General features: G+C 41.3%; 4 protein-coding genes across 14 annotated transcripts in view; 1 reads left to right on the top strand and 3 right to left on the bottom strand.

Annotated features, from left to right (window-relative positions):
• The window catches only part of spag5 (sperm associated antigen 5), a 27,783-nt gene extending 19,548 nt beyond the window's left edge, over positions 1-8,235 (top strand). The window contains exons 18-25 of one of the 2 annotated variants that reach the window (XM_034230228.1): positions 4,749-4,851; positions 5,452-5,686; positions 6,624-6,737; positions 6,912-6,924; positions 7,408-7,557; positions 7,670-7,744; positions 7,862-7,942; positions 8,042-8,235. In XM_034230228.1, coding sequence (XP_034086119.1) covers positions 4,749-4,851; positions 5,452-5,686; positions 6,624-6,737; positions 6,912-6,924; positions 7,408-7,557; positions 7,670-7,744; positions 7,862-7,942; positions 8,042-8,113 — 843 coding nt within the window. In that variant the 3' untranslated portion in view covers positions 8,114-8,235. Of the gene's footprint in view, positions 1-4,748; positions 4,852-5,451; positions 5,687-6,623; positions 6,757-6,843; positions 6,925-7,407; positions 7,558-7,669; positions 7,745-7,861; positions 7,943-8,041 lie in introns of both variants that reach the window. The other variant, XM_034230227.1, reaches the window with a different exon arrangement.
• Positions 8,236-10,317: 2,082 nt separating this feature from the next.
• On the bottom strand, positions 10,318-12,249 carry foxe1 (forkhead box E1). Its single transcript, XM_034230242.1, has one exon. The coding sequence runs from the start codon at positions 11,916-11,918 to the stop codon at positions 10,824-10,826; it is 1,095 nt and encodes a 364-aa protein (XP_034086133.1). The 5' UTR covers positions 11,919-12,249; the 3' UTR covers positions 10,318-10,823.
• A 29,931-nt stretch (positions 12,250-42,180) lies between these two features.
• sh3gl2a (SH3 domain containing GRB2 like 2a, endophilin A1) lies at positions 42,181-94,502 on the bottom strand. 9 transcript variants are annotated; one of them, XM_034230218.1, is made up of 13 exons: positions 94,061-94,502; positions 52,912-52,980; positions 51,659-51,731; positions 50,581-50,724; positions 50,170-50,303; positions 49,927-50,085; positions 48,541-48,644; positions 47,952-48,067; positions 46,731-46,745; positions 46,571-46,582; positions 46,134-46,145; positions 44,846-44,850; positions 42,181-44,740 (listed from the first exon to the last, which is right to left on the bottom strand). In XM_034230218.1, exons 1-13 carry the CDS (start codon positions 94,103-94,105, stop codon positions 44,537-44,539), a joined length of 1,092 nt encoding a protein of 363 aa, XP_034086109.1. In that variant the 5' UTR covers positions 94,106-94,502; the 3' UTR covers positions 42,181-44,536. The 9 variants fall into 9 exon arrangements, with proteins under 9 accessions (XP_034086109.1, XP_034086108.1, XP_034086112.1 ...); XM_034230217.1 differs by having other exon boundaries at positions 42,181-44,733; positions 44,839-44,850; positions 94,061-94,499; XM_034230221.1 differs by lacking the exon at positions 46,134-46,145 and having other exon boundaries at positions 94,061-94,501.
• A 9,920-nt stretch (positions 94,503-104,422) lies between these two features.
• cntln (centlein, centrosomal protein) overlaps positions 104,423-144,179 on the bottom strand; it is an 88,951-nt gene continuing 49,194 nt past the window's right edge. For both annotated transcript variants that reach the window (XM_034230240.1, XM_034230241.1), the window contains exons 17-27: positions 143,050-143,128; positions 141,249-141,324; positions 140,647-140,915; positions 136,249-136,464; positions 134,798-134,895; positions 131,956-132,082; positions 131,615-131,752; positions 130,742-130,927; positions 120,471-120,668; positions 115,704-115,778; positions 104,423-105,265 (exon numbers count right to left, since the gene is read on the bottom strand). In XM_034230240.1, coding sequence (XP_034086131.1) covers positions 105,155-105,265; positions 115,704-115,778; positions 120,471-120,668; positions 130,742-130,927; positions 131,615-131,752; positions 131,956-132,082; positions 134,798-134,895; positions 136,249-136,464; positions 140,647-140,915; positions 141,249-141,324; positions 143,050-143,128 — 1,573 coding nt within the window. In that variant the 3' untranslated portion in view covers positions 104,423-105,154. The remainder of the gene's footprint in view (positions 105,266-115,703; positions 115,779-120,470; positions 120,669-130,741; positions 130,928-131,614; positions 131,753-131,955; positions 132,083-134,797; positions 134,896-136,248; positions 136,465-140,646; positions 140,916-141,248; positions 141,325-143,049; positions 143,129-144,179) is intronic.

Below are 144,179 nucleotides of genomic sequence, written 5' to 3'. Positions count from 1 at the left end.
TCAAAATAATATTTAACTGTTACAAAACGTAGTGCAACTGTAGAAGCTTGCTCTGTTATCCCACTGAAGGAATAACTTTTACCACGTTTTTACAGACAATATTGAAAGATAAATAGTAGCAGTTCTCACTATGTGTTAAATAGCTTTGTCTTCAATACATTAAATTAGAAAGCTGACAGTCATATTGCTTGTTATCATCTAAATGTAACTTTTTGCATGGAAAAAACCCTCAACTTCACTGATGTGTAGGTGATCTAGTATTTAGTATTGTTTAATGGAATGTATATCAGTGTATTAAAGTCAATACTTCATTTATTTAAACCAATATCTTTCTTGATTCTTTGTACAGTATGAAAAAAAGAGTCTTTGTACCTGTGCTGAAGTTCACTGCTGTGAGGAGTCCAGTTCTGTCTCTCACTCTGGTCCAGCCTGTCTGCATCACCTGGACACCTTAAACAAACAGATATATATGTAAAGTACCATGTGTACAAACAATATAACTTATTATCTTCTGTTGAACATGTTGGATTGTGTATTGTCCGAGTCAGGGTCCTTTTTATTTTACTGTAACTTTGGAAGTTGTGTTACCAATGCTTACTGTTTATTTTATATCAATTTGGTAATACAATTAATAAAAACAACAAGGTTTGGGTTCGTTCTTCAGATGACTGTGACGTTAACGTGTAAGCTCAATAATGAACTCCAGCTCAACCAACCATATTGTAATATCTAAGTAATCATCTTGAAATATGACATTAATAATTGTAATATACACACATCTTATTGTGAGGTTGATTTCGCATACACTACTTCGACGTTAGCTAAATAGAAAATAGCATGGATAATTTACAAAGGCTTTAAAAACACAGCAGGAGCCCAAGACAATTATAAAACTTGTCATTATTTCAGTACAGTTCAATTGGTTTTATTTTCATAAACGGTTATCAACCGTTAGTAGGCTATAATATATTAATTACTGCTGTAGACTACTACCACTACTTTTTTAGCTAGCATAAACTCAACAAAGCTAGCATTAACTGGCTAACTGACGTTATTTTGCCGCTAAACTGCACGATATAAAACGGTGGTCTTCAAAACGGATTTAATCCTCAATCATCAAGTTACGTATTGCGTCGAGGTTTCGGAGCGTGTGTCGAGCATGGATGTATAATAAGAACTGGATACAGCGTGGGAGGCGGGGCCTCATTCATTCCTATGAGAGTTGCTCATTAGCGCATGATGACAAAATGGCCCAACTTTTGAGAGAGTGAAACGTCACAGATTACCCGGCATGCCTGAGAAGTACCCGTATGTGCACTCATAGAGCATGCGCAACTTTAACCAAAATGCTCGTTCACATCAAGCACGTCAATTTGCGTACACGTAACAGCACCGTGCGTGGATTTGATATTAACGAGGCGGCAGTTAGCAGCTAGCGGCTAGCTAGTAATTATGCTAATGTGCACATCAATCGTTATGTACTAATATTACGCTGTAACAGGATCTAGTGATATCCAACAGAGCTTCATTTAGCATGAAATAATTATTGCATTGTATATACACACACACAGTGCAATAAGCTTCTTAGTAAAATAAGAAGCTACAGGAACGTTAATCTAACGTCGGTAATATTAACTTTATTTAATACAACATTTACGGTACAAGATTTACATCATACAGCCCATGTAGTATAATATTTTACAAATGATGAATTACAGCAAACATGTGCAATATATCCATGATTACAGCTCCGTGGGCAGTAAGGCGATATGGTCCGTTGTTATTGTGCATCCATGGGTAAAGAGAAACATGAACATGAACGTGCCGGGCGGCGCGGTCCCGTGGGTTAGATGCGCGTTCATAATGCAGAGGGAAATAACTCTCAGAATAACGTTATTAGCACATTTTTACAACTTGAGGAACGAATGTTTTTAATAAGGGCTATACAAGTGTTCATACTGGGTTGTTTATTTAGTTTAAAAAAAATTATCCAACGAGTTACAGACCACTCTTTCCCAATGTAAGTCAATGGGAAAAAGTGTTTCCGGGCCCAGCAACCTAAAGGAAGTGTAGTACCGCCGTTTGGCCACAACGAATATTCTCATCAGACTCCGGCGCACTTCCTGGGGGCTTGGTGTCGAGTAATCCCCGAAGCTTTAGTTTTTGTGAAGCTTGTATCAAGGCTTGTATCGTTTTGGGCCAGTGATGTCATCGATGACAAACGAAGACTCTGTCACTACCCGATCCGTACCCCTGCCCGATCTGTACTGCGCATGTGCGAGATGGTCCGCCATATTGGAGAACTCCGGACGGCAACCCAAGAAGGACACTTGACACAGTGGCTTTTGGCAAAGCTGAAAAATAAAACTCGAGAGAGATGAGTTATTGTTATTACAACGTGACTTCACTATTATTTAACAACTATTTTTATGGGATTCTTTTATTTGGGCATACATTCACAGTAAATATTTATTCAGTATGATATCTGTCTAACAGAAGTTAAATTCATTTCTCACTTATTCTGACAATGTACTTAACCCCAAATAAAAGAACCCAATAAAAAGAGTTGTTAAATAATAGTGAAGTCACGTTGTAATAACAATAACTCATCTCTCTCGAGTTTTATTTTTCAGCTTTGCCAAAAGCCACTGTGTCAAGTGTCCTTCTTGGGTTGCCGTCCGGAGTTCTCCAATATGGCGGACCATCTCGCACATGCGCAGTACAGATCGGGCAGGGGGACGGATCGGGTAGTGACAGCCTCGCTGCCTGTCGATACCACGTGACTGCTTCAGGAAGCGATTCAGATCGGTTGAACCGTTGAACCACAGCGCTCATAATACCCATGGACGTATAATAAGAACTATATTACCCCTCATGTACCCGGGCCCGGTGACACGATGGAATTAAAAGAGCTCAGACCCTCACTTATATAGAGGTCGGAACATGTCATAAGTATAAATAGATACACAAGCATCAATAAATGTAGGAATAAAAACATGAATAAATACAGGAATAAATATGGTGCAGTGTTGTCAGGGAGATTCAGCGTGTGTGCTGTGGCTCAGCTGGAAAGCAGTTGACTCACAACCGCAGGGTCCCTGGTTCAACGACTCGTCAATATGTCTTTTTTGTTGTTTATAAAAGCTACAGCTAAATGAGATAATGTAGTTAATAAATGTATTCTTTGATGTGGTTTAGGCTACAACATGGTTAAGTTTATGAATATTATTAAGGAATACAAATCCCTCTTTGCAATGTTTACCAGCCTCCTTAGGCTTTTCAATCAGTCATTCAACTGGAATAAAAACAATATTGTTAACGTGAACATATGATTTAATGTTCGTTGTTTAGAGTTATTCTAAAGGCTTTACTCATTGGGAACTCGGTATGAGATACAGCACACTGTTGAGATGTCTGCCTGTTTTACACACTTTGACCAACAGAGGGTTTGTGTTCAAATGAAGCCTCATGAGATGAACCCTTTTGCAAACCAATTGGCTGGAAAGCTTCAAAGCTTCGTATGGCTTCATCTCGCCATCACTAAATAATAATATTCAAAGTAATACTGGGCAAGTAATGGGCAAAACTTACCGTTGATTGACGCGCCATGTCAGCGGACTGGTAGCGACACGAACCGTTAGCCCCGCAGTCATCCGCTTCGACCTGACTGGCTGTGTGACTGACCCGAGCCTCGTCATTCTGATAGCTCCGCCCCTTCGCTCCAACCCCCCTCCCTCCCCCACATCTACAGGTGAAAATTACTTTTGCGACACATTTATCGCAAGAAGTGTAGCAAAAGTCAAGACCGCAGATTCGTCAATTTATACTGCCACAGAGCAGATTCGTCAAGTTGTAATGACTGATTTGAGAGGTTGTAAAAACCAAGTTGCAGTTGTAATGGAAAATATATTTAAAAAATATGTATTTTTCTGCAAGTGAACATTTCATCACTAAGTTCATTTTTTTCCTACAAACTACAAAATGTTTTTTTTCTTCTGTGACTTCAAATTTGGTTCACAGTTACGTGGATATTTTATACAAGTGTAAATGTATGCACACAAGCTCAGATTTTTTTTTCTGCAAGTGCTCACATCAGGTTTTACACGCTCTCGCATTTTGCACCATATCTACCTTCATACTAATAAAGGTATTCTGATTCTGATTTATGTGTGTGAAGAAGCAGGAAATAAAAAGGAACTCACCTTGTGGTATAACCGGCGAGAGAGAAAGCCTTTGAGCTCCATACTGTTTCAGAAATATTCCTTGATAATCCATGATATGGCGTTTCATCACTGCAGTATTTAGTTTAGACAGTAGCTGCCGGGTCCTGCATGAGCTCAGCCCCCTCCTTTTTTATTTGTTATCAATCTTTTTATTTTTTTAAAGCTTTATTCCCAAAATCAGCACTTTTGAAACAGGAAGTGAAATACAGGGATATGAGGCATGGCTAGAATGGGTGATCTGTTTGGTATTTTGAGCAAAACACTTCATAGCCATGTTTTTTATATATCCAGGTCTATTGCCTAAAAATAACATGATAGGTGACCTTTAAATAAATAGATACACGTCAGGCTATAACTATATTTCTAGTGGACTCAAGATTGCACCACTAATTGTGTTCAAGTTATGTTACTCATGTGTCAAGTCAAACATCATGATAAGGGAAAATGCTAAAATCAGCTCCAATCAAACCGATTTCATCACTGTGGGGAAAAACAATATTTTGATGTACTTGTATTGTTTTTCAGAAACCACAGAAGGAGTCTCAACAAGTGGAGCGCCGTCACCCCTCCAGCTCGTTTGTCGACAGCGTCATGGTTGCACTCACAACAGAGACACTTCCTGGATCAGGTACTGTAGCTTACTGGGTTTTTGAGTCAATTATAATTTAGTTCATGACTCCACAAGAAAGGCTTGGTTATTTTTAAGAATGAAAATATTATATTTTCTCATTAAAGAAGCTTGTGTGTGTTTTTTTTTAAAACCTGAACACAAATAGCAACTTTCCAACTGAAACAGTAAAGCTGGTTTAACCAATGCTGGTGGTCAATCTGAGCGTGTCAAGGTGCATTATCCAACCACGCATTATAATGCTGTACCCAACCTGGGTTAAAAGAAGTCACTGTGCGTCTATCTGGCATGAGCACCAATTTAAATAAATGGAGTTCAATGCAAGTGTATTTAAAAACCCGAACAGACTGACACCCAGAGACACTCGTGACTGTTAAAACAAGATGCTTCTTGGTAAGAGTGCTTACAAAGAAAACATTGATGAATCCCAGAAATCAAAGAAATCAAAATCAAATCAAAACATGAGGACAAATCGTAGTTATGAACAAAAGTAATTAATATTTTCTATATCGATTCGCTTCATGCATGAGAAATGGCATCTTATTACTCGAGGCAATCGGAAATCTAACTCGTAGTTCACTTTCTCTCCCGTCCCCTCAGACATGGCCGACCCACCGTGTGAAACTTTGTTTAGTGAGACGAGTGCCTTCACCCGCATTGCAGCCGTCACGCCTAGAAAGAACAGTAACGGAGCAGAGTTCGACCCCGAGGAGGATCAGAGCAGCGTGGCGGAGCTGCTGGTTGATCTGGGCAGCACCGTCACAGAGCTGATCAGCAACACGAAGCTGCTGCAACAGCGCAAAGACGCTCAGCTGGAGGAGCTGCACCATACCATGTGAGTGCTATTATATTCTTTGCAAGCTCTCACAATATCTGTTTTTTTTTTTTTTTTACTGGACATATTTTATTCCATTTCTATGCAAATACTGCTATATATTTTTTTATGTTATTATAGTTTTCTTAAACTAGTTCTCTGTGTTTTTTTTGTTTGTTTTACTTTTATGTATGCACCACAACATCAAGGCACCTGTTTCTGATTTATATCATAATTAAATCAAATTAAACTAGCCCCCAGAGATGGCAAAAGTACGTACCGTGTCTATGTGGTGGGGAGATCAAGATGGCCTTTTCATATGAGGCTTACATCATGACCAATACATTTAGGCCTGCAACTAACACTTGTTCAGTGCATCGTACATATGTTTCAGATTCCTCAATTAACTGCTCTGTTATTAAGGGAAAAATGCCAAACACAAGTTTCCTGATCTTTATTTTTTTGACTTTTTTGAGGATTTTTGTTTGATAATGATTTGCATCATTATCAATCTATAGAAAATCACTTTTCAGTAGTTTTGATTGTTTGATTAATGAACACATTGTTCCATAAGTAGATCTGTGTCATGTAGAGAGTGTGTTCTGCTGCAACTATTTGACTGATTGCAATCAATTTCTCAACTAACCAAATGTGAAAGACAAATCGGGAACAACCGATTGATTTATTAAAGGTCTGCACTTCATTAAGATTTTGTAACTTTGTCAGAGGTTTGGCATTGATATGGTCAACCCCACACAAAGAAGAGGTAATGCTAATTGTGTTAATAAATATCAAGGTTTCTGGATTTACTTTCCTTTAGATATGAATTGGTGGAGTTGCCAAGTTGTCTTTCATATTGAACATATTGGTGCCGTTTTTATAATTTATTTTGATAAAAACCAATAGGGTTCATGCATGTCATTCTTCTTCTTCAACATTATCTGATGCATTGTTCCAGCTCTGGCCTGCAGGTGGAGCAGCAGGCTGCAAGCAACAGACATGAAGCCGAGGCGTCTGCACTGAAGCTCCAGCTCAGCCGTCTGAACAGCCTGTTTGAGAGAGGAAATCAGGCGCTGCAGCAGAAAGCTCTGGTAAGTACTACTGGACTTTAACTTTGAAAACGGGATACAAAAGAGCTCTGCCCTGTAATTTTCCTAAAAATGTTTCTCTTTTCACAGAATGAGAAAACTGTGACAAAGTTGATGTCAGAAGTTCAAGAGACCCAGGAAATTCTAAATAAACACAAGACTGAGAGCAAAGTAAGGCACATCATCCATACTGTATATATGTATATTGACTACCTGTGAAAGAAATGCTGGTATTAGCTTCAGCTGGTGCGATGGATGTCATCATTTTTATGTGGGCAGATTCATAGTTAAAATCAAAAAGGGGGTAAAAGGGATCCCACCAGCCAGGAAGGACAATGGCACCCTTTCCTTGGACCTTGATTTTATCATTTGAATTCAACCCCATATCTGTAAAGTTTCATGACTGCCCCTTGCACACTTGCAATGCTATTGCAGTGACAAAAGTCTTAAAATGGAAATACAAACACTTGTTTTTATCATATACATTTTTGTATTATTTCTTAAGTAGCCTACTCCATGCTACAGTTACCAAAGTGTCTCCAAAACCACATTCTGACACACACTCAAAAGCTGGAAACAATACTAGTTAAAAACCAACTCAGAATACACTTGATTACATTTAACGGTTTATTTTTATTTGTTAATTGTTCACAGGGACTGCAGAAGGAGGTGGTTGAGCTCCGTTGTTCTCTCCAGCAGTCACAGGTGGAGGCTCAATACCTGCGGGTAGAGTTGAAAAAAGCCGGTAGCCAATCAGCTAACCCGGCACAACAAATAGAAGAACAAATCAAATTGTTAAGAGAGGTATGATCCTGTCACTTATGCTCTGTGAAATGCCAGAAACATAATAGTTTATTAGCCTTAATTTTAAGCTATAGTTGAGCAAACACATCAGGTTCTCTTTTTTTATCTGAAGGTGGAGAGACTGAAGTTGAGTGTTCAGAAATTGGAGGAGGGCAGAGTTAACCTCCTTGAGAGAGCAAAAAGACATGTAAGTATCGTCTTGTTACTGTGGTATTGACTAATGTCACTGCATAAAAGTGGCGTTATTTATTATCTGGGACAAATATCAAATCTATATGTCATTATGTTGTAATGTCGCTTGCAGCAACTCATCCATCTGGGCAACCAGCAGAAAAGTGAAAATGAGCTCCAGATGTTGAGCAAAATGATCAATAAAGTCAGAGAGGTGAGCGATGCTTTTCATAATGCTTGTGTCTTTTTCTGTACATGAATAAATGCTGTTTGTGTATTGGAAGTAAAGAGGGGTTTTAATTTCTCCACACAGACTTTGCTGTCTTTGCCGGTGGTCGTGAAGAATTGTGAACAACTCCAACGGCTCATTTCATATATCGGCTGACATGTTTGTTATTTTAACCTGTGTTCATTGTATTTATATTCATGTTGTTTAAGCTAGTCCTGGCTGTGTTTATTCATATTTTCAGTATGATATATGTTATCAAATAAATGATTAAAATGGGATTATCCTTGTTGTGATGTTTTTTTTAATTTATTTCAAGATTAAATGCAATGACAACAATTCAAAGTGTTTGTCTTCTTTGTGATGGCGGCAAAAACATGTTAACATTAAAAAAACACACAGACATGTTTTGCACAATTTGCTAAAAGCAGTTTTGCTGGACAATAAGTTTGACACATCTCTTCAAATGTCATACCGTACGTCAGAGTCCTGCACGGGTCTGATTTTCAAGACCCGCTCCCGCCCCGCACCCGCGATGTGCAATACCGAACCCGCCCCGCTACCCGCACATATTGCCAATCAGTTCCGCAAACCGACCCGACCCGTTGGCACAAGATCTGCAACCCGACCCGAACCCGCATAGCCTATATATGAGCAGTGAAAACGTGCAATTATTAACACACGCAGTTGCATATTTGTCTCAAAAAGCGTGGGATGTTGGTTATTTTCTCCATCTAGGATGACACCAAAAGCCTCCCAGACGTTGGATTTCGCTCTTGAGGAAGTGTTATTGAAAATGCTGTATTCTCCGCTAGAGAGCTTCACCTCAGCCATTTCGAATGTGGCGCGCTCAGCAGCAGATTGATGCGCTGCAGAGGTTATGATTATGCGCGGTCCCGCGGTGGAGAGGTCTGAGGATTTAAACATTAAACTAAATTATCATTATTTTAATATATTTATTATGCAACACCCGCGACCCGACCCGCATCATCTTTGTTTTACCCAGAACCGAACCCGGAAAAAAGCGTTTGAAAAAATACCACCCGCGAATCACCTTTTTTGCGGGGTACCCTTTGTTTTAGCAGCAGTTACCCAGTATTGAGTAAAAGGTAATAGATGATGGCTTGAACGTAATAACGATAAATGATACAACTTCATTCAGAAGATGTCATGTCGGCCTGCAGTGTTCATAAAGTATCTGTCTTCAAATATATATTGAATCCGCCCCCCAAAACATTTAAATAAATTAATCAGTAACCGTTTGCAAAGGTGCAATCCTAGTGTTATCATTTACAAGTGATGTTGATTTAAAATGTGGATCGATAGGGTGCACACGTTTGCAGATTGTTTCCACAGTAAATGTTATCATGCTGTTATGTTGATGTTAATGTGGTTTGCCAATGCTGGCTAGACCAGAGTTTGTTAAAGTCTCTGTTCCCCTCTTTTGGATATATTATTTGTCTAAACATATTAGCTAGGCAAACTGTGAAAATCAACCAATTACTGATATTCTAGGCTACCATTAGACCACAACAGAAGTGAGTGTTCATCAAATAAAGCTTTGTTGCGGATATCCCCTGTCACCTGTATCTTGAGTTCAAGATAACAATTTTTCTTTTGAAATTATAAATATGACACTTGCTGATTACTACTATTCTTAGTTGATCCACAAAGATTTAAACATTCAGCGGCACTCAAGAAAAATGAAGACCCTTTTAACTATGGATACTTTGTTGGATCAAAAAACATCTTCCCTGTCAACGAAGCTTCTTTACTGATAGAAAAATCAACTATCTTCAAGATAATGTAGCGTTTCCTAGCGAGTCCCGTCTTGTCAGACATGCAGACTTCGAGTGAGGAAGGTTTCTCATGTTGAGATAAAGGCCTCAAAACGACTTAACTTTTTCAGGCTGAAATATCGAGTTACAAGTCAATTCATTTTCTTGATTAGTGGATCTGTGTGGCAGATTAACTGTGTCTGCCTGTCTAAGTGCAGCGTTGACATCTGGACATGATAATTGGGGCCCGGTCACGCCGACTGGAAACACTGTGGCTCCAGACAACACTTCAAACCAGCTGAGCTGAAACAGTGAGGAAATCACGCAAGCACAGAAAGAAAAACATGTTCGAGTGTGTTTTTTTGTTCCTGGAGGCAAATGTCTGGATCTGTTTGTCCATGTTATTTTGTAATACATCATAGTTGATGTATTACAAATATAACTAGGAATTAAATATGTGACAAGCCTTAAGTACCCCCTTAGGTATTATACAAATAATTCTGGTTGGATTTTTTGGCACAATTGCTGAAATTGTAATAGCAATAAAACATCAATAGTTAAAATATTTTATTCTTTAAGCCAAAGTGCTATATCATTCTTTTATTTCCAAAAAGGCAAACTAATATGCATTTTCATTTGGCAACAAAATACATGCAAATGTACTAAAGCTGATTCAAGTCACTTATTGCTAAACCAATGACCATGAAGCAAAAATAATTTATACTGATATTTCAGAGTCTGTCATGTCTCAGAATTAATGTAAATATTAAACTTGCACATTCAATTCATGACATAAAAATAAGCTTTCAACCACACTTGACATTAGATACACTTTACACTCACATGCTGCGTAGAGGCCTTGACATTTAAATCCACATTTATAGCATCTAGTAATTTAAAGTAAATCATCATCAATGGAAAATGGGGTGTTGGGTTAATGTAATAAATCACAGTTCTGTAAGGTGAGGTTAATCAGTCTTTTCAATGTTGCCCTTAACAAAGGTCATTAACAAAGAGAGGAACCATCACGATTGTGCGCATAGTGTCTGGCTCACTGGGTGCCGTCTCAAGTCTCTGAGGGTTTTAGTGGCTCAGATAGCAGACACAAACCTGTCCATATTCCCTGGATATGTTGGGTGTTTCAGGTAACCCCCAGTGTTAGCAATAGGCCCTGCAGCACTGTTATACTGCGAGAAAGAGCCCAGCTGAACGGGGGACACCCTGCCGTAATGGTCCACGGCCTCCACAGACCCGTGAGCTGAGGAGCGTCCAGGTGCTGCGTACCCCTGGCTGTGGCCCTGTGCATACGCTGCCTGGTGTGTGTGTTGGTGTGGGTGGCCGTTTGGCCCGGAGTAGGTGAACCCCGGGTGGGTAGAGGAGCGTGATGATACAGCCCCTCCGCACGCTTGACTCTGAAAAGCCGCTGCTCCCAGGCCGCAGTGACTAGACCCATTTGGCAGACCCTCTGGACTGAAGCTGCGGCTGGACTGCTGCATCACCTCTGACCCCTGACCTGCGAGCATGCTGGCTGGACTCTGGTGTCCTATGAGGTGGTTGATGCTGAACGTGCGGGGTTGGCCAGGTCCAAACCCAGGAGGAGATGCAGAGGGGTAATAGGCAGAGTGCAGCTGCTGCCCGTACGTCGGACTGACTGTCATGTTGTTGTAGACAGAGTTGGAATATGAGGCTGATCTGGCAATCTGCACAGGAGAGAAAACTGGTGTCTCATGCACATATGAGGTGTAAGTGTTCATGTCACAGCGCTTAAACCTCTTCCTGCGCCTCAGGAAGCTGCCGCTCTCGAACATGTCCTCAGCGTTGGGGTCCAAGGCCCAGTAGTTGCCCTTCCCTGGCCGCCCGGGCTCTCGGGGGATCTTGATAAAGCAATCATTGAGAGTCAAGTTATGGCGGATGGAGTTCTGCCATTTCTTTGAATTGTCTCTGTAGAAGGGGAAGCGCTCTGTGATGAATTTGTAGATGCCCCCCAAAGTCAGCTTGCGGTCAGGGGAGTTGGCTATGGCCATGGAAATGAGTGCGATGTAGCTGTAAGGAGGCTTCCCTCGCTGCAGAGGTCTCTTCCTCCTCCGACCTCTGGGCCGATCCTCTGTCTGCTGCTGAGTGTTGGACGCAGACGATTGTGTGTCTGCTGGAGAGCCTTTCTCCACTTTGACCACCGGCATTGTCATGAACAGTTCAGATATGTCCCTTAAAAGTCAGATTTTAAAGTGAACTTACTGCAAAGGCTGCACAGTATTAGTACTTCCACAGTTCAGATGAAGTTCCCTCTGTCTGATTTAATCCTGGGCTTCAAAAACAGTCCTGCACACAATCCTGCTAGAAAGATCACATTTGTTTACAACAACTCACGGTCTTTCGGTCCAAATCCAGCAGCTCTTTAAGTGCAAATCATACACTTTTTCCCAAGAGCTCGTGTTTGAATAATTGCTGTTCTCATTCCCACAGTTTGTAGTCAGGTGCAATTAAAGAGTTGTGCTGCAAGAGTGCCATGCATGTTGCTTAAGGTGTGTGTGAGAATGAGTCACTCAGCGTTACCTGAAGAGACATTAGCTCCACCTGAGGGGCCACACCCCCTGAAGCATCACATGCTCTTGACATACCTCAGCTCTATAAGGGTCTATTGTTCACGTTTGACAAGTCTGCATACTTTCTAGTAAACATTTCTATTTCTAGAGTGTTGACCTTTCCTTAATACAGCTGCAATAAATCTTGAAAGTTCTGAAATAGCAAAAGGATATTTACTTAATCAGAATATAGTTTTTAAAAGTTGTAATGGTTGTTCATGAAAAAAATACCCACAGGATTTTCAGTGTTTACCTTCTATTATTATATGTATCTAATCTAACTATCGGACTTAAGCTATGCAGAGCTATTTTTTATTATCACAGACCAGAACAGTAAAATCCAACAATGTTTCCTCTTGATATTCAAATACCATTTAAACCTGACCTCAGTTTACTTTAAAAAGTCAAAATGATCCATGTTGTTTTGATGTTTAACACTAAAATACCTATTTAGTGGTAATTTAACCTTCATGTTGTTTTTCTATCCTGCTTCCTTGTTTGTTTTGTGCCAGTGGTTGGACGAGCCAGCTGTGTTAAGAGATGTAAATGTTTTCCAGACAAAGGCCGTCCTCTGATTTCAGCATGCAAAAATATAGGCTATCATCATAAATCCTGGACGCAACCTGGGAGACGGGAATAACCAACTCTCCACATGTGAATTGGTCAATGAGATTGGTTTGGTTATGAATGTCTCTAAGGAATGAGTGATAACATGTGCTGGACATGTTTTAAAGTCAGTGTCATAAAAGTTTGTTCTTTATTTGAGTCTATTTTTGCGGTATATTCATTCAATTAAAATGATCAACCACATTCTTAGATAGTTTAATCTGTGAAAGCTCTGTTTGAAAACCGACTTTAAACACTATTACATTTCACAGGCACCAGTGATGGAGACAATGCTGAAGGTTTGAGCAGCTCTGGTGGTATGAAGTCCAGGGGCTCCACAGTGTAGGGTTCACCAGCTTAATCTTTTAAACAAACACGGCAGCACACTCCCACCGCTCATCACCAGGCCGGGTTAGCAGAGCGGGCATGTGTCAGAGCGGGAGCGAGGGTTTGTTCAGACAAACAGCGCGATGAAAGGTCTCGTCCCGTGGCTCACCTATCTCAGCGCTACCTGCCGCACCGTGCTATACAATGTGGTGTATGCTGGGTTAACACCATATTAACATGGGAGTCCACATACCTGTTAGTAAACTTTGTTGTTGAAGTTGTCATTAACAAAACACAGTGTCATTCCAATATTGTGCATTTTACTAAAAAAATCAAGAAAGATGTTCACAGTTGATACAAAAAGTAGATAATTATTAACAGCTAAAGTTACAGGACAATTGTCATTTACACTCTATAGGAGATACATTTCAAATATCTTAAAGGTTTCTCCAATCTGTCAGTTAATTTGAATCGGAGGGATGAAACCCCTCTTCACACATGCAGAGCACACACAGTGAAATGTGTCCTCTGCTTTTAACCCATCCTAGTATCAGGAGTCTAGTACTAGGAGCAGTGGGAGTGAAGGGGGTTGTCCGGTGCCTTGCTCAAGGGCACCACGGCAGGGCAGGAGGTGAACTGGGACCTCTCCACGTAGCAGTCCACACTCCATATTTAGGTCTGTTCGGGGACTTGAACCGGCGACCCTACAGCTCACAGTCCAAGCCCCTACCGACTGAGCCACTACAGACTTAATTTATTTTATCTCATTATTGTTATTATTATTATTATTTATAAGGATTTGCTTATCTTATAATGAGGAAGATATTCGAATGAAAGGTGCAGTCGCAGCATTGTGTAATGATTGATGTTATATCTATCATTAAGACACAACCACTATAATATAGCTAAGGTTTTACAGTTTATATTTTGATGACGTTTTGTCTGTGATGGTTAAACATCCTATTATTGTTGTAGCTATTTCGTTTAATTAAACCCAGCATGTACTTTTTGGTTCAAAGAATATTTCTCAGTCTGTTGTTTGAGCTTGATTTACATATTGAAATATATTAGACCACAAATGATTGATAGCTGACAAGTTGATTAGTATCTCTGATTACAGTAGATAGTGTATGTCTAAGGTTGTAGATGTTTTTACTGTTCAACAATTTCTTTATTTGAGTGTGTGTGTGTGTGTGTGTGTGTGTGTGTGTGTGTGTGTGTGTGTGTGTGTGTGTGTGTGTGTGTGTGTGTGTGTTTGTAAGATTGTACATCTACAGTAGTACTGCATCAAAGTGGATATGATTGATTGTCATAGTGAGAATTTAGAGCCTAATTTTCCTATTGAATAATGGTGATGACATTAGTAGATCAATCAATTAGCCATGTCATTCTTCAAGCAAAACTAATAAGGATTGTTAATCCAAGCGTGTGTCGCACATGGATTTTGATTTGGACATAACAAGCAATTTGAAGATGTCACAAGGGGATCTTGAAATGTATGTTGGACGTTTATCACCTTTTTGAGATAATAAAGATTAAGATATTCATATAAACAATCAAAACAATTGTTAGCTACAGCTTTAATATAATTACTATGATAGGCTGGCTTGGAAATAAAATAATTAAAATAGGTGTTACCTTGTTTACATATCTTTATTTCCCCAAAGAAGTTCAGATACCCTTCAGGCAGTACAACATATGAGTGTTAAACGCTTCAACCAGTAATAAATAAACAAGCAATATTTAAGATACATATTTAATTTTTTCATTTCATTTCAAACCTTTATTTATCCAGATGTATCCCATTGAGATCATTGATCTCTTTTTCAAGGGAGACCTGCTCAAGTAGGTTCCACATGAAACATAAAAACATAAACAGAACAACAAAAAGCATCATACAGCATCATTACAGGGTTTACAATTTACATAACTATCCACATGTGCAGGTACCAACAGCTCCGATTGAGTAGCATCCAACCGAGCTTTAAAAACATTTAGTGGCACCAGATTGTTCAGTTTCCATTTCAATTGCAGACTATTCCAAGACAGTGGAGCATCTAAATGCCATCTTCCCTAAGACAGTCCTAGCAGTTGGCACATTTAATAAAAACACAGCATGCGATCTCAGGCAGCCACTTACAATTTGAATGTCGTGCTTGTATTGCATGTATTTGGTCCGGGCCTTAACCACTTTTAAACATGTGTTGTTTTAAGACACCATGTAAATACTGGTAACATTGCATTAAAATGACTGTAATAATGTGTTTGGTTGTGTAGTGTTTTCACTTCAGCTTTGACAGGTGTGATGGACATGCAGAGGACCTCACCCTTTCCTTAAGGCAGCTTCTTATGCTTTTTGGCAATGAACAATTAGTGGTGAGTAACCTTTCAGGCACTCGTTGTTAGTGGAGCGAACAGGCTCATAGCTGCCATAGTTTGCTCATGCATCACCATCTGGCACTCGCACAGCATTTACTGTTAATATTTGTTCATGAGCCTTTTATCTTTGCGATATTCTGCTGAAAGGTGACTCAAGTGTCAACATTTCTGTTTAAGAATGTTTTATGGCGTGTTGATGCGCTTCAGAGGCTTACATGATTCTCAGTTCATGCAAAACGGTTCGTGTTGTGTAACAGGGAAAGTTGTCGTTTAGAAAGCAAACAAACTTTAACTCTTTTCAAAAAAGATATTAACAATGAATACAAATCTTATAATTATTTTAAATAGATTTTTTCCCGCTTATCTTTCAGGTTCTTTAATTATACTGTATATATTAACCATGGATTATATGATAAATAGTATAAATAGGGTAACACATTTGTTCTATCAACTTTTTAACGTGATACTATTTAAATGTGTTGTTTACAGACACAGTTCTATTGCAGCCTTAATCAAACAGAGGTACAGAAAAGAACAACACACCCTTATAAAAAGCTATTGCAGCTCCGAGTTGTACGAATTCATCAGGACATTTCTCAGAATAGCAAATAGCTACACTATGAGCTCTAGAAATAAGCATTTTGATATGCCACCAATTGATGTATACCACATGTATGATCTCTACCCCAGACCCATGTATTTAGCTAGTTCTGAGATAATAATCAACATGCTGCATAACAAGATAAAACCACCTCTATCAGCTGACACCAAGAGGCAGGAACAGGGAGACAAAACACTGAGAGGGCAGCTGTGCTCAGGAAGGGCAGTACAAACTGATAAACTGGGTCAAAGGTATGGGCCTAGGAAAATATTTCCCCAACAGTACCTACAATGTATAAAGTTATTTTCCCCCTGATTTTGTCCACTCTATGAACTGTCACTTGGACTCGGGATGCAGAAAACTGAGTCTTCCAGTTAAGTGTTCTTTGGTTTGGCATCACTGAGTGTAGTTGGGCCCTCTGCAGCCAAGGGCCCTGGAGCCATGCATTGATGCCGCCATGAGAGGCCTCCACCTGCCCATCACGGCACAGCGAGGAGACGCAAATCAACGGCTTTAGGTCGGGACATCTGCAGAGGAGCCGGGCGGCAGCCAAGGCAAATGAAGAGCTCTTCACATATATATCTGGCAGTGCCAGGGAAACGGCTCTCTACAAACAAAGACAAGCAAATTTGACATTTGAATTTTAACACTTGAATTTAACCATTTCATGGCTGCATGTTTACATGTGGGGGATCACTTAAGGACTTATACTAGACGCAGCATTGTTGAAAAATAGATGATAAAATTGTATAATGGAAGATCGTTAGAAACTTCTCATGTTGCATGTGCAGATATACATTTTTTCAGCAAAAAAATTACCGTATAGTTAATTAATTAAATAAAGGAAAGTTAAAAGTCCTTAAAGCTTAGGGCAGCTGCTGATCCAGGTGATAATTTGACTGGAGGTTTGTCCCTACACGAGGCCCCCTTTCATTGTGCCAACTAGATCAATTAGATAAATACACACACACACACACACACACACACACACACACACACACACACACACACACACACACACACACACACACACACACACACACACACACACATACACACACACACACACACACACACACACACACACACACACACACACACACACATACACACACACACACACACACACACACACACACACACACACACACACACACACACACACACACACACACACACACACACACACACACATTTAACGGCAGGCTCCCGGGCAGTGGAGTGCTTCAGTTATGTAAACTGGCCCGGGTTTGGAGCAAGTCAACCGTCAGGATTTTGCATCCTCACCAAGCCCCTGCAGCTGCGAATGCAAACAAGAAACTCTCACTTTCTTCACACACGCACACACTTATACAAACACACATACAAACACAAACATACACACCCAGACAAACAGCTTTTGACTCGTATTCAAATTGAATAAAAAAGCACTTTCTTATAACATGATACACATTTCTTGAAAGGAGGAAACCCTTCTTGAAAATAGGAATATTATGGATCATTCGGAATATAAATATATTTTTGAGAGAATATAATATTAACTTAAAAGGGGCTCTAATCAATATTTTCAAACCTATCAAATGACTGCTAAAATAATATGTGAATGTAAAATGGGTCTCTTGTATTGATGAACCCAGAGATAATTATCACCTTTATTTGCAGCTCTAAGGAGCTTAATAGAGTATTTCAGTTTATTGTATCTTACCCTCAACTTCACATGTTGGTTCACTCTTATCGTTTTAAGCCATAGCTGACAGCTGTTTACAATGAAATATAAAAAAAAAAGTAGTGACATGCTAGTGAACGTTGTAGTGAATTTCGTGACAAAAAAGCGAAATGTTTTCCTTTGAGTTCGGTGGAGACAAAAAAGAAAACTGTAGGTTTAAGGTGTGAACTGTAAAACTGGCCATTAAAGGGTCCCAGGATGGCCATTTGAGTTACTGATAACCTATTGAATCATATATGGACTGATAGTTGAGTTAGAAAACAGTTCACTGGCTCTATATAACTATATAACCAGCAAAACCATGGCCAAGCCCCAAAAAGTGGAAAGAGAAAGTCCTTTAAGGCCTCAGTGAGCCCACATATTTTAAACAGCTGGTTGTTGTTGCTGCATCAGACAATTCAACTCAAATATGACAATTTGGCATTCACACCCATTTTTCTTTTTAGTTGGCAAGGTGTGTGCTGTAAGTGCTTTCCAATAACTATTTGCGAAACAATTATTTAATCTCCCTCCTTGGCTTTTGAGTTTGGCATTTCGGAACATCTATAAACAATTTAGCTTCAGGCAAGTTCAGACCTTAAGACTAAAAGTTTCCGACCTTGCTTTTATGTCATTAAAGTTCTACTTAAATTCACACCAAAATGTGAATTATCAGGATACATTGTATGACTTCTGTGTCATCTAATCCTTGTTTGGTCTGCTATCAAATAGAGCCCAAAAACTATATAGCACTAGACAACTGTGTTTATTTTACCGGTTGTTGACCCCTAACACTAATTCTGTAACAATTTAATATGTGTATAGGTCTTCATACCAAAAGATACCGTTAAGGCTTGAAACATAGTCATTTGTTTTTTTTCAGCCGCAAGATCCACATAAATAAACCTCTATTATGTCTTACAAACCGAACAGTTTGAAAACAATGCAACAAAAAACATTGCCTGAAATCCACACCCATCACAGACAAAAAAACATGTTATATAAATTTGAACTGCTACCTCAGAGTTATACGCTATCCAAGAGTCAACAAATGACAATCCAAATAGCACTTGTCAAATCAAACAAATTATCACTGGGAACATATCTTCACCAAGACCATAAAACTAGAATAAAATGTAAACTTAAATAAACTTTAATTATAGATTAAGAGATCAGATCTATTAATGTATCAGATAATCAAAATGTCCACGTTTACATCCCTCTTCATATTTAGTTGTGGATCAGGTTTTCTTTGTATGACTCACACACAGAATGACTCACCCTAGGCTGATAGAGACATCTATATACTGTAACAGAGCTCACAATTATAGTCATGCCTGGTTGCAAGTGTCAGTGCATCTTTGTCAGTTGGCCTCTATTAGGATCCATGTGTCAACACCTCATAGAAGTCTCAGCCTGCAAAGGGCCGAGGCGGCTGCACAGGACATTTTACCCGTGCCTGCACCTGAAAAGAACCCCAGTTGCACAACAGGATTCGAGATAAGATCGAGCACTATCCTCCTTATTTTGTTCTACTTCATTAACACAGATTCATTTCTCTGCGTTTCTGCTGTCTGAGAGTGAGGCAGTCAGGAGGGTGGAGGTGGGAAGAGTCAGAGGAGATGTGTTGTTACCAAACACAGCTCTTGTGGCTTTGGCAAAGTGTTTCCCATGAAGTAAAGCTTTTGCTCTCTTAAATTGTTGCAGCACCTTCTGTTTGTGGGCAAGTATTGGCACGCAATTCACAAAGTAATTGAATTTAAAACAGGTTATTTTATACTCCATTAAAAATGCTTTTAGAAGGACTTCAGTTTTTAATTAATGAAATATGCTAATTAGCTTTCTTTGTGAAATGAGAAGATTGACCCTACTCTCATCACATGATTAAAATAAAAAGCTACAGCAATTGTATGCTAGCTTAGCTTAATTTATCTAAGCATAGTCGTGATTTCACAACGAAAACTACAACCTGTTGATTATATACACAAAATATTTGTTTTAAAATATATATGTAAAATCTAATTTAGAGATGCTGGTCAGTGGAATTTGTAACACTTTGACTGATCCAAGCTACTGTTTCCAGTCTGTATGCTAGGCTAAGCTAAGCAGCTACTAACTCTATCTTTTACATTACATTACATTGCATTTAGCTGACGCTTTTATCCAAAGCGACTTACAATAAGTACATTCGACCAGGAAGACACAACCTTGAAGAAAACAGAATCATATAAGTACATCAGGTTTCATAGAGCCAAACATTTCAAGTGCTACTCAACTGGCTTTAGATAAGCCAGTCCTTTATTAGTATATAAGTGCTTAGTTAATAGTTCTATCGCTCGAAGTGGAGTCGAAAGAGATGAGTTTTCAGTCTGCGCCGGAAGATGTGCAAGCTATCTGCTGTCCTGATGTCAATGGGGAGCTCATTCCACCATCTTGGAGCCAGGATAGCAAACCCACGTGTTTTTGCTGATGGGAACTTGGGTCCCCCTCGCAGCGAGGGTGCAGCGAGTCGTTTGGCTGATGCAGAGCGTAGTGCACGCGCTGGGGTGTAGGCCTATGGTTTAACCATGTCCTGGATGTACGAAGGGCCAGATCCATTCGCAGCATGGTAAGCAAGTACCAGTGTCTTGAAGTGGATTCTAGCAGTTACCGGAAGCCAGTGAAGGGAGCGGAGGAGCGGAGTGGTGTGGGAAAATTTAGGAAGGTTGAAGACCAGACGAGCCGCTGCATTCTGGATGAGCTGCAGAGGTCGGATGGCACATGCAGGTAGACCAGCCAGGAGGGAGTTGCAATAGTCTAGGCGTGAGATGACGAGAGCCTGGACCAGAACCTGCGTCGCTTTCTGTGTCTGCTGGGGACGTATCTTCCTGATGTTGTAAAGCGTGTATCTGCAGCAACGGGTTGTAGCAGCTATGTTTGCAGTGAAGGACAGGTTGTTATCTAGGATCACACCCAGATTCCTTGCAGTCTGAGTCGGGGAAACAACTGATGTGCCGATGTTGATTGTTAGGTCAAGAGTGGGACAATCTTTTCCCGGAAGGAAGAGCAGCTCAGTCTTGGCAAGGTTGAGCTTGAGGTGATGAGCAGACATCCACTGAGAGATGTCAGCTAGACAAGCAGAGATGCGTGCAACGACCTGGGTCTCTGAGCGGGGAAAGGACAGAATTAATTGGGTGTCATCAGCGTAGCAGTGGTATGAAAAACCATGCGGGCTAATGACTGATCCGAGCGAGTTTGTGTACAGGGAGAAGAGGAGGGGACCAAGAACAGAGCCCTGAGGGACCCCTGTAGTTAATTGACAAGGGTCGGACTCAGACCCTCTCCAAGTCACCCTGTAGGTACGGTCTTTCAGATATGAGGTGAGGAGGGAAAGTGCAGAGCCTGAAACTCCAAGTTTTTGGAGAGTGCGAAGGAGGATCTGATGATTCACCGTGTCGAATGCAGCAGACAGGTCCAACAGGATGATGACAGAGGAGAGGGATGCAGTTTTGGCAGTGTGCAGTTCCTCCGTGACAGCAATGAGAGCAGTTTCTGTGGAGTGACCTGCCTTGAAACCAGACTGGTGCGGATCCAGAAGGTTATTCTGATGGAGATAACAGGAGAGTTGTTTAAAGACAGCGCGTTCAAGTGATTTAGACAGGAACGGGAGGAGAGAGACAGGCCTGTAGTTTATAACATCAGACGGGTTGAGAGTGGGTTTCTTTAGGAGAGGGTTTACTCTTGCCTCCTTGAGACTGTTTGGAAAGTGACCAGAAGTTAGAGAAGTGTTGATGAAATGGGTGAGAAACGGTAGAATATCAGGAGCGATAGTCTGAAGGAGGTTTGAAGGGATAGGGTCCAGAGGACAGGTGGTAGGGCGGGCAGAGGTAATGAGGGTAAGAACCTCACTTGGAGAGAGAGGGGAAAAGGAGGTTAGTGTGTTGGTGGAAGGAGGGTCTGGTGACCCAGCGGTGAGTAGAGGTGAGTCAGAAAAAGAAGAGCGAATATCATCAACCTTTTTTTCAAAGTGGGTAACAAAGTCGCTTGACACATCTTCAACACAGTCTCACGGCATTTCGTGTTATAGATAGTCACAAAATGAATCTATTGATTCGTGTTCACCAACACCATTTCGCCATTTTTTTCGTGTCACACAGAACGATTTTAAAAGCAATGTAAATAATAACAAATTAGAAGGAAAAACAGATTACAAAAAATACAGATTTCAGTATTCTGACACAGAACGATTTTAGAAGCAATGTATTTCTATTGGTAGTATGTTTTGTGCCTGCACCAAATAATAACAAATTAGAAGGAAAAAAAGATGACAAAGATTTCAGTATTCTGAGGCTCTCTCGCGGAAGGCAAAACAACTCCGACATTATACAATTTAAAAGAAAAGGGTTAGGCTTAGTCTTAGGGTAAGATATTGAGTAAGAAAATGTTTTTATGAACCACACAGTTTCTGGTATTCCAAGACCCGACCGGACAAAAAGACGTGGTGCAGGCACGAAACATAGGCTACTACCAATAGAAATACATTACTTTTAAAATCGTTCTGTGTGACACGAAAGAAATGCAAACATCGTGTTGGTGAACACGAATCAATAGATTAAATTAATTTCGTGACTATAACACGAAATGCCGTGAGACTGGGTTGTATCTTCATACTCACAGACATGAGATTGGTATGGATCTTGTGACCAAATCCTAAAATATGTACTTTATTGATCCCAGTAGGCCTATAAGTAAAAAGAGACAAACATTTCCCCACCTATAAATTGGAATAGGCCTACATGTACATTAAAACAAATACATGGTTTAACTTGATTAATTATATGGCCTACATTTCATTTGTTTCCTTCCAAATCTGTATCTGGATTATTGCAGCAATAATGGACATTTCATTTTTAATCTTCCATCTCATTTTTATCATAATCGCTGCTTCTTTCGCGGGCAATTTATCAGTGACGCACACAAAGGCTTTTGTCTGTCTGCTGACAGGCTTTCACCGCCGCTTAAATCCTCTGATTCCTAAACAGGAAGATACAGGTATTCAAACAGCTTCCACCGAAATCCTTGAGCACAGTGTCGTGTTTTCTCAGCTGTCAAACTCTTGACATGTCTCTTTAAGCTTGGAAGATGGAGCACTTGCGGAAAGGGCCTTGGCTATGGAAATGCATGTTTGTTTTTGTACGATGTTGTGCCTGTTGATTTTGTTGAATGTGATAGGATTGATATTTAAACAAATGAATCATTAACTGTATGTAGTTGTAAGTAATATCAAATAGCTCCTTAAAAAAAGAAACTGTAAAGTACACTGTTTTCAAAGTGTCTCGTTTTTGACACTTCAACATAACTTTATTCTCCCAGACAACAAGCACAGATGTAAACACAAGATGCAAAACCAGAAGGGCACTTCGAGACACAGAATCAAACATGCAACAGCCAAAACCGAAAAGATCAACTCCTTGGAAAAAAGGTAACATAGAAATACATGATTAGAAAACATAAACATGAACACCTCTGTGAGACTGCATTGAGCCAGAGCTGTGCTTTGAGCAACATGCTAATATCAGCATGCTAACGTGCTTACAATGCTAAAGTTTAGCAGGTATAGTGTTTACCATGTTCACCATATTAGTTTATCATGTTCACATGCTAACATTTGCTTATTAGCACTTGAAAAGTACTACATTTGAGACAGATCATGGATATGTGATTAATTTTGCAGGTTTTTGGTAATACTCTCAACTTGAAATGTTGACCTGATGATAAAGCTAAAGGCAAAATTAGGGATTCAACAGAGTATTGCAATTCATCCTGTAGGGGACCTAATTGTATGTCATTACATCTAAAAAACAAACACAAACAGGCTTTCATTAGTAGTTATGATCTATTCTCTAGGGCAGGGGTGTCAAACTCAAATACAATGGGTACTAGTCGAGGGCCGTACTGGTTCAATGTTTATTGCAAAACGTATTGAAATGAACTTATTGCACATATTAAACCTGGAACTAACTAAGCTTCAATGATTGCCTATAAAAACAACATTAAACATTAAATAATCAGTTGCATTCATTTCTTATGGCTCTATCTGCAGCTTTTCCGGAGTCATTTCTTATGATGACATTTTTCCACAGGCCAACAACAGCTTCAAAAAAACAATTTCCCTCAAAGAAAAAATCAAACACGCCCTGTTGTCGTGAGAGAAAAAGTGCAAGAGGAACCATCTAAACTCAGTTTGCTGCTCTGTGATGCTAGTTCAAGACAGATACTCATCTTGGGTACAAGTTCATCAATGTTTGGGGTCAGGCTCTGGGCTGAGGAGATCCTGAAGGTGTACGTGCAATATACCGACGGGCCAGATCTAATAGTCATAAAAAATTATCCTGATTTGGCCCACGGGCTTTGAGTTTGATACATGTGCTCTAGGGACTACTAATGACTATTCATTACATTACATGTCACTTGTTAGACGCTTTTATCCAAAGCGACTTACATACTCAATACTGTGGACAATCCCCACAGGAGCAATTTGGGGTGAACGACATGCAGTGGGACTCGAACTTGCTATCCCCTGATTTGAAATCCAGCACACTAACCACTGAGCCACAGCTTCCTCCGTTCATGTCACTGTGAGCGTTCTTGTTCACTTTTGCAGCCAAGCGAGGACTGTTTATGACTTGTTATCACCAGCTGCATACAAGGTGAGATCAGTTCAACTAAAGAATGTTGTTTTATTTCATTTTTAGAGGCTTGTTGAAATAAAAGATATCTGATATTTCCCATGATAAAGAGACAATTATCAAAACCGCACACAGATCGTGTGCTCCTTGTTGTGTTCGAGAATTTAATTTGTTATGTACTTAATTATGTGTTGTGGTTGGCAGCGCGTGACAAGATCCTGCCTCAGTTCTTTGAAGGTGCAGATATTTCTAATGCCTTTGCTGGATGTTTATTACATTAGTCATTAGTTATACATTATGCGTTGAATTGTCTAGTGGTTACAATTTACGGCAGGATAATTGAAGCTTGTTTCCATTCGAAAGAAATATAAGACACATGCGCTATCAATGACTGCAGCACGAGTTTAGGGAGAGACATGGTCATTATCACTCAAACAGGATGTGGTGCAGAGCAGGACACTTTTTAGTATCCTAATGAGTTGGCAGTGTTATAGGTGTAAGGTCTCACGCATTCCTGTATCTAGGTTGTACAGAGGGAGGTTGCTCTTCTGACTCATCCTTGCATGATAGTTGGCCAGAGGGAGAGAAATCTAGACTGGTATGCTGTTTCTTTGCAGTGCCACCTGTGTGTCTGTTACAGTGGGATTTGTACCTCCTCAATCACTGACACATGTGGATTATCTGTACTTAAGGGGAAAAGCCACAGCAAGCCACATCTTGTGTGCAGGCACTCAAACACAACATATATTCCCCTTTGTGGACAGAATCTTCTAAAGGCCTGCTACCAGTATAATTGCTGTAATTAAACCTGGAATAGATTGTTATTGCAATGTAACCCCTCCCAATTGTAAATTTAACACGTTTTTTAAAACACACAGACACCCTGAGGCATTTATTGTCTTACAAACAGTTTGACATTGATACCCTACGTGATGTTGATGTATTGTCCCTGTGTTTGGCAAGGTACATGTAAAATGGTCTTTGTGGTTGTGTATTGAGGTGCCCTGGGTTTGTGCTTGGCAGAGGTAGCTGAACTCAGGTGCAAACTCAGGTCAAAGGTGGGTCAACTGTAGAGGAATCATTATGAGCGAGTGAGTAAGCCAGGGAGAGGGAGGAGAGGAAATATTGTCGAACAATGCTGATAATCTCCCTCCTCAGAAACCTACTCACCTGGATTTCTCTGTGCAGGTGCAGGGGGAAGTCGGCCCAAAGCAGATACTTTCCTTTTTCTTTGTTTAGCTTTCACAGGTGGTGTCGTGGTCTGTTCCCCATCTATGCTGTCAGGGGGTTTATATTAACTGACATAATAAACAGAATGATAATTCATGAATAGAATAAGTAGGAAAGAAGAAGGGAGGTCATAGAAAGGTGCAGTACAGTGGTGTGTCTGTGGGAAACGTTGTATTGACAGAGATTAAATAAACGCCTGGTCAGTAATCCATCTGTCCAACCATAAGCAAATCCCATTCATTTTAGATGGTTTCAGCGGCAAACACATCGAGGCAGACAATATTCAATTGCACACAAGCAATTCAGTCGCCAATTCACCTAAATATCAACGTGTTATATATGAGAGAGTGATATCTGTATGCATTTTGTAGATATGGCAACCATTGTGTGATTATGACATTTTATTTGATGACATCTGAAACATTGCTAAAAGAAAAGGAGTCAGATGATCAGAAGGGTTTCTATCAAACCCTTAATTAATCCACATTTATTTGGAGGAGAAAACTGAAGATGAATGGGGAAAATATTTCTTATAAACATCTTAAGTTTACAGGTGAAGCTCTTCAAATGTAAACAACTGTAAACAAACTCAATGTAGTTGTGCACACAGGGTTCCTGTGCATTGAGGCATTATAAGTGTAACGTTAGGTGTGCTGACTTTAGGTTTTACCTCCAAATGAAGTAGTTTATATTCTGTAATCTGGCTAATTCATTTAATGTCTGATCATCTGAATGCTCACATGTCTCTTTTACCACATTTGACAAGTAACATTTCTAGTACAATTTAGCATACCAAAAGCTATGGGCTGAACTACAAAGACGACACCCACGTTGAATTATCCTTTAAAGGCAACAATAGGATACAAAGAACTAAAAAAAGACAAGGTCCAGAGCTGGAGGAGGCAGCATATCACGAAGATGTGCAGAGAAGATGGCACAGTTTCTTCTGTTAGCATCTCTGAATCAGGATTGAGTCTTCTTTAAACTTTAAAGAAACCCAAACATTAATCTGTAAATGTCAGTGCTGTTGAGTTGGATTAACTGTTGATAGACAAGTTATTCTGGATACTGTCAGAAACTAATAGACGTGTCTTAACTTCCAGTCAGACACAAAGAGAGCCTGTTTAACACCTGGATCCCGGTCGTGGCCCAAAATCCGCAGGTAAACAATTAAACAAATGCACAACATACTAAAAGCCAACAATTCAAATTGCATGTGTGTGGCATGTGGCAAGACTGCACACATATACAGTATGCATGTACATATACCTGAGTGTGATTTGAGCTGAGCTTGCAGAATGATCAACTGAAGGACCCAGACTCTGTCAAGCATGGAGAGGTTTGAGCTGCACAATGGCAGCGTGATGGGTGTGACTCTCTGGGATTAAAGCAGGAGAAAAGATCCAGAAGCGGACAGGTTCCACCATCTCTGTGAAGCCTCCTCCTTAACACCAAGCGGGGAAATCCCCACGCTCTCTAATGCTCTCAAATTAGTTTGAATTAAACGTTAAATTACACTTTGAAAGGTGCCATGTTTGAGCCCATGTGAGCAACTTTTTTCATTTTTTTATTCTGATTTCTCCCCCTCCCCTCGGGTTGATTGATTTGTTTGTGTAACAACTTTTTCTCTGCGACACCATTTGAATGGACTGGTGGATTGCACACCAAATGTTGTCCCATTGTGGTGTTTTGCATGCTGTGCAGCTGGCCCTTAGCCTGGCGCCATTCGTCATGAAAGCCCTTCTCTCTGGTCCACTGTTTGCTCACACTGTAAAACTTTTCCCGGGCTAAACCACTGTGGAAAATTAATGACCTGGAATAAAGCTACACTGAAGTTCTGCCTCATAACCAGAGGTGGAAGAATTACTCCGATTGTAATAAGTAGAAATACTGCAGTCTAAAAACACTCTGTTACGAGTAAATGTCCTGCAGTCAAAATTGAACATAAGTAAAATTAGAATCTAAATATATTTTAAGTACTAAAGTAAAAGTACTCATTATGCAGGAAGGCCCGTTTTAGCCCCTTTTGGCGCATTTCCACTACAGCGCGGAGCTCGCTTTAAGCGTGCCGTGCCGACCCGTTTTTGGTTGCGTTTCCACTTGGCGTAGTTCCGGCTAGCGGGTACTATTTCACAGTTTTTCTGGCCCCATAAAATCGAGGTTCTTTCCGGGCCAACAACCAGGCTGAGTCGGGCTGAGTATGCTAAACTAGAGAGAGAATCGCTGGCAAGGGGGCTACAACTACAACAAAATGAACATATTTGACCGTGATTTAATTGTAATACACGTTTAAAAATGATGCCGAAGTAACAACATACTGATACCGGTTAGTAACAACTATGAATTAATGCTTTGACAAGTCTGCAGACAGACGGCAGGCGAAAAACCCTTTTAAAATGCGTGCTTTCTAAATGGAGATCGGCTAAGCTAACGTTATACAGTGGGGCAAAAAAGTATTTAGTCAGCCACCAATTGTGCAAGTTCTCCCACTTGAAAAAATGAGAGAGGCCTGTAATTTTCATCCTAGGTACACTTCAACTATGAGAGACAGAATGAGAAAAAAAAAATCCAGAAAATCACATTGTCTGATTTTTAAAGAATTTATTTGCAAATTATGGTGGAAAATAAGTATTTGGTCAATAACAAAAGTTCTTCTCAATACTTTGTTATATACCCTTTGTTGGCAATGACAGAGGTCAAACGTTTTCTGTAAGTCTTCACAAGGTTTTCACACACTGTTGCTGGTATTTTGGCCCATTCCTCCATGCAGATCTCTTCTAGAGCAGTGATGTTTTGGGGCTGTCGCTGGGCAACACGGACTTTCAACTCCCTCCAAAGATTTTCTATGGGGTTGAGATCTGGAGACTGGCTAGGCCACTCCAGGACCTTGAAATGCTTCTTACGAAGCCACTCCTTCATTGCCCGGGCGGTGTGTTTGGGATCATTGTCATGCTGAAAGACCCAGCCACGTTTCATCTTCAATGCCCTTGCTGATGGAAGGAGGTTGTCACTCAAAATCTCATGATACATGGCCCCATTCATTCTTTCCTTTACACGGATCAGTCGTCCTGGTCCCTTTGCAGAAAAACAGCCCCAAAGCATGATGTTTCCCCCCCCATGTTTCACAGTAGGTATGGTGTTCTTTGGATGCAACTCAGCATTCTTTCTCCTCCAAGCACGTCTAGTTGAGTTTTTACCAAAAAGTTCTATTTTGGTTTCATCTGACCATATGACATTCTCCCAATCCTCTTCTGGATCATCTAAATGCTCTCTAGCAAACTTCAGACGGGCCTGGACATGTACTGGCTTAAGCACTGGCACTGCAGGATTTGAGTCCCTGGCGGCGTAGTGTGTTACTGATGGTAGCCTTTGTTACTTTGGTCCCAGCTCTCTGCAGGTCATTGACTCGGTCCCCCCGTGTGGTTCTGGGATTTTTGCTCACCGTTCTTGTGATCATTTTGACCCCATGGGGTGAGATCTTGCGTGGAGCCCCAGATCGAGGGAGATTATCAGTGGTCTTGTATGTCTTCCATTTTCTAATAATTGCTCCCACAGTTGATTTCTTCACACCAAGCTGCTTACCTATTGCAGATTCAGTCTTCCCAGCCTGGTGCAGGTCTACAATTTTGTTTCTGGTGTCCTTTGACAGCTCTTTGATCTTGGCCATAGTGGAGTTTGGAGTGTGACTGTTTGAGGTTGTGGACAGGTGTCTTTTATACTGATAACGAGTTCAAACAGGTGCCATTAATACAGTTAACAAGTGGAGGACAGAGGAGGCTCTTAAAGAAGAAGTTACAGGTCTGTGAGAGCCAGAAATCTTGTTTGTTTGTAGGTGACCAAATACTTATTTTACCGAGGAATTTACCAATTAATTCATTAAAAATCCTACAATGTGATTTCCTGGATTCTTCCCCCCCATTCTGTCTCTCATAGTTGAAGTGTACCTAGGATGAAAACTACAGGCCTCTCTCATCTTTTTAAGTGGGAGAACTTGCACAATTGGTGGCTGACTAAATACTTTTTTGCCCCACTGTATATGCTCCGACCGTCCACACTCACAACAACGGCCTATACAGACATAAATAAACCAGCGACTGTATTCGCCATGACACAGGCAGTCTGTGGTTTGTACTTGTTTAACTTTTTATCTAGTTTCTGAACAGATATGAGGAGCTCTGAGTGCTAACAGCTAACGGCTGATGTTGGTTTTGTGGTTCGCATTGAAGATGACATCACGGCTCCGCCTACACTGCGTTACTATAGTTACTTTCCCAGCTACTGAACTGTAATGGAAACACAGCATAAAGTGAGCCTGGCCCAACAAGGCCTAACGAGGCCTAGCCATACCTACTAAGCCGAGCGAGGCCCTGCAGTGGAAAAGCGCCATTATATGTAGGTGTTATAAATATTGATTATTTATTCACCCACCTAGTTCATCACTGTAATGTTGTTCTTTATACACTACTGGGTTACTTAACCTATAATTATATATAATAATGTATTTGTTGATTTATATTTTGTATGAATAAACAAAATCTGCAAAAAAGCTAGTAACTAAAATTGAAAAATAAACGTCTGTACAACATGTATTGGAGTAAAAGTATAAATTAGTACAATGTAAAAATACTCAAGTAAAGTACAAGTACCTACATTTTATACTGCAGTACAGAGTGTAAATACAATTCTCCCTCATCAATCTTCACTGGACAACAGAACAGCAGTTAATCCTGTGAGCAGGTTGTTTTTTCCTCACTCTTGTAGACTTGTTTATGCACAGAACAATGTGGTAATCATTGACAATCACGACTGTCACACTTTGGAATTGCTTTGACATTTTAAAATCATTTCTCCTTTATTGTCATTGTGAAAATGAAAATGAAGAGGACATTTGGAACAAATTGTTCCTTTTGTCTCCTGGAAATCATAATGCAACTAAGAAAAAGGTATAAGTTCAAAGTAAAGGTTCCTTAAAAGCAAATAAGGACATGTAGTGTTTACTGTATGCTTAGTTTAAAGGTGGGGTAGGTAAGTTTGAGAAACCGGCTCGAGATACACTTTTTGTTATATTCCATGGAATGCTCTTAACATCCCGATAGCAATGAATATCTGAAGTGCTTTGACAAAAAATCCATAAAAAAAAGTCATCTGTGGAACCCGTAATACTGTAAAAAGCACAACCAATCCGTTTAGCCGGGCCGGCTAAACGGATTGGTTGTGCTTTTTGATTGCCGCCCTGTCTGTCAGCCTTCCATCTCGTGGACGCACAAATGTATCTCGTGCCCTCATTGGGCGTGCATTGCAGCAGTACTTCAATGTCTCGCCAGCAACAGGCGGCCACTTTCACCAGTCTGCTGAAGTCATGTGCGCGTTCATGTGTGTTGGAGGAGGTGCTCTGTAAGGAAGTCTGAAGGAAGGGGCGGATTCTTTTCGGCTGTGTACTTTCAAATTTTAGTGCACTCGAGCCGGTTTCTGAAACGTACCTACCCCACCTTTAATATAGTATTTAAACAAGTTGGTTTAATGTGTGTTATTGAAATCTCATACAGTTTAAGTTATATACTTACATGTTTTGCCATGGAATGGGAAAATATAAATGAATTGAACAACAACAAAGGTGATTTAAAGATACTGGTATCAATATTAACCTTTAAAGCCTTATTTTTGTGGCTACATCACATCACACACCAACATTTAGCTCATAATAATATTTTTTTTTTGTTGCAATTACCCTCAAATGCAGTTAAAAAGTACATACACATCTGCCACAATGTGTGTCTCATCAACATGATCCTCCCAAAGCAGAAATATTTGACCTTTACCAGGGCTGTGAAGATAACTCCTACTTTATCCAAACCATAACATCATGTGCAATACACTTTGTGTAGTTTATTGTTGTTACTGGCTGCTACCTCGCCTACACATATGTATACATAATGCTGCTATTTCTACCATGGAAGTAAACTTATTTGATTTGATTACCATGTGTCTGCCTCTTATTTATGTATAAAAATACGTTTTGCATTGCCTTTTTATCTGCACTGTCCCCTTTACTGTAGCAATGTATTTTCCCGCTGTGTATTATTCTGCTTCTGATAATGAAATTACCAATGTAAATAGGGCTGATAATGAATCAGTTTCTATGTGTACCTTTGATATTCTGAGAACAGAAACATTGTGAATAAAGTGAGTGAAATTGTTCTTTAACTATAATTGTTATCACTTAGTTATCAGGGCTGGTACTGTCCTCATGGAAGCTCTTTTTTTCAACATCAGCATCCCTCCTCAGAGGACCATTCCCCGAGATGAAGCCTGATGAAGAGAGATGAGGCCACACACACAGGGGTTATCATATTTTTCTCAGAATATTGTAAGGGTTTGGTGGCTTTATTTTCACACACACACTACATTTCCCTTCCTCTTTCAGATTCCAGTGTGTAAGCCTGAGTGACAGAGACCCTCATGGGGGACCGAGCTGGTGCTGGAAGTGAATCCCGAGCCGGAAACAAACTTTTTCCTTCAGACTGACGGACAAGCGTGGCGTCAGACCCCCAGAGACCCTCACGGTATGATTAACACATATGCAAGAACACACACACTTGAAATACCTCCTCCCTGTTGGCACTCACACACTCCTTTCATAGCCGCCTGCTCCCTCTCCCTCTCTGCAGCCGTAGAGCTGACGGACCTGTCTTTCTGCCTCGTTTGTCATCTCCAATCACTTGCTCTTTGAGCGGCCCTGACAGACGGGGGTATTAGCCGCCTCTGTCTGGTGTTGAGAGCTGGGCTTTCCTGCTGAATAGAGAAACTATGTACGAATGCCACAGGAAAACATGTAATGACACACACTGACACACTCCCACCAACAGCTGCTCCTCAGTGTCTGTAGGTGAGTGTGTGGGTCTGTGTGTGTGTGTTGTGTTAAATATTTTCGTGGTTGTATTTTCTACAAAGTGACATTTCTGTCTTCTTTATTTCCATGTCATACACCTTTTATTTTACGTCTTCTTCAAAGGTGTGTGTTGCTAGGTGACCAGTGAAGGAAGTAATCAAGCAATAACATTTTCCATTACAATTTAAAGTCATACCTTGAAAATATTGCAATTTAAAACACGTTAGAGTATGTTATTATTATCAAACTGTTAAGAAAATATACATTAATGCAAAAATAAATGGCTCCTATCAGTGTTGTACTATTGTATTATTTAATATATTAATGCTTATTGAATTATTAATACTCATGCCCCAATGTGCAAGTGAATCAGCTTTTGTAATTTGTTGAGGTTTGATTTGATTTTTGTTAGCGATTCTATCTTTGTTAGGTGGCATTATTACTCTACTCTTAGGCAACATCCAACAGAAACCACAGCATAATCAAGTTATACGACAAACATAGATACATATTGTATTAATCCATCTATCATAATTTGAGTGCCAATTTGGGGTTATTAGCGTGCGGCGTGTGGTTGTCGGTATAATCAGAAGTGTCAGTCAGCAGTAGTGATTGATGTGTGTGTGATTGAATTTAACTTCATCTACAACAATCATAATACTGTAAGTAGTAGTAGTAACTGTCATATTTTGTAAAGTAACTCGTATCCATAGCTGACAAATAAATGTAGTGGAGTAAATAACACAATATTTATTTCTGAAAGTTAGTGGAATAGAAGTTTAAAATGTTAAGTAAAGCAAAGTACTGTACATTGTTTAAAATGTGTTTCTTAACGTTCTTTTTTTGAATCTTTTACTATTTTAAAATGTGCCTTTTAGAAGTCTAAAAGCCAACATTTTATTACACTGTGTGAAAATATAACATCTGCCTCTGAAGTAAAAGGGCAGTGGTTAAACATGAGAACATGTACAATTACTGAATAATTGTCCTTAGGTTAAAGTTTATACGGTTCATTAAGTAGATTTTTTTTCTCCATTTTGTGTGGCTTACACAAAGTCTTAAAGAGATGACGGAAAATGATCAAGAAATATGAAACTTGTTGTCCTCGACAACATCTTGTAACGAAGGTGCGCCTGTGCACTTTTAATTTCATTTTGATGCATTTAAATTTCAAAATGAGGTTTTTTATTACCTCATTTTGTAATTAATTCAATAGTACAGTAAATGAACTAACTAGTAACTACTTTATTGAAAACACTGTTAAATATTGAAACCTCTTAGTAGGACACAACAGTTTCAGAAAACAGCCTTTGCTACAAACTGCAGCACCAAAAATCACAGTAAATATTAATTTACTGCTCCCTAAAACAAAAACTGAATGTTATAACAATAATGAAAGAAGGTTTATCGTACCACTAGTGAATGTACCTTGTCGCACCGAATAAACAGGGTGTATTTGGTATGTTTAGAAACTGAAACTTTGTATTTCCATGTACATTTTGGAGTAAATTCTAAGTGTTGTATTCCTCCAACTGCTTTTTAGGAATACATACAATAGTGTACAGTATAATCTTTTACATAGGTGAGTAACTAGTAGAACTGGTTGTAATGCCGTGGGAGTGACCTGAGTGTGATATTTATTTTTCTCTCGTCCTCAGTAAATATGTGGGACATGTCTGTAACTGGTGTGGTTGTCATGTGGTCTTCTGTGGTTTGGGGTTGGCCAGAACACAGATGCAGTCTGCCATTCATGCGTTACGAGCTGCTGCTGATTCAACTGTCAAAAATGATGGAGTGGGTGACTAGCGTGTCAGTTTAAGCTTGCTATGGCTGAGTGTGCAGCATCGCTCCTCTTTACACGCAAACTAAATGAAACGTTGAATTCAGCTCCTGCAGACAGTGTGGAGAGGTTTAGAAAGGAAGGACTTTCTCAACTTCAAAATAGCTCCTCTGATTGAAAACTCAGAATTATTTTTATATAAAAATACATACGAGCAGCCAGAGGTGGAAAGCAGTGTTGGAAGAAGTACTCGGATCCTTTGATTAAGTGAAAGCACAAACCTGTGGTCTCAAAATACTACAAAAGTGAAAACTACAAACGTATTTAAAGTATAAAAAGTAAAAGTACTCATTCTGCACAATTACCCATTTCAGAATAACACGAAGTACAGGAGAATTATTAGCTCTGTACTCAAGAGTAAAAGTACTTGTTATGCAGAATGGCTCTCCTTGCAATATTTTATTATTATGGTTTTTATTTTATCCTGTCTTTATACATGTAAGAGTATTCTAGTATTGTGGTTTGTCCATGTGTGTAGTCTTTGAAGAGTAGTAGTTCAGTGCTATCATGTGTTTTATATGTACATGGTAACTGAAAGTTAAATAAATGTAGTGAGTAAAAAAGAAAATATTTGCCATAATTAAGTACATTTTTGAGGTCTACTTCATACTTTTACTCCATTACATTTTGGAAGCAAATATTGTGTTTTTTTATGAACTACAATTGAATTTGATACAGTGGTAAAATGTATATTTGTACATTGAGTACTTTTAGATATGGTACTTATATTTCTGCTCATATTTGTACCTACTTTGAACACAGAGCTTTTACTTGTGTTGAGTGTTTCTTCACTGCAGTATACTTAAGATCTGAGTACTTCTTCCACCTCTGTTAGCAGCTGATAACCATCTGTTCAACTATTATATGTTTTAGTGGGTAAGGATCACGTGGCATTTAAACACAAAAGGATTAGAAATGTTCCGCAGTAAGTGACTCAGTGGCTGAAACACAGAAACACAACGGCTGAGAAGGTTTTTTTAGTAAAACGAGCTGCTGTGTCTGCGGTGTCTAAGCAGGCCACCCACCAGGAGAGAGGGTCTGAGGAATGCTTTTTACTGGATTGCTTGTCCCCCCCCCCCCACCTCAACCCCATCCTCAGACCTACAGTGTTTTTGTGTGGGCATGTGTTTGAAATCCCATTATACACATTACTTGGAAGAGAGGAGTGTGTGTTTGTGTGTGTAATCGATGTGTTTTTGTCTGCGTGGACATGGATTTTCTCCGTGCACTGTGACCTCCAGTGTTGTGGTTTTGACTTTCCTTTTTATCTCGTTGACAGACTATTTAAGGAATGGCAGCACAAAAGGGCTTTTTTATTTCATTACTGTTGAAACAAACCTAATACGATTAGTTGACTAGTCGATGTCGAGAGTAATAGAAGATAGTGAGTACTATCATATCGTAATGAATCTGATGATTTATTATTTGTACTTGTAGCCTTAAATGGGCATTCACATTTTACTATATACACAACCCATATTGCCCTGTTATCACACTCATATTACACATTACAACTTCACACTGTCCATTTTACATTTATATTTAATTGAATATGTTGTAGTGCCGAGAGATAGGGAGTCGGTGCAATGGAGGTACAAAGCTTGCTTTAATGAGCAGCAGAAATGTAGATGTTGTTGGGTCGCAGCCCGGGACGACAAGAGAAAGAGCCAGGAGGGCACACAACATATATAGATAACAACACATATATGTCCGTGTGGAAACAATAGCCCCAACTGTAGTTCCATGTATGAATTATGTCCCAGTGTATTAATAGGTGGTCACCACACAAGCCCCCCCAGAATTCAAACATGGCAAAAAAATCCTCGAGTCCGTGGAGGAAGCACCACAGGGGCCGAGGAGGGTGGGGCCGCAGGAGAGGGCAGGGGCCCTAACGAGGGCGAGGGCACCCACACCGGGGGCGGGCCGTCGTAAGGGGGCCGCAGTAGGTGTCGCGGAGAACCCAGCAGGAAAGAGCGCAACCCGGCCGCAGGCAGACGCACAACGGCGGCGGGCACGAAGTCCTCGGCAGGCGTCGAGGCATCCCCGGGAAGCAGGAGAGCAACCCGGCCGCAGGCAGACGTGCCGCGGCGGCGGGCATGAAGTCCTCAGCAGATGTCGAGGTATCCCCGGGAAGCAGGAGAGAAACCCGGCCGCAGGCAGACGTGCTGCGGCGGCGGGCATGAAGTCCTCAGCAGGCGCGGAGGCATCCCCGGGAAGCAGGAGAGGCCAGACAGGGTCCCGGAGCGCGCCACCCATGGGCCGATGGAGCATGGGCGACGTCCGGAACTGTCGAGGCGAGAGGGGGTCCAGGAGTGCGCCACCCAGGCGCCGATGAACGTGAGTGGCGTCTGGATATCCCCGGAAGGCAGGAGAGGCCAGACAGGCTCCGGAGCGCGCCACCCACGGGCCGATGGCAGCATGGGCGACGTCCAAAACCGTCGAGGCGAGACGGGGTCCAGGAGTGCACCACCCAGGCGTCGATGGAAACGTGAGTGGCGTCTGGAACCGCCGTGGAGGTGGTGAAAAAGGTGAGTGTCCACATGAGGTCAACCGGCTGGTCGAACCTCCTCTCCGGCACCAGAAAGAAAACAAAAACTCAAAAGGGTAGATAGCCGTTAGCTGTTGCCGTTAGCTGGCAGCCATCGGTAGCTGCTAGCCGTAGTTAGCCAACGTGGTTAGCTGCTAGTTGTCGTTAGCTAGCGCAGCTGGGACGTGCAGCCGCACGCCCCGAAGAAATCCCACGAGGCAGCAATCGGGTTCATCCCTACCCAGCAGGTCGTGCATCGTCCCCTCTGTAGTCGGAAGGCAGATGCGGGAATGACGAGCAACATCCCCAGCCATTCGGCGAGGCGCGCACCGAGCCTCAGTCCGCGTGCCTGTAGCAGCCACGGTCGACTCCAAAAAATCCCCGGCATTTCGAGAAAGAAACCTGAGTTTCCTTTGCCGTGTTCGGGTCCGTCTCGGAAACTTCCCAAGACGCTGTCAGGGTCACCAGTGTAGTGCCGAGAGATAGGGAGTCGGAGGCGGTGCAATGGAGGTACAAAGCTTGCTTTAATGAGCAGCAGAAATGTAGATGTTGTTGGGTCGCAGCCCGGGACGACAAGAGAAAGAGCCAGGAGGGCACACAACATATATAGATAACAACACATATATGTCCGTGTGGAAACAATAGCCCCAACTGTAGTTCCATGTATGAATTATGTCCCAGTGTATTAATAGGTGGTCACCACAATGTATTTAATTGAACATGCCATTCCTTGCTAAATAATATCCTACTTTTATATTGTGTTAGCTGTAATTTGGCCCTTCAGTAGTATTTTATTTCTCAGATAGTTTAGAGATTCTTATCTTCACGTTCAACTTGTAAATGTTTTACTCCTATTTCTATTTTGAAATGTTTCTATTTTACAATTGTTTATTTTCTACTCTTTTTATTTTCAAATGATGTGCAATGCCCTGTTTCATATGCTGCTATAACGAAAACATGTCCCAATTGTAGATCAATAAAGTACATCTTATCTTATATCCTATCTTAATATACCCCTATTACACCCACATTACTCCATCCCGTATTACACCGTTATAAAACCAACGTTACACCGTTATAATACCCATATGACACTGTAATTAGACCCATATTACACCAATATTACACCCTTTTTTCGCTGTTATTACACCCATTCTAAACAGCCAGTCAAATGCCTGCTTCCACCAGGATACAGAAACCATTTAAGGGATAAAGCCTTTTGAACTATCTATTTAGTTGTATAATGCCTTTTATGCTCCAGAGGTAGCTGCGAGAGTCTGATAAATTGCCTCAAGTGACTTCACTTTCTACTTCAGCTGCTACTCGCATTGGTCGAATTGCATTGTGGGTAGTGTAAACGCCAGGTTAAGACACTTGAAAGGAAATATCCCTGTTTGTGCTGCATCAATTAATATCAGATTGTTCAGGCATACTATCACAGACAAAACACAACTCCTGCTGAAGCGTGCTCTTCTTCCTTTGGAATGTTTATTTAAGGGGTGATCGTTGGTATCATTTGATACTGTGAGTACTCAGTTTGTGATGGCTATCAAGTTCATATCTGACAGACTGGGTGGGAAGGGAGGTATTTTAGATGCTGGGTAGTTTGTTTTTGTCGGAGATGATTGAAGGTAAATAAGTAGGGAGAGATACAGGACGGATGTTTCTTGTAATCAGTGTTGGGACCAACGCCTTACAAAATAACCGTTACTACATGGTGCGTTACTCCGTTACTGCGTTAGTTTTTTATATAGTCAACAGCCAGGCGAACAGAGATGAGAACTGTACTTAAGTACAGTACTTGAGTAAATGTACTTAGATACTTCCTGTGTCACATGCGGAGACGGGCTGTGGGCGTGTTTGTGTTGTTTACTAACAAGACTATCATGGCGGCGGCGGAGCTCAAGTCTAGTTTCTCCACCTGGAGATATTCTCACTATTTCACTTTTGTGGAGCACAAAGAAAAGAACGTTTCTGTTAAATGTAAGTTGTGTCCTGGCGGGTCAAATATCCTATCTACTGCCCAAACCAGTAATTCAAATCTGCAAAAACAACATGCTGGGACGAAGCTAGTAGCTAAGACCACAGAGACTCAGCCAACGCCACTCCACCTCCACCTAAGCAACAGCGGCTGGATTTTAACCAAAGGACTGTTATCCAGGGAAAAGTCGATAAAGCCATTGCACGGTATGTTGTAAGGCAAGGCAAGGCAAGGCAAGTTTATTTATATAGCACTTTTCAACACAAGGCAATTCAAAGTGCTTTACAAAAAATGAAAGAGATTAAGAAAATGGCATTTAAAATCAGTCATTAAAAAGAAAAGCTAATAAAATAAACATTAAAAGAAAAAAATACATGCAGGCTATTGCTACAGTGGAGTCACCCGCTTTCAGGGAGCTAGTTAGCATGATGGCATGTCCGGGCGGCACACGGCATATGGGACGGAAAACTTTGTCCAACTACCTGGAGAAAGAATATACAAAAATGGAAAGCCAGCTAATATCGATGCAATCCAGATTGCATATAATGCATGTCAAGTTGATCAACAGATTGTATTATTCTCCAATGCAATAACAGTACTGAAATTAAGGCTATAAGGGCATTAATGGGAGCCCTTTTTTCAAGTAACTAAAACGTTACTTTTCACAGTAACGCATTAATTTTTCTGTAAGTAACTAGTAAAGTCGCTGCGTTACTTTTGAAATGAAGTAACTAGTAATGGTAACTAGTTACTGGTTTTCAGTAACTAGCTAAACACTGCTTGTAATACAGATCATAAGTATATTTGCTTTTACACATAGTTTTTTTTTTTATATACTCCATTCTGTGTGTTTTAGTGGTGTTCTGTTTTCATGTGAAAGCACTTTGTAACTCTGTTTGAAAGGTGCTATATAAATGAAGTTCAAGGTTAAAGGCTTTTATTTGTCATACGTACATAGCTACAGTGTAGTTATGTCGATGAAAATCTTAAGTCACAGGCTCCTAATAAGTTTATTATTATGTGTAAAATGTTAATTTTTAAGATCTTGTTTTCCTCCTTCTTGAGTGATTGTGATGTTATGTGAAATGTTTCCTTGTATCTTGTCTTGAATATAGTCTTATAATGTTGCTGCTGTGAAAAATGTCAGACTTGATCTATCTATGAAGTATTATCGTATCGTATTGCTCACCCTTTTTTTGGACATTTCAAGGTAATATTGTTAGCATTTCCTGTGACACAACACACGTACATTTATAAGATACGTTATACTTAATAATTACGAAACAGAAAAAGCTTATAAACACTTATTATCAGTATGTGTTACTGCAAAACAAGACCAGTTTCCCATATAAGCTCCACACTGAGCAGTACATATTTTTTCGCCACTAGAGGTCGCTTGTCTTCTAGTTTCCCCTCAGCAGCAGGAAGGGAGTCTCCTGCAGAGAGCTGGTACCGTTTCAATCTCAATATTAAAAAGGAGACGCCCTAGATTCACAATATCCACCTGTACACATAATGATATAGGCTGTCACTGTATCTTGTGGTTGGCACAAGTGTTTGTGGACGTATCTAACATGCAACATGTCCAACAAAATGCAGGCTGTGTCCATATTTGCAGTTATCAGTGGAGCGATCTGACACTGGGTGTGTGGCTGTAACAGCGACATGCTCTGATGCTGTTCAAAAGACCGAGCTGATTCCTCTGCACGATGCTACAGCAGACTCCCCCCCCCCCCCCTCTGCGGGAACAGTGACAATGTGTGTGTTTGTTAGTGTGTGTGTGTTATTGTAGGGAAGACGGGGGTTAAACAGTGTGCACAAAGAGAGGGTGTAGCCACAATGACAGGTGGATACAGAGTACAGGGTGGGGACCACGAGGTGTCACACAATCTCTGATGTTAACTGTCACAGTCGTTATCTAAACTAGTTTATCCTCCTGTCAGATGACGAGAGAGGACGAATATGTTATCAGTTTTTTAAGATGGCTCTGCACCAATATTTACAAGGGAATTTCTTTGGGAAAACACCTTGTGAATTTTGTTTAAGGTTGGATGTTCAAATGACACAAAACCAATATTATTCTTCAACATTTCCGTGTGATGTTATGCACAGGGAAGTATAACCTAACTTGATCTTTAGTGAATATGCCTTAAGGATGTGACATTAATTGATTTAACACAAGTTTTTATAGAAATACATTTTTTCACAAGATGTTATGTCATACGGTCATATGGATGTAGTCCACACATGTAAAAAATGTTTGTTGAAAAGTGTAATTTATTTTCAATAGTTTCCACGTCATTCGACCAAGTGACTACCAATCCAAAGTTTATATTAATACTACACTGTAAAAAACAAGACACTGCATTTGGGGCTTTTTTAAACATTTGATATGATCAGTGTTTTTGACACTCGGGTGTTATTAGTTGAAACGTCACTTTTTTTCAAAAGCTTCAATATCATGTGACGCAGTGACTCCAAGTCAATGCAGCATGTTAGGCCTGATACTACGCAGGACGAGCACGACACCTCTTTCAACTGGATTTTAGTCCGCTTTCTATTTCTTCAAAAAATCATCCCTTTTTGAATTGAAAACTCGCTAATTTAGTTTTCTTAAAGAGTCTTATGAATGTATTTTATTTCACTTTAGACCCTGTTATAATTTATTATTTGTACAGAACATTTCCGATGTTTACAATGTATTTCCCAGTTTACACGTGTACGTCTGATATATTTTGGAGCCTTTCACGTGTTCTCGTCGTGACTTTGATAATGTTGCAGGATTAATACGACATCTCAGTCGTACTACTGAGGTAGCCTACTAAGGAGATTTTCTTACCTGACCTATTTTTTATGCTGTGTGGATTCTAGCAAGAGTACATGAAAGAATCCACCAGAAAAATGAATAATGCATCTATGTTCTTCCCTGCATGCTGAGCAAGTCCCCGCTGTGTGTTCTTCATATTCAGAAAACAACAGCCAAAGTGTTGATGTAAAATAGACGTTAAGGAAATGAGTTTTACATTTAGCAAGAAGTTAAATTATTAGTAATCTTCATAACAGATTTGAGCTAATATCTAGAGGTGTGTGAACAGAAAGGGGTCGGAGCAATAACCATTTCTTCGTATTTATTTGAATAAATTACATTGACTTATCACATTGTTTTCTTTACATCAAGCATACAGTCTTAGAATCCAGTGCAAGAATAAAATAAAACAAAACAGAAAACCAACAAATAAAACAAAAAACAATCCAAAGACAATCATGTGCAGCACAGAGAATCCCTCCTTTCACATTGCTTTTGGATAATATACTGTATATATACATCTATACTGTATGTGTATACTTTTGTCACAGTTACAAAAATAAGATACGTTACTGTAGATGCGCGACTATACACACAAGGTGAAAACAAAACACAGAAAAGCTGTACAGTCCTCATTGAGGGCAAAGATACACACGATTGTTAAAAAAAGTGAAAGAGATAAAGAAGGAAGGCATTGTTTTGCCTTTTACAAAATAAATAAATACATGACCTTTAAACTGTTTAACCTTTAATTCTTCCCCTGCCAACAAATATACTGTCTGTTATGTTGTGCTTCCCTTAAAAAACACTTAATATGGGTTTTAGTTGATTTTGCATCGTTTATTGTAATCCTACTGTATATAATGAACTGGTCTTTTGATTAAAGAGACATCCATGTTTGTTTTAACACCTCAGCATTCGAGGTCCTCTGAAACCCCGTCCCTGTGCATAACATTTACCAAACCCCTCCCCCAAAGCACACAGACTACATTAGTACAAGATGGGTGAGAAAATATTCTTTACTTCTGCACAGATTATGCTGCAGAATACATTTTAGATATTGCAGGAAATAAATCCCTGGGGGATGACGTGTGCACAACAGCACCTATCTGCTCTGACTATAACATGTACTGTAATAACTGAGAGTTTTAGATTATCTTAAAGAAGGGGAGAGAAAATCCCACACAATACTGCACACACCCATAAAGCCGGTGAGGGGAAACACGATGTTTATAATCTTGCAGTTTTTCAGAGGTCTAAAAAGACATGAAAAGGGTTAACAAGCGGCTTTAAGTTGTTATTATGTTGCAGAAAGGAGGTTTTAGTGTAAGTTGCATCATTCCAATTAATAAAAAATGTCCAACAAGACAAAAATAAATAATTTCTCATTCTGTTCAGACGTTTGTGCACTCCTGTCTAGTTTTGTCCTAATCGTTGGCTCATACACTGCTAAACTACAGAATACTATCGGGAGTAGTAGGGATGCAGTAAAAAGATCTACGTCTTCATCTGCAGAAGAAACAGTTGCCCCAACGAGCAGTTAAGTCTTATAAGTTATTATATCACAATACACCGACCATTTTTCACACAAGCTGCTGATAAAATACACGTTGGAGGATTTGAAACTTATGCACCATAGTTTTCTTACATCACTTCAAACTGTTTAAACTTCACAACTTGTGTTTTTGCAAATCATGTCATCACTCCACTAATCACTGGCTCAGATAGGTAATGTCACATACTCAAGAATACAGCTTTCCCTCCTGATAAAAATACCAAAGAACTAGAGATTGCGAAGCTTCACCATGCGGCGTCGAACAGATTCACCGACATCTCGCTGTCTGGGAATCCTGAAGCTAACATTGGCGTTGACTCTGGTTTTAGCAGGTAACTTTGGTATCTAAATCACATATAACCAATTACGTGCACATGTTAATATTTTCAAAAATAAAAATACGATAGGTAATCTTGGTTGTTAGTTATCAACTAGATAAATGTAGTCTACAACCTTTGTCAAAACTCTGTATGGTTAATATGGAGGACATCATGAGGATGCCGAAAGACGACTACCATTAAAAAGAGGACTGCTCAAAACAGAACAAAATGAGCTCAACATATTTTTTCGTAAGATAAAACGTTAAACACTTGAAACCATGCTTGACCTAAAGTCTCTAACAAACATGAAGCACGTGGACCTTTTTTTTTTTCTTAGTATGTGAGAGAAAAGTATCTATCTACTGAAGAGGTTTCCACAAAGTACAGTGAATGAGAGAAAATTGTGATTTTGAAACGCTGCCCTGGATATCATGACGGACTGACAGCCAACTCAAACCGAGACAAAAGCCGGGACAGAAATGGATAAAACGACTCGGTGAGCCTGAACGCACCTCCTGGGATACGGGGGAAGCAACGACATAAACGCAGATGTTTCCTCACTTAAAGTTTTTACGCTCAATCGGTGCATACTTGCTTTAATACTTCGCCAATCTTCGTTCGTTTTTGTGTTGTTGCTGTTTTGACTCCTTTAGGTGGAGTACAGGATGTTGGTAGGAATGTTAAGGGGAAAAGGTTAGTGGGAATACTTAGAGAAGGGAGGACTGGAGATCTGGAGATCAAGGATCTTTTTCGCCATCGTTGCAGATACAGCTGGTAGCAGTGACGTCTTAGTGGGGCAGCGGCACCAGGATATCCACATAGTTGATGGGGAAGAAGCCGGAGTTGCCGTGCAGCATCCCCTCGTACCAGTTGTCATCGATCTTATTGGTCAGGGTGATGATATCGCCTTCCTTGAAGCCTAGCTCACCTTCGTTCTCGGGGTCAAAATCGTACAGTGCACGACAGCAGGGCTGGTCCAGCGGGGCTGGAGATAAGGAGAAGAAAATAAAAGTTAGATCAGAGAATAGAGGCAAGAGATACGGTGCCGCATGCAGATTAGAGATATAAGGATTGCTTTAGAAAGGCTCACCTGGAGACCTGACTGAAAGAGGGAAAGGGAAGAGGAAGAAGAGGAGGAGACAAAGCAAAGGAGACACAAAGCATGACTATCAGTGACCGTAATATATCAACGAGGCATCCAATTTTTAAAGGAATAGTTCTACATTTTCAGGAATACGCCTTATACGCCCGGTAAGCTTAGCATTAAGTCTGGAAACGGGAGGAAACATGTCTTATATACTGTAATGTAGGTGCATTGAAGCGACTATGCACTTTTTAATGGAGGTCGGACAATTAACAAGACTTATTGCCTTCCTTGTTTCTAGGAAAACCGAAACATATTTCCCTCAAGCGGTTTTGATAAAGCATTAACATCCCCTCTGTATCATTTCCAAACAGCAACCTCCAGGGTTATGCATTAAAGCCAATGTGGAAGTGCCAACAACTGCAGTTACTCGAGCGGCCATTTGAGGCTATGTCCTAAAGGAAGCAATTTCTATTAGACCTCCATGTAAAATGGCCAACTTTACAGCAGATATAACATGTTTAAGCATGGTATGAAAACAGTTTTGATCTCTATAGCTAACATGTAATGGAATTTTTTATATAACTCATCTCATTAGGTCTTAAATGTATGCATTATTAGAGGTGTTTCTGCTTTGAGTTACAGCTGGGTGCCGCCTCAGGTTGCTAATAGTTTGCTGTCTGCGCTGTTGTGTGACACGGCCCTATCTCAATATCACTGTTGATGCCCATTTTGTTATTGTGTCCGGGAGGTACACGAAGGCATCACGGCAAAGATGGCGACGACCGGAGAGGCCCACTTTTTGCTTCACTACGGCATGTCTATGGGTGACGTCACAGAGACGACATTTGTATTATATAAAGTGTTTATTGCTCGATGAAGTTTGTGTTTTAAGTCGAAAAGGCTCTATTGCCCCTTGTGGCAAACAACAACTTCAACGGTTCTCAACAAAGCTTAAGTACCATGCGTTGGATGATAGCCTGGCTTCGTCCAACGGTAACTAATCCCACCTACCAGCACCTCTAAGGCTCACTAATGAACACCTTACATTTTGTTTGTTTAATCTGTACCAAACCATGTTTAAAAATACAATTCACACATCCCAAAATGCTGTGCTATTCCTTTAAAAATAAGAGAAAGATTAACAATTTGAAAGAAAACAGGGTCAAAAGAGAAACCAGGCGTTAGACAGAAACAGAAATGCAGACAAAAATACACTTCCACAAAAGTCCATTTAAGGAAGGATAACAATAATGTGGAGAGTGAGATTTTGCATCCCTTTCCAAGTCCTCTTTGCTCACCTGGAGATCTTGCTGCAAAGGGTAAAGAAAAAAGAAAAGGTGAAATAAGTGCAGAAGCTTTACGTTTCTTTGCTCGATGGGTAAGTGATGAAATGATGGGTAAGTACAGCAGGCGGAGAAAGGAAAAGGTCAAACAAAACAAGAAGAAATACACGTTTGACGATGACTTGGCAGAGAAGGCGGACTGACAAAGAAACAGGAGGGTAGGACGGATCAGGAAACTGACAAGAGAACAAAACAGAAACTGCAAATGCTCGTCCGCTGGTAAAGCTTTTCATTGTTTCTGTAGGTCGAGCACTCTTTGTGCGGCGAGCGGACGGCACTTGTTTTTCTGCTGTTAATTTGTACCATTTGTAACAATGAGAGATGGACACAGAAACGACGAAGTGACGGAGGAGATACTGTTGTATCTCTCCAGGGATTCATTTTTGTCTCACCTGGAGATACTGCTGTAAAAGAGGGAAGAGGAAACAACACAAGAGGGAGGAGGGGAGAAATAAGCAGTAGACATATTGAGTTTCAAGTGTAAATGAAAAAATAAAATGTATGAGCACACAGACAGAAAACGTGTTGACAGATAAGTTTGACCTGGCTCACCTGGAGACCTCGGCCCTGGGAGATTAAACACAATCACAAAGGGAAAAGACAAGAGCGCAGAGTTGCATTAATTAGTTCTGGATTGATGGATATTACGTTCAGAAAAGGTATTAATGAAACGGTGGGAACGGAAAGAGCTGAGGAAAAAAAGATACAATTAGGAATCGCCATAAATTCTCAAATATTTGCCTTTTTCATTTATCCCTAATGTGGAGAGCAGATAACTAGTATCCTGTTTTACAAGATATTTGTATGGAAACCGTATTACGTAGAAGCCGGAAGTACGTCTCAGACCCTAGTGCATGTAGCCTATTATGTTTCTTTAAGGCTACTAAAAAACACTTGCAATTTCTTCTTTAAGATTGAAGGGGCCCTATTATGCTCCTTTTCAGATTCATTTTTGTATATTGTGCCTCTGCTGTGACATGTTGACATGCTTTAATGTTCAAAGAGGTCTTTATTTTTCTAATACTGTGCCCAGTCTGCTCTGATTGGTTAGCTGGCCGGCTCTGTTGTGAGTGGTCAACCGCTTAGAGATTTCCCACCCCTTAGCCTATCAAGTACAATGTGTTGGAGCACTAGTTTAAGCCTTTAAAATAATGTCTATCATTGTGTATTTATGTTTGTCCATACTAATACTTGTTATTGGGCGACTGTCTCTTAGAAAAACAAGAACTCAATGGCACTGTTTAGATTAAAGTATAACTATATTTGATCATATTTTGGTAAGACACCTTTCTCTTTTTGCAACTTTTATTAATTATTCAAACCGTTAGCTGTTTATCCAAAAGAAGAAAAAAAACACACTACGAGGAATTCTGACATTAAAAGGCTTCTTGCACTTAATCATTTATTTTCCATGGAAGGCATTTGTTGTGAAACTTCAAGTGGAAAGGTTGTATTTCAGTAGAGTGATATAAAGAAACTAAAGTCACATAGACTAAAATATATCGGTGGAAATTATGAATATGTTATACTGGTTAAATATATTGTGTAAATGTCACCAACTAACACCAGTTCTGGCTTTTGTTTGAGAATTTATGGTGCCAATTAAAAACAGAAAGGTTGTTAAAGGAAAGAAGATCATGAATTGAAACTAGACAATAAATGATCCTTTACAGTCAAAATACATTTACAAATGGTTGTTGTTGATATCAGTAGATACAGCATCACATGAGATTCACAGTCGATGTTTCTGAGTGAATGTCCTCTAGTTCTCACCTGGAGAGCGAGCATTGTGGATGCCTCCATTGTGGTTCTCACTGATGGAGAAGTCCAGAGACGTCCGGGCTTTAGGAGCATACTCTTTCCTCGGTTTGACAGAAGTATCCTTTATCCTGCAGTAAAGTAATAAACACAGAATCCATCAAGCCACTAATAATATAGATACACATGAACCACAGTGTGTTTCTGGGGCAATGTGACATTTGAAAATACTGGGTGTAAATTGTCGTGTCAAGTTATCCTATCATTTAAAACATAGTGTTGTACTCAGATTGCCTTTTACACTGTCACATTGTGTTTTTCGTCTTGTATGTATTTAACAGAGGCGTATGTTAAGGATTTGCACTTCAGGAGGGCGAAAGGAAGTGTGAAAGGGGGATATGCAAAAGGTAAGAACGAGGGGGTTTTATGGTTAAATGGTGGGGATGTTTAGATAATGCCTAAGGGAATTTAAGGGTGGGACCAGTTGGCTATTCTCTCTTTCTGGGTGCAAAGCCATTTTATTCTTAGAGAATAAAGTTGCTCTGTTCCTGCATTTGAGATCCACTTCACTTGTATATTGACTTTCGACACAGGAAGTACTAACCGCTCGTCGATCTTGCTTGAGAGCTGTGTGAGGATCTCAGCGGCGCGGCTGTGGTACTCCACCTGAGCGTGCACCAGAGCAGCCAGCTGGCTCACCTGCTCGATCTGTGAGAGAGGAGCACTGTTACACACTGACGCCATGACACCTGGCACACATCACCTGAGAGGAGGATAGTTGAACGAGAGAGTCTGCACACACCCCGTCGCAGACTGAAAACTCAGCTGTTGCCACTGCATCTTGGCTTTAAATAAATGAAAATAAACTCTCCTGCACGTAGCACCTAGAAAGGATTTGGCTTTAAGTGAAGCTATTGCAGTAGCACTTAATCTGGTTGGTTTATAGGTAACGTACCTGCAGGATTCTTGCTTTAGAGTTTGTTCCTTCATGGTTGAATGCACTTATTGTAATTCGCTTTCAACACTTTTGGATTGATGAATGTAATGTAATGATTGTTTCTGAGCCCTTGACTCAAATTTCCTATAACGCAGATAAATACACATAATGTGTTCTAAGAGAATTAACAGCAAAAACACACAGGACAAACTGGTATAGTAAGTAAGTGGTTAATGATTATTTCATGTCTTTACACAGAACATCTATTGCATGACTCTTGTTACTCAAACTGCGCTTTCTTTCATTTTGCTGGGTTTCTTTTGAGAAGTTTTTCATTGTCTGTTGCAAGACAGACAGTGTCATATTCTGTACAAACTGTAACACCCCTGAGGCTGAGTTGTGATTTTGGGCTATATAATCAACATGTCATTGATTGACTGTTACTAACACATACTGGCTGGAAGTTGTCAGTTAACTCATCAGTAGGACTAAAATCTTGCCGCTGTTGTGAAGTATTTGGTAGCATCGAGAGCTTTGTCAGTAGATGATATTTGCACATGAATTGTATATGTATTTCAGTGTGGACGAGAAGACCCTTAAATGCTTATGAAAAAAGGCAATCTGCAATTCAATGACAACTGGACAGAACTTGATCTGCAGAGGAAGATGCATAATATGATAGAAAGCTCCAGAACACCAACTCATCATGTGGTGAGATTTGTTTGTACACCTATAGGATAAACTAATATATCTTAAAGAAGTAACAGAAGAAGTTGAAGAATTGTAATGGTTTTAGGGACACAAAACTCACAATGCCTTAAAGACAATGACTTGCTTTGTTACGTTGTTATTCTATGTGTATAAAATGTATCGGGCAGCAAAGGGTATTAATGGAGTCGTTTTACAAATTGGTTATAAATGCTGCCACAGCAACAAAATAAAGTGTAGATAGTACAGTATATCATACAGTTGACAGACTAAACAAAACACTCAAAACAAACCAAAAGGTAGAGTAAGTCTGAGGGAAAGGGACAGGTGATGAAAACATCTTACGTCACTCTCTATCAGGTTGAACATGCTCTGCTCAGCGATCTCCTTGGAGTCGTCAAATTTCTCTAGGGCCTGTTTGAGCTCGTCGTCTGTGCATTTGCCCTGGCGCTTCTTCTTATAGTCAAAGTCCAGACGACGACCCTCCATCTTCTTCAGGTGATGCTGCAAATGGAGGAGAGTAAGGAAATAAATACGAGTCACAGATCAAGAGATTTCTTAGGTAACTGCTTGTTTTTGCATCCGTACTTGAATCTCCTTCAGATCCTTTTCGTGGAGGTTCTGCATGGGATCGATGAAGTTCTGCTTGACCTCGATGTCCAGAGCGTCCTTCACCTCTCCAAGCTCACGCATGGCTTCCCCAGCTTCAATCAGAGCACCGCCTGAAAAGTAAAGACTCATTTAGACACTGACACAGAACACATGTATATTACAGTCACTCTCTCATTCGAATCCACAGACAATTTTGAAGCAGGTATTTCTCTTTCATGCCACAGCTGGTGAACTAAATAACAACTCTAGTCAGAACAATAGGCTCATGCATATTTAATAACTTTGTTAGGAGTCCTTGAGGGAATAAAGTGATGCCACTTTGTTCTAGTGAAGCTAAACAAAGAGTGTTATTCTCTCTGTGAGGAGCTTTAATGTGCTGCTGCTCACCGAAGTTAGACTCCTCTCCGAGCTCCCGGCCAAACCGCTGCATGGACTCTCCCAGGATGGCCTCGGTTTGCGTGTAGCCCGGACCCTTCTCCTGTCCCCGCATACGGGACATGGAGTTTATCATGCTCATCTTGGCTCTGGTGGCTGTGAAGAAAGAGCACTAATGAAACCAAACACCACTGCTCTAACAATTGGAGATTTAAGATTCAAAGGCTTTATTGTCATATAAGAGCTACAGTGCTTGTTGGAAATGAAAATCCTATAATATACTTGAGACCATAAGAAATACTATACATAATATACAGGTGCAAATAAAATGCAGCAATACGTAAGCTATGTACATGTTAGATAGAATAAGCTAAAACAGAACATTGAGGCCATGTTTTAAAACGATGCCTACAAAGTAAAATATTCAAAATGTTTGAAGTCATTTCTTAGTCTGACTGCGGTGTGTTTTGATCCATACGGATAATGTATGTGATGGGACACCTCGTGTAGTACAATGTCTGAACATATTTAGTTGTAGACACAGTTTAAAAGGCTATTGATCATCCAGAGGAAACCTTTTACATCAACTCTGTCTGATCACACTCATTGATGCCAAACAAGTCAAGCTGCTCTGTATCAAACCTTGAACCTGACATAGACTGTAAATGAATATGTGAATATAAAACGAACTTTATCCTGGTGGGTATCTGTGTGTACAGAGGCTGCAATTCCCTCCGACACCTTTACTTAGCTGTGCCTGACTCAGCCTTTTCCCTCTGCCTCAGGCTTTCTTTTTGCATGCTGTGCTGTTAAATGACCACAAAGCGTAAGTAGTGAAAGATGTGTTCAATCTGTAAATCACACCTGCTGAGCTGAATCACACGGGTGAAAAAAATATCTTGTTTTCAATTAAATTAAATGATTATATGACAGTTAAAACAGTCCTCAAAACTGTGTGTCGGCTTAAATGGTACATGGTGTATTTTGGGAATATTTTTCAGATCTTCTTTTATTACTATGTTAATTACTTTTAGGAGAATAGCCTAACGTCTGACACAATAAATCACAGTGTCATCCTGCCTGTCATCACCTGGGTTCGGCTGCAGATACTCAGTAGTCTTAGTCATGATGTCCAGCACTGCCCGAGCGGTGGTGTCCATTTTCTGTAAAGCAGAATGTAAAACAACATGTAGAGACAGAAACAAGCTGCAGCAGTAACAGTTGTTTAAAAAGACGGTGGTAGAAACACAAACAGGTAATGGCTGAAAGCATTGTGGGAGAATAGAGACAAATTCCTTTATGCATGTGAGAGAAACACCAGATAAGAGAAGGTGTTGTTTTGTTCTGAAGCGTGAGAGAGGCGGGCAGAGCGAGAGCTGCCTGTGATGTTCTTGTTTAGTGCGTCGAGACTCGAGTGCTCCCAGCAGCTCTGCAACACTCAGCCTCTCTGTCTGCAGCACACTGCAACCACTGAGATATACACACGCAGCATCACGTATAACCATACAGTCTGTGGTTAAGCACACATGCACTGACATGATAAATGATATTAAGCAACCAGTCATGCCAACATTAATTACACTGTAATCTGAGTTTTTTTCATTTGAACTGTATTGTCATACTATATCTTAGATATTTATCTTAAGTGTATTTGAAGTGTATTAAGTATTATGTTCGTAACCTGTATTTAAATCAGACTTTATAATTATTTGAGTGACCGAGATCATGTAAGTGTATTTTAAGTGTACTATGTATTCATTTATTGAGCTGTACTTAAATCAGGTTTTAAAATATGACTGATAGAGATCATGCAATGTTATTATTTGTTTATTGATTGTTATGAACCTGCCTGAGGACCACAGATGGAAATGAGCTATTAGCTATAATCTGGCATATCTCTTCTCTTTGCTGAGATTAATGTTTTTGCATGCATGGTCCTTCTATAAATAAATACATATATATATATATATATTTGTGGTGATGCTCAAAATACACAAGTACTCACATTTACACATACATAAAGATAATATGGCTCAGAAATTGATTTTGATTTTTTAGGAAAAGTGATGTGGGCCATCAATGTATGCAAGCATTCACTGTTGACTCCCCATTACGAGCAACAACATGTGTGCAATTTATTCATATTTTAGATTTACTAAAACTGTGCTGAGAAATCTTTGTGATGGTTCTTTGCGTTTGATCTTCTAATAAGCAGTTTTCCAACATGACAGCAAGTGATAAACACAAGTCCAACAAGATTTTAAAGATCTTTCTTGAAAACTAATAACAAGATAAAGCGTGAGTTTTCTTTCCTAAGTGATAATGCAAAGATTTCAGACTTACCTTCTCCATTTCAGTGAAGTCGTCATCGAGCTTCGTTCCTTCTGCCCCTCCAACTTTCTCACTCACTTTCTGCAAAACAGATAAAACCCGTTTGTTAGAAAAGCTTGAATCCGCTTGACAAAATGATGATGTGAAAATATGAAACACTGCAAATTCCAGAAAGGTCAATCCATTTCTACAATGCTCAAAACTGAAATGAAGTCGTGCCAAAGTATCATCAAAAGAACTTCATCTTAAATATCACACATACTCCGCAGAGATCCAACAAATAAACAAAATCCCTTTGATTAGAAATTGTATGATTCCTTTCTGAGACTGTGTCTGTTAAAATGGAAATGCTTATATAATTATATTATGTACGCACACTGAACTGTAGTCTGACACACAGGTTTATGAGATAATAAGGAACTAATCAGATGTTGCCCTTTATTAAATGACATGCTAAGTGACTTGACACAAGAAAGTGGTTTCCCCCGTCAGCACGTGCAGAGTGAATCAGTCTGTGTGCAGCAGGTCACAGGCTCTCTACTAAGATAATGTTTCCGACAACATACACACACATATATCAGCCTGACCTTGTGCTTCATAGAGCAGAAACCCATTTCATTAATGATTATACTTTGATGTGAGCCTCACCTCTCACTGCATCAACACCGGTGCTCGCAGATAAAACAATGCAAGTGTCACTTCACATCAGTGTTAATGATCTTAAGGAGGTTTGAACTGACATGAATGAGGTGTGTGTATTAGGGATCGACCGATATGGCTTTTTCAAGGCCGCTACCGATTATTAATAATCAAGGAGACCGATAATAACCGATATACATTTGCAGTAAAATCAGAAAATCTTGGTGTCAAAATGTAGAGTAACACAAACTCCAACACAACTTCTTTGAAATGCATTTAAGCATATATTATGTTTAATGAACTTTGAACATCTTACAACTGGTTTCCTCTCTGTGCCCTTTTCTTTAGTGCAGCCATCTGCAATGAGTTAGAGAGAGACAAGAAGTGGGGCTGCAGGCTGACATGCTTACAATAATGCTTAATTTATTATATCTGTCTATCTAGCATAACATCCCAATAAGCTGCTAGCAACTGCAAAACACTAGTGCTAGCTAATGTTTTGCAAACTATTAAAAGTGAAGCTATTACAGTAGACCTAACGTTGGTCTAGTAGTCTCACTTCTAATATTTTGCTAAACATTTCCTAGATACATGTTGGCTAGCTAATGAGCTTCACATATCAACCTGAACAACTGCGAGGCTCCACTCGCAGCCCCCCCCCCCCCCCTCTGCACCGAGACGCTGCACGCACCCCCAACTCCGACTGACTTCCCGCGTCCCTGTGTAACTGATAGAATTGGATCATAACATCGTGGTGTTTTTGCAACTTCAGCATAGGGGATAGGGATGTTTATTGAACTTCGGTTTAACACATGTATGGCTCTGCCGCTCAGCGCTGGTGCTTGCATCTGTGCGTCTGTGTCTGTGTTCTTTCGCACCTGCCTGTAATCTGAGCAGGTCCCGCCTCTCTGGCTTCCCGCCCGGAAAATCTTCAGTGTTGAATGACACTTCAGTAATAGCCTATCAGATAGCGCTGTGGGCGGGACATTGCTCGTGTACACAGGGTGGTGACTGCAGCCAGAGAAACGGCCGCATCAGAGCCAAAGTTGTATCGGCAATTTGATTAAAAAAAAGGCCGATACCGATAATCGGTCAAATGCGGAATATCGGCCCCTAGTGTGTATGTGTGTAGAACTGCCACACTATTATTATAGCAGAATATATTTATTTCAAAGTTAGAGAGCCCTTACTATTAAACAAACACAGTCTTCTTGTCTTGTTCAAATGTCAAGTCAAGTTCTGGGCAGTACAGACACATATTGAATGTTTTTATCTAAGAATGGTGCATTGGAATTGTTTTTAGACGACTCAAAAGATAGATATAAGGTTCAGTATTAAAGAAAGTAAAAATAGAGATGTTTGTATAGCAGAAATATGTTTTCACTTCTTATTCATCCTGTGAAGCCTCAGATAAACTCCTCATGGATATATTCAAGATTCAAAAGGCATGAAGCATATTGACAATAGTGCAAATACCTCAATGGTGCAACTACAAATGAAAATAAGATACATCAAAAACTGGTTTGTCAACAGATTATGTGCTATAAATAAATGGGATAGTACAGAGCTGAGAACCCTTTTATATATTTGTACCAACATATTTGTATGCATACACACACACACAGCCCTCAGTCAAGACTCGACAGGCAGTGTCCGACCTCAGGCAGGACAGGGTCAGGCTCAGCAATGCAGAGATTCTCCATCACTGCAGCAGCAGAGGAAGAGATGGAGAATGGGCAGCAACAAGCTGAGAGCGCTGGCTCTTATAGCTTCAGACATGGCACAAGTCCACGTGCGCAGATATATAAACATAACTCCTGTGGGCTCCTGTCCTCCCCCTGTCTCTCTCTGGCTTATAATATTTGCAGCTCTGCCACCGTGCCGCTCCAGTCTGTGATGTAACCAGATGGCTTGAGGGGCCAGAAATCTGACACAACCAGGCCAGAAAAGCCCCTCAGAGGAAGGGCTGCAGGGAGGGGAAACTTTCAGGGAACGTCACGACGCGTGACTAAAGGATCCATGAAAGCTAAGGTCATTGTGAAGTCTTTCCTCGAGTGAAACAATGACAAATCACATTGTGCAGTTTTGATATCTTTCATCTTTTCCCGGGATGTCATTTTCTTCTATTGTCAAACTATTAAAACATCCTGAAATAGGGAGGAAGATTAAGCGAGTTAAAGAATAGCGGGGGCAGAGCGTGATTGGTGACAGAGTGAGTGCGGGGGTTATGTTATAAGAAATAAGCTGCACAAGTTTATGCAGCGTAAGACTTTCTGAGGATTGGTGCTCTACAGTATGATTCATCCGAGCAAAAAGGGTCTTCTTATCCCACTTGTGAAACAGCTCAATTTTCTGACAGGAATGCAAAAGAAACCCCCCCCCCCACACACACACACAGTCTGAGTCCTGCAGCGAGCCACACTTCCTGTCAGTCGCTTCAGCGCATCACTACAATGTCTTCAAATCATCCTTGAGCTTGTTGCCATGGAGACAGCTACCTGGATTATCAGGTGCTGTGTTTTTTTTTTTGTCGTGTGTGTGCATCCTTTTCTTCTGTCAAACCTGATGCTCACAGACCAAAAAGACACACGAGCTGTTACATACTGTCTAGAGGTGTTCGTATCAGATGTTTGGCTGTAAAATAACATGGCGCACCGTCAACGTGTGACACGGTCCGTGTTCATCGCGTGTGAGATACATCTGTGCCACCACGAGACGAACATAGTGACACTTCTGGTGTTCATCCAAGCCGTCTAATCACATACTGAACTGCATCACACCTGGGAAACCATGTGACTGCGGTTACATGTGCATTACCACTTGGTCTGATCCATATAGGCCTACGTGATGTGAATGTACAGACTGCTCCTCTGGATAGAAACTGGTGAATACATTTCACATCGACACACAGGCTCCATGAAGGGTAACATCAAAGAGAGGTTTCTTTTTTCTTGTTTAGCCCTTATTAGTATTTTTTTATTTCAACAGCATGAACCAGTGAGTCATGGCTGTGCCTAATGACACAGTCACCATTTTGGTGCTGCTGGAGGATATTAGCAATTATTATTTTCCCTACAGGGAGAATTAGTCCGATGTTCTGACCCAAGATGGTGATTAATGTTTCACACCAGGTTTGAACAGAGAGAAAAAAGCTTACAAATGACTGACATTTATATAACAACTATTACATGTATGCACTGCAGGGAGCAGAGTAGGTTTACTTGGCTTTGCATCCAACGTCGTACATTAAGCTGTTAATTGATGTCTGTAACTCGAAAGAAACTGGTGTCTAAATCTCTCAATGTTATCAGGGATACAAAATAAATGGTGTATCTGCCTCCTTGATCAGGATCTACTACAACGTGAAATGGGTTCTCCCTGTGGCCGTGCATCACCCTGTCATCAAAGTTGAATTAAAATTGGCCAGTCGTTTGACTGTAATAATGGTGATAAACAAACTGAACTGAAAACAGGTTGTTACAAATCAGGGCTGCGTTTAGCCATCATGATGTTTTCAATTCATCTTAAAACGTGTTTGGAATCCTGGAAAATTAAGAAAAATGTCATATAGCACATCGTTTGTTTTAATCTACCAAGTGTCCAGAAACCAAATATATTGAGTTTATAATCACATTTGACAAATACATACTAGAAATCCTCATTATTGAAAAGCTAGAACTGGGAAGAATGACTAAAACCATTAATTAAATACCAAAACCGCTAAAATCACATTTCCTACCAACCACCATTACATTTTATTTTATTATAACTGCAGTATAAATGATCAAACATGTTACCTCCTCCACAATTCTTCTTGCCCACTCAGCCCACATGGACAGATGAAGATGGAAGCATTAGCAGAAAACCTGAGCGAGTTGCCAGACATTTTCCGACTGAACTCGACCACATATTTTTCCTCACACAGCTTCACATTTCCGCCTCTGAATCATTGCCTATTTTGGGAAGGGAAACAGCCCCGTTAAGCACTTTCGATAATTACCCCATGAACACCTACATGCATCAAAATGTAGGTACTCAGTAATCAGCAAGTAAACCTGCAGGTAGAAAGTAATACCTCCGTCGCACAAACATGTCATTTGCTGGTACTTGGAGTATGTAAGAGCAGCAGCAGTATTTCTGACAAACGATGGAAATACGAGTGACGCAGGAAGACTCACTTCACACAGTATTCAAACCTCTGAATTCAGCCATATTTTATCTGTGCCTCTCTGTGTGTCCCACATCTCTGAATCCCTTAGCTTAGAGAAGGAAGTCGAGGGAGTCAGTCACTTATTTCTTAAGCTAAATGGATGAAAAACAACAAAAGTCAAGTGGTGCCTGTGGGGAGATGGGTATATCCAGGCGGCGGAAGAGCAACTGAATGAATAAAAATGGGCTGTTGGTGGCTGTTTTCAGTAAGTGGAGCAGCACTGCTGTGCATGCCGCTGCTCATGGCTGCTGTCAACGCACGCTCAACCCCAGACACCAGAGAGGAGAGCAAAGACAGAGCCAGTGTTGTGCTTTCAGGGCTGCAAGCTGAGGAGACGGCAGTGATGAAGGGAGATGCATGCCAAGAAAAAGCACACACACTCAGAGACACTAAAGGACTGTATAGCCTGTCACAGCCAATAACAGCGGCACTGATGATTGATCCTCTACTCGCTGTGAGTTACACACCTCGCCAATAAATCTAAACAGCAACGTCACGGTGCTTTTTCACATTACTGATTTGTTTTGTCCCCCCATTATCTGTCCCCTCATTTCTCCAGCCATCACTCTCTCTCCGCCCTCCCATTTCTCTCCCTCCCTACAAGGGAAGGACACAACAAGGTGAACGGCACAGCAGTGTAAAGTGAACCTTGAAGGGATGAGTAAAATGCACAGTTGGCTGCTGGGAAATAACAGCAGTTGCATAGATTATATGTAATCTGGGACGTCGCAGGCTGCTACGTCACACACAGAGCACTCGTAGTAGTGAAGGCTCATAAATGGACATGCAGCTGATTCGTGATACTGATAGACAAAGAGGCAATGCAGGGATAAGGTTTCACTGCAGGGCTGCAGCCGTGTGATTCCTAACACGCTGCAGCCCTCGCACACTAATATGATTTCATTTACGGATCCCCCTCAAGAGCTTTTACAATATAATATCTAGTCTGCTTTGAATAATAATTTGTGCTCAATGTGTTAAAACGCTCAAAGACCTTGTCGAAATATCTACTACCTTGTTATAAAATCCAGAATATATGAACATACAAATATTGTTTATTTCAAAAGTTAAACTAATCAACAAAAAATGTCCCCCCCTTTTAAAACCACTCGTGAGTGCTGGAAAATCACTTGCTTTCAAAATCCTGCTCATCCTCGTCTTGAACTGAGATTTAAGGTAAGCGTAGAGAATTTTTGTGTCCTACAAAAAACCTTTTATGTCAAACTCTGCATTTAATGCACGTCATTCTGCACAATGAAGCTCAAAAAACCACGTGAAGAGACAACTAGCAAGAAACCCATTTTGACTGGAGGGGAACTTTGACAATGTGCAGGGAGGAAGGAAGCCGAAAGCACTCCGGGTACAAAAGAAGAAAGAAGGAACGAAAGCTGAAATCCAATTAAGTCAGGCGGATAGATGGAAACACGAGAATAACCGCAGCTAAAAGTAAAAGAGTCTACAGCAATGCTAGTGTACAAAAAGGCTCACAAAAACAATGTTAACATTTCGATGAACAGCTGATGATATGTTAACAATGTTCCCTATCTCAAGTTAGCATATTAACATTTTCTTATCAAAGGAAATGTCATTGGATTTACAGGCATTTGGAGCTTCAATAGAGGGTTATTACAATTAATCCTGAGTGGCATGAATGCCGGAACCGAAGTCCATGGCAATCCATTTAACACAGGTTGATACAGTTCACGTGAGTGTCTGTACAGATTATCCTAATGATGCTTTCAATGAAACAGAGATATTTCTATCAGGATCAAAGAGGTGGACTGAGCAAATGAATATATAACTCTAATTATACTCAGAAAACCTTGATGACTAGTTCATATGATGAATAAGATATCTTTCCTTACTCTCTCATTTTCTCTCCAGCTGGCCTGCACGTAACCAAAATCAGACCAGATGAAATACTCTAAATGTGGAGCGGAAGTAACCCAGAGATTTAGCTAGAGGCTGCCGCACATCCTCCCCTGTGTGTTTGTCCCAAAATCTCTTGCATCATCACATGGGCCAGACAGCAGAGTGTCCCGACATGCTCTCACGGCCGATCTCTAAACGGTACATCAGCATTCAGAGGCTCAGGTGACTAAACAAGGTGTGTTAAAGCGGCCAATCAGTGTCATGTAAGGTCGGCCTTAAAGTGCATTTACTGATGAGACGGATTCTGTCTGGTCAAGTTTGTCAAGTCATGACTGATCTAAATGGAAAGCTAAACAAAGGTTCAAATTGATTACTCTTCTTCCCTATTTGCTTACTCATGGATGCGTCTACAATGACAGTTTTCACCCACATTATAAGCATATATATCCACATTATAAGCATATATATCCACATTATAAGCATATATATCCACATTATAAGCATATATATCCACATTATAAGGGCAGAGGTCAAAAGTAGATAACATGTGCAGCTTCGGCACTGAGATTATGAAAGTTTTGGAAGAATTGGTGAATCTTAAAACCACGATATAACTTACTTTACTTCACCTTTATTGAAAAGTACGATGACTGATCAAAACTACTGATCCATAAAATACCAGCACATTTATCAGTGAGACTATAATATTACAATTCATTTCAACTTCAACACAATTCACAGTCAATGTAATGTTGTTCTAATGTGTGTAAATCTAAACACTTATCATATTAATGATAGATATTTTAAGAAATACTGAGAGCTGAAGGGCGAGAAGATAAGGGAGATTAGAATCAAATCATTTGAGGTACAAAAAGACGAGATTAATGGTTTTATTTCACATCGTCAGTTAAGAATGTTTGATTTAAAAAAAGCTTTTCAGGTTGAAAGGAATAAAGAAATTCACCATTTCAAAAAAGCACATTTCAATCTCTTGATGTGATTTAGATGAGCAGATTGATACAGCTCTCATGTGTAGTGCTATCAATCTATCAATCAATATTAATGGCAAAACAAGTGGGATAAATGTATTTCACTTGATGTTCCTTAAAAGAAAATAATCTATGTTATTGAAAGACTGCTCTCGACTCTAAGGGTTTCAGCGAACACTGATAGATGTTGTAATTTCTCCTTCTGTCCCTACAACAACAAACCATTAGCAGGTATTGGATCCCACTCTGGTGTGTTGAATCAGCAGAGAAAATTCACCTGCAGGCAGACAGTCTTTCCTTCTCTACAAAGAGCCCACAGACCAATGGAGCACTGCTGGCCCACAGGAGAGTTGGGACAGCAGGGTTTTACACCTGTAAGACACCTTGAGCTAATACTATTAAACGGCTGAGGAGGAAACCGATCAGAGATGCACTCTGACACGTAAAGCGTCTGCTTTTCAAAGGATGGTGCAAATACCTCAAAGGATTAGATTACGCTTCTCACTGCAGAACAGAGTATATGACCAATACTACAGCATCATATCTACACATGCACACACAGAGTTACGATGTGGGCTTGTTTCTCATGTTTCTACACTTGTTTTTCTAAATCATGTGCTTTGTCAAACATTAGTGGATTAGTCTTTACAAAATAAATGCTCTAGGGAGAGACAAACTCTTCAATCAAAAGCTTAACATTTAAGCATTTGTATCCAAATATTTCTTAACTCTGCAAAGCAATAGTGCTTGTGGTACTGTATCCAACATTTCCTTTACACTCTTTCAATAAACTTAAAGCAGTGGAAAGTATAGGATAAAAAAAAAAGTGAGGCTTGTTCAATGTTTTGTAAAAAATATTAAAATATGTTAAGAAGCAAACAGATACAGCCAGTGTGTGTAATTCAGCCAATACTGTATTTCAGAAAAGCGTCATTATGAATCCAAAGGTTTTTCATGGCAAAAAGCAGCCTGGTTGAGGTTGACCTCAGGTGGTCAGGGTCAGGATGTCCCATTGGTCGGGGCATAGGAACCAATCAGGTTACATGTATCGTGCGAACATGGATACCTGGCCTGCCAATACTATTCCTCAAATGCATGCAAAATGGGACATGTGCTAGTTCAACATGGTACTGTATATTCATGATGTACGCATGAATGCAGAGGTCCTTACAAACTGTACTGTACTAATAGTGTTAAAATGTTAAAGTCTTTTTTCAATAATCTATTTATTTGTAGCATTCACAACAGTGCTGTTAACATTAGCATCCGTCACATGGCGCCCAATGTGAGGCACAAGGAGTGTGCTGCGCTGCTGCTCCCTCCTCTCATGCTCACTAGTCTAATCCCGGCCGGGCACATGCAGGCCCCTGCTTTAAATACGCCCAGGGTGGAAGAGGCAGATTAAAAATGACAAGAGTGATTAGTGAAGCTATACTTCTCCTCCTCCTCCTCCTCCACCTCCTGACAGCTTTCAAACACCTACCTGCTCCCCAATGGGAAGGTGTCTCCTTACATGTTTCTCCTGCTCATTCACAAAGTTTAAACATGTATATTTCACCCTTTTCTCTCCTTCAAACACTTCATTTTCACATTTTCTGTTGTGAGAGATGAGGACGACGATAAATCAGAGCGGCTTGGGTCGGTGGGGAATATGACTGCCAAATCTTAAAAGTCAGAAACGATTGCATAACAATGCCCAGGAGATCTTTGACTTGTTTCCCTTTTTCAGATTTCTCCCTGTCTTTATCACTCCCTTTTTCGCTCTTCTCACCTCCAAACACCCTCAAGGCCTCGCTGTTCTTATTGTCACGTTTCTCATGCTGCACTGCGCCGATTATATTCACTGATGGACTGTGACTCAACATTATGTCTCTCTAAATTCATCACAACTGGAACACAGACTGCCTCCTGTATGTTTTAACATACTAAAGCACCAGAAGGACCAAACTGTGGTTAGAGACAAGTACTTAAACAAGAAGCAAAACCTTTATTTAAAAGCAAAATCAAACCTACTGTAAACCTAAAAATACAATAGCACGAGAGGGACTGAACAGCGGATGATTAGGAGTCCTCTAAATAGAAGCGCACAGTACAGGCCGTCCTGAGAATAGACCTGTGCTCTTGTGGAATCAAGGAAAATCTGTTTGTTATTTTTAAATCCTGGTGTTCAGAGCCAGCGTGGGGGTGGCTGGATCCTGCTCCAAGTACAGCTGTTTCAGGATGATAGTAATCCAGCAGAAAATCAAGGCCTGTGGCGGCATTAGTGGGGACAAATGTTGCCGTTACGCCTGGTTGTGATGTTTAACAGGGAACTGCAGTGTAACCCTAAATTAGCGGCTGACATTTCAATACCTGCAGAACAGGTGGGCATCGAGTGCAGACAGGACAAGATGCCAACGTCTCTCCTGTCCACACTCATGCCAACATCAGTCCTCTGGCTCTCCATGTTGCTTCCTGACCTCTATCCTCTCCGAGTTTGCGGCCTGCAGCTATTATAATCTGATTTGTAAGCCTTTGCATGGCTCTTATGTAACTGCAGGGATGAGTCTGTAGCTGGGGAGATGTGTGTGCAGACTAAAATCCATCCATGTACCGCTCGGTAAACGGGAGAGGATGGGGATGGGGACGGGAGACCAGCTGGCACCGTGTGTGAGAGGAAAGTGTGCAGGGTGTGTGTGAGCATTGGGATACGTGGCGATGGTGAGATGACAAACATGGATGAGCAAACACGACATGAATATTGGCTGAGAATTCCCAAGCGTGCCATGCATCTATTGTTTACTGTGAATTCACGTCACGACACAATTGGTATTATGTGTATGTGTGTATCTTCTAGCAACTGTTTAAAATGAATTACAAGACAGCTAAAATGATCTGTGTGTGCAGTTACTAGAAATGTGTAAGATAACGCGGGGTGTTACTTCATCCATTGGACGCATTTTGCTGTTGTGCTCAAACTGCCTCCATCATAAACGGCTCATTATTTCCTCCACCCTCACACCTCTACAGACCACCTATAGTTCTGCCTGGTAACCATGAGAAGGTGTGAAAGACTCGTCACGTTCAATTCTCTCTTTTAATTACTTCTTGCAGTTATTTTAAAACCACTTTGTGCCTTTCTAACCTATTTGGTTCACACGTTGTCCTTTCTCTCGTGACATTCATACTCTTTCCATTCTAACATCCTGTTTGGACACAAAGGAAAGTGTTAGAGACAATCGTAATATTGAGTGTTATTAAATAGAGACCTCAACATGCTAATCATTTATCATAAATGTAGCTAGCATACTACGAGGAGAGCTGAAGACCAAATTCTTAAATCTAGCCTCCTTTAGGGTTATGCTTTCTCCAACTGGCACAACAACAGATATTTAAACAACATCTAAGACATATGAGGCGACTGAAACTATGCCACATAAGGCATTTAAACAAAAAATACTCAAGAAAGTAACGTAACTCAGTGGAAAACAGGTACGTTTGTACCGGGCAGAACTAGGTTTGATTGAAAGTGTAGCAGGACACATCATATCAATCAAATAAAGTTTTATTTATATAGCACATTTATAAACGATTTTTGGTCGAGCCAAAGTGCTGTACATATAATAAAAATAGCCTACAGTAGAGACACTTTACAGCAAATACAACAGCACAGATTGTTCAGAATATCAGTATGAGAAAAACGACACCCTCTATCCTTAGACCCTCTATCTTTAGACCCTCTGTCCTTAGACCCTCTGTCCTTAGACCCTCACATCGTACAAGGAAAAACTTCCGTGGGAAAACCCACAGTTTAAAGGGAAAAAATGGGAGAAACCTCAGGGAGAGCAACAGAGGAGGGATCCCTCTCCCAGGACGGACAGACGTGCAATAGATGCCGTGTGTAAATCGAAGAGATAATACATTTTACAGCATATAGACCGAATGTTAGGAAATGCATGTGTCTGTAATAAGAAGATGAATCCACGAAGATGTCAACTACAATATATACAATCAATACAAGTACTAGTGTTAATATATACTAAATATATACTTAAATGAGGGCTACTAAAGCAGCTTCAGAGGCATTTTCATAGAGACACCCTGGAGAAGGGACTTGACATGTTCTTGCATCAAAAGGAAACCATTAAAAGATAATGAGTATTTGCACAAATAACAGCTATTAGCATAAATATTAAAAAAATAAAACAGTATCATTAGTTCAAGCCCAAGTCTCCCATTCTCATTCATCACCAGCAGACAGATGCCCCTTTCACACCAGCGCTTTTTCAGCTCCGGCTCGGAGCTGGAGCCTGAAAAGCGCCGGGTTTTCCTGTTCACACCGCACCGGCGCCGGCTCTTAGCTCCGGAATCGGGTTCACTTCCAGCTCCAAAAAATTGTCGGTCTAGAGAGCATAGACTGTATATATATATGGACGTAGTGTCCGTGACGTCACCCATAGGATTCTGCAGAGTTGCCGTGAAGCCCTTAGTAGGCGGAGTCGGCCACTAACGGCTCGTCTGTGACGTCAGAGTCTAATCCCGCCTGCTCCAAATAAGGGCAAAGAGGCGGAGCCGAGGCGTGACCTGCAGCCTCCGAACTGGAAGTAAACAGAGCTAGCTCAGGCTAAGAAGCTAAGCTAACATGAAATACATGCATACCAAGTTACTGCAAACAGTGTAGTTCCCCTATATAAACGTTACATTCATAATCAAATGAGACAATCTGCAAGAGAATTAGCTATATGTTGTTATTCTTAATGCTTGTCATTCACACGTTGAGAAAAGACGGACTCCACCGCCCGGACCTAACGGAGCCGCAGTGGGCTAGCTCCGGGACGCCGGATGGAGCTAGCCCCCTGCGGCTCCGTTAGCTCCGGCGTTCACCACTGGGATAATTGGGTCACCTATTAACATTTGCTCCCGTTTAGCATTATGGGCGTCATAGCCATAGACTATAAAAGTCTTACCCAAGGCTGAATCATAAACTAAAATGTATATGTATGCATAAAGGGTTACGTCCTTAGCTGGCTAATAAGTAACAAGCTAAGCTACCAAGCACACAAACACCTGCGAACGGGGTTAACATGTATAATATTATCATTTTAGACTTCTTGGAAGTTCTGTTAGTACATTCAAGCGCACAGCACGACATTTTAATTGTCTGGTATTTGTAACAATATTCCCTAAAAGGCACAATCACCACGAACACGGCTAAAGCTAAAGGGTCAAGTACAGTACTATGACTAACTAACGTTGTAGCCTCTATGGTTGTAGCCTAGCAGAGTGGACAAGTTGCTGTTAGCTGACAGTGAGGCATGTACGTGTCCATCAACGTGACCACGCCCTAATTTATGCAAAAACGTTAAGACCTAATATAAATAAAAGGGTCGTGTTAGAAAACAATTCACTCACAGATTCATAATCATGAAGGTGGAATCTAACTATATCGATAATAATATGTATTGCATCCATGGGTAGAAACATGTTTTTTTCTGCTGTAAAGTTGGGCATTTTAACATGGGGGTCTATGGAAATTGCTCCTTTCTGCAGCCAGTCCCTAGCGGCCCATGTATGAACTGCAGTGTGTGGCACTTCCGTATTGGCTTCCCGGCTGTTCCCCAGAGTTTGCCGCTTGGTCTAGAGGCAAGAGCTTCGGAGCTAAGAGGTGGCGTCGCTTACGTCTCTCTTACGTCGAGGCGTGCAGGAAACTAAACCCTCCTCCCCTGAACATGGGTCGACTGTCATGCCTGCCTACAAGCAGTAGTGCTTATAAACACACTTTATAAAGTCAGGCAACACTAACCAGGCTTCGTGTGATTCTGTTTATTTGTACCTTACTTTGACCATCCGTTCATTGTTATTGATCATTGTGGAGAGAGGCAGACGTTTTGTTTTGTATTATAGCAGCTATCGGATGGAATCAATACATGGGCTACACAGGTTGTCGTGTCCGACTATCACAAGTAGAATCATAATAAAAATACGCCGGTAAAATGTGCCTGTAGAAAACGGTTTATGCCACAATAGGATAGCAATAGCAAGTAGTCAGTTTAGCTTCGGTTGCTATGCTAACATCACCCATTTTATACCAGAGAAACTTTCATAACAGCGTTGTGATACCAAACAGCGTCAATTCAGACTGAGACACATTCACTTAGGCTAAGGGGAACTGGGGATATGTATCAGCTCAGACCCGGCGCCAGAACAAATCTAAAGGGAGGGCCTATGATTTCCATGGGAGGGCACACAAAACCGTCACGTGCTGCGGGCCTGCGGCACAATATATATCAAACAGCAAGGCCAACAGCATTGCGTAAAGACGCACACTTATCGCAAACATACACAAATAAAGGGCAACATAGCAACCACTTTGAAACATTGTGTGCGTGGCAGCACAAACACTGGTAAATCACGAGCAAGGTTGACAGCTAAAAAAGCTATAATATAAACGATAGCTGACACGTAATAACGGCTCCGTGCCAGCTGATCTGCACCAAAGTACTAATTTCCTTATTTGTTTCCTCGCGTATCTGTCTCTCTCTCTCCACAAACTCTCACATGAAATGTGTTCTTTTGATGCGGCATGCCTTAGCAGTCCTTTATCAGTCTGTAATGCGTGTTTCCAGTCGCAAAAACCTTTGACAGTAAAAGCCGCATCAGATGAAGACGTATTCACTTTAAACTGTCTACAGGGGAACCAAAAGGCTGCGTCTGCTTTTAACGAATATTCAAGCCATGCTCTGTTGTGTACCATGCAGCGGCAAAAGTGCGCTTCTTTCCTGAAAACAATCTCCCTGGATAACGATCCAGCTTCACCTGCTTGGGTTCATTAACCCCAAGATCATCGCTAACTCAGCCCCGGGGTTTGCCGAGGTCAAGCTTGTGACATTAAGGCGTGCTGCTGCAACGGCAGGTGCAGGGTCGCCAGCAGCACCATCGGCTGCAGTTCTTTCATCGCTATTTCGTTTTAATAAATCCTTAGACCTTTTGAGCCAATTTCTGATGTCCATTTTGTAATGCAAACAGAAATGGGAGTCTACAGAATGCACAATAAACAAATCCAGAATAGGCGGCAGAGTGTGACGCTGTGATTGGTCTAAATGGGGACGAATCACAAATCACAGACACATGCATTTATTTGACGTAGCCTGCGATTTTTTTTGTTTGTTCTGACATCACATACATCGTAGCATAACATTTCACAGTTTATTTATAATTTAAAAAATAAAATATATATATTTTTAAATTTTTATAAATAATAAAAAACGTGTTTATTGGGGGAGGGCAGGAATGTCAAATGGGAGGGCCTGGCCCTCCCACGGCGCCGGGCATGTATCAGCTGCTTGTGTGAGTCGGACAGTGAATACTTTAGAGCGGCCGCAGCAGTGTGAGCTAACCGGGAGCTAACGGAGGAGAATAAACTCCCGTGGAAGAGCAGCCAACACTGCCGCGGTCGGTAAATGCTGCAGAAACACATTAATAAATAATGAACCACGGCACTCTGGAGCAAAGTATAAGGTTGGAGAAGTCGTTATTCAATTTAATCTGGCTTCGTGTGATTAAAAGCAACACGATCATCGACCCGACGCAGTTCCCCGTTGTTGTTGTTGTGGGCGCCGTAATGCCGTTGGGGAGCAAATAAGCGATGTAAACGATGACGTCATGACGCAGCAGCGGCAGCATCAGTCGGGTGCTGGGCGGTGTGAACAGAGCGGGAGCAGAAAAGGGAAACCGGAGCTGAACCAGAAAAGCTCTAGCTCGGAGCTAGAAAGGGAAAAGCACTGGTGTGAAAGCCGCAAGAGAGAGGAGCACGGTCCTTTTATAAATGATACTTTACATCCACTCACTATTCACTCAAAACGCACTTTAGACAAACACTGCAGAAGCACAGTCAGTTAAAACACACACACTAGCTCTCTCTCTTCCTCTGTACTCAAGTGCTACTCTCCTATTTCCATATCAAACGCAAAGTGTGTCTCAGAAGAAATAATGACGGAGCTTTGAGGCTTGGAATTGATTTTTCTTCCGGCACATCCAGAAAAGGGAGCCATGTTATATTGTTATGCAGCGTTGATAGTACAATCATCTTAATGTAAACCCATCAGAGCCAGGAGCCACACCTGTGTGGGTGGAATGATGGGCTGTCTCGGATAATGAAGGATGGAAAGCAGTATTGATGATAGTTATTAAAGCAGATACTGGAGACTGCATAGTGTGTGTGTGTGTGTGTGTGTGTGTGTGTGTGTGTGTGTGTGTGTGTGTGTGTGTGTGTGTGTGTGTGTGTGTGTGTGTAAACCACAAATGTATCATCACCAGGTTATTGTCCTTAAAGATTGACTGCATGTCGGGCCAGAGTTCTGTACTGTCAGTATATTATTCATGAAGAACTAACAATATAGAGGACGTCATATATGCTCACTTTCACACTTGACATTTCAAGCCGGTGGGGGAGAGTGTGGGAGAGAAACTCCCTCTGGAGCGAGCTTTGGGATTTCAGCCTTTGCAGACCATTGACATGCACAACAACCTATATTACACACTACAGGAAAAGTAAACTCCAAAAAACACAACAGGGCATCTTTAAACAGCCTTTATATGAGTGTTAATCACATTTTCTTGTCACCATTTTAATGTATCCAGTCTGATCAATTCTAAAGATGAGTTTTTTTTTCTTCAATATTAACAGAGCAGGTGAAATTATTATAAATTAAATACACTGTTCTTCAAAATCTTAGTCATTCATAACAATTGATTAAGTTAAAGGTCACCTATCATGCTATTTTCAGGCAATAGCATAGGTCTCAGATATATAAAAAACATGTCTATGAAGTGTTTTGCTCAAAATACCAAACAGATCACCCATTCTAGCCACGGCTCATATCCCTCTATTTCACTTCCTGTTTCAAAAGTGCTGATTTTGGGTATAAAGCTTTAAAAAAAAATGTTTGATAAAAAGGAGGGGGCTGAGCTCATGCGGAAGATTCTACCGGCAGATACTGCGGTGATGAAACGCCATATCATGGATTATTTCTGAAACAGTATGGAGCTCAAAGGCTTTCTCTCTTGCCGGTTATACCACAAGGTGAGTTCCTTTTTATTTTCTGCTTCTTCACACACATGCTCTCCAGTACAGGTTAGCTCTGAGTGTTAGCGATGCTAATGCAAACATGCACCGACCATATTACGTCCAAAACAGTCGGGCAATGTTTCTGATAGCAACGTTTCTGATAGGGCCGTGGGTGTAAAGCCAGCCTACATTTCCGATATTACGTCATATCGGACGCAAATCTGTATCAGCTCCGTTGTACCCCCGTTTTTAGAGATTTCGGTACGGAGGAAAAGAGAGAGGGTTTCATTTTCTGACGCTGCGTGAGTTCCCTGACACACCGGGGACACATATTTATCTATCAAAGACATCAAAAAGTGCATTTTGCATGATAGGTCCCCTTTAATTGAAATATAATATAAATGCAGTGCTTCACTATCCAGCTTGTTCTTCTTTAATGCTTGTTGACATAAATAATCCAGACATGAAAATATAACAAATAGTAAATGGTTCAAACTGAAAGTGAGAGAGCAGCCATTTTATAAATCTGCTGCCTCCTTGAGTTGAAGCCAGTGTTTTTTCTATCATAGCAGTCTCTGGAAGAGTTGTTGTCATGCATGTCCCTCTCTGCAGTGAGACCTTCGCTGCTTTGTCCTTCTTATAATGTGTTTGACCTTTTACATAAACGGCTCTGTGTCACACACACGCATATACACACACACACACACACACACACACACACACACACACACACACACACACACACACACACACACACACACACACACACAAACACACACACCACACACACAACACACACACACACACACACCACACACACACACACACACACACACACACACACACACACCAAGGCTAGAACATCAATACTAAGGACAATCATCACTTAACAAAAACATTCAGCTGCACTTCATCAGTCAATGTAAAAAAAAGATCCTCCCACACAACAGATGGCCAGTAATCAATAAAAAAGCCAACAATGAGTGATGGACTTATACATCTCATTAACTATAATACTGCAGTAAGTCATTTGTGAAATAACTAAAACTGAGGGCACTCTTTAGGAGTGGGAGATATTGAAAAATATAATATCACGATATTTTTCAAGCAGTGTCACAATAGACGATATTTATCACGATATTTTTTCATGTCGGTTATTATGGTTATTTTTCAAGTTACTTAACAGTAACAACAACTAAAATAAAAAGGAGTAACAGACCAAAATACCATTTCAAGCTGGTTTTAATTCTGCAATGAATCCCTGAATGAACAGTTCAACAGGAATGTTGATATGGCTTCCTCAGTGTTCAAGTAGGTACACCCTACAACACACGTTAACACTGGTTTATTCACCAAGTAAAGTGCACTCTCTTGCTAAATAAAGTAAAAATATTCAAGGCACAGTTTCTCAGTATAAAAATGCACTTTCTGTTTTAGGTAGCACTAGCGGTGATGTAACATCAATACACATGAAAAGGAGAGTAAAACATAACTAAGTAAAACATAAAACATAAATGAGGAAAAGTCAGTGCCAAACAATTAAAATGTAAACTTTAGACTTGAAGTGCAATCAAAGACTTTAACATAACTGAACATCTGTTTCAAAAGGGAAAAACAATATAAATACCTTATTGATAAAATAAAATATAAGCCAACAGAATCAACCAAGACAATAAATGAAGTGCAATACTGTCTGAATCCTGACTAGACAGCTTGGTTTTTACTCACCGTTATCAGTATTTAGTTACTTCGGCATCATTTTGAAACGTGTATTACAATTAAATCACGGTAAAATTAATGTTGTGTAGTTGGTTTCCACCACAGTATTTACATGGATATAAGACCCGCCCCCTCTCCAGCGTGTCCTGTTTGAATGACAGGAGTAAACACAGCTCTGACAGCCGCGGTGAAACTCCAGCGGTTAGGGTGAGAATATTCGCATCGCGTCCGTTGTGAACGCAGCATGACGCAGTTCAGAAACCACTGTTCTGACGCTTTTAAAGCAACTTCGAGATTTTAACAGTATCAGGGGCACGTACAATTATTTTCGGGGCTTCACGGCCAGACCGGCCGTCATGGCCGCCGTGAAAATCCTACCCTGGTGCACTATCACGATAGATATATCTCTGAAAAGGCATATCGTGGAGACCTAATATCGTGGAGACGATATATCGTCATATCGCCCACCCCTAGCACACTTACTCGTTTTTTCTGGAGGTTACAACCACATCTCACTGGCTTCATCATGAAACACGGTACGCTCTGGAAACAGCTATTAAAATGGACCGTGAGTTAAGATTACTTTCTCAAACTGCTGTTACCAAGGTCAATAATGCACAGTCAGCCCAGGGACACTTACATAACTAGATTTTTCAAACATCTGAATGCATGCCGTTGCAGTGTTTAAAGGTGGGGTATTATTTCAGAAATAATTTTTTTTATATTCCATGGAATGCTCTTAACATCCCGATAGCAATGAATACATTCAATGCTTTGACAATAAATACATAACAAAATGTCATCTGTGGAAGCCGTGGTACTGTAAAAAGCACGACCAATCATCTGAGCCGGCCCGGGTCAAATAACTGGATGGCCTACCTGCCTGTCAGCCTTCCATCTGTGCACAAACTTATCTCGTGCCCTCATTGATTATTCCAAAAATAAAATAGATAATTGATAGCAGTCGCATTGTGTGGAATGTACATTTAAAAAGTAGATCATATTATGAAAATACAAACTGTGTCTGCATTAAACATTTGTGTATCTACACATTTTTGCATATTATTATGTGTATAAAAAGCTTAGTATACGATGCATAATGTCTTAATTTAGCCATAATTCTTTTAAATCAAGCAAAAAAATGCAAAAAAAACACAAAAAAGAAATGTGATTTGTTCCTTTAAATTATTATTATTATTATTATTAAAGCAAACATTCGGGGCTCATAACTTCAAATGTGACGTAAATGTAATAAATATGTGTATATGAATAATACAGGAAACACATTAATATGGTAGGTAGAAGAGATCTGGAGCAGCAGCATGATAACAAGGAAGATAGGAAGAGAAAGTATGTGGGGCTGTTTAAATGCTGCCTCTACATGCCTGCAGAGAAACTGTGTTTACACTAATAGAAAAACAACATGGTGTCAAAATGCACAAGGAGGGTGCAGACTGTTCCTGTGGTCTGTGAGCGCAGGAGACACCAACGCTCCCTGAACGCAACACATCTTTTCAAAACCAGCTTTCCATGCTGGAGTGGACGAATGGTGCCTAGCATGAAAGAAGATCTATTATCACTGTTGACGAGGATACATGTCTTCCACTCTTATCCTAAGGCTAAACAACCGGCAGCAGAATAATGGATCCTGCAGGCAGCCGTGCTTTTAGACACAAATCAATAAAACAGGGTTTTTTTTACCCTCCAAACACTGCCAGACTTTCAATCACACTGCACCAATTGCTCTCAAAAATAAAGGATCATATAAAACATCAGAGCATGACCCATTAAAGAAAGGAGGGAAATTGAAAAGCTTCAGCAGAGCGACGTCCTGTTTGTTTGATATTGACTCTCTGCTGTTCAGCGGCACTCTGATATGATTAGATCTCCACTCCATGAAGAAGGTCGCGTCAGGAGGGCACTCGCATACCGAAAATATAATGATACTCAGAATGATGAGGCTGGACCAATTATATTCATTGAAAATATGTAAAAAATAAATACACAATACGAGGAGCTGAAATCATTCGTTGACTCATTGATGAGGGAACTGGCAGATCATTGAGAAGCTACTATTTGGATGATTGTAATTTTTCAAGCAAAAATGCCAAATATCTACTGATTCCAGCTTCTCAAATATGCAGATTTGAATATTTTCTATGACAATTTATATAAGTAAGCTGCATATTTATTCCCAAATTAAGCAATTGAAAGATGTAATTGTGCTGGAAGTAATAACGGGCACTCAGTATTCAGTATCATTGGTTTGAAAAACAACTGCATTTTAGTCTAGAAATAACCAGCCGATTAATCGACATTTAAAATGATTCATTGCAGCCCAAAAAAGGCTTATTTTTAAAAGAAAAATCAGCAGCAAAAAATAGAGGTTAAATGCAAGTCCACGAAGATCAGTTAATTAAAAAAGAAAGAAAGAGAAGATAACGGTTCAATAGATTTTCTCAGAGGGATCAATAAACCTCTCACCTTGTGACCTCGTATTATGAATGCATGTTCCTCAGTGTGTTAAAGCCGTGGTCAGCATGTAGGCGTACTGTTGTAAATAGACTGGACATTTAATACAAAAACACCATAATATACTAGTCAGTTTACTTAAATACTTAAAGTAAATAGCACAACACGACAGCATCCAGAAGGATCCATTTGATACTGATAGAGCCAGTATTTTGATTTGATAAGAAAGGTCACCTGATTGTGACGTCTGTAGTCAACGCACTATAAAAGACTACAAATCCCATGGCGCCTTCTCTATAGTGACAGCGATGGGCAACCTGCTAGAAAGACGCCATCGAGGAACAGTCTTTAACCGTTAAACTACCCTTTAAGTTATTAAGTTATATAAGCCTTAAGTTAAGTTGTTTGTTATTTTACTCGAGTTTTGCTTATTTGTTTTGAATATTGTAAAGGCCTATTTTCTTTGTTGCACATGTAAAAGTTTGTTATTTTATTTTTGAGCAAACACATCGCTTAATACCATCGGAGGCCAAGCAACTCTTTAAACGGTAAGTAACACAAATATAAAGGAAGAAAACGAGTTAAAACATGTCTGTTTAAGCCGTCGAGTGGCTTGATAGATAAACAAGGAAGGAAGCCACGACAGATACAGTTGAATAAAAACCTTGGTGAGTTCAGGAGGTGAATCTGCTCTAAAGTGGTTCCTGAGTGGAGATGGGCAGCAGTGCTTCAGAAGATGAAGCATATAATAAAACGCCAGTCTGTGTTTGTGCCCGAACAAAGTAGGCTAAGTGAGGATCAATAAGTTATGGATTTTTACCCAGCCTGTGTTTTTACATGGGGTGTTTCTCAATGTCGAGAAGGCTTGCTTGGAAGCACATGTACCTCCGAGTGAGTTCCTTAAGAAGCGAGGCAAGAATACCTCCAAGCCTCGGGAAACGAAGAATGGAACGGGCTAGCAAGTGTGCAGGTGTGCGTCATATGAGAGGCCCCGCCTTACATTTTCCGCCAAAGATTTTGGAAATTGGTCCGTGCGCATTCTACACATGTGCAGCCTCGAAATGAAGTACGAAGTATGCCGGCCTCGGTAGAATTCCAAGCATCTTGGACATTGGAACAGTCCTTCGGTGGCACTCGATCACGTAGCATCCTTGAAATAGTGGCTCTGGAGCAGCCTTCCTCGACATAGGGGGTGTTTCTCAATCGCGAGGATGCTGGCTTGGTAGTCGCGTACTTCCAAGTCACTTCCTTCAGAAACGAAGCAAGTATACTTCCAAGCCACGGCTTCGGAAAACGAAGGAGAATGGAACAGCCTAACAAGTGTGCCACTCTCTCTAACGGTTTCAACATAAACTGTACCGAAAATAAATACCTCACGATGTCTATCTAATTATGAACTTGCTTTACTTTCACGGAACACATTTTTGGTGATAACAAATGTAACAAAGTAACATATTTACCAACACATGTTCTACGCCACTACAACAAACGACTAATTTAATAATCGATTAATCTATCGATTAATGAAACGATTATTCGGACTATTATGCCTTGCACAATTTCTCAAACGCTCTTATTTAGCCATCAACTTTTAGATGTAGCTTGAGGTTGTTTTAGGCATGTGGAAACTAACAATGAAGACAATAAAGATGAATACTTGATTAAAAAATACATATATTATTAAATTAACTGAACACATTTTGAACAAAATTAACATTGCTTTTTATTTTAATTAAATGCATAATATTTCACATCAAAAGAAACAACAGTGTTTTAACAAATCGTATTAAATAATGTGATGACTGAACTGTAAACAGAATAGCTGAAACTTTAACAAACTAAATAACTCAGTTACCTCTAATCATTAACCCATGTTTGTATAATTGAATTAACTCCGTGTGTTGCTGCTAGCATACATAACACCTGACGTGGAAACGTTACTCGTGGATGGGGATAGAGAGCTTCTAGAAAGACAGTCGAACCCGGTGCATTCCCTCCGTCTGAATGTGGAGCACTTTTGCTAAATGTTTAGACAAATTGCTCGTGTTACCGCCCTTACATGCTAAACTCTTATTGCACTTTTGGCAACGAGCATTGTCCACATCGAGACGGCTAAAGTTTAACCACACCTCGGAGCGCGTTCTCTCCGCCATCTCCGCAGTGTGTTGCTGCATGTAGCAGCTGCGTGTGTGTGTGTAAACTGCCCCGCCCCCTCGCACACAGACGGGGGAGAGAGAGAGATCTCGTCTGATCGAAAATACATCATAGACGCATTTGTTTGTCTTTTTGCATATTAGAAACTAGTTGGCGAAACTAAGACTGCGATATAATGTTTTTGAAGCAATAATACATGACATATATTTTTTAAATGTCTCCAGTACCGATACAAAGACCAATAACGTTGGAGCTTAACGGCGCGTAAAACACACGTGATGAGGTCACCAACGAATCGACGACTGAATTAGTTGGCAACTAATTTGGTAATCGATTTTAATCAATTAAGTCGATTAGTTGTTGCACCCCTAACGCCACTACATACTTACATTTAAATGTGTGCTGCGTCGGTTCAGCCATTCTCCGCAAGGATTTTTGAAATTGGTCCGTGCGCAAAGCATTGTGGGGATTTTAAGGACGCGAAGTCTACCCATTGTGCAGCCTCGAAATTTCCCCCAAACCAAGGACGCGGCCTCGGTGGAATTCCAAGTATGCTGGAGATTGGAACAGTACTTCAGCGGCACTCGATGACGTAGCATCCTTGAAATAGTGGCTCTGGAGCAGCCTTCCTCGACATTGAGAAACGGCCATGGTTTTTGCATTTACTGTGTGCAAGCTGACATCATTTTTTGACTCTTTCATATAAAAAGAAAGCAGCAGGAGGCCTCAATCTGTGAACAAGCGCTGATCTCATCACATTTGAGGAAAACAACCCTAGACAATTACAAGAAATCTGTTTTAAATCATGTAAATGTTGTTTTTTATCCCAAAAAACTATTTTATCCTCTGAACATATTTGATATATTATTGCAAATGTGTTTTGTTTTATTATCATGTATTATCTGTTTGCACACCGGCCTCCACTTACAGTTGTTGACAAATACAGCTTTAAATAAACCGATATAGGGATGCTTAATAAGGGAACCTTTTTGTTAAATCTTGCCTTTTATTATAAGGGTTTGCAAATTCGGGCTGCAACTGATGTCAATTGCGGATATTTCTGCTGATTCTTTTTCATTTTGTCTTTAAAAGGGGAGAAAATTAGGAAAATAATGTCCATCCTACTCTCAGTCCAATGTAAAACTAACATTTAGTTTAATATCATATGAAACAGAAAAGCTTCATAAAAGGAGATTCTAAAGACATTAAAAATAGGCTAATTTAACAACTAATGGATTATCTTTTTTTATCATTAAACAATCATTAGGTGTGTTTTCTCTCAGGGAATAATGTCATCTATAATAAGACTAACCTTTCAGGATTTTCATACTTCCTTTACTTTATGTGAGCGCCTTCAAAAGCACATTATTATTTACTTACACTGATAGATTTACTCTGTAACACCTGGTTACTTGGCTGTAAACACACACCTCCATGCAGCTGAACTGAAGACCGTATAATTACAAACTATTCATTTCATTCTCTGTGTCTAATCCACGGCTCAGTCTGACGGTGGTGTTTGTCATATTAAAGTCTGAACGGCACACAAGTAACGTTGCTTTCCCTGAGCCTGTGGCACTTTGTATAAGTCTGGAAGATGATGAAGAGGCTTGTTGACACAAAGCACCAGCGTGATTAAATGACTCATTAATCAACTGCATGGTAAACAATAATATTATCGCAATTACTCATGATAGTGCAGGGTTAGTGATAATTAGTATTAGTAAGTGGAAAAGGATGTGTTGGATATAATTATCGTAGGTGACTTTAATATTCATGTTGACGATGATAAAAATAGCCTTACTGTTGCATTTAACTCTATATTATAATCTGTTGGTTTCCGTCAGAGTGTAAATAAACCAACCCACTGCTATAATCACACTCTCGACCTTGTTCTGACTTATGGTATTGAAATTGAGCAACTATTAGTCGAACCGCATAATCCTGCTTTATCCGACCATTTCTTAGTAACTTTTTAAGTACTGTTACTAGACTACAAAGCATTAGTCAAAAGCTCCTGCAGCATCTGTTAGTGCTATAGCCAAATTTAAGGAAGCGATTCCACCAATACTTAACTCGATAGCATGTCTGCATGTAAGGGAGGAAACTTATACAAAATGTACACCACCCCAAATTGATCATGTTGTTGATAGTGCTACAGATGCGCTGCGAATAAAATTAGACTCTGTTGCTCCTTTGAAAAAGAAGAAAATAAAACAACATAGATTAGCTCCATGGCATAATGCCGAAACCCGCAAAATAAAGCAAAAGTCGAGACAACTTGAAAGGATATGGCGTTCCACTAAACTTGAAGAATCTCGTTTAATTTGGCATATTACACTCAATGAATATAAGAAAGCACTGCGTAAAGCGAGAGCAGCCTACTACTCTTCATTAATAGATGAGAATAAGAATAATGCAAGATTTCTTTTCAGCACTATAGCCAGGCTGACAGAAAGCCACAGCTCGATTGAGCCTTCTATTCCCATAGCACTCAGTAGCAATGATTTTATGTGCTTTTTTTTAAGTAAAATTGTTACTCTTAGAAACAAAATTAATGACCTCTTGCCTTTGACCAGTATAGTGTTATCAACAGCTCCCGGAAACGTAAGTTCTAATATTACACTAGATAGTAAACTAGAATGCTTTTCAGCCATAAACCTTGAACAATTAGATTAAATGATTCTCTCTTCTAAACCATCAACGTGTATGTTAGACCCAATTCCAACTAAGCTGTTGAAGGAAGTTTTTCCATTAATTAGCACTTCTTTATTAAATATTATGAATATGTCTTTATTATCAGGCTATGTTCCACAATCATTCAAAGTAGCAGTGATAAAACCGCTTCTTAAAAAGCAAAACCTCGATCCAGAGGTTTTAGCCAACTATAGACCTATTTCTAATCTTCCGTTCCTCTCAAAAATTCTTGAGAAAGCGGTCGCAAAACAGCTGTGTGATTACTTAAAAAACAATGATTTATTTGAAGATTTTCAGTCTGGCTTTAGAACACATCATAGCACAGAAACAGCTCTGGTTAAAGTCACAAATGACCTTCTAATAGCCTCAGACAAAGGACTTGTCTCTATTCTTGTCTTGCTCGATCTCAGTGCTGCATTTGATACTATCGACCATGATATCTTATTGCAAAGACTAGAGCACTTAGTTGGCATACAGGGAACTGCTTTAGGCTGGTTTAGGTCCTATCTATCTGAACGCTCTCAGTTTGTACGTGTCAACGATGAATCTTCCATGCAAACCAAAGTTAGCCATGGAGTGCCACAGGGCTCAGTGCTTGGACCTATTTTGTTCACATTATATATGCTTCCGTTAGGCAATATTATAAGGAATCATTCTGTAAATTTTCATTGTTATGAAATGATACTCAACTATATTTATCAATCAAGCCTGATGAAATTAATCATCTAAATAAAATTCAAGACTGCCTCAAGGACTTAAAAACGTGGATGACCTTAAACTTTTTGATGTTAAACACGACCAAAACTGAAGTTATTGTACTCGGCCTGAAACAAACTATCTAAAGATATACTAACTATGGATGGCATTAATTTGGCCTCCAGTGAGACTGTAAGGAATCTTGGTGTTATATTTGATCAGGATTTATCCTTTAACGCCCACATAAAATCAATTTCAAGGACCGCCTACTTCCATCTACGTAACATTGCAAAAATCAGGCATATCTTGCCTCAAAACGATGCAGAGAAACTAGTCCATGCATTTGTTACTTCAAGGCTGGATTATTGTAACTCCTTATTATCAGGGTGTACCAAGAAGTCAGTTAAGTCGCTTCAGCTGATTCAAAATGCTGCAGCTCATGTACTAACCAGAGTTAGGAAAAGGGACCACATTACTCCTGTTCTGGCTGCCTTACACTGGCTCCCTATAGAACACAGGATAGAATTTAAAATTCTTCTTCTCGCCTACAAAGCCCTTAATGGGCAGGCGCCATCTTACCTTAAATAACTCATTATACCCTACTGTCCTACTAGGGCATTGCGTTCCAAGAATGCAGGGTTGTTGGTTGTTCCTAGAGTCTCTAAAAGTACAATGGGAGCCAGAGCCTTTTCTTATCAAGCTCCACATTTGTGGAATCAGCTTCCAGTTTGTGTTCGGGCGGCAGACAGCCTATCCGTTTTTAAGAGTGCGCTTAAGACCTTCCTTTTTGATAAAGCCTATAGTTAGGGCTGATTAGATTCAGCCCCTAGTTTAGCTGATATAGGCTTAGTTTGTCGGGGGACATCTTACTTCTTCCTTCTCTCTGTCTATACCTGTGTACTCTCATGTTCCGAATAACCCAGCTTCCCCAAATGTCTTTCTTTTTGGTGTCTATATACGCCGGGATCGGGATTCATGGATGATCCTGTTGCTGCGGTCCTGTGTCCTGGATCGCGAGCCCTGGATCTTGAGTCATGGCTGTGGTCCTGGATCATCTATCATCACTATGTATCACTGGCTCTCCAACACATTGTACGTGAAATACATCTCTAAGCAGCTGACCACTCACAAGGCCAGCTAGCCAATCAGAGCAGACTGGGCTCTGGTTTCAGACAGAGGGGAAAAAGAGGTGCCGCAGCACAGGCAGTTTGAGAAAATAAAGACCTTTTGGTACATTACACACTTAGGAACCACACATAGGAACCACACATAGGAACCACAAAATGAGCATAATCAGGCCTCTTTAAACCTTTGTGAGTGTTATTCAGTGTAAAGCGATCAAATTGCCAGTAGAAATCCTCTAAAATGCCAATGTGATCAAATAAGAAATAGCAAGAAGGCGTCGTGACTCTCTGACCGCGTCACATGGTACACTCGGCAGCACATGCACCATGTTTCACAGATAACCACTGCAGCGCTCTGCTTTTGACTCACACACAGCTCCAACATGATGCAAAGTCACTGTGCTCTGATTAATCTGAGTATAATCCTTGACAAGCCATTCAGTCTCAGCTCTGCAGTTGGTGTGTGTGTGTGTGTGTGTGTGTGTGTGTGTGTGTGTGTGTGTGTGTGTGTGTGTGTGTGTGTGTGTGTGTGTGTGTGTGTGCACAGGAAGAGTAGCTGTCCGCGCCTAGATCAACTAACATGGTTTTTTTTACAGCAGGGAAATCATGCAAGCACAAAAAATACATATTCTTCCCCAAAACCTACTGGATTTCTGCTTTAGAAGTTATTTAAATACAATTTTAGCTCATTCTGTTTCCTCCCACCCCTCATTACTGTCCTCTTATGAGCTAAATTAGGCGTAAGGCTGAGTGCACGATGCTACAGCTGCGTGAACGCAAAGCCTCTTCTCCTCTTTTGTTCCCAACATCCTCCTCTCATCTCTTCCTGCTCTCTGCTGCACTTTCTATCATATTCCCTTCTTTCTCTTCTACACTATTCCTGTCCAAATGTCCTATTTTATTCATCGCCAGCAAATGAGTACTGTAAGTACATCTGCCACATTATAAAGTTCACATAATGCTGTGTCACTCCATGTTGCTTCTTTAAGCTAGCGCTCATAGGCTGGGCCGCCGCTTCCGTGCAGAGGGAAATATCTCCAGAACCATTGAATGGATTTGATAATGAAACATGGTTTTATGCAAATATACAGACATGGATCTCAGATGATGAATCCTACTAACTTTGGTGAACTCCTGCCTTTACTGTATATCTAGTGTCACCATCATCATCAAAAAATAATGAATACAAAATACCCAAGGTCTTTGGTGACTCTTTGATATTTTATCTGGTGCCATCATTGGGTCCAAATTTCAATTTTTGTCCAATAAGTCGACCGAAGTACAGCCTCGACCATACTTTGTGCTTACTTTGACTTTGCAATATTTAAAAAGGGTGTGGATTAAACTGTATACATATTAGAAGTACTCTGTGAGGTAGTCCTCAGGCACAGTGGGGCTTTAAGCTAAAAGCTACTGTTAGCATTGTAACAGTGACAATGAAGCCATGCTGAATGTAAACAGGTATAATGTTTGACCACCATCTTTGTTTAGCATGTTAGAGTAGAATAATTAGTTTAAAAAAACATTGCTTCGAAATCCATTCAAACAGGTATTCAAATATTTCAGCTATCATGTATCCAATGGAAAAATCCCAATGGTTTTTGTTGAGGGAACCAGGGAGATGCTGCCCTCAGGATCCGACACAGAAACAAGACATCCTTGCTTGTTTGTTCGATTTGAATGTCTTGACAGTGAGCATACAGCCTCAGTGAGCTGCTGTATTGGCTGCAGACTCTTGGTTTTCGTCTGTCTTCTATATTCTGATCATCATTTCATAGTCTCAAGTTTGACTGAAATGGTGACTGGCTTTTGTCGCTTGATTCATGACCTCTTGACGGATGATGACCTTCAACCCTCGAGTAAAAGCACTACCCATCAAAGACAGTATACTTCACAAGGTCTCTGGGGAAATAAAAACATCCATATCTGCATTGCCCTTCATTAAACACGTCGGCAGCTACACCGAAGCCATTAACCAAGAATGGGTTTTCAGGAGAGTGGACATAGATGCTTCTCGGTTATAGATTTAGGTAATAATAATGTGACCTCAATGTCCCTGGAGTAGAGGTGTGTGTTTGTGTCTGTAGGTATGTGTGTGTGTCTGTAGGTATGTGTGTGTGTGTGTGGAGGTGGTTTATGTAGTCGTATCAATGTTTCCAGCTATTCCCACACATAAAAGCAAATACAATAACTCTGGCGACACATTCATTGATGTAGAAAAACACAAAGCAAAAAACCTAATATTTTGTTGTGTAATATTACTTGTGGGGGAAACTTCAGAAGCAATTGGAGTCAGCACTCAGAGAGACAAGAGGAGAGCTGGAGCTTCGATGGCAAACATTGACGGTTTATTTAGAGCTTCGGCCGGAGAATTCACACGACATGTCACGGGCCACGGTTTGACCACACGGTTGAGATGCCACAATCAATTCTGAAGAGCTCTTCTGCAGTTCCAGGTTTTAATCAGGGGTCACAGGTTCAAACCCCACAGCAGTCAGCATGTCGTTTTGTCCCTGGGCAAGACACTTCACCCCAAATTGAGTATGTAAGTCGCTTTGGATAAAAGTGTCTAACAAGTGACATGTAATAAAAATAATGTGCGCAAGGGAACGTTCCTGAGAAGAAGGGCTTCTAGATGTCCCTAAACGGTAAACTACCTCATGGCGGCTTGTGCTCGGTCATAAGCAACAACAATGCGCCCAAGCTGCTCCTCCTTAAGAGAGATAGCAGCAATACCCAAGGCCGTAGAACTATGCCGTGGGAAAAGAGACAGTGAGAGGAGACAAATATGAACTGTGTCGAAGGTTGAATACCTAAGCAAATGATTCCCTAACATTACTGAACGTTCAGCAAGTCTCACTACTGGTCTTTTAAATTGTGAGTTAAAGAAAATATGTAGAAATGAAATTTACAAATTATTTTCTTCATTAGTCATGATTGACTAATGTGGTGTGTGGTGCAGTGGGTAGAGCCTTGGTGTTGGGATCAGAGGGTCACAGGTTCAAACCCCACTGCAGTCAGCATGTCGTTGTGTCCCTGGGCAAGACACTTCATCCCAAATGGCTCCTGTGGGGATTGCCCACAGTATTGAGTATGTAAGTCGCTTTGGATAAAAGCGTCTAACAAGTGACATGTAATTGATTACACAAACCTTATCCCAGAATTTAAAAACAGCTCCTGAGAATTTCCTTTCTCCACACCCAGGCATCGACAGCCTCTCCTGCAGTGGTTGATGCCCAGAATAAATAATATGCCAGGCCTGAATAAAACATCAAGCATGGCCTGAATACTGATGCAGCGAGAGCAGGAGGAGAAAACAAGGGAGTGGAGAAGGGGAGAAAGAAACCAGAGACAGTGATGAACAATACATCGCTTCCTACAGACAAACTGAACACCTCAAGCGACCGTAGCTGTCAACATAAAAATGATTGACTCTGCAGGGCACCGACACTTCTCACCCAGCACATCTTTCTTCTTTGACACGTTTTCACAATTCTGCCACATGAGGCCGTTTAACCAGTGGTGGGGAAAGGAATCAGAAGTTGTACTTAAGTGAAAGTAGAAATACCACACTGCATTTAAAAGTGTTCTTAAGTTAATGTAAAAAAGGGGGATAAGAATTAAATAGACTTCAGGTACAATAAGTAAAGCACTTATTATGCACATGGGCCCACATTATAATTACTGATGCATGAATGTGTTGCAACTGGTATCAGCAAATCTAATCAAAATACTACGTATACATATAATACTGGGGAGCTTGGGAATGTACTACTCCAGGTATAACTATAAATAGATGTGTTGTTTTTCATTCTCAGTTATGTGAATCTGCAAAGTAACTAAAGGTATTGAATAAATATAGTTAAGTAAAAAGTACAATATTTACCTCTAAGATGTGGAGTAAAAGTATAAAGTAGCAGTCATCTAAAAATACTCAAATGATATACAAATATCTCAAATGTTTTGTGACCAACTATTTATTGCGTTTAACCGTCACCTTCACAGATAGACACCAATATACAAATATAAATGAAATACATTTAAATACCCACCCCTCATACCGTTCCACAAAATATAAATATATGTTGCTTGTTCGCAATAATCTTAGTTCATATTTTCACACATATGTTAACATAACAAATCATAGTCTGCACGTTTTCTGACACAACATTTCATGGTTGTAAATTGAGTTGACAATGAGTCCTCTCCTAATCAGCTTCCCATACGTTAAGGTGTGCAGTCATATTTGACATATGGATATACCCAGGTCAGCAGCTTTTTAAATAGCTTCTAATGTTTCTCCTTCAGCATTGTTTACAGATGCGATTGACAGCTAAAATTAGCACTTAAGTACAACGCTGAGTACTGAGTAAATGCGGTTACTTCCCACTACTGCATTTAACGAGTTTAGCTCATCGTGCCCGTATTTAAACACGCCGACAGCATCTTACCCACGGTGAGCTAAGAATAGGCCGTGTCCGTCTGTCATTAACCTCCAAACAGGAAGTGATGTCACCGTCTGGCTCCAACTCTCCAGATACTGCAGGAGCAAAACCACTAACATTTCTTTCAATATTATTGCGAATGTTAACCCTCTTTTATACAATATTTTTTACATAATCCATAGAATTTAAGAAAAGATTAATAGTGTCCAAAAAATGTCACATCTATTAATGTTGTCACTTGCTGCTACCTTATTACTTTTTATGCTCAATTTATTTTTATAACGCCATTTGCCTGCACTTTCCCTTTGCTGTGACATTTCCCCGCTGTGGGATGAGTAAAGGATTCCTAATTCTGTTACTTTTGTCTGTCAGACTTTCTGTATTGTTCCTGGCAACAACTCAGGAAAGCAGCTCTAGAAATGCCGAGTCATGTTTATCACATGGTGTAAAGCCAACAGACGAAAAGGTCGTTGTTGAAAAGCTCTCTAAAAGATTTATGAGCCATCCAGTAAATGAACGAGAGCATTTGTTGTGAAGTGAGGCGATAGAGGACACATTTTAAATTCACACAGAAAAACTGCTGGTGAGGAACGCTGAAGACTTCCCTGTTTGCAAACGTCAGGAAGGGAGCAGCCTCCAGGAGATGGGATCACATATCTGAGAAAACAAACTGCTTTCAGAGCGCCAGCTGAAATGTCTGCTCAGTGAGCCGAGGCAAAGCACAGCAGTGTCCCGATAAAGAGCCTTCAGAGAAAGAGCTCTACTGAGGCAGGTGAAAACATTTTTTTAAAGCTGGGAGGCATTTGACAAGCAAAATTGAAAAGTAAAATAAGCTCAGTGAGGGGAGGAAGTAATCAAGATGAAAGGATGAAGGGACATGGCAGCAGGGACTGTGTGTTTCTGGATACGATCCAGTGCAGCATCTCTTTTGCTGCATTGCTGATCCACACTTAGCCAAAACTGGGAGCACTGGGTTGAGTGAGGAGAGCGTTCAGTTCTTAAAGAGACAGTACGCAGCATTGTCGGGAGCTGATTGTAAACACACAGCATTCAGAGGACGCCCCTCCTCTCATCGAGCAAAAAGAGAGAGAGTGAGAATAACAAGGTTTATTATTAGATTGTTTTTCAAAAAACACACCCACACCTCCACAGGACGGAGCTGGGTTTTGAATATATGCAGACAAATTGCACACTTCATCCTGCAAACAAGAAAACTACATGTGTAATACAACGGCTCTTGAGCATTATACACTTGTGTGCAGTTATACATTTATTTTACTGCTTATATATATTTGTAATAATATGTGCTTTCCTTCAACTCATGTACAAGTCTAAACTTATATAAACATTTTTCTTTTGCCCTTTAATCTGCACTGTATCTTTGCCACTGTAATTCTGTTAATTTGCCCACAGTAGGAGAAATAAAGGACTTCTGATTTTGGCCTACTGTATCTTATGTGTGTGAGTGTGTGTATGCGTGTGTGTGTATGCGTGTGTGTGTGTGTGTGTGTGTGTGTGTGTGTGTGTTTGTGTTTTGGGGGCACCCTAGGTAAAGCTGACACACACTAAAAGCACACAGCTGCCACTCAGCAGAAGAGAGGGACCGACAGGGGAAACACTCAGGCACATAAAACACACAGCGATTTTACAACCTGTTATCCGTCACTTTGAATACACAAAATGTGACGACTTAAGAATGACAACTGAAGGCACACCCTGCGTATCGGCCGAGGCTTACATACCCATGCGGGGCCTGAAGGCTCTTTGTTATGCCAAGACATGCAAAGCAAAAACAGGAGACATAAGAAAATGCAGTGACTCAGCTGATAAAAACAAACTAATGGGTGAGTTTTTAAGAAAATGCTGCATGTAACTTTAAGAGATCATTCCAACAAGGAGTCTGCATCCGCTGACTCATGACAAAAAAACTGAATTGACTCAAATGATCTACACTTCCTCAGCAAAACCCCCCCCGGAGTCACAATTCTGAATCTCAAGGTTTCCATCCAACGGCAAAATGTAATTTTACTGCAGGCTGTATTGTGCAACGTGCATAGTGACGCAGTAACGAGGGTGTAGAGGTCGGGAAGGAGAGGGGGGGTAGCACACTTTACTTTCATGCAAAAGATTGAGTAAAATTACTTATATATAATATTGAGATTGTTATAAACAAAAAAAGGCCTTTCAATTGTTATCTAAATAGTCACCCAGCAATTTTTACACTAGTTAGTTAACTATTAGCTGTAGTAGTAGGGGTAAGTACATGTCCCATCTTTGCCAAGTGTAGCTAAAATGATACGTACATTGACGCAGCAATTATTCTAATACAATGACATAATTAGGAGGCAACGCTTGTTCGCAAAATGACCTGAATGCATGCTAACAATGTCATCGTCCCTCTCCAGCCTCTAGCATTAGAGAGAAAGAAAGAAAGAGAGAGAGAGAGAGAGAGAGAGAGAGAGAGAGAGAGAGAGAGAGAGAGAGAGAGAGAGAGAGAGAGAGAGAGAGAGAGAGAGAGAGAGAGAGAGAGAGAGAGAGAGAGAGAGAGAGAGAGAGAGAGAGTGAGAGGTTTGTCTAGTTGAACGTGTTAGTCTAGTCGGCCTGACTCATGACATTTTGCTGGATTAGTGCACGTAATATCCTTTGGCCCCGGCCTGAAGTATAAGTAACCTGACTGATGTGTTACTCCATGTCGCTGTCCGTGGTGCTGATGAGGACGCACCTTCACAAAATGTCTGTTTGACAAAGCTAAGGGTAACAAGCATTAGTTGAACTTGTCAGAGATCATATTACACCATCAACAATGGTTGCCATGTGTAGATATGGCACCTTCACACACCTTCAAAGGAACATGGTAAAAAACCTGTGTGACTACACCGATAACGTTTCACCACTACTCCATAAATCCTGCGACCTACACGACTGTGACTCCTTGTTATAAATAATTAAAATGCCATGATGGCGTGATTCTTAAAGTAAGTGCTGCAATGATTGACTATTTGGTTAATAAGGCAAAAATAAGTCATCGTAAACTCATTTTCACACTGAAAAGTAATTTCTTTTCAAGAAATGTTCAGCTATAACAAATAATATACAAACACTTTCTAGTTTTAGCTTCTTTAAAGGATGTGCTTGCTTTGTCATACATTGTAGTGAACTAGGGTTTGTACCGTTGTTTGGACAAATAGATTAGTTGACCTATTTTGAAAAGTATCAGCTCCAGAATTGGTAGAAGCATTGGGATATAAAACGTACTGGCAATATCAACCGTCAACATTCGGTTTCTCCTAAAGCCTTTTAAGAAAGTCCATCGTCACAGATTGAGTTCTCCACACTTCCTCTGTTTGACTTCTCCTTCCTCCTGCTCTCTCTTGGCTTGATTTCCTTTTACCTCTCTGCCACTCCCTACTGTACCTGCTCAAGGCCGCTCTATCTTCTCCTTCCTTGTCTTCTCTTATCTCTCGTTCCTAGCTTCCCTCTCTTCCCCCCCCGCCCCATCTGTTATCTCCCAGCTGGATCTGTTTTACGCTGCAGTGGGCCCGAGTGAGGATCCAGGCAGGATGAGTCACCCCCTCACAATCTGCTGCCCTAAAGCCCCGCAGGCGTCAGTCACATCCAGAGACCCTCTGCTGTCCATCGGCATGCACGGGATGTAGTTATTCACGCTTTCGCATTGCGTACCTTTTTCTGAGGGAATCAAACCCAGAAACTCACTCAGAAAGAAATGGACAATGAAATTACTCAATTGTTTTCCGTTAATCTACAAACATAGAATGGATGTTTTTCAGCAGCCAAATCCTAATGCTACACACAACACAGTGAGGGTAAGATGTGTAGTCCCCACATTAGTATTCAGCCCACACACTGGGAATCCTCTAGTCGAACGAGGGCTGACTGCGAAATGAAGGATTACTGTTCCCTTACTAAGAAATACATGATACCACATCCAAATGTAATCACCGTTTCTTAACGACCAATATTACAGACGGATTGACACGGGCAGATCCTGCACCTCGGTAGGTCCTTTTGTTTTCATACAGAGCATGTGAGATTCACGCTGTGCCTTTTCATCCATCATCATCAGCTGAGATTTCCAGCTTTTCTCAGTCTCATGTCAAAACTGCTGACGACATCATTTCTAAATCACAACAGGAGACATTGTTACCTGCAGTTCACCTATGTCGTGTCTTTACAATCTAAAGATATTAGAGTGCTTTCATTTCAAACGTTATTTTCTGATTTGTTGTGCCAGTGAATTCACCGTGTTTCTTTTTTTTTAACACTGAGTAATTGAATTTAGAATGACATGAATATGGCTTTCACCCAAATCTGGTGTAACTGATGATACTACATTACTATAATTAGAATGAATATTTCATTATTATGATGTGTTATATAATAGTTAATGGACTGTACGTAGCCCATATGGTGTTGATCTGCAGCCAGGAATGCATTTGAATGTACTTCCACAGTACATTTAGCGCACACTATTCTCTAAAATGGCCTCTTATCTTATGCAATCTCTTATATATATGTTTCTGAGAAGCAGGTGGGACTCGAAGTGAAGCTCTGAGGAAAAGTAGTATAACATTTTGACTGATGGAAGGTCTCGTAAATCATATCAATGATTTTCCACTAACTTGACAGAAAAGCAATGCTTTTAGATTCAATGGATTCAAACAAAAACATGACGTTTGCAGACGCAGAGGATGATAAAGCTGTGAGGAAACCAGCTATCCTCTTTCTGACATTGAGAAGAAGCAAAGCAACCATTTTATCTGGAAAAGCTACAAGACCCGCCCCCCCCCCCCCAAAGACTTGAAGTTTTTGTTTCCCTCTCTCTCATGCTGGCACCCTTTCTGAAGCTCCTCATCTCCCCTCTTTCTCTCTCGCAGTCTCTAATTAATGAACACATTTTCTCTTCCTGCTGGCAGACCACACTCATTCCACTTCGATAAAAGTACTCTCTGCAGCCTTAAAATAGATATGAAAACAACATTTAAACCAGGGGTTGATGCAAATAAAACAACAAGCAGAACTGTGGGAGATGTGGGTTCACTCTTTCTCTAAACCATTAGTTGTGGTTATCACAGCCCCAAATCAAAAAGCCTCATCACATGTTCACACGCATGCATGCTCAGACTTGTACACACGCCTATGACTCTCTCCATGGGAACAGCGCCATGATGAAAGTAGCATCTGCTCAAAGCATGACTCATTTGACTCTGGGGTGAAGTTGACTTGTGACGCATTAAGCGAGATATCTCCACCTTTAAAAATACACCTGACAGAAGAACTGAGTCCTGGCTTATAATAACGTTCGGCATAAATGGGGTATTTCTTTATTTGAAATTGATTCTTTAACTATTTTCAAAGTTTGAATTGTGTGAAGGCAGGCATATTTCTTACAGTGTATAAAGAGGCTTGGTTCACCACAGTGAGAATGAGTAATGCGTCGCTGGATAAATAAATATATAATTTATTAAAAGGCAGTGGGCCTGCTGGGTCTTACCCTTCATGCTCCGTGCTTCCCCGTTTTTTTTAAAATGGCCCCCGTTATTAATGCACCAATATAAGCCTGCATGTCCTTGGCTGAGAGCGATAGAGAGAGAGAGTCTTCTGTCCGAGAAAAGGGTGATTGTTGTGTGAAATAAATTACTCAGTGATGTACGTGAGAAGGTGGAAGATGAGGGTGTGAGAGCATGTGTGCTAAAAACTTCAGTGATTCCACGGCATTCTGCTTTTTATGGGCTGTTTGTCTCTGCAAGGTGCACAAAGTCTGTAATAAAGAAAGACTCAAAGCACAAGTATGAGGGGTTCCCATCTTTCGGAGCAGATGCTGCGCACTTACAAAAACAGACAAAACTGCACAGCTAATTAGCAATTAGTGACACACAGGGCTTTAAGGTCAATGCAGCATTTTAGGACCTGTAATCTGCTCCAATCTACATATAACAGTTAGCTCCATTTATTCATTGAAATGTGTTGTGTTTAGATTTGATGTAATCACAGATATTAACCTAACAAGCCCTGTCCTCTACTACATATGGCTCTGCTTCATATACCTTGAGACCATTTCAACGAGAGAGAGAGTTGGCTTTTTATAGCAAGGTTCAGCTGCTTCTGATATCTTGAATTAAACCATTGAAGGTAATGTTGCAAAGCAATGAGAAATATGGCTTAAGATGATTAAAATGGACTTTTATTAATCCCTCGTGGGGAAATTGTTTCTCTGCATTTGACCCATCCTAGTGTTAGGAGCAGTGTGCTGCCATTTTTAACGGCGCCCGGGGAGCAGTGTGGGGAACGGTGCCTTGCTCAGGGACACCTCGGTAGCACTTGGTCTTGCCGGGACTTGAACTAGTGACCTTCCAGTTACCAAGCCAAGTCCCTATCGACTTCGCCACCATTGGTTTAAAGCCAATATTGGATTTTTGAGGATTGTGTATCAATTTGATGAAGTACCTTGATTTATAGTGTATTCAATGAGTTGGAACATCTTGAAATGGCATAATAGTGCTGCTTTCTTACTCGGTTGGGAGCAGTCACAACAAGAGGCACTCAAGGATGCTGGTCGAGACCAAGATATCGTCCTAAATTGAATATGGTCAATTCCCTGTTTCCAGTCTATGCTTAGTTAAAGTGACTTGCTACCAGCGATAGCTCAGTGTTTACTGTATAATTAATGACGGAGGCATCGATCTTCTTATCTAATTCTCGTCTCCTTATGCATATTCTAAGGAAAATCTAATTATTGCTTTAATGCTGGTCACCATTCTACCATTCTGTTGTATGGTTCTTTATAAATCCTCTGTCCCATCCTTAATCCCTGTGACCCCCTCTGCATGTGTTTGGGTGGGGGTACGCCTGTGGTCTGCTTGCAGGATGTGTGTGTAAGTAGCCAGATTGTGAAATCACTGCCCGGGTGAGTCTGGGCCTGGATTACAGGAACAGAGGGACGATATGAGCCTTCTGCCACTGGGAGTCCGGGGAGGATGACAGTGAGTGTGAGAGTGTGTGTGTGTGTGTGTGTGTGTGTGTGTGTGTGTGTGTGTGTGTGTGTGTGATGCAGATGAACAGGCGGAAGGGGACCACAGAGACCGCTGACTCTGAGCCTGAAGCTGCCTAACATCGCAGTGGGAGTACAACTGAGTAATGAAGACTGTGAAAACCTACAAATATATACACACACACACACACACACACACACACACACACACACACACACACACACACACACACACACACACACCACACACACACACACACACACACACACACACACACACACACACACACACACACACACACACACACACACACACACACACACACACACACACACACACACACACACAGGCTCTGCTAATAGGTGACAATAGACTCATCACACTGAATTAACCCAATGTGTGCAGTCATCTAATACCCTGTGTGGGCCGCTGTCTACTTCCAATCTGATCTAATGAGCTCCTGATTAAAACTGAGAACTCTGTTAAAAGCAAAACAATCGTTTGCAGTTATTTTTTGATTTAATTTAAATGTTAAAGAGGATGTATAGCTCTCGGTTTATTTGTAATCTGCAAACGTTGCTTTTCAGGAATAGCAAACCTCCTATTTGTGGCTTTTATCTTCTCAGGCATCTCAAATGTCAGTGTGACATAAACGATGATATAAATACCTAATGGCAGCATAAATGACCTATAAATACAATACGGGACTCCATTGTATCACCATATTACGTCCCAGCTGTTTGATGTGCAATCACTTCCTGTCCTCACAAACTGCCAGCTTAGTCTCAGTTATGCAGGTCCAACATGTAACTAATAGATTAAATATCCACACTAGCTGACCTTCACGAGACACACTGTTATCAACGTCACAATTTAAACATTAATCCCATCCATTTCAGTGAAGATTGCCTGTAATTATGAGGTAAGGTGCAAACTGGGGGCAAGCAAGGCCATTTGGACATCGGTGGACTGAAGAACAAGGGGAGGAGAGGGAAGCGTGCGTGTGTGTGTGTGTGTGTGTCAGGCTCCGGGTGTCCTACTGTGATGCTTGAAGCTGACTCTCAGTGTTCCTGTGACTCACTCTTAGAAACAGGACAACCTCCCAGCCCACACCGGAAACACATGTCACTCAAAGCCTTGGGGTAAGTGAAGGCTGCAGGGAAGAATCTGGCCATACATTGGTCCATCAATATCTCTCCTCGGTGACCAATGGCCCCCAATGTTGGCCTCTGAACTCACTCATAGTCTGAAATACTGGAAGCAAAACAACCAAAGATGCTACAATGTGTGGGATGGGATGAGGAGTAACCTTGAACTGAATATCTTCTCATGTATGACATCTACAAATAACAAACGATTCAGCATTGGAAAGGGAAGACGTGATTTCATTCACTACTGATATCCCGCAGTAGAAGATAAATGCGTTTAGAGGGCGCTGCGGTCATGGCTTGCCGCTGCTGGTAGGAGCGGATTTCCGCCAAGGAGCACTTAACGATTGCATAACATCGTCGTGCGCGTCGGAGTTCCCACTGTTGGTTGGCCGAAAGAAACACTGATTTAAAACCGTGCTTCATTTAGGGCAACAACCTGCGCAGTACAAGTGTGAGCGGCTGCCATGAGCTGCGGCTCTGGTGCCTCTGTTTTCTGTGCAGAATGTCATCTGAAGGGTATACCGGGAGGAACTGACGTCCCCGGCATCACCACCATCAACGTGTCGTGCCACCTGCCTCCCAGGCGGCCGCACAGAAAAATGCATTTGAATAATCGTCGTGGTTTTCAGGAATGCATTAAAAAAAAAAACACATTAAAAAAAAACAGCAACGTTGTTTTTGCTGCAGTGCAAAACACGAGTAATAAATTATTCTACTGCTGCAACGCTGCACCATCTTTGCAGTGGAGTATATTTCAGCACTAGGAAAGCGATGGGAGATTTAGAGGCAGCAGATGGAGCTGAGCTGCAGCGTACATGAGCGTACATGATACATGAGGGCAGCACGATGTATCCATTTATAACCAAATTCCACTGTCCAAACGCCACTCCACTACAACGTGACACCACAAACATGGAGATCTGATGATGCCTCTTACCTGAGTGGCTTTGTGGAATTGCTTCTTCAGCCCCGCTACAGACATGGTTGCAACACGGTGGTTCTAGCTGGGGATATGAACTGGATGCTTCAGGTGCGTAAAGGGAGGAAATCTCGGTGCTACTTGTATCTGGTGATGATCTTGGCTAACCCCTGTCTACGCGGTGCTTCAGCAGAGGGATCTCCTGTGAGAAAAGGGGGATGAGTAAAGCCCGGATCAGGCTATTGGATGTCGGATACACATGTCCATGCTGACGTCGGAGCAGCTCCTCTTAAAGCGGCCGCTCCTCTCACCACGGCTGGGACTGTAGAGAGGGACTTATTGCTAATGTCACATCGTTTAAAGACGAAAACAGATTGGGTGAAAGCGATACAAATTGAATTTAAATCACTGGGGTTTTGTAACCAGTTGGAATCTAACTAAGTAGGCTACATACAATACTATACTTAAAGGTGGGGTAGGTACGTTTGAGAAACCGGCTCGAGATACACTTTTTGTTATATTCCATGGAATGCTCTTAACATCCCGATAGCAATGAATATCTTAAGTGCTTTGACAAAAAATCCATAACAAAATATCATCTGTGGAAGCCGTAGCGCTGTAAAAAGCACGACCAATCATCTGAGCCGGCCCGGCTAAAAATAACTGGATGGCCTACCTGCCTGTCAGCCTTCCATCTGTGCACAAACTTATCTCTTGCCCTCATTGGTCATGTGCGCGTTCGTGTGTGTTGGAGGAGGGGCTCTGTGAGGAAGGGGCAGATTTTTTCCGGCTGTGTATTTTCAAATTCTAGCGCACTCGAGCTGGTTTCTCCAAATATTTAAAAAAACGTTCTATGATAAAATACTGTACTACTAATATAATCACCATTTTAACAGTTAAATTCTCTTTTGTATTGCATGTATTTATAAGCAATACAAACATAGAACAATTGAAAAAAACCGAAATTTCAATAATAATATACATTCTATAACACATAGGTGTGAGCAAGCTCTCTGATTGGTCAATAGGCGTGTTTGATTCCACGATCAAAGAACGGTCAAATAGAACGTGCCTTTTCACAACAAGTCAGTATCCCTCCGCGTATGAGAAAAACGGTATACCCTTGGCCTGAAAAGCAAACTGCTTGCACTCCGTACGCAAGCGCCTCGGTCCTGCCGCAGTACTGTCGTACCAATAATGACGTTAAAGAACGGCCTCTCGTGTATGATTGCTTAATTAAAAAGAGACACTGTGTATATTGGGTATACTTTACTTGTAATACTTTAAGAACATTTTAGCTGATAATACTTTTGTATTTTTGACTCATAAGATTCTGAATTGAGGATTATACATTTTCATATAATAATCTAAAACCAAACTTTTGGATTCAACAATTTTTAAGTACAAATATTCAGAATTAGAATATTGTATTTATCCCGGGGGGTGATAAGGTACAATTAGCATCAACATGCCCTTTAAGTACAAGTAGGATGAAATAATGCAGACAATTAAACATTACTAACCATTAATATAAAGGTTGGTACATTTGTTGGGAGACTAAAATGTTACTGGCCCATTGCATCATGATCAACTACTCTGGGAGAGACTCAAATACACAAACACGTTGGATAGTTCCATTGCTTGCCTCTCTAATGAGACTCGGTGAGTTGTAAAAAGAAACCTGCAGCAGCTCCTCTTAAGCACCCTGGACAGCGCCCATCAACAGAGACACAGACGTCCCTTTACACACTTAATAACTATCTTTCCTCCCATTGCATCAGTCAAATTGCCTCTACATGGCAAAATATAATAATATTATTATATTTTCAGCATTTTTGCACCTGTATCCACGGTGTGTTCATATATTATATGACCGTGGATACAGGTGCAAAAATGCTGATTTAAAAACTGAAATATTTACACAGGTGTTGAAAATACAAAGCCATGGGACATGAAGATATGCAATCAAACTCTAAGAAAGATGAACGAATGACCTCAGTTTGGTCAAATGACAATAAAATACATATAAAACACACATTCAGGATACTCATCCCTTTGTTTCTTTACAACAATGTATAAAACATCATAGGAAGGTTACTGACATACATTATTAAGTGAATTTATGTTGACATTAAAAGTTCATTTTTGACCCTTGAAAAGTTAGAAGGTGTTCTGGAGCTTTTGGTTGTTTCATCCTCAAGAGATGCCCAGTTAGGATGGTTGTAGATGCTCACATTTCCAAATGTCCTAATCACTTGATAAATAATGCTCCTTGTGTTGACATTGTTTTTTTCTTTTGCTGCAAGTGGAAATCAAAGGCAGCGTTCCACCTTTTACATGCAGAAAAGTATCTTACTGTCCAAATCATAAGGGAATGAGTTAATCAACATGCATGATGATGACACTTTGCCTTTCCTATTATCACCAGCAATCAGTCATGGCACAACATGCAGCTTTCATGATACTACTATTGCAAGCAAAGGACAGATACCTGCTTTATTTAACACATAAATAAAGCAGTTTGTCGACATTGATATACAGATATTAGTAGATACAGATTTTAAAGTGTTATATAAGAGTTTAAGTATATTGTTTACGTATATACTGTACTTCAGCTAGAATGTATTGATTCTACTTTTTCGGTCACTCAATTCAATCAGAGTCAACAACATATCCTATGTCCGATTAGATTAAAAGCCTGCAGCACTAATGCGAATTGTGGCCCTGAATTAAAGCTAAGAAGTCACCTGCACTACACATGTATCAGCTGAGCCTCTCGACGCCAGATGGCTGCAGAGTAGAAGGAGGACATGGGCAGAGAGTCAAAGACGCTCCCATATGGCCACTGTCACAGCCTTAAAAAACACTCTGTGACAATCAGGAAATGGGCGAATAAATCCTATAGATGTGGCTGTATCTGCGGCTTAAAAATGTCCAAAGAAAGAGGTTAAATATTCAGGATGCTTCCTTGTTGGAAAAACACTCCAATTACATGTGTATAAGGATATGCTGTAGTTTGGTATTTAATACGTTCATATTTTACCTTTCAATAATTGTCAAGCGTTTAAATCGCGTCGGTAAATAGTTGCCATGTGTTGACACTTGGCTGACACTGGCAGGCAATATGTATGCACATCAATTAGGTGGCGTATGTTTGCAGTGTGCCTCTGTGGGAGGTGTTTTTCTCATCATTGAAGCACTACAGAAAAGCGTATCAACTGCTTTGGTGCAATGCCAACAGTACAAGGTGTGTGTGTGTGTGTGTGTGTGTGTGTGTGTGTGTGTGTGTGTGTGTGTGTGTGTGTGTGTGTGTGTGTGTGTGTGTGTGTGTGTGTGTAATATCAACAGTCAAACACAAATGCAAACCTCTGTAAAGGTATTTGTCTATGCTGCGAGTATTGGGCTCCTCGCGTGCAGCATTAGCATCACTGCAGCTTATGTTCTGCATTATATTTTTTCGCTTTTGTTTTGATCTATATTGGGTTTAATTCTGTACTTGTGCAGTGATCAAATTCCACAACAGCAGATCATTTAAGGCGGTGCTGGTGAGAAAAGAGGAGAAACATTTAGTATGTCAGTGGCGCCATCTTGTGGAAGAAATACGTAATTATCTATCTACGTATCTATCGGTCCATCCATTTATTTTATCTATCGATCATACCAGGACAAATTGTTCATTTTATTTTTTTTATTTAAAATTAGAAATCAAAAGGAAATCCTCAAGATGGTTAGCCAATGAATGATTTAAACATTACTTTGTTGTATCACCAATGTATACATCTAGTTTGATACCACCATAGGCAACAACACTACTTTTATGGGTTGAAAAGCTCATAACATAATTATTGAGGATTTAGAAATTCTAAGTTTTTGTGGTATTTAATGTGAGAAGCTATACACATTTGTTTTTAAATGTTAGTGTTAAATGCTCTGCAACATGCTTGTTTTGCCAGTCACGATCTACGATGCTTTGCCTCCACCTAGTGGTAGGAAATGATGCAGCAGTAGTGATGCATTTGTGTGTAAGAGGGTTGAAACTACCAAGCAGCTCATGTGATTACAGTGAGTTGACTATCAGATGAGACCAGCTCCTCAGATAAGGATAAGGGTGTATCATCTGAAATATTTTAGGAGCACCCTAAGCACCAGACGTTTGATTTGTGTGAGCAGCTCTCATTGGCTAACAGAGGAGGTATAGTGATACATCAGGGCTGACAGGGACCTGAGTGCAGCTCTCTGCTCAGTTTCCCTGCTCTGTTAGAGTGTCTGGTCCCACGGCTCAGTGGTCTGTGTGGCCCGAGCCGAGCCTCCATTTGTCTTTCCTCCTGAGGCGATAAATCTCACCTGTACGTACAGACAGATGGAGGCTTCGAGTGAAATATGAGATTTGTTGCCATTAACTTTATTACACCGGCGACTACTGTTCTCTTCTTCTGTCATCAGCTCTGACTGAAGGTTGGAACAGGAGGAGTTTACTGACTCGCTCCTTGTTTCAACAGAGCAAAGGGGGATGTGTTTAACATGACACTAATATTTATAAACAAACCAAGTTTTTTGGTTCCTTTACTTATTGTAATAATATATTTGTTTCTGCTGCCATTTAAATGTGATGCTAGCTTAAAGTCATACTTTAAAGCGTTTTCTAGATATTCTCTATACCAGCTGAGATACATATTCCTCACTTTAAGACCCTAATTGAAAGATATCATAGAAATATCTAAGAAAATCATAATCAGGATTACTTTAGTCACTAATGAATCATTGACTTAGGAAACATCCTGCATTTTGGAAAGAGATGTTTGTACTTTCATTAAATGCACCAATCTGGTCCACTTTAAGAAAAACAGAAACGAGAACTATTAAAACATTGTGCTTTAATACAATTGAATCATAATCATCAGTTGTATGGGTATAAATAGTGACAACAGCAAAAATAATACACAAGGCAAAAGGAGAGAATTATTTTGAAACGAAAAGTGGCAAAATAATAGATTTATCTCGTTAATTGTGTTTTTCCATAATATTTGATAGTCAAAATAGTAATTATTAAAAACAATTTGATTAATCGCCCCGCCCCAATTTAAAATGCAGACAGATATATAGAATGGATGAGCTCCCATGACACAACTACAACAACAAGCAAGAGTCTGTAATAATCATATCATCCATTCTAGCACCCTGGTATAATATTATTATAACAGCTTGAGCAGAGTGACATCTCAATAATGGCTTAAACCCTTCCTTCCATTACTCATCTTTTCTTTTAATAAGACACACACATTATCAGTATATCTGACCCTCAATAAGCACTGACCGTGAAGCCCAAATAAATCCAGAGCCTCTCAGAGTGAATCATCCACCCAATGCAGACATTTGTACTATCTTACAATTATTTTGGCCTTTGCCAAAGAAATGGCCAAAGGTCTTTCAACTCTTTGTTGTCCACAGAGCAAAAACTGTATGTCGGCACATTTTTATTCACACATTGTTCCTTGCATCATGTTACGGGTTAAAGTCAACAGTTTTCCTTGGTTGCTGCCAACAGCCTGAGTAGCCTCACAGCCAATCAGAACCTATTATCAGATCATGAGCTCTGGGAGTGACCAGAGGACCAAGTAGCCTTTGCAGGGTGACTGTGATCAAGCTTCAGAAAAGGGTGAGGTCAAAAACACCCAGAAGAAGTTTGAGGTTAAACTGCTACTCTTTTTCATGGATATGCCACGTCGTCAATTCGCCGTTGGAAATGGAAATGTCAAGGTAATGTGAGACAAATATTTAAATATATATAACTAATATTAACTTTTTTGGTGGGCTATTCTATAAGGTGGTTCAAATGTGTTTTGCTGCTTCCCCTGTCCAGAGCAGTACATTGCCTTTGCTCCTTTGCCCGTACTGTATGTATCAGAGTAATTGTAATGTATACCTCCTCAAACTCCACTTCAAAAATGTAGAACCATCCCCTTGTGGCATCTTATCAGGATCTTCTCTTTGGCACTTTTCTGGGGTCATGCAGTTTGGACCAGACCACAAGGCCGACCCAGACTATACAGACTTCCTTCATTTGGCCCTTTTTGTTACCATCATTTTACCATTAAAGCTAGCGAAGATGATCTCTTTGAATGCTCATAAGCCCTTTTATTAGACTCAGTTTTAATTATTATTCATAGTTTTCTATAAAACATTAGCAAATTGTTAAATAAAGCCTTAAAAAAAAAAAAAACCCTTCACAACAAAGCTGCAATCGTACTGTATCAGTGAGGAAAAAGTGTGTGTGTGTGCAGATGGAGGAGACAGGATGGGCAGTGGCAGCAGAGCGAGGGTCATTTGTCTCACACATGGCAGCCGTGTCACTGGAGACAAACAGCTAACACACACCAGGCCTCGGTCATGTGTTTGTGTGTTTCGTGAGGTCTGCCGATCCCCACGCCATCCCGCTCCACTCAAACATGCTAATGTACCTGTGCTCGCCTCTAATTGGTCCCAGTGATGCTCACCCTGCTCCACCTGTGTTCATGGGAAGCCTCCAGTCAGTCCTGCAGTCAGGCCCCCGCCACTGAGTGCGAGCGTGCAGCGCTAATATTATGCAAACAAACACTTCTTTGTTGTTTGGCACTTCTTGCACCTACACCGCCACTGTGGAAGAAAGTAAGTAAAGGGAAAAGGAGAAAGGAATAAGGGGTGGGTGAGAGGAGGTGGGGTGCTTGAATTCATTAGTGTGATTACCTGAGGTGTGCTACTTTACAGGGGGTAATCTGCCAGCCCGCTCCATACCCTCCAAACTTCAGCCAGTCCGCTAATGAGCGCTTGGAAAAGTTAGTCAAGGTGCAGAGGTGCTTTGAGGAGCTATACACCGCAGACTAAGGTGTTATTATAAATGCAGAAAACAAAGGATGGCTGCCTGTTTTATAACAACCACGACGAATAAACACTACTGCCCGAGCTGTTTGTTTTATTGTGAATGCACAAAACAAAATGGATCCATGGATAGTGAGCCAATTGAACTTGTAGCCTGAAAGACAAACATTCAAAAGCTTGGCTCTTTCGAAGCGTAAAATCTCCAACAGCATGACAGTCGGAGTGATTTGGGATATTTGGAACCACATTTTCGACACCGTTTGAGACAACATCCCAGATTAGTCACGAGGACACCAGAGGGTTTATGGAGTGGCATTCAAAGGGTCGCTTCTCTCCGAGGTGATGTTGAGGACTGCAGCTTCCCTCCTACGCTGTGAGGGGCGGTTCTAGGGGGGGGGGGGGGGGGGCACTAACACTGACCTCTGACCCCCCTAAAAATAGACGGAACTAACGTTATTCGTCATTCTAGTCGGACCCATTAGAGCGGTGCACTCACTTTCACTGTCCGGCTGAAGCGCGCGAAAAACAAACACTTTTCATCTCGGATCATCAGAGGCTGTTGCATCCAAGAAAGACTGATTGAAACCTACGTTTCGAGAGACTACCACGATAATTGAAGGTGAGTTAAACTATTGTATCCGTGTAATTGTAGATGTAAAGTAGAGATGTAACTGTTCATTGCCTTTATTTTTATATAAATATGATATGGTGTTAGTGCAAAAATTGTACTATAACTAGTCTAGTTCTCTTTTTCGTCCTGCATTTATTGTGCCCCCCTCAGAAAATAACTGGCCCCCCAAGTCAAATTGGTCTAGAACCGCCACTGGCTGTGAGAGAAGGTGGATTAGAGACCAGATCAACCCTTCCCATGTTCTCTCTTTCTCTCGTCTTTTCTCCCCAGGAGCTCAGGCCATGGCTTTAGAGAGACGGCGGCCATGAGCAAGGCTTAGGAGTCCGCGGGGACGGAGAAAGTGTCAAAGGACAAGAAAAGTGCAGGAACAGCTTGGTTACGACGGACAAGACAAAGAGGTGAGAGTAAGGGGAGAGGAGTCCAACAAGAGAAGCCAGAGGAGATATATTTATATATATATAGATATATTCTGTAACTTTCCCCTTCCTCTTGCCCTATGCCTCTGCTTTATCACACAGCATCAAAACATAGCTTTAGTCCCCCGAGTGGCTGGCCTTTTTATCTGCTCCCTAGCTTCCCACGGCGGGCCGCATCCACCCATAATCTGCTGCCGTTTCATGTCTGGAGTGCTGTAGAGAAGGATAAGGGACTTGTTCAAGTGAAGATCAATGAGGTTGTATACATAGCATATGTGCACCAGGAGAGTGTGATTCCTTTTTTCTTTTTCAGGTGGCATCTCATCTAATGAAAAAGATCATTATACATGGGTGTAGTGTGGAGTCGTAACTATGATCCAAAATTTAATAATAATTAGGCTCTTGACTAAAATTCCACACATCAATCAGAGACATGCTGTGTTTTTTGTCATACACTCTGTAAACAATCTACCTTTTGTTTGTGAACCTCCTCCCTGTGGATCGAACATGAAAGACACACACAATGAAAACATGTTGCATTATAGATTTGTCAAAAACACATTTGGCTGTATGTCACAAATACCTCTTTTTTTTTTAAGACAGTGCCAAGTGTCTGCGTGTGGAATCAAAGCAGGCTGGTGTATTGGCAGCAGTAGCCGGTGTGTGAAACTGTGTCAGTGAAGTAAGGGAAATCACCAGAGGCTGTTTTCTGCTCGCTCCACAGCTGTTTGAGGAGATCTGCAAGGACTAATTGTGCATCAGTTTGAAGCTGCAGAGATTCTGAGTTTGTGCTTTGACTCTTCTTTGTATTGTGGGCTAGCCGTCTTCCCACCCAAGTGGCACACACTCACACCAGACAGGGAACTTTAAAGTACCACAGAGAAGCCTTGGGACACACACACACAAGACAAACACACACATAAATCATCGATCGACCCCAAAGTCAACTCGTGACCCTGACCTCCTCTCCCCTCCAGGAAAGATGTCCTGCAGGAATCCGTGGTAAGAAAAAAAACAAGTCAGGGTGAGATAAAGATAGAGGGAAAAAATGACAGAGATGATTGTGCTGGAATGAATAAAAGAAGAAGGGAAGAACAACTTTGCATTTGGAACTACTGATCAAAGTAATCCCCACAGGAAACCTCTCTTAATGAGAGCTGTACAAGGGAAGAAGGGTGGAAGACAAGGAGAGAGTGAAGGAGAAGAAAAGAGGGGTCCCGCACGCCATTCCTACACAGAAACACCGAGATGAATCATATACAGCGCCTAGTGGAAGACATTGTGTGTGTGTGTTGGAGGAGGGGGGGTTGTTTGAAGGGTGTTTTCAAGATCGTTTTAACGTCTTCACTGAGGGAGCGTCAGAGGCAAGGCCAGGTTAATTAAACCCAAGGGAGTACCAGGCTGAGGGGGCCCGCATTTGAATATGTCACAGAAATAGCACGAGTGTGTCAGCCGAGGCCGGGGCTCGGCGAGCAAACATGTTGACTCTGCATTACACGCTAAAAGGGAGAGGGAGAAAGAGACACAGTCAGACAGCAGGGGGAGGGGCTCCGGGATAATCTGCGTGGCAGCGATGCTATGCTCTTCTATACCCACCGCGCCACCGGATTCCTCTGAGTTATTAATGTTTGTCATTAGCTGCGTTACCCTGGAGGACAGGGACTGGGAGAAAAACTGCAGAACTGTATATGGGACAAATATTGACAATAGCTGGCTCCTGGGTATTAGAGAGGAAGAAAAGAGGCGAACTATGTTAATGAATGGTAATTAACCACAAGGGTTTGTCTCTCCTGGATCCCGGCTAAATTGGTCCCCGAGTTGCAGCTAGAGACAGTCCTGGCCTAATCCTTTATTATAAAAAGATAAAGGAAAACGACATCATTAGCATATATTTGAGGAGGGAGGGGGGATTAAAAAGTGGAATTATTTCTTTTTCATTCCTGAACGGAAGAGTCTTCACACCATTGTTAATTATACATAATAAAAGGAGAGGAGGAGGGCCACGAAGAGGAAAACAAAAGCTAGGAGAGGTATAGAAAGGAGTAACAAAAAATGACTTAAAGGGAGGAGTGTGTGGTCTCCTGTGTAGGATGCCAACTCAAGGACAGAGGAGACCAGGATCACGGTTTAATATTCCAAATGAATAAGAAGAAGAAAAGGGAAACAGATAAAAGGGGATGAAGGTAGTTATGTCAAGGAGGTATACCCACTCCTCTAATACACCCCTGTGCTGTGTGTGCTCCTGTGGACCCTTGTTAATGATGTCAACAGCAGGGGTCAGCTGTTACAGACAGGAACCATGCCAACAGTCAGCTGTCAATCACGAGAGAGGTGGGAGAACCCTGCGGTCTACAGAGCATCCTCAGCCACATCGCACTCTGACTGACAGTCCTTTGAACCGCTGGAAAAATACACGAGACCATTTAGAAAAAGGACAATGACATTTACAACAGGTTAAGCACAGGATATAGACGAAAATAAGTGAAATGGATTTTTATTCAAACGTTAAGGGGAGATTTTCAGAACAAAATCATTGATATTGAACATAATTACCAAATAAATTATCAACAGAATACATTCTTACAAAGTGGAAGCTGTAACAATTTCCTTCAGAAATAAATAATTGCAGTGCATTTGCTTCATAAAATCCAGTGGGCTTCAATCTCTGGATCTTTTTGAGAGCTGTGGATCACGTCTGATAAAAATGGATCGAACTTCATAAGGTGGATTTTCTGCTCCTTGCTGCAATCTTGACTTTCTCAAAGTGTCGACTTTGCATTGCTGGGTCAAGTCCCTGCACCCCAAGGTCCTTCAGGTGCCAAATAAATTAGGGGGAGAGGTAAAAGCAAGCAAAAAAAGATATATAAAAGTCTAACTTAAACATTAGCGTAAGCATTTGCCTTCTCACCCCAGGTCTGCGCTGAGAGTGGCTGCACTGTAAATTAGCTTGGCGTTAAAGGGCCCTGTCTGATAGACATAGTGCACTGAGCGCTAACACAGATGTCGAGGGCTCATTTACAAAAGCCGGGCTGCTGCGTGGAGCCAGTGGCCCAGAGTGAGTCGACAGCGCTTTCCTCACAAATATTGGTTCTGCTGCCCCGGCTCAGCTTGGCACAGCCCAGCTCCCACTGAGCAGGAACCGGGGAGGGAGAGAAGAAGGGAGGGAGGGAAAGAAGAGGATGACAGTTTTCCCAGCCTCAGCCCAGGGAGTCAGGCTTTTTCGCTGACTGGTGTTGCGAGCGTGGCCAGCTCTTCTGTCAGCACTTTCCTCTCCTTCATCTTCACGCGCACAGCCTCCATTAGCTGGCCGGCAGAGGGGATCTGCAGGGGAGGGGAAGGATAGAAGAAGGGTGAGGGGGCGGCGGTAGAAGGGGTTAGAGAAAATGAGGAAAACACACAAATGCACCACTTTTGAAAACAGATTTTTGACACCTGGCAACTTTTCACAGAGCGTATGTGCTGGTCTGTGAAACAACAGAACCTCAGATAGGGCCTGAGGACTTGTGAAACTTTTGAGGGACTGCCATGTTGAGTGTTTTGACAAAGTAATTCACAAAACAGGCCACACAGCAGATGCTTCAACACCCTACCCCACACTTCCCCTTTGTGTTAGGACTCCACTCTCGATCAGTAAGGTAGGTTTCCTAAGTATTTAAGCACACTGTAGGGTCACAGTTTCTCAAGACCGTCCTGGCAACACTTGCATGCTTATATGTACATTACATTTTCTCATGTACTTTCTTCTTTTAATTGGATTGTTCCACTTTTATGATGTGCAAAAAATCCTAATGATATTTTTATTTAAGAAATATACTGTAGCACGAAATCAACAGTATTTTTTCTGTGCTAAAATTCCTCTTAAATTCAAAGCTAAAGCTAATATGAGGCTTCAATATTCAGACTGATCAAAAGGGCATCTGCTAAATGAGTCTTAAATAAGTAGAACATTCCCTCATTCTACAAATAAGTTGGAAATAATAGGAGACATTTTGTACTGAAATAGTTAAAGCAGGTCAATTTAACAAACATAAACCTTTAGTTACATTTTTAAACTTACTTTGCATTGATCTGTGGACCTGATCATAACGAGGCCCCATTATGCTTTTTAGTATTTCCCTTTCCTGTAGTGTGTTACATGTATAAAGCTTTGTGTGCATGTAAATGGTCTGCTAAGGCTAAAATCCCAAAGTCTTTCTCCCCCTGCCTAAAACGCCTCCATTGGACTGCTTTGTTTACTTCCATTACATAATGACATCACTGTGTAAAACCTGCGCTTCTATTTGCTAACGCTCCAACACATTGTATGTGATAGGCTAAGGGGCGGGACATCTCTAATGACCAATCACGACAGAACCTGCCAGCTAACCAATCAGAGCCGACTGGGCGATTCTGGTGGAAAGAGGCAGCACAGATGAGAACAATACAGAGCTTTATGAACATTAAAGCATGGAGACATGTCACAGAAGAGGCACAACATATGAACCTGAAGATGATCATAATACGGCCCCTAGAAATCTAATTTCGGCCAATATGAACAGAAGGAATAATTACAGCATTGGAAAACTCTTTAAATGCACACGTGGGCATGAGAGTTGTTTTGTGTGACAGAAACTATCCTTTAAGCAAAATATATATTTTCTATGGTGGGCTGAAAACACAGTTCACTTTCCCCAAAGGGATACGTTGATCACTTTCAGCAGACATGCCTCAAGGCATAATTAAAACATCTCGAGCATCGCTGGGGACACTTACAGCATTGTTGTGTTTTTACTGGACTGTGTTTATGCTGGGAAGAAAACAGGATGATAATTGATGTCCATTTAATCATTCTGGATTACAAAGGGTGGGTATGAAGGAACAATGTGTGTTTACTTGTCGTGGAAAGGATGGAAAAGAGAAGAGGTGAGCATGCTTCTCCTCAGACTTCTGGCTCATGTTGTTCTTCCTCTCAATCGACACAAGGATTTTATGGTCATTAGGGCGTCTGATCAAAGGCAGGCGTTCGTACTGTATCGCCCATAAATATTCACTTCAAGTGATGTGCAGCCTTTCACAAGCACCCTTTTTAAGCGAGGGAAACAAATTCATTCCCTGAGCAATTTCCTAAGTCACATGGCATGAGAGGAGATGTGGACTGGGCAAGCTGAAAATGACTTCAACATCATAAAAAAATTATTTGTATATCTCTTAAAAGAGAATATGAAAACACGAGATATCGACGTCGACTACGAACCAAAGCAGCAGAGAAACAGTCCAACAACGGCACGCTTTTTATTACTATTTTCTTTCGACATTTCTGTATGCCATTTCAAGATTACATTTACTTCTTATCATTTAATATAATTTCTATAATGTTGTAATATTTGAACAAACTCAAATCTAAGAGAGAGACGGGCCACATTTTCTTCAAACATCAGAGTCCAACAAAAACGTCCATATGTAAAACCTCTGCATTAGAAAATTCAAGGTATTGTGTTGCTTTGAAATGATTAACACAAACTCACAACAAATAGTAGAATTATATCTGCAGTTGATATTTTTGAGAGACATTTAAAAACGATCAATTTCAATACTTTTGGAGAGTGAGAACCTGAAAAACTCTCATGGAAAAGAGAACACAGTCCCCCTGCCCCTTGACACATCTCTGCTCTTCATTAAAGGTTTACAGCAGCAGGGACACAAGGTCCCGAGTGCCTGGAAGTGTGTGTGTGTGTGTGTGTGTGCGCACTTGAGCTTGTGTGCAGTGGGGAGTCAGTTCCAGCAGCACTGGATGCATCAAACACACAGCGCTATTCCTCAGAGAACCACTACACTGAAGTAACTGCTGAGACATCTCCCTCTGCCTCTGTCCTCCGGGGAGAGTTCACTCTCAGTCTCACACACACACTCACACCGACACACACTCACACCGGCACACACACAATTTCCCAATCAGCTAATTGCACTTAGAGCCACTAACTATGCAAACAAATCCACTAAAATAGAGACACAGCCACAACACAAGGCTCTATGGGACAGTAAAGAGGGAGACTGGATCATTAAAAGTACCGATAAGGGAATATGTGTAAACAACACTAACAGGTAAACATGTTCTAGATAAACCTAACATGAGGGAACTGTAAGTCTGAAACGGAGAATAAAACTAGGAAAGAAACTCGATTGTCTTTGATACCTTCAGTCGCGGTCTCGATACCTGGGTATACTTTGGGTATTGGCCGACAGCAAGTAAGTACCAATCAATCGATACGATACATGCCTCTCTGTGTTAAAGTGGTATTATCATTTTTGTATGTGTAAAGCTTGACTTACTTAGCGTAAATAACTACTTGCAGTGCCCTTCTTTGGATGACGCCGATGTTCAAAATGATATCAACTGCTCATCTGTAAAGTTTTGTGACGTCATCTTCCACGGTAACAAGTAATTGCAGTGACAAAATCTGTCCGAAGACATACAGTCGGACAGAGTATATCAACACACCTGGCAAAGAATCAACATGGTAGGTCCCGCAATCAATATGATTAATATACATGAACTAAATTGCTATTTATTATTACTTAAATAATTCCTACACCAGCAAATCGGTAATCAATCTTCAAAATGAACAGGAAATACAATTTGTATGTGAATCTTTTATGCAGCAACAATTTGTCCTAACCTACAGTATATACACATTTCAGCGTGTTAATACATAGTATATTACAAGGAATGAATAGAAAGGATTGGCCTCTTTGTCACAGATACCGGAACCAGCTATTTGAGTCAGTGTTGGCCCGATATTTGATATTGGTACATCCTTAGTTATTGCATGCTTGCTGTCTTAACCCCTTACCCATGGGGTCACCCTCTTGATCCTTAAGGAGTAATCAAAAACACAAAAAGCTGTGTAACAAATAGGAATACACATAACATTGGAACATCTTTAAGAAGCTTCATTAGAGGTATATATCCAAAGTACAGTGAAAGACATCTTTAGTCTCTTGGTTCATTCCCTTATTGTGTGTGTATGCATCAGCAGATTCTGGTTAAAGGAAACACATGCGCTCACACACACGGGATCACGGAGGGGACAAGCCGGACGATCCTTTCCTTTCATCAGCCGGCCACAGTTGCTGGGGACCGGGCCCCTGCAGGATGGTTGGAGGTGGGCTGTGATGCAGCTGCTCTGCTGGATCCCCTGGGCCGCTTCAGGCAGTGTTAGGAACTGGCACTAATGTTATGCTACAGTTGATTTAGCCGGGCCCCTGTCCCCTTTGGCAGAGTGAGCCAGCACCAGCGCTAAGCAACGCGGTCGCTGTTTCGCAAGAGGCCCTGTCCCCTATGGCAACACTAAAAAAAAAGGCTACTGTAGCATTAAGCCCTGCTAACTCACAGCCATTACTATTCAACAGGCCCTGCAGAGCAGACCTTTTGTCTAGGTGTGATTTCATGAACATGTTTCAGAGGTGAACTGACATGCAAAGCCACTGACTAACAGTGTGTGTGTTAGAGTGTGTGCGTGTGTGTGAAGACGAGAACAAGAGCTGCAAGCAAAAGGTGTTTTTATGAGCCAATTAAATGACACTGCTACTCTACAGCCTGGGGCGCACCTCAAGGCAAGGAGCAGCTCAAAGTTGCAGCACTCCAGTGACCATTGTCTGGTAGTGGCGTTACACACATCAACTTTTTTTTCCTTAAAAGATCGATCATTCCGGCTCTTTTGTCTTCTCCCTTGGAACTGGTTAGCGCAATTATTTTCAAGGGCCCAATTTGTGAGAAGTTGTAAAGATTGTGTCAGGCTCCTGGATATCTAAATGAGTCAGAATGAAGAGGGAGGGGGAAGCAGAGAGCCTAGAAGAGATATACGTGGGTACAGCATCCACATGTCTACCTGCACTCATGCTTCTACCGAGTGTGCTTTCTCAATGTATTCAATAGTCTACAGACAAACAGTGGGGTATAATCAGGCAGAGGTTGCTCCTTTATTTAACAACAATGTATCAGCTTTAAATGAGACATTTGAGTCCGTCAAAAGTCCTACAGGATGGCTACCTGTAATAACATCATTCCCTAATATTACTGTATTAAAGAAGAATGCACACTGCTGCTAAATGTAATAACGAGCAGACGCTTTTGGCTCTGCCTGCTATGACAGGAGAGCTTTCACAGTTGTGAAGGATACCTACTTTAAATCGTTGTCCCTGGCTGGTGAGCCGTCTCTAATCTAGGTCACTTTTCAAGGTAAAGGAGAAGTAGTTTTATCACAGAGGGGAAAAAACAGCGCTTTGATCTTTGATCTTCTCACTTTTGTTTGAAAATCAAATTTATCAAACGGGGGAATAACAACAACAACAGCATGATAAATAGGTGTAAAAAAAAAAGCCCAAGCACAAAGGCACCGTACTAAAAAGTCTTGCATTTGATTATCTCTGATAATGAATATGTCACATTTGCAAAGAGGGGCTCAGGTAAGAAAATCACTAACGCACCGACAAGCCTATTCTCTCCCTCTCCTGCGTAATTACCTTCCCCTGCAGCGGATCCCTCTCTTTTCTCCCCTTTAGGTCACTAGAGACTGATATGAAAGGGAATTGGACACTTGGGGCCACAAATACTGTAATTAAAAATCTCTCCTTTTCTTGATACGTTGTTTGGAAACATCATTTCAGTGTGCAACATGCATTTGTTAGGGATCTGACCTAAATACACCCTAGATTAAACAGAGGAAAGCACCGGGTCTTTGTTTCAGATTCCTACTCATTAGGTGATTCAGGCACCATTGGGTATAAAAATAGAAAGGTGATATCCATACATAACATATGCAACCTTTAGGTAGAACTCAGCAATCAGGAGCACACTAGTGATTAAAAGTAAGGCTCATTGGGCGAGGTAGTGTACTGGGAAGCATTTACAATCAACAAAAGCGCCTGATCCTGCAGAAAAACTGTCACAAACTAAACGAGAAGGTGTTAAGAATTGTTACCAGTCAATGTTTGTTTACTGACATGAGAGAATTTAAAGCATTTCAATGTGCTCCAAAGGAAAATCCTCGGATACAATCAGACTGGCAGTACCTCAAAGGGGCTCTGAAATGCACCCTCTGTCTGAAACCAGAGCCCAATCTGCTCTGATTGATTAACGGCCGGCTCTGTTGTGATTGGTCAACAGTTTAGAGATGTCCCGCCCCTTAGCCTATCAAGTACAATGGGTGTTTCTCAATCTCGAGTACGCTTGCTTGGTAGCACATGTCTTCCGAGCGTCTTGCTTCAGAAGCGAGGCAAGAATCCTTCCTGGCATTCGGAAAACGAAGAGTGGAACAGGCGAGCAAGTGTGCAGGTGTGCGTCATATGAGAGGCCCCGCCTTACATTTTCCGCCACAGATTTGGGGAAATTAGTCCGTGAGCAAAGCATTGTGGGGATTGTAAGACCGCGGAGTCTACACATGTGCAGCCTCGACATTTCTCCAAACGAAGTACACCGGCCTCGGTAGAATTCCAAGTATGCTGGACATTGAAACAGTACTTGGCGGCACTCGATGACGTAGTATGCTTGAAATAGTGGCTCTCGAGCAGCTTTATTCGCGATTGAGAAACACCCAATGTGTTGGAGCGTTAGTCAATAGAAGTGCAAGTGTTACATAGTGATGTCACAATACGGAAGTAAAAACAAAATAGTCCAATGGAGGCGTTTCAGGCGTGTGGGAGAGAAACACCCTCTGGAGGGAACACAGGGATTTTAGCCTGGGCAGACCATTACATGCGCAAAAACCCATTTAACACACGACAGGAACACGAAAACCCAAAAGCACATTAGGGCCTCTTTAAATCCACAAAACATCATATTTATAAAAACAGTATGATTATTTACCTAACCTTTCTTAACTGATCTCTTGAAATGTGCCGTTTGATATTTTCTAGCTTGTTTATTTGAGTAATCACACCAACAGTTTAAGGACTAAAGTTCAGCACCGAAAAGCGGCATCTGCTGTTTCTACTTATGTGGAATGCAATTTCAACGAACCAGATTAGTCACAGTATGACCCCCCCCCCCCCCCCCCCCCCACCACTGTTTCAGTGACATATTTACAGTACAAAGGCTGGGCTCGAGTCCCCTCCACGCGCATGCAGACACACTTACAGAGACAGAAAAACAGTGGCTGATTTAATTAGCTCAATCATTAAATGAGGCTTAATTAGAGTCACTTTCCTACAAAGGGAAGGATGGGACTCAGAGCTGTTCCTTGTCATTACAGAGGCATAATGAGCCACACAACACAACACAATACCCCTCACCCTCAAAGCGCCAACAACAATGGAAAACTTTCTCACTGCATTAGCGCGGTAAGAAATGGAGCCTTTGATATATTTAATACCCAGGTTTAATGATGTAATGCCCTATGGAGATACTACTATGGCGGCTTTGACAAGAAGTGACATGAATAAGGTCTGTTATTTAACTTTAGATAAATGATCCCATTAACATGCTAGCAATAAGCAGCACAAACCCCTCCCTAAAGTTCAATAAGAGTTTGAAATTGCAGGAAAAATGTCAGCCCTGTGGTCCATCCATAAACGCCTCTGATGTTTTACAACAGGTCCAGTCCTGATTGCCCCGGCCTGTCTCTACTACTGTCTTAATGTAATGTTCACCTGCTTGTTATAGTTTGGAGGCTGATAAGAAGTGATGCTTGTACGCCTCCCCCGGGTGTGATTGTGAAGTAAATATTAGCAGGCCCACAGCGCCGCCCCATACCAGTAAACCAAACCACTGTCCTCTCATAAAGAAATCAACAGAGTCAATGACTTTTTAAATGTTATTATGCCGCCATGAGGCTTCAAGATGGGTACGTGTGTGTACAAAATGAGTCTGAAAAATGATCTGGAGGGAACGCGTGTGTTTGCATGCACGTGCACACGCTCACATGCACACGCTCCTCCTGTTCATTATTGGCCAGCAGCAGAAGCCAGTCATTTCCCTGTCTTCATAAAGACTCAGCCCATTAAATTCTACCTCCAGTCAATAATTAGGACTCCACAAATAAACCAAAGGCAATTAAATCAATGCTTCCCCGGGCCGGTGCCTGGACCCCATGGCCCACATGGACACTCCATCTTCTCTGCTGGCCTTATTCATGGTGGGCTGCGGTGGAGCCGTACAGCACACCCCCCGGCCTGCTCATGATTATTAGATAGCACCGTCCCCCGATCCTGGCTATGGAGCGCCGCTTATGGTGGCTCTCCATCGAGAGGCGTAGGGTTTGATTTCATTAACTCACCGGTGGAGGTGAGAGACGAGGAAATGAATGCAATGTTTCATTTGGTTTTGAGTGGACATGAGGGGCAGCGGTGAGGGGGCTCCAGAAATCCTAGCCACTTTTTCGACATGAAGGGAGCAGTAACTCAACACATTCACGCAGCGCGTCTGCAACACAGTGTCGGACAATGTGTCTCTCTTTCTTGTTACGTTGACATGTGGCAGCGCACGACAGCCATGGCGAACAATGGCCACACACACATCTCTTAAGCCCTTCACATCGGCACACACACATAGAGTGAGTGATGGGTTTGCTATTGACAGGGCCACTGAGATAATAAAGTGCTGTCCCAGTGGCAGCTCCATTAGGCCCTGACAGTGACAAGATGAGGCTGTCCTGAGAGTGCACACGCACACACACATACCTACACATACCCAGACAGACACACACAGATGGACACATCCTCATCCTCTTTCAGTGACAGCCAGCCTGTTAGGGACATGGATCTCTCTCTCATCTTTCCTTTCGCCGGGTCTATTTCTGTCTTTGTATCTAAAGAAAGTGTGTGTGGGTGCAGCTCGGGGGTAAGATCATATCACTATTAGGAGAGTGTGTTATTAGTGTCACAGGCTGGGTGACAGGCCAGGCCATTTCACTTCACAGATGTTCTGCTTGGTGAGCCTTTCATAGGCTGTGACAGAGAGTAGAGAGGCAAAGAGGGTACAGTGTGAGAGTTCTAGAAGTCTATTTCCTAACTGAGAAAACGCTCGCTTCTCTGCATCAAGTGACAAGTTTAGTATAGGCACAGTGGCATAGCGGTCCTCAAAATGTCCAATTAGGAGATCTGCCTTTATTAACCAACAGATAGGCACTTAAAACGTCTTCATAGACCCTTCCCTGGGTCTCTAAGAATGTTAGATGTTACAGCAGCCTTAGAAAAAAGACCGAAATAAAGAGACACATGCATAGATAAAGTGCAGTGTCCCCTTGATAGGAGAATACGCTTTTAAAAACCAGACGAGATACAGGGAAGAGGACAAATTAGAAATAAATAAATGAACAAAAAACAGAACAAGATGGACTTGAAAGGGGATAGAAAAAGTCTGTTTGCAGGGAGGGTGGATGACTGCGGAGGTCCCAGCGGTCCCCACTGAGACCTAGGGGCGAGTCTCAGCCTTGTCATACTCCACTCTCCTCCTCCTCCTCCTCTCCCCACACCAGCTCCTCCACTGCCTCCCCCCCTCCACCACCCCTGTTCTGCCCACGGAAAACGTCGATAGCAGGCTGCCGGTGCCGAGGTCTCTGGTGGACACTAGCTCATTCTCCCGGCATCGACAAGCCCGCCAAATCAATATTTAGTTCCCCACTAACAAGCTGCCTCGGGGTCTGAGCCAGAGAGAGAGGGAGGGAGGGAGGGAGAGAGAGGAATGCAGGACAGTGGAGGATGGCAGAGAGAGACAGAGAGCAGGGACGGAGAGCTGTCCAGCTAGAAGGGAAAACATGGATTCAGTAGTGTGTGTGTGTGTGTGTGGGAGAGTAAGGTGGAAAGGTCAGAAGAAGATCTGGGGAACAAGAGAACAGTGTCTGGTGTGTGTCGTGGTGCGGAGGCGACGCATGAGTGCCTGCGGCAGCCGCTGACAAGAACACAAGACACACACACACACACAGTCGACACTCTCAATCATACACATATCACAGCGAGCAGACGTTGACAGCACTCGAGTAAAGCTCCAGCAGAGCACTCCACTCACAGATGAGTGGCTGTACACACACACACACACACACACACACACACACACACACACACACACACACACACACACACACACACACACACACACACACACACACACACACACACACACACACACACACACACACACACACACACACACACACACACACACACACACACACACACACACACACACACACACACACACACACACACACACACACACACACACACACACACACACACACACACACACACACACACACACACACACACACACACACACACTTTTGAGCCAGGAGCGGGACACATGGGGGGTTAACAATTCATCATCCATTTACTGTATTTGGTGAAATTAGTGCCCAACCTTTTCTATACTGAAGACTTACAAAGTAGAACATCTGCAATGTTAGGATATCATATTTGGTATTATATGTACACAAGTGAAAGAAATATTAAACCATTAAAGAAATTCCATTCTAATTAGAAGAAATTATTATGCATCATTGACACAAATACAAACAATATTCAAACATACATTTTGCAATAAATTGATCCTAAAGTATTGGATATGAGTGAACCTAACCATCATACTTTTTATTTGTAGCTTTGAGAATGCATTGTTGACGTTTAACTTAAAAACATTGACATTCTGAGCAGCATTTGTTCTAAAACCTACACCTCAATAAAGAGTTTTAATGCAGTTCTATAATGATGGTAGGACGCTTAAATCTTGTGTTTGTACAGGAATAAGTCATTTTTGTGATCATTATTGCATATTTGTGAGACTGACCTTCTGCTGGAGGATGTGGTTGAGGTGGTTCAGCCACTCCTGGTCTCCTGGACCCTCTGAATGAGCCCCTGCCACCTGCAAACACAACAGCAAATACAAACATATTAATGACAGAAATTGAGCTGATATTTAGAAAGAATATCTGCAATAAATCCTAGAAATGTTAGCATTATGTGCACCGATAACTGACGAGGATCAGACTAGAGGTACGTGATGTTTCTAGAGAGAGAACCTGCCGCTTTGCCTCTGCGAGCTCCTGCTTGAGAGCAGAATTGTAGCATTACACCAGCCAGGACCTTGAGGAAGCTCTCTGGAGACTCAGTGGCAAGTTATGCCAGTATACGTTTGCATGCTACTCATGTATAAAGACCTAACAGAGTGGTAGCCTTGTTACTGCTAATGAACAGAGAGAAGAGCGACTGCATGGCCCTGTACACCTCAGCACTAATGCGTTACCTCTTCACTTCAAACCCCAGGTGTTGCTGCTCCAAATGATGTGACGAGCCTTGTACCGCCTCACATGGACGCATGGAGCAGAAGGGGAAGAAAAATGTGTGTGTGGCTGAATTTAAAAGTCCCTGCGCTAGCAAACTGGCAAACCTAAAGCAGCAAGGGCTGTCCAACGCTACAAGAGGGGTCACCGTTTGTTTTTCTTCCTTTGAATGGGCCGATTTATCTTTGCCTGTAATATGTTTGATTCATGATACTGTAATGTGTGTTCAGAGGGGACCCCTATTAACTGTTACACACTGAATGGCATGCTGGGTACAGTTTGTTTTCTGCCGTTCTCTCCAATATTACTGGCGCCCACTACAGTACTTACTTAAAACAAATAAACAAAGATGGACCAGAGACACCTGAGATCTAAAGAACATATTTATTAGTAATTTTCTCGACAACCTGCTCATCTAATCGACTTGGTGGGTGTATCAAGATCAAAGGAGGCGCATTGTTGAGTGTGAAAGCTGCAAGCAACAACACCGGAGGCCATTCCAAACAGAAACATTTCAATGGCCAACACTGCATAGAAGTGCGTACAATCACTAAATAAATAAAATTCCTAAACCATAAAAACTAAAATCCATCTGTTTATATATTTTAAATACCTTATTTTTACATTTGATATCAATTGTATATTGTATACATCTTTGCTGTAGAGCAGAGTGCCTCCTATGGATACATTAAAAAACAAATCAAAAAGATCCTGAGTGAATAGACTGGGACAGTTAAGATTTTGCCATTGGTTATTATCCATATAACTATGAAGAGTCTGGAGGGAGGACATTTGTATTTAGCGTGCATTCTTTCTAGTGTTCCCCAGCTTCCTGGTACCCTTTATGTGTGATCCTTTGTGATAGCAGTTGATCTAGGCTAATTTCCGTGTATGTCTAATTGTGCCTGATGCTTTGAGTAACTGAGAAGTAGGAAGAGACCGGTGGGGGGGAGTGCGTGGTGATATTAGCGGGAGAGAAAAAGAGGGTGCCTTCAAGCCTCCCGGAGGGGCGAGCACGGAGTGTGAAAGAATGCCTGTGTGTGAGAGTGAGTGTGCTTGCCCACCCTTGGTAGATATATAACAAAGCACTGACCCTCCATCAAACATTAGGTGCAAAACAAACTGGCCCGGCAATTACAGCCTTATTACATCTGGATCATTAACTCCACAACAAGTTGCCGGGGGAGCTTGGAGCGGCCGGCCCTCTCCGGTCCTCTGTTGCACGCTATGGAATGGACAGAGGCAAATAACACTGTGCAGCGTGAACCATGAGTGTGAGCATGTGCGGAGGGGTTATGTTTGAACACACTCAGATGCCTCCTTTGCACCTACATGTATAGACATACATCGTATTGATTTTGTTTGTTTATGTGCTGGTGTGTAAGGGGGTATGCTTCTGTATGACTTTTACCATTTTAAAGAAATCAATTGATTGATTTGAAATAAGAAATTCAAAAAACAACAACAACCAATTCCCCATCCAATGAAAAAGCTGAAAACATGTTTGTTGCAAGGCTGTGTTTAACTACAGAACCAGCTGCGCAAATAGCCGTGTCACAGCAGCACTCCTGTTCAGTGAAACACCGCAAGCTAAATGTCTGATTTCCTTGCAAGGACAAATCAACAAACCTACACTGATGCTCTGGAGGACAGAACATATGCTTTTGGAGAAGATGGTTGTCATTACATGAAGGTTATCTGTTCCCAAAATTCTACTAAAACATAACTACAAACAGGAAACATTGATTTCGAAATTTGGTATGACTAACATTTAAAACTGCATTGATTTTAAAACCTAGAATGTTAAAAACATCTGCAAATAATGTTGACGAGAGACATTTGCTAAACTAAAGAAAAAGTAGTTTTGTTGGCAATGGAGAATTCTCATTTAAAAGTAAAACTGGAAAGTAGGAGAAGTCCCATTGAGCCCTGAGCTCTCTCTCAGCACACATTTCAAGTGAATAAATGAATACGCTTGCTATGAGTTGGATCTGTTGAAGACTGCAGGGACATTTAGATAACCTCATGCCTCGTCCTCAAGTCCAAAGACAAACATGAAATCTACAAAGGTTGTGCAAAAGCGCCGTAAGAAAATGTGTTTGAAGGGAGGAGAAAAATAAATCACGATTCTGAATTATAAAGCAACTCTGTGGCAAACTTTTGAATAGGTTTAAACATTGTGTGAACAATGTGTCACAAACCAGCAGGGGCTAGAAACCATATTTTAATAATTGAATAATCTGCTGATGATTTTCTTAATTAATTCATAAATTGTTTGGTCTATAATTTTTTTTTAAAGATTTTCATCCCAGTATCTCAAAGTCTAAGGTCATGTCTTTTAATTTCTTGTTTTGTCCAATATCCAAAACCCAAACATATTCAGTTAAAGGTGGGGTAGGTAAGTTTGAGAAACCGGCTCGAGATACACTTTTTGTTATATTCCATGGAATGCTCTTAACATCCCGATAGCAATGAATATCTGAAGTGCTTTGACAAAAAATCCATAACAAAATATCATCTCTGGAAGCCGTGGCGCTGTAAAAAGCACGACCAATCATCTGAGCCGGCCCGGCTAAAGTAACTGGATGGCCTACCTGCCTGTCAGCCTTCATCTGTGCACAAACTTATCTCGTGCCCTCATTGGTCATGTGCGCGTCCGTGTGTGTTGGAGGAGGGGCTCTGTAAGGAAGTGGCAGATTTTTTCCGGCTGTGTATTTTCAAATTCTAGCGCACTCGAGCTGGTTTCTCCAAAATTACCTACCCCACCTTTAAGTGTGATATAAAAATTGGGAGGCAAAAAAAAAAAGTTCTTCAATTTACTTATGAAAGCTGACTAAAGATTATTGTAAACAGATAAAGAGTTGGCAATATTTTGCAGCAAAACGACTAATCGTTGCAGCTCTTAAACCAGTCTCAGTTCAGATAATGGACAGCTATTGACTATCCTTTATCCATAAACAAAAAGTGTACACCTAAGTAAGCCTTATGTGCGCAGCTAAGTGTAGTTATGTTCAGGCTGGTTTATGGATAGCTGTAGACACACACTTCCTGTTCAGATACAGTATTTGAATGTGTCCAGCAGCAGTTTTAATAAGTGCACATGTGTGATAGCCCGTTTCACCTAAACACACATTTGAACAGATGCATCCTGCAATCTTTGAAGGACCTTTTACATTATACCCATTAACAAATACCCACACCTAAACTATTAACCTCACTGTGACACAAGATTTACAATTCTCTGGTGTTTTTGTTAAAACCCTGTGATGTCTGAATTTCAATTAACATCACAGACAAACACCTCACTGTGTCAGGGCACCAAGCAGCACGCCATTAACCACCTTTAATACGACAGAGAAAACAAGTGAGGGTTTTTAGACGCAGAGGTTTCCGTCTCTGATGAGAGGGACCTCTCTTCCAGTGAGGAAGTGTTCCCTGTCATCTCCTGGGTGGAGCTGGGCTGCAAAGGGCTAAAATTGGTTTCAAGTGTGAGTAAGTGCCTGGAGAGCCCTCTCTCATCTAGAGATAGATGGGAGGAGGTCCCTGGGGATGGGAGGTTGATTGTAACATGGGATTGCTAATTGATGACATAGCTGGGCATGATAAATGGTAGATAGAGGACCCACCAAGTTGGAAAAGATTGTGAAACTCAGACTTTAGCAAGCGGCCGACAGTCAATAGCAAAGATTTTCAGTTCAATGACTGCTCTCAGCCAGAAGGAAAGAGTTGTACTTACTCAACTCGACCATATTACATTTTATATTAAGTTGACAGGTGCTGCAGGTGTCGAACTTTTAGAGAAGGCTTTAAAAATGAAGTGCCATCCTTCTCTACTGCAACTTCCAAACTTATTAGTGACAGGCCATGGTGTTTGGTCCACCTATACTCAGTGTTCAACCTTGCTCACTGGCCAGCATCTACCTTCTCATCATTAAGAGAAGGTCAGATAGAAGTACAGATTTAAAGGAAGGCTAAACAACCGTAAGCGTTTTTTCCAAGAGGATAGTCCAGTGTTGCTTTAGCACCTAATTTAGTCTCAAATGAGAAAGCAGAAACCCAAAGCTACATATTGATTGTGATGATATAACGTCTCTCTTAGTCCTCTGGTGCAATCACTAAGCAAACCCCCTGTAAACTTAAGGATGTTTTTGAAATTTCACAGCACTGAAAATCTATTATAGGTATGTTTAGTGCTCTGGGCATAAGTTTAACTTGATATAGATCCTAAAGTTAGCGTTTATGTGGAATGTTAACCCACTGTCCCTTGGCCTTACCTGGTCAGTGTCCATTATGTCTGCGAGATCGTTTTCGGACATATTGAGGATGGAGGCAGCGATGGATTGGGCTCTGATCATAGACTTGGCTGAGAGGCCGCCCTTTGCTGCCACAGCGCTGGCCTGCCTCGACCTCCTCCTCTTCATCAACTGCTGCTTGACCTCTTGAACGTCTAAAAGTATTTCACTGGCCAGAGCCTGGAGGAGGAGTAGAAGAAGAAGGAATAAAAAAAGAACAGGATGATGAAATGGATATAGAAAAACAAGAGGGATAGCTCTGCCTGGCAGATGAATAAATGAAATTGATCAAGCATGCGCCAGAGAGGCCTAGTACATTATGGAGGAATATTGAGTTTGACACACTCAGATTCTCTTCGGTTTCGCCTCACGCTCCCTTGTAGGAATGTGGACCTGAGGGTTTGTTGCCCTGTCGATTGAAAGCTGAGGGAACACAGCTTTGATACCAAACGTACCCCGAGTTTTGCTAAAATCTCCACAGACAGAGAATCATGCATCAGAGAGAGAAAGACAGGGAGCTACTGAAAATACAGCCATTCATTTATTTATTTGCTTTCTGAATGTCTCTCAGTGCAACAGGGCAGCATAACACAGTTAATAATTAAGATATGAGGGGCTGTTTCAAATGGTGCCCGAGTGAATGGCAAGCGAGACGAGGAAGGCCTGGGATGGCACAGTGGTCCGGCACTAAATGGGAGTTTGCTCTAAATACAGAGAGACAATTAAATGTTAAAACTGCCACACGAGAAAGTCAATAAAGTAAACTCCCCTTTGCTTCATTTTGAGCTTATTGATCGAGGCAATAATCTTCTGTATCATTCCCTTGTAAGCCTGCTGAAAAGCTGACCTTGGAATAGATGGTCAGATGAGGGAAAGCTAGAGAGAGGAGAACTCGCTGTACACAACACAAAGAAGCTTTGGACAAGAACACAATATTGCTAAGCAAGCAAAAAGTACAGAGTAAGAAACCATATAAAACACAAACATATGAGAACAATCAAGTACAAGGGTAATTATACGTGAACATTGTTGAATTGCGGCAAACATCTTAACTTCTCTGTTAATTTCACACATCAGGGGCAGTTTACAAAGCAAGTGGTGGTTCTCACAGGAGAAAACTGAATGAGAGGTTGGAGGCTCGCAGCTGGAGTGTTGCTATTTGTCGATAAGCAACATCATACACACAAGCAGAGCACCGACATTCAGAAATTCAAAGTAGACATTTAGGAACACCAACAGGATCATGTTATACAAATCCCTTTCAGATTAAAATAATGATAAAATGAAGGGAAAACATGCACAGAGCAAATACTGTATTTATTTTACTCTGGATCACAGTCCTGTAGAAACTGTAACACTTTACTGTTACAACAAGACAAGTCCAGGGGTTGTATACACAATCTCTCTGAAAATACTCTCAGAAAGATCCTAACTTAGCCTAAAAATGTCTATCAAAAAGTCCTAGTTTAGGAGTGATTTAAAAAACAAAAACAATAGTCGCTTTCACACCAAGTACTTTGCCGTACTAAGGTGCCGTTTACACGAGGACAAAACGGGTTGTATCCGCTACTTTTCTCTCGCGTATAGCCCGTTCGTTCACAGGCCGACACGTAAACCCGGAAACGAACCCCGCAAACGATAACGGGTCCCAAGGTGGATAGATCTGCAAACGGAACGCTCTGGGGGGACAAACGGCTCCGTATGTACGCCCTATACGATCATTTCCTAATAACGATGAAATAGCCCCGCCTCCCTCTCCCCACGTCTCCCTCTCCCCACCTCTCCTGCTCAGAGATCAGCTGCTGGGCTGTCAGAAGAGGGGGAGGAAAGAGAGGCTCCGTTTAAAAAAAAATTATATGATTATATAGAGTCGTTATCAATTTGCTTTAAAGCTCAATAAATAACAAAGAAGACCTCTGCACCGGACATGTTGACCGGCGAAAAAAAATGTTAACGGAACTCTGTCGCATGGTTCCCTCATCCCTTGGAAGAGGCGGGTGTTTTTCATCTGCTGGTGGACTACTGGAGATGTACAGCAGGAGCACACGCCGTCCACCGCGGAGAATAAACAGAAGGGCAACCATACTCCGGGGTCTTCTTCGCTGCTTTTGGTGTATTTTGTGGCGGCAGCAGCGCTACTTACAGGCCCGGCATATGTACTACAGCGTTTCCAGCGGGTCGAGCGAGATGGGTCTGGATGCAGACCGCAGCAAGGAGGCGGATCCTAAAGGGGGCGGATCCTATAGGGGGCGTTTCCTAAAGGGTTATGAACCCCGCCCCCCACGCATTCTAGGGATGTGAATGACTCTCAGCTTTACTGTGCCTTTCTTTTTTTTCTGCATTAACTGCTGCCATCGTGTGTTCAGAAATTGTGTAGAAGCCTTAATGTTTCAAATTCAAAGCCCTATTTCAAAGCTCTATACCAAAAATGAGAGGCTTTATTTAAACTAAACACGTGTTTACTTGAGAGTTCCTAGTCACGTCTGTTCTGTCTGTTAATAATAATAATGTATTTGTTGTTGAGAGGGTAATGGCGTAGCTCGTTTTAATCATACTTATGTTCAGAGTTGGGTGTAATGCGTTACAAAGTAACGCGTTACTGTAATAATATTAGTTTTGTCGGTAACGGAGTAGTGTAACGCGCTACTTTTATAATTCAGTAATCACACTACAGTTACTAACATTGCCCCGACACGCGTTACTTCGTTACTTACTAAAATCAGTCATAATCAAACCTCAACAAACACCTGCAAAGAACACATGCTAAGGTGAAGCTAACGCACAGCTATTTGTTGTTTGTTTATATCAAGTAGTCTGTTCTTCTTCTCTGTTTTCCGGTTGTTGCCTCTTTTGAATGATGAATACACACTACCGCTGGTAAGGAGAGTTATTGCCACTCACGCATGCGCAGTTCGTATGTGCTCGGCTGAAGTCTTTGCGGTGTCTGGTTCCAGTGCAACACATGGCCAACACGCAGGAGAACACGCCGACGCAACAGCGTGAGCAGAGATATACTGCGCAAAATATACAGATAGCAGGAGACAGAGGACAGCCACGGTCAGATAGGAAAACATTCAGGATCTGGATCAGTCTTATGCGACAATGGAAACTGAACTAAAGAGAACATTTGAAACTTTAGCAGTCAACTCAAGTTCCTGCCCTTATCTTGTCTCTGTTCAAAGTGAAATTTACACAGAAATAGTCAAATATCATTCTGGGTCTTAACACACCCCATAGGGAAATATATAGCCTAGTGTAAACCTTATACTAATAATAGCAAAATTGTCCATCTACAAAACTTGGATGATATTCAAAGATGACCAACAAAAGTTGTATAAGGCAGACAGTGTGTTTTTCTTTCTGAGTATGTCATGTTAAATATCAAAATTGATCTTTTGGTTGATGAAGTCAGAGATAATTAAATCTGGGCACATATTTTGTGGTTGCTGAATTAGAACACCCAATAAAATGTTTATGTTTAATGAAGACTTTCCTCTTTGTATGTACTGTATATTTTCCTTTGTACAATGTATTGGTATGTACTATACATTTCATGTTTAGTATTTGATGTGTATTGTAATGTTTCAAAAATAATAAATACGTTAATTAATTAATTAATCTTACGACCAGACACAACATGAACAAATGAATGATACACATCAGGACAGTAACTTCAACTTCAGTATTTTAGGTGTACAGAAACCTCTACTGATGTTGTTAAATGATATACAGCAATATCTTCCATAAAATGTAGTTGATTGATTTGAATAATAATTACTACCACTGCACAAACAGTAAAAAATGATATGCCTACAATTTATGAATTTGTCTTCTCTGTGGGTTGTATACTCTTCATTCTTTATGCAAATTAATTATAATTATACATTTTCAAAGTTCGTTTATGATTCATTCAAAGCATTAAAATAAATGAGAAACAGAGCGTCATATACCTTTAAGAAATACGTGGGGGGCGGGGTTCATAACCCTTTAGGAAACGCCCCCTATAGGATCCGCCCCCTATAGGATCCGTCTCCTTGCTGCGGTCTGCATCCAGACTCTATTGGGTCGAGCGGTCTCGTGGTAGTACCCCTCACTGCAGTGCGCAGTACCTCAAGCCCCTCCTTCTCAACCTTTGAGGCACGTGACTAACGGCCCCTCCTTCTCAACCTAAGCCCCTCCTTCTCAACCTTTGAGGCACGTGACTAACGGCCCCTCCGTTGTATACTGCGCACTGCAGTGAGGGGCTTCTCGTCTCGTGTGAACGGACACGTTAATTGAGCCGAATGCGTGGGAACGGAAGACTTTTTTTGAAAACGAATTCTGTGCGTAAACGCAACCGTACCCTATTCGTCCTCGTGTAAGTAGTGTCACCTTAGTTCCCAGCACTTAGTTCCCCCATGGAACTAAAGAGCAGATCGCGTTCACACAGGAATAAGTTCCCTGAGGGAACATTACGCAAATGAAATGAAGCTGCTGACGTCACTTCTTCTTCTTCTGCTTTGGGTTTACTGGCAACTTCACGGCGTATACTTCCACCCCAGCGCCATATAGAGAGAAGTATCTCTCTATATGGCTATCTCTTCTATTATATGGCTCTGTTCCACCCGAAGTCCCCGGCCGGAAGTCCCCGGAGTTGGGGACTGGCTTCAGTAGAAGCTGCTGGGAGTCCCAGCAGCTTCTACTGAAGCCTTCCGAGTAAATCGCAGAACGCCGACACCTCCTCATCTCCACCGCTCGCATGTTTTTTTTTGTGTTACCATTAGTTAGTCTCTCTCAGTTTATGGGCTGGGCTAATGCAAATAATGCTAATGTCAGCAAATACAATGGCGGCTTCACAAAACCTTTCAGAGTTTTACGGGCGTGGTTTGTAATTCGCCCAGCCAATAGAAATTGGAACTTTTTTCTCCCCAGGAAAGTACCTGGCGCATTTCCACTGCAGCGGGTAGCCCCGTTTAAGCGTCCTTAATCGTTCTTAAGCGGCCAGGCCAGTTTTTGGTGGCCTTTCCATATAGCGTAGCACCGGCTAGCGGGTACTTTTCCCCTTTTTTCCCGGCCCCATAAAATCGTGGTTCTATCAGGCCAGGGCCAGGGCTGAACTAGTGACGTCAACACTCTCGACTGCTGATTGGTCAGAGAGAATCATCACAAGATCGCGCGCGAGATCATCCCTAGCGTCGCATATATATCTAGAAGCAAGCTTGCAGAATTTTTATACACAGCATTTTTTGACGTTCCTACATCTCATTGGGGATGATAGAATCCAGCGGGAGCTCGACGGAACAACTCGAAATGTGAACAAAAAAAAAGCAGATCGCCCCGCCTACACTGCATTGCTACCCCAGGTCCTAAACTGTAATGGAAATGCGCCACGGCCTCGGACGGCCAGCGAGGCAGCCCGAGGCCTGAGCGAGGACGCTAGGGACGCTTAAACGGGGCTACCCCGCTGCAGTGGAAATGTGCCAGGGACGGAAAAGGGGGGAAAAGTTCTCATGAACTAAGTTTTCTTTTTGGTGTGAACGCTAAATCCCGGGAAAAGTACTCCGGTGTGAAAGCGCCTAATGAGCAGGTACACTTTTACCTTAGTAAGGATGTGTTGTTAACCCCTTTTCCAGGTAAGACGCATTCTTTTGAAGAGATGCAATTGGTTGATCAATAGAAAAAAAGAAATACAAATTAAATCTTAGTGAAAATTAGTATGGGATGGACAGTTAAATGTAAAGGCCTTATTAGACAATGTAGTCTCTATTAAGACATGGTGTGATTTTGAATAATATTATATTAATGAACACCTCTGTAAGGCAAGGCAAGTTTATTTATATAGCACCTTTCAACACAAGGCAATTCAAAGTGCTTTACAAAAAACGAAAGACATTAAGAAAATGGCATTTAAAATCAGTCATTAAAAAGAAAATATAATAAAATAAACATAACAGAATTAGAATAGAATAAATTGTAAGCCATACTTCCAATGTAGCCCACCAAATGTATAAAAACACAGGCCTACTTGTGCAGTAACCTCATTTAATAGTTACAATTATCGCTTAGGTATATTTAAGAATATTTCATCAAGGTATATTCGATTTTAACGGTGGGAAGATGGCTAAGCTATCTCCAATTGCTGGCATGCTAATAAACTATTAACATATGTTTACCAGGAATTAGTCTTAACTTTCTGAGATAACATACGTACTAAGAAGCTTCATGAATACAGTCTCAGCTTTTTGATTGGCTTTTTCTAGGAATTAAAAGTGGATTCAATTACATTTCAACACCAGCTCATACTGTAGGTGACCCACTACTTCCATGTAGATCTAAAGTAAGCAGAATAGTTCTGATTAAAGAGGACAAGCAACAATCATAATCATCTTCCCCCTCCTAATGAAGGAAGGCAGCTTAAGCTGTTTTTGGTGATCTGAGGGCTGTGTTTACCCTTAAGGAATACACAGCTCATTAACTAACAGTGAGAGATCCTTTTCTTTTATGTACAGCCTAATAGATATTCACTGTCACTAGTCAGGGGTTACATTCAATTGACCTAAACCCTGCATGTGGAAGGATCCAGAAAGAGATTAGGGGAGAATTTATCACTCATTCTCAGCCCTGGGAGAAACAAAGGGTGGGACTTTTGACTGTAACACAGGTAACACACACACACACACACACACACACACACACACACACACACACACCACACACACACACACACACACACACACACACACACACACACACACACACACACACACACACACACACACACACCACACACACACACACACACACACACACACACACACACACACACACACACACACACACACACACACACACACACCACACACACACACACACACACACACACACACACACACACACACACACACACACACACACACACACACACACACACACACACACACACACACACACACACACACACACACACACACGGACAGTGTTGTGTTGTGTCTGTTTGTTAAGAGCTCTTAGCCTGACTAGTACCACAATCACAATTGCCAGAGGAGCAATTTGGACAAGACGAGGATTAGGGCATAGAGATGGGGATCAAATGAGCAGCAAAAAGATATCCTCTTTAATAACTAGCTACCTCTGAACCTCTTCACACACATGAGGACACAAAGGGCCATTCAAAAACATAAAGTGCACAGCGCAAGAAAGAAAATGCTTTCATTTTGTTGGATTACGGAAGCACTGAAGCAAAAGAACAGCTGTAAACTGTGTTTACCCTGAGATGAGTGAGATGTTTAATTATGCAAGCAACTTATATTGTATAATGGAAAGGAATATACTGTAAAATAATTGATGTGTTGTAACATCATTGTTGTGATATCCAAGAGCAATTTTAAGTAATTACAAAATACTCCAAGATGTTGAATTATATAAATAATATCAATATCCTTGAGATTAGAAAACATCTCAGGTTTTGGATTTTGTCCAATAGCACAAGTGTTGTTAATGGTTTTAATGGCTGATGGGGATTTTTTGAATTTACAAAACTGTTCTATCTGTAATATTATCTGCCGTAACCCGCTCAGTCATTATATCCAAATTACAGATGACTATTTATAGAGCATTTCATTGTGTAAAGTACTTTGCGAAAGCATTAATAATCAACCTGAAATATACCGTCACAATATCAATGAATGCGGGTTATTCTAAAACATTTGGGGTATTTGATTTTCTCAAATTGCCATGCCTAACACCTAACTCATACATTTATTTTCCCCGAAAGAAAGACATTTCCCCAACTCTGAACAATTCTATACATTTAGGCAGGGATGACAAGCCAAAATATTCTTTGTGAGATAACTACCTTCAGTGTGTGAGTGTGTGTGTGTGTGTGTTGAGTAGTCACTACATGCAGGGCCACTGTTTAGCAGTTCAACAGCAGTGCTTACAGCCTGGGGCGTGTGCAGGGGCCAAAAGGGTTTGCTGGCACACAATAAAAAAAATCTCCACACACAAATACACACAAAGGCACAAAGAACAAAAAAACAAGCTCATAAAGACACACCCGGACACATCTATGCGCACACAGACACACACAGAAGCGCAGCCCTCCGGTCCTGATCAATACATGACAAGAGTAAATCTCCTCCGGACGTCAGGCAGTCCAATCAAAGGGCTCGGTGTTCTTATAGGGAATCACAGGAGCCAGGGGGAGGCAAACAATGATGTGAATCCTCAACAACAACACAATGGCCCCGCCAGCCTTGGGTTATGGGAATGGAGGAGAGGAGTTATACGAGCGTGAACTGTATTTCTATGCATTTATATAGACGTAATGCAGCCCTATATTGAGGTTACGTATAGTTTGTTTGCTTGCTTGTGTACCTTCTTCACTAAATAAATGCTTATGTGTGAAAAACGGGGGCTAAAGGCTAAGATGTGGAATCAAGTTACAGTAAGACACATCCCATCTTTCTCCAATTATTCTCAGATGCAAGAGAGAGCCATACAAGGACAGGAATGGCTTCAGTTATTTCTAATATTTCTGGATTTTAAGGACAAATATAGAATTGCCACTAAGCTGTGTCTATGATCTGCCACTTGATTTATGTGTGTGTGCAAATACCTTGCCAGCACTATCTATCCCTGCCAAGCCATTTCCCCCTTTGACAGACAGGTGTCAGCTGAACAGAGTTGATGGACAGTCTTTATCAGTCTCTGCCAGACACAGACATGCAAACACACTCAAGGTGATGGATTAGGCCTACACAAAGACAATAGTGCCCATTCCCGTTGGGCACACAACGTTCTCACTATGGTGGCCTGTGTCTCCTTATGTATTTGAGGATTGTGCAAAAGCTTAATGGCAAAAATACACATTGTTAAAAATCCATCCTATATTCTGACACATATAGGGAAACCAATGTGGTGAATGCAGGCTAAGCAGGTTGCTGACGTCTTCCCCTCAAGTCACATCCTGAGTGGGGTGTGTTATCCCTCCAGTGTTCTGGGTCTAGGTTTTCTCCCAGTTGGACATTCCAAAAATACGTCCACAGGGGGGCATCAAGCTGACGTCCTGATCTGAGGCCTCAACCATGTTAAAGTGGACCTATCATGCTATTTTTAGGCAATAGCATAGGTCTCACATATATAAAAATATGTAAAAAACATGTCTATGTCTCTTGCACATCTTCCGGGGGAGACTGAAAACTCATCTCTTTCGACTCCACTTCGATCGATAGAATTACTAACAAAGAATTGCTAACAAAACACTTATATACTAACAAAGGGCTGGCTTATCTAAAACCAGTTGAGTAGCACTTGAAATGTTTTAGCTCTATGAAACCTGATGTACTTACACTGAACAAAAATATAAATGCAACACTTTTGTTTTTGCTCCCATTTTTCATGAGATGAACTCAAAGATCTAAAACATTTTCTATATACACAAAATAACCATTTCTCTCAAATATTGTTCACAAATCTGTGATAGTGAGCACTTCTCCTTTGCCGAGATAATCCATCCCACCTCACAGGTGTGGCATATCAAGATGCTGATTAGACAGCATGATTATTGCACAGGTGTGCCTTAGGCTGTCCACAATAAAAGGCCACTCTGAAACGTGCAGTTTTGCTTTATTGGGGGGGTCTGGGGGGGTCCGACACACCGGGGACACATACTTATGTATCAATGACATCAAAAAGTGCATTTTGCATGATAGGTCCCCTTTAAGTTGTTCCATTCAATAAATGAACAAGAATCCTACTCCTTCTGAGTATCCATCTGTTAATCAAATGAGCAGCTGCTATTCTTTTAATCAGTACCTGAACCTCACAGGGCTGAAATGTTGATTGACAGTTCAATTGAGAGTTTCACCTCAAGGTTTCCTCTACACTTAAACATTCTGGTCCAATGGTTGCATCATTGGCAACCCCACACATGTTTAATTGTTGATCTCTTTCTTGGTGAGTTACAGCAACAACCTTGAACTTTACAAACAACATGGATGGCTCTGGAAATACACAGTCCAGACCCTAGAGAGGGAGCATTATATAGGGGTGATCCTTGTATTACATATCTACTCAGGGAGGTGACATTGTGCTTTGCATCAGCCTCTTTTTTCAGAACAAGCCAAGGCCCAATTAACAATGCACCTTATGTAGGAAGGGATGAACCCACACAGAATCACTACAATTCATAGATGAAGAACTTGCAGGCACACACAACACTGGTTTAAGTTGATATCCCTGGACTTTGATCCTTTGCCCCTTTAGTACAGTACCTTGATGAAGGCATGGAGCTGCTCCAGATGGGAGTGGGCTTGGCCTAGCTGTCTCTGAAGCCTGTCCAAGGCATTGGAGCTCTGCTGGGTCAACCCCTTCATTTGCTCAGTGGCTGTCTGTTCCAGCGCGGCCAGAGCCTGCTCACTCGCGCCCACACGAGCCTTCAAGGCATGCATGCGCTGCTCCTGTAAAGAACAGCAGCAGGCACAACAGGTCAGCTGAACGCAAACAGGCTTTAGAAAAAGTAGGTACATGTCTGTGATACACTTGTGGCAATTGTAGAATTTGAAAACTTCTGACATTGCAGACTTATAGTGGTAGTAATATGGAGCCATTGGGAATAAAAGGGGCCGAGTGCAACACATAGGCCACAACAACTTTACATGGATTGTTTCATTTCTCATAAAGCCATCATAATAGTTTGAAGACGCTACCATCATAACAATCGATTGTTAACAGTTAGTATTTATCTCGCCTTGAACTTTAAAATGTTTATTATTTTTATTTTATTGTTTTTACAACTTCAGCAGATTTCTTCTACATTACCATATCAAGTCTTTTTTGTTTGTACAGTGTCACAATGCTTACTTAATCCTCTGATTAAAAGTTATACAACAATACACATTAAAAAGACTTAAGGGGTTTCCCTGAAAGGCACTAAACATACACAGCTGAGGTGTAAAGAATCATGGATGGAAGACCTTATTTCCCCTTAACTTGAGACATTTATTTCTACCAATAAGATACTGTGATCTTAATTAAATTATGACAATGTTCCCCTTATGTGCAGTATATCATGGTAATGGACTTTGCTTTGGCAAAAACAAGTGATTTAAAAAAAATATATATATATATTTTCAAACATTACCTACCTTTTTTTCCAACTCCTCTGTCAGCTTTTTACAGGACGCATCGTACTGGCTTTTCTCTGTGGTGGCAACACTCAGTCTCCTCTTTAGAGAATCAACGAGGGCCTTCCTGTTGGTGGCCTCCTCTGAGGAAGTCTTCACCTGTACAGAGCAATTATTTGATGGTGATATTTAAGTCATATATTCATGTTTTTGAAATACAATACAAAAATCTAATGTATAAATGAATGGTAAGGACGTAATAAAGAAATGTCTCTGTCATTCTTCCAAGGAGCATCAAACTAATTGGATGACTTAATGATGGTGCTTTTTTACCATGTATGTATTGTATGTATTTTATTGACCTTTTTCTCCAGATCCTCCACCTGTCCACGGTAACTGTTCTCCATCTCCTGCAGGAACTTCAGTCTCGTCTTCAGGTCCTCCACCAGCTGCCTTTTCATGCTCACATCTCGCTCTGTGTGGTTCGCCCTGAAAATCAAAATGAACAATAAAAACAACACAAATATTGTATGAAGCATAATTAAGTGCGCATTTAAAACATGAATTTACAGTCGTGCACAGGGGCCCTAAATAACATACAGTACAGCATCTACACAGCAGAACAAACACAGACACACAGAGCTGGCAGGCACAGTGTCCCCATGCAGTGCATCAGGCATGACAGCTCATTATGACAACTAAATACACTGGCATGCTGTTTGGGTAAGAGGAGGAGGGGTTGAAATAAGGATGCATATATAATTCTAACTGGCATATATTAGAACAAGTGCTCTGGCGGGGAATGCCACACTAAGTGTGACTGGGGAGTCCTTTTTGACAAACGGCATTTAGAATCAGCAGTGACACTACTTGAAAGACTGTAATCAAGTATTTAAATGTTTATTATTTTAAGCTCTGCATTACACAAGTCACATATAAAAACGTGTCAGCTGGGGGGACTGCTCGGCACAGAATGATTATGGAGGGAATACGCTTTAAAAAATATTGTTTGTTTGTGTGCTGTACCGTGGTGATAATACTTCCCTAAAGAGAGGCAAGGTCTCTGTATTGTGCGCTATTCATGTGTTAACTGTTGCAAACATGCGCCATGTGTCACTTCCCATTTCGATAACCCGCTGTATTGACGTGTTTAATATTCCAGCATTCAGCACAGCCGTATTCTAGCGAGGCCTTGTTTTAAATGGGCTCGGTATGTTAGTATGTTTAATTCTGTTTTCATAAAAGGCAAATACCAGCCATTTTTCATGGTTGCCTATACCTTGGGGAATTGGAACAAATAGCATAAAGATCATAAGGATGCAGTTAATTAATATGGGTTTTACCAGTTTTCTTTATTTCAAAGATGTAGTGGATCTCTCAGCTCCCACGCGCATCACGGCTTGTGTGTTTTGAATAAACAGATGACGAAACGCTGGAGCAAATGCTTTCGTGTAAGTAAATGTCCCTGTCTCCCTCGGTGGATAAATGCCTGAGGGCGGACTGGCTAAATAAATGTGAGCTTGTCCTATTGGAGTGACATTAAATTAAATGAGAGAGGAGTCTAGCCGGGGGTCTTGGGGGGGAAGTAGCGCTGGCTGGTTACCCCATGGATTTGGCCATTAATGAGAAAACCCATATTGAACCTTTCAGAAGACTGTCTGCTGTTGACTTACAGACCAAGAGCAGCAATAAGAGCCGCAGCAAGCTCCCAATGCTAATGGCAATTAGATCGACAACATTTATTTTAGATGTTCTCTTCTTCTGCACCCCAAAAAGAATAGTGGATAAAAAAGAAAGAGGGATATATCGAGCTTCTGCCGGAGCGTGTGATCTCTATTTATGAGTGTTAGTGGAAAGAGAGCCTCGAACTATATCCCAATCACTCTCACGTTTGTTCCCTTTGTTCTGCGCTTGTTGGCAATATTGTTCATCAAACATGCGTGTATTGTAATAATAACAGTCAGAGGTCTGAAGTGTAAGAGAGAGCGGGAGCGCACATTTCTGTGTATGTTGTTAAGTGCGGGTGGACGTTTCATGTGGCTGATAGACAACAGGGCTGAAGATGAAAGGGGCAGCTTCATAAATAAGGCAGGGCCATAGTGCCGGATATTGACTGAGGACATGCCGGTATACTTTGAAATTCATTTCTTTTTTCCCCCCTTCTCTTCTTTAAGGCGAAGCAGCCTTGCTCCCTGTGTGTGTGCTGAGATGTATATTTCAGAGATGTCTAGACATGTCTTTCATTCTGAGAAGGGGTCCCTCCATGGAGGCAAACGGAGAGGCAAGAAGAGATGGCGAGTTACATGCGCGTATGTGTGCCACTGAGTGTGTGACAAGAGCCGGAGGAGAGGCTGAGGCTGTCGTGGAAACTCAGCGGAGGGATGTTCACTCTGTCTGTCTGTGATCCGCTGCGCTTTGGTCACACACAAACACATACCCGCTGTGATTGTACACATGCCCACGATGCATTATTGAGAATGTCAGGCAGAGGACACAGCATAGTAGACAAAGAGAACATGAGGGAGGAAAGTCAAGTTCATCTTTGTACCTTCCTCTCGCTCTAAGATCCTATTGCAGAATGATGATATGCGGCTATCGCAACGCTGCTCAAATCTTGACAGTTTCCCTGAGTGAATTGTTTATAGCTGTACATCCTGACTGTGTAATGCAGCGGGTGCTTCAGTAGGTGAACCATGTAACTCATTAGGGCTTGTGGCCCACAGGCTAGAGCGATGCTGTGTGGGTTTTAGTGTCATGGGCCAAAATGGTCCCTCCTGCGGCACACAAACAATCAATACACTGCTTTGATCAGCACTCCGCATCAGCTACCCACATAAGCAACACCGCACTGCATGACACACAAGACACCCACACGCACACATGTGCATACACACTAATTCCTTCAGTCATTTTTATTCACCCGCTCATGAAAACATGCATAATTTGATTCACGCAGAGGAGAAGCATGCCTAAGTGGAGTGCAGCAGACAGAGTGCTGCCACACGGTGGAATCAAACACTACAGATGGGAGCTGCAGAGACTGAGCATCACACAGGCAGAGGCACAGGGAGACGAGAGACAAAGACAGAGGGAGGGTACAGCAAGAAGAAAAGGAAAAGTAAGAACTGTACCGCAGTGCAACTGAAAGAAAGCAACACAAAGAGAAAAAAGTAACACTAATGAAGAGAAAGGTGTGAAACTAACTTGTCCTGCAGCTGGCGGAGCTTGTCCTCCTTCTCCTGGAGTTGGCCTCGCAGGGCTTTGTTAGCTGCCACCTGCCTTGTGACCTCTGCACTTGCACTCTGGGGGGAGGGCACATGGTGTGTGTGTGTTGGTTAATGTGTTTGAGTGTGTGTGATAGCGGGTGGGGGTAGGTTTTCACGACACGGCTGATGACAGGTCAGGCACAGCATGCTTCCTCATTATAGTTACAGCGGGAGGGTGGAAGGTGCTAAAAGAGGTTAAGAGGAGAGCAGTATTTTTCAAAGTGGATAAGAAAAGTGGTGTAATAGGAGAACTTAACAATGTATCAACCTTTACTATGGAATGTATGAGGACTATACAAAACAGCAACATTTGAATTTATATTATTAAATACTATAAAAATAATAAAACATTTTGTATCTGATTGTTTTCTATCTTCTACCTCTGCATTGAGACATATTAAGACACAGCTCATGACGACAGCTTGACTTCTGATCCTCGACTGATGGATATTTGAACGTGCATGTTCACTTTGGTTTAAAGGGCCCTGTGTCTCTTGTGGGAAATGTAGCAGCACAAGCTTCTGACAATGCGCTCACTCAGTGCGCGCACCCCCACAGTGCATCCCTCGCCTCTCCCTCTTGCTGTCACCTGACATGACTTCCTCAGCTGTGTGTAACGACAGCAGCAATCTGCTCGGTGACACTGATGAGCTGGCTGGAAGAGGGTGATAATACTGTGGTACCACTCACTGCTCATTCCCTATGATGTAGGGCACGTCTCTACTGTTATTCCCCATTTCTCATCTTTCTGACAGGTGCTTCGTAATAAGATCAAATGATAAGGAATGCTAATTCTTGTCGAAATCACATGCAATTTCAGGTGATGTTGAGTGTAAATGGAAAGGCTATATACAGTATATATATATATATATATGATTTGAAAGTAAAACCTTGACAGAGTTTCTTTCAGACTTTCCAAACTCCTCAAGGACATCAGGCTGTTCAAACCAGTGAGATGTTAAGGTGACTCAGAAATATCGATGTTTGATAGAAAAACACGGAGATACTTGTAAAAAAGTGCGTATTGTACACTGTTTGATACTGCATAATAAGCAAGTCACAAAAAAGGCTAACACAGGATTTCAAACTGGAATGTGAAAAATTCATGAACTACATTGTTTTTGTTCTTTAGTCCATAAACTGGCCTGTTCAGAAAAAAATGAATACAAGATTTCCAGCCTTTTAAAAATAAAAACAGCCAGTCCCACAGTGTCCTTGTTTTTCATGGTATTATCCTCTCAAGCTCCATCGTGCACAAAATTGGAAATGAACACAATCCTTAATACCATCATCCTATTAAGAGATTTATCTCATAAGGCGTGCACAATAAGACAAAGCATGAGGGCCCTTCATTAACCCCAGAGTTCTTCTGGTAAAATAACCACTAACCTTAAGTCTGGCTTGAAGTTGTTTGACCTCAGCCTCCAGGACCTGAGGGACCGGATTAGCCGGGGAGGGCATGGTCCTGCCCCGGCAGCAACACTCTGCGTTAACTGGGGCTGCTGGTGCTGTTTGCTGGGGTAATGTGATCCGTCTCCACTGCTCCAGCTCCATCTCCAGAACCTTCTTCTGCTGCTCCTTACCCGCCAGGTCAGAGGTCAGCTTCTACAGACAGACAGAATTAGCGGTATAGGCTTCTGCAAATGATATTTCAATTAAAAACTAAAGTTGTATCTATTCTATTGTTATAGAATGACAACTTACAGTAAAAAGTCATAGGAGACATGCAAACTGACACATTGACGTTCATTTAAAGACGTTTTCTTTGCCTGTATGTAATTACTGTTATAAGAAAAAATAATTTGACTTAAAGATTTCTTAATTTGAAAATCACATTACATTAATAAGTAAACATATGTTGTAAATACTGTATGTTACAGGACACACTGTGTTTTAATATGTAGTCTGGGAGAAAAAAATCTCCTTTGTTTATGCTAATTAGGAGACAGATGATGCCGTAGCTTGCTCAATAGGGGCTAATTCTCACTGTGATTGGCATGCATAATAAAGCCGTGCAGAATCAGAGAGCACTGTGGGACGGAGGGAGTTTAGCATTTGTTGAGAGGTTGGGTTTCGTGGTGATGAACAATAATAGTCCTAGCTGATCATGTACAATGTACAGTGTATCAGTTATTAGAAACACAAGTATCTAAGGTGAACAATTGTAACCACATGTCAGCGTTGAAGCAAAAACAATTTGTATTTCCCTGCTTATTAAGAAAATGTGGGGCAGAAACACAGCTCTGTAGGTTTGGTTCAATACTACCACAATTAGCTGACCTGGTATCATTTCAAACATCAAAAATGCTTAATGGCACAAATGGGAGATTTGATACATGAAGATGTATGCTGCACACATATACTGGAACACACACAGACACACACCCAAGTGAAACCACAGATTCCCAGGGGTTTGCTCTCTGCTCTGCATACATGGAGGTTATTGATATCTGGTTGCTGGCTGACACCTTTTAATAGAATCCGTCTTGTTTTAGGTTTCCTCTGCTCTGTTGAAGACGCACATGCCGTATCCCCGGGGAAGGTGGGATGGAGAGAGATGTAGGCGTGATAAGAGAGGAGCGGAGAAAGCGAAGCGGGGCTATGGCTTCAGTGGACCAGGAATTAAGAGTGGCATTGATGACACTTCCTGTAAGACAGGCTTTGATTTCACAGGCCATTTTCAGCCATGGTGAGAGACGACACTAACATGGACTGATATTCTGGTGTCCATTAGGCTGGAAGAAAGGACACCGCTCTCTCTCCCATCCGAGGAGCGCTCTCACTGCTCTGTTCCAAGTGATACTCTATCAGTATCGGGATTAATAAGGAAACAGACGCTGCTAAAATAAACACAAATATGCATTAGGGCAATTTGATTATGGGAAAAATCTTTATCATGATTATGTTGTTCAAATTTGAGATCATATTAAACACGACTACTAATTGATATCGGAAACATCATAAATGAGAAATAAACATTTTAAAGTAAAAGCCATCGATGAACCCGGAGAGCAAAATCAGGAGGTTAGGACTATGACGTTTGTGCTCTTGTAAACAAATGTGTGTTCTTGTAGACAATTTTATGCTTTAGTTAACAAGTTAATCATTGGAGCCCAAACAGAACTGCTTGTGGTTGCGCTCTGAAGCCGGGCGAATTCTCTATAGGAATTGGTGCGCTTGAATACAGGACCAAATTTGGCACAATAATAATTTTTTCTTTATAAATCATAGTTGTTTTCAAACACTTGTGTAACGTCTAACTGTACATGTTGCTTTGTATCTATCCTGCTGGCTGTTTTACGTAATTTTTTGTGCATATTATAAAAATCGGAATCATGTGCGGAGCTTTTAAAGTTCAGTCGGTTGTGTCTAAGGCACCATCTAATCCTGTGATAATCCCGGCCCCTTACATGTTAGAGGAGGGTAGGACAGTGCACACGTAAAGAGATAAGGCTGGTACATTTTAAAGGCGATGTCACAGTACAAGTGAAGTGAACGGGGGAAGTAATGACTGAGGGAGGCAGATAATCCAAGCAGCCAAATGATCCTGTAGTTGGATGATACGCATGGGCACATTTTGTCAAGAGCTACACTTTGTAGAAATAGGAGGGCATGTCTCACCTGTCACCTGAGTTCTTTTAAGCTTCTTATGCCACCTCAAGGGATAATTCCCCACTGTATTTGCGTAGTATTTGGTCATTAGTTCCTGCTGTAATATTTAACCTGAATTTTCCCTCTGGGGATAAAATAAGGAATTTAACATTTTAACATTTAGATCAAGGAATCATAGCCATATTTCTTGATCGGAAGTTAATATTTGAGATCTGGGAATATTGCAACGTTACAAAATGAAAGACAAGGACAAGAAACATGACTGGTCCAAAGACCACATTTAAATATGTTTTAAACAAACCTAAAGACAAAGTTGTTTTAAAATGAAGGAGTAAACTACATTGACCAACAGTACTTTCAATAGTTTTGAGTGCAGGTTTTCCTGTGGGATCATTATTGATTTCACTTTGTTGTAGTATCATTGCCATGCTCCCAGATCTCAGCAAAGAAATCATAACCAACCCAAGCTGTAATAAATAGGAATGTTCCTTAAATATCTAATGCTTGGCCAGGGAAGTAACCAGACATTTCTACACTGCAGATTACACTCTGCTGCCGATAAAGACATCTGTCAGGAGGCCTTGCTGGCGACAGAGTGAAGAAAGTGTCACCATGCTGTTAGGGTGTTCCCCTCCGGCTGGGACCAGAGAGCTGAGTGCAGCATGACAAAGAACCTCACACATCTCCACTGCAGGTCTATTCATTCTGTGTTGATTTAAGAGCAAAATCAGTTAACTTTTTCTTTTGATAATGCAGTTATTCACATAGTTATAAAGTCGAAATATGAATTCATATAAAAACCACAGATGGGAGGGAAATAAAAGAGAAGCACATGGGCAAGAGAGTGAACCAGAAAGGAATAATGAAATAAGACTATAAGACCTAATAAGGGAAGGACAGAATGGCTGAAGGGTCAGGGACTCACAGCAACACAAACAAGTTTCCAAGAAACTGCCATGCTACTTCTCACATGATGGCCCCTGTGGAGGCTGTCCTAAGCCAATTACAAGTCGAGAGTTTCAGTTAGAAAGTTGGCAAGGACCGGCTGGAACAAGCCCAAAGTCCATTACCTCTTGCCCTTTCCAGAGAGGGCAACAAGAAATGGCTTCGGCCAGTCAGTCGGCTCCAACTTTCTCTGGTGGAGTGGCATTAATACTGCAGGAGGGAAGAGGAAACAAACAGGAAGACAACAATTCCCCCTGTCTACTCATTCACGCAGCAGTGTGTGTGTGTGTGTGTGTGTGTGTGTGTGTGTGTGTGTGTGTGTGTGTGTGTGTGTGTGCGTACATACACGTGTGCCTTTACTGCTGTGTCTGAGTCTAAGGTCTCGTTGGGCCTCAGCAATCAGATGCCCGGGTGGGAGCACAAGGGCCACTTCCTAGGTAGCAACACTATGAGGGCTGACCTGTGTGTACCAGTCCGATGTACTGCATCTTTACAATGCTACTCAAAATACACAGACACACACCCACACACATGCTCCTAATCAGCTGTCCGATGGGCCCTCATTGGCTGCTGCAGTGTCTGAATTCACCAAAAGAAGTCTCCTGCCTGTCCGATTAACGACTGTATCCATCTGTGTATTTGTGTGTGTGCATATGTGTGTCATATGTCAGTGTGGAGAAGGAGAACATGGCAGGAGAGGTTCTGTTTAGGGCCAAAGTGCTTGGTGTTTTATTTATATTCCACACCAAGTCAAGAGTTTCCTACCTGGAGGCAGGTACTAAATAACTAAATGGGTGTGTGGCAGTGGACTCTATGAAAAGAAAGTCACCTTGTGTGTGTGTGTGTGTGTGTGTGTGTGTGTGTGTGTGTGTGTGTGTGTGCGGACACAGCTGCACACATTTGAAGTAATGCAACTACTGGTGACACAGATTGTTGTGGAGAACTGGCTTGTTGAAACATTCAGTAAGACAAGACAACAGCAGAGTCAGAGCAAGGAAAAAATGGAAAGAGATTATTCTCCTTGCTTCTGCTCCGTGGCACTGACCTCCACAGGCGAGGGTAGGCCTGTCAGCCACACTTATTAAGCATGATAAGGGCAAAGGACCTGCTACTGCTGCACTCTCAGCCCCCAGCAAATACAAAAGAACCACAAAAAGACAAATATGAACATTTGACTTAAAACTGGCTTTCCCGTTTACTCATTTCCCTGTTCTTTATTCCCCTAGTTACCTGTGTGAGCTGTTTACTGCTGCAGAGTTTCTGAGAAAGAGAGTCGAGTTGTGCCGTGATCTTCTCATTGGCCCTTCGCAGCTCTTTGGCTGAGAGCACAGCGTCTTTCCTGGCACTTCGCAGTATGTCAATGTGACGCTGTAGGGACTCCACGCGCTGCTGCAGAGAAGAGGAGGAGCAGTGCTGGCTCTTCATTAGCATCCTCTTCCTCCTCCACCTCCTTTTCTCTCCCCTCGTCCCTCGATCCCAGGGCTCATGCTGCTCATCGTCTAACAGGAGGAAGTACACGCAGGCACCTCAGAGTTGACAAGTGCACCGAACAAATCCCTATTTAGAAGCTACTGGTGGGAGATAACAGGCTTATGTAAAAGTGTCTTTGTGAAAACTGTGATATATTTAACAACTTGAATGATTAATATTTTCCATTTATACATCATACGGGTTCTGAAAAAGCACCTCAAAACAAAGCTTGTTAAACTTCCTGAAAACTTGTTTCCGATCGACGGCATGTACATACATCGAGTGTTCTTCCTGCTGCAAATAATAGTCGATTAGATTTTTGTAGTTTTGCATGGGTGTGAAAAAAGGGAAAGTTATTCTACCTTGGGCCAGAACATCGGGTTGCTTTCTGCTGGATCCTGCTGCGGCTGCGTGTGAGATCATTGAACACCTGTAGGACTGAGAGCACAGTACAGTCAGAGATGAAAAGCAGCTGTTAAATGTAACACAACCGGTTGACATGTTGTGCTTCCTGAAACGCAGCTCATAATGACACCATGATCACAGGGTGTGCTCGGTTTAACGCGACAAGACAAATCACCCTGCGCTTTAATAATTCACCTGAGCGCGTTTAACCGACTTCAACGTGAGCGCCTCTCCGCACGGATATTACCTCTGACATACGCTTGCAAATACCGCCTTTGTTCAATCACTGTCGGAAAGCCCTGATTCACTCTTACAGTATGACGTGTGTGTAGTAATTTGCACTCATAAGTGTGTGTATGTGTGTGTGTGACAACTCCCAACTGCACCATCGTTTGTAGTGACATCAAAGAAGGCACCCCCCCCCCCCCCCCCTTCTTCTCTGCCTGTTCCCTTTGTATATGGGGTCAGGTAGGATTTGATCAGTGCCAGGTTTGATCACACGGTGCCTTGCAGAGAGGAGAGGGGGGGGGGTGAACCCTTTGGTTTGTGACATAGCACGTCGTGAGGGGCCAGGGCTGTCATGGCGATGAGCCCGGGAGGAGCTGATGGGCACATTTAGCGGATCTGGAGCGGGGAAACTTAAAGGGGATCTGAGAGGAAGGGTCCTGACAGCTCCCTGGCTACATGTTCAACAACAAGCCGCTCTTCATCTCCACCTTCTACCTAGCTCAGCCTCCTCTCGGAAAACAGAAGGAGAGGGAGACAGGATATCTTTAAAGGTCCCCATCTTTCCTCTCTTCATATCTCCTCTTGACGGACATATCTCTCTGGGGTTTGGAGCTGCCATGTCCTTCTGAAGTGGTTTGATATGGACAAGTGCAAGGGTCCAGGCCTTATTGATTGTAATGGTGTGGGGAGGAAAAGGAAGTAAGAAGCACTGACACCCACACGTATAAAAGTCTTTGTGAATGCAAGAGCATTGGGAGTGGGGATAGATGCAGGAACCCTCCGAATGATCCATATGCCGACTTATCACATGCAGTATACCCCGATAATATATATATATATATATATATATATATATTCATTTCATGGTAAGAACCATCAGTTCACACCGGTTCATAAGATGTCAACTGAAAAAAAAAATCAGGAATGAAAAAATCACTCATCACTCGCATGAATTATCTGTCGTGTTCCTATTTCTACATCTTCAACAATCATTCTGTCAGATTACATCTCTAAATACAAAGGACATTTGTTAGGGTAGCAGTTAGTAACTCATAATAACTGCTACCCTAACAATAACCCTTTAAATGAATTGAAAATCTGTTTGCAATTTTGCTTGGTAAGGTGCCTTGACATAGTTGTTCTTAAAAACAAAGGAATAATTTACGCTGAATATGACATTGAACCCACCTTTAAAGATAGAATTATAAAATAAGGACTAAGAAGTTTAAATGTCATACTGTGGTGCTACAAATTACACTTCAATAACTGAACAAAAGTATGAAATCAGTGTTTTTATGATAGTCTTACACAACTGAAATTTAAAGAAGTCTGACACAACTTGAACCTGAACACCTGTTTGTACTGTAAAGCTATTTAAAGACTGGCTATTAAAAAAAAAAAATCCAACTCTAAAATATCACTCTTGCAGAATTAGAGGGGAACATACTAAATAGACCAGTGTTCAAATCTGACATCTGTTCTGTATTTTCTTTAAATGTAAAACATGTTTTAGGATGAGCGCAGACCAACCTTCCTGTCAGTGTGTCGTCTGTGTAGCGTCGTCCTGGAGGCCCCATTCAGACTGTCCTCATACTCTTCACCACTGTCACTGGAGAGAAAAGCAAAGAGGAATATTACCGGCCAGAAATTGAACCCACAACCCTGCCTCTGAAAGTACCACCACTAGACAAAAATCCAATTTACAATTTATGCTTGATTTAGTTGACATCAAGCTAAAATATGTGCATTCGCCCCCCTCTAGACTTCCAACAGAAAATCAATGTCCCATCCAATTTCTGAGCTGGAAGTGTAAATGCGGGTGTAAATGAAGTGAAAAGCTGAGGTGTCTGCTGCTGATGCTGAATGCATCAACATGTATGAGAGCGGCTGTGGCCTTCATTAGCCCTCTGTGTGTGACAGACGTGTGTGAGAGGCACGGCTGAGCGGAGCCAAGCAAAGTTGCATCTGATGGACACACGGTAAGGGCTTCCTGGGACACACATACACACACGCTCGCACACACACGCTCGCTCGCACACACACGCTCACACACATACAGGTTTATTGACAGTGACCTTTGACGTGTGAAGGTGGAAGCCAGTGACATTTACGCTGGCGGGTTTATTAAGGTGGGGCCAGGGAGAAGCAGCGGAGGTAAAGACCACAGAGAGGGGATGTAACTGGAACATGACAGGGCTGTGGGGCTAGTGAGGGTTAAACCCGGTCTGGATGGGGCACAGGGACTTGCTGAGGGTCTCTAATCACCCCCAGTCAGACCAGGGTTACCTACAGTACATTTGATGAAAAGTTATACCTGCCTCATGCTGCGGTGACGGCTAAACAGGTCTGAGTTGAATTCAGCCCGATTGAGTACCAAGTCATTACACGATAAATACAAGGATATTATTCTACAAATGATGAATAACATGTAGATTGACAATTATTAGAGACAGGTCACTTTGCCTCGTCCGGTCTACAGTAAACATGAGGCTAATTAGACAACAAGAGTTACAGTTACTATACCCACAGGTTATCTATATTATTAAGTTGTCTCCTGGATGTGTTTTTAAAAACAATAGAGTAAGGAAGCAGTGCTGGCATGTTACGGCGATAATGCATTCAATTATGAAAGCATGGTTGTGCATTTACAATGAACTTGT

Source organism: Gymnodraco acuticeps, unplaced genomic scaffold (assembly GCF_902827175.1).
Source record: "Gymnodraco acuticeps unplaced genomic scaffold, fGymAcu1.1, whole genome shotgun sequence".
In the NCBI taxonomy this organism is placed as follows: domain Eukaryota; kingdom Metazoa; phylum Chordata; class Actinopteri; order Perciformes; family Bathydraconidae; genus Gymnodraco; species Gymnodraco acuticeps.
This window is presented reverse-complemented; position numbering and strand designations above follow the sequence as displayed.

Excerpts from the sequence above, each read along its gene's own strand:
- foxe1 (XM_034230242.1), bottom strand. The coding sequence starts at position 11,918 with ATGACAATGCCGGTGGTCAAAGTGGAGAAAGGCTCTCCAGCAGACACA.
- sh3gl2a (XM_034230218.1), bottom strand. The coding sequence starts at position 94,105 with ATGTCTGTAGCGGGGCTGAAGAAGCAATTCCACAAAGCCACTCAG. Across the intron at positions 50,304-50,580 it reads CGGAGAGGAGTCTAACTTCG|GCGGTGCTCTGATTGAAGCT; the intron begins GTGAGCAGCAGC and ends TTTACTTTTCAG. Across the intron at positions 50,086-50,169 it reads AGGATCTGAAGGAGATTCAA|CATCACCTGAAGAAGATGGA; the intron begins GTACGGATGCAA and ends CTCCATTTGCAG.